At 32.1% G+C, this 144,179-nt stretch overlaps 12 protein-coding genes and 2 pseudogenes across 13 annotated transcripts in view; 4 read left to right on the forward strand and 10 right to left on the reverse strand.

Annotated features, from left to right (window-relative positions):
• LOC129304221 (pentatricopeptide repeat-containing protein At3g14330-like) overlaps positions 1-602 on the reverse strand; it is a 2,076-nt gene extending 1,474 nt beyond the window's left edge. Inside the window, exon 1 of the mRNA XM_054943912.1 lies at positions 1-602. This exon is cut by the window's left edge and continues 381 nt beyond it. Coding sequence (XP_054799887.1) covers positions 1-559 — 559 coding nt within the window. The 5' untranslated portion in view covers positions 560-602.
• A 3,897-nt stretch (positions 603-4,499) lies between these two features.
• LOC129302587 (2-methylpropanoate--CoA ligase CCL4-like) lies at positions 4,500-9,927 on the reverse strand (annotated as a pseudogene).
• A 3,795-nt stretch (positions 9,928-13,722) lies between these two features.
• Positions 13,723-15,733, reverse strand: LOC129302130 (2-methylpropanoate--CoA ligase CCL4-like). The gene has a single exon (XM_054940805.1). It carries the CDS (start codon positions 15,536-15,538, stop codon positions 13,892-13,894), a length of 1,647 nt encoding a protein of 548 aa, XP_054796780.1. The 5' UTR covers positions 15,539-15,733; the 3' UTR covers positions 13,723-13,891.
• A 5,628-nt stretch (positions 15,734-21,361) lies between these two features.
• LOC129304107 (2-methylpropanoate--CoA ligase CCL4-like) lies at positions 21,362-23,140 on the reverse strand. Its single transcript, XM_054943752.1, has one exon. The coding sequence runs from the start codon at positions 23,112-23,114 to the stop codon at positions 21,633-21,635; it is 1,482 nt and encodes a 493-aa protein (XP_054799727.1). The 5' UTR covers positions 23,115-23,140; the 3' UTR covers positions 21,362-21,632.
• A 31,531-nt stretch (positions 23,141-54,671) lies between these two features.
• Positions 54,672-60,431, forward strand: LOC129299730 (potassium transporter 5-like). Its single transcript, XM_054938193.1, has 11 exons — positions 54,672-54,842; positions 54,941-55,163; positions 55,246-55,494; positions 55,963-56,004; positions 56,109-56,369; positions 56,477-56,529; positions 57,248-57,362; positions 57,506-57,760; positions 58,397-58,878; positions 59,468-59,634; positions 59,670-60,431. The coding sequence occupies exons 1-11, from the start codon at positions 54,711-54,713 to the stop codon at positions 60,013-60,015; spliced, it is 2,325 nt and encodes a 774-aa protein (XP_054794168.1). The 5' UTR covers positions 54,672-54,710; the 3' UTR covers positions 60,016-60,431.
• Positions 60,432-64,851: 4,420 nt separating this feature from the next.
• On the reverse strand, positions 64,852-65,798 carry LOC129302589 (uncharacterized). The gene is made up of 2 exons (XM_054941511.1): positions 65,541-65,798; positions 64,852-65,436 (listed from the first exon to the last, which is right to left on the reverse strand). Exons 1-2 carry the CDS (start codon positions 65,796-65,798, stop codon positions 64,852-64,854), a joined length of 843 nt encoding a protein of 280 aa, XP_054797486.1.
• An 8,119-nt stretch (positions 65,799-73,917) lies between these two features.
• LOC129302291 (uncharacterized protein At2g29880-like) lies at positions 73,918-77,038 on the reverse strand. Its single transcript, XM_054941065.1, has 3 exons — positions 76,702-77,038; positions 75,409-75,751; positions 73,918-74,777 (listed from the first exon to the last, which is right to left on the reverse strand). The coding sequence occupies exons 2-3, from the start codon at positions 75,739-75,741 to the stop codon at positions 74,181-74,183; spliced, it is 930 nt and encodes a 309-aa protein (XP_054797040.1). The 5' UTR covers positions 75,742-75,751; positions 76,702-77,038; the 3' UTR covers positions 73,918-74,180.
• On the reverse strand, positions 75,933-77,067 carry LOC129302590 (protein ALP1-like). Its single transcript, XM_054941512.1, has 2 exons — positions 76,926-77,067; positions 75,933-76,603 (listed from the first exon to the last, which is right to left on the reverse strand). The coding sequence occupies exons 1-2, from the start codon at positions 77,065-77,067 to the stop codon at positions 75,933-75,935; spliced, it is 813 nt and encodes a 270-aa protein (XP_054797487.1).
• A 3,016-nt stretch (positions 77,068-80,083) lies between these two features.
• LOC129298604 (uncharacterized) lies at positions 80,084-80,884 on the forward strand. The gene is made up of 2 exons (XM_054937033.1): positions 80,084-80,393; positions 80,492-80,884. The coding sequence occupies exons 1-2, from the start codon at positions 80,195-80,197 to the stop codon at positions 80,701-80,703; spliced, it is 411 nt and encodes a 136-aa protein (XP_054793008.1). The 5' UTR covers positions 80,084-80,194; the 3' UTR covers positions 80,704-80,884.
• A 4,533-nt stretch (positions 80,885-85,417) lies between these two features.
• On the reverse strand, positions 85,418-89,972 carry LOC129303829 (protein ROOT PRIMORDIUM DEFECTIVE 1). Its single transcript, XM_054943369.1, is given in 10 exon segments — positions 85,418-85,450; positions 85,732-86,007; positions 86,009-86,047; positions 86,049-86,151; positions 86,154-86,312; positions 86,315-86,458; positions 86,461-86,592; positions 86,595-86,682; positions 86,684-87,190; positions 89,545-89,972. Coding segments are annotated over 8 exon segments (1,023 nt in total). The 5' UTR covers positions 86,906-87,190; positions 89,545-89,972; the 3' UTR covers positions 85,418-85,450; positions 85,732-85,871.
• Positions 89,973-92,179: 2,207 nt separating this feature from the next.
• On the forward strand, positions 92,180-100,983 carry LOC129302591 (nibrin homolog). The gene is made up of 10 exons (XM_054941513.1): positions 92,180-92,312; positions 92,836-92,889; positions 95,275-95,441; positions 96,062-96,108; positions 96,248-96,359; positions 96,617-96,703; positions 98,279-98,450; positions 99,649-100,112; positions 100,396-100,457; positions 100,577-100,983. Exons 1-10 carry the CDS (start codon positions 92,276-92,278, stop codon positions 100,728-100,730), a joined length of 1,356 nt encoding a protein of 451 aa, XP_054797488.1. The 5' UTR covers positions 92,180-92,275; the 3' UTR covers positions 100,731-100,983.
• An 11,302-nt stretch (positions 100,984-112,285) lies between these two features.
• On the reverse strand, positions 112,286-113,407 carry LOC129303863 (NDR1/HIN1-like protein 6). Its single transcript, XM_054943410.1, has one exon. It carries the CDS (start codon positions 113,243-113,245, stop codon positions 112,451-112,453), a length of 795 nt encoding a protein of 264 aa, XP_054799385.1. The 5' UTR covers positions 113,246-113,407; the 3' UTR covers positions 112,286-112,450.
• A 5,989-nt stretch (positions 113,408-119,396) lies between these two features.
• LOC129302592 (uncharacterized) lies at positions 119,397-124,766 on the reverse strand (annotated as a pseudogene).
• Positions 124,767-131,930: 7,164 nt separating this feature from the next.
• Positions 131,931-138,876, forward strand: LOC129303354 (WAT1-related protein At3g02690, chloroplastic). 2 transcript variants are annotated; one of them, XR_008591458.1, is made up of 7 exons: positions 131,931-132,751; positions 132,871-132,918; positions 133,386-133,508; positions 135,195-135,344; positions 135,742-135,913; positions 137,450-137,633; positions 138,291-138,876. XR_008591458.1 is itself a non-coding variant. In XM_054942629.1 (7 exons), exons 1-7 carry the CDS (start codon positions 132,119-132,121, stop codon positions 138,391-138,393), a joined length of 1,290 nt encoding a protein of 429 aa, XP_054798604.1. In that variant the 5' UTR covers positions 131,933-132,118; the 3' UTR covers positions 138,394-138,876. The 2 variants fall into 2 exon arrangements, 1 of the variants encoding a protein (XP_054798604.1); XM_054942629.1 differs by having other exon boundaries at positions 131,933-132,751; positions 137,450-137,510.
• The last annotated feature ends 5,303 nt before the right edge of the window (positions 138,877-144,179 follow it).

A 144,179-nucleotide genomic window follows, 5' to 3' on the forward strand; every position in this document is an offset into this window, starting at 1 on the left:
GAGCCATGGAAAGCGCGAAATTGTTAGGTCGGGCATACTGAGTTGATAACATTTCACAATATAACATCAAAGCTTCATTAGAAAACCCATTTCTGGAATACCCAATCGCCATAGCCACCCACACTGACTCTGGCATCTTTTCATCTTCAAGACCGTGGTTGAAAATCTGGCGAGCCTCATCAATCCGACCACAAACAGAGAAGAGAGTGATGAGCTTGCTTTTCAAAATGGGGTTACGCAAAAAGTCTGGCTTGAATCTGGCCGGTGATTGAAGGAAGTGAAAGTAGAGCTTTTGCCCATGTGAGAAGGACCTTCTGGAGATGCAGGCATGAAGAAGGGAGGAAAGTGCGTCGACATCGTCTGGTTCGTAAGCCGTGGACTTCGACGGCGAGGACTCGATCGGGCTAAGCGCCTCATCTAAATTGCCAGACTTGGAGAGAAATCTGAGAGTGGAATTGAAGTTGAGGGGCGTTGAAAGTTTGCGAGACGGGGGGTTTAAGATTACCGTTATGTTAGTTTTGACAGTTATGGTCGTTGAGAGAGAAATGGCCGGTAGCATCTTCTCCGTCAGTTATCAAGTTTCAGTTTCCATCACACTCCTGGGCTTTGAAGGCTTGAAGATGAGGGGGCTTCAAATTAAGCCCATTTTTCGGGTTATAAAAGCAGAATATTTATTTTATTTTCACAATGCATAATATTTATATTTAATAATTAATATTGTTCACTTTTATATTTTTTAAAGTAAGGTTGGAATATGATGTTCCATTCTCAAGGTCGAGTTTTCCATTATATTTTCCAGCAAAATTTATTTAAATAAATTTTAATGTTATATTATTAAGCATTTAACATGCCACTTGCAAGGGAAATCATTTCACATGGTCAACTTGGAATCGTAGATCTATCACTAACTTGCCACTTTAGGTCGTCCAGAATCAGAGATAAAACTTTGAGCACGTCCTAGCAGAAATTTGCTTTTGATTTACAATTGCCTTTCAGAATAACATCCAAGTATTTGATCTTTAAGTTTGGTTTGGATGGAGGGAAAAGTAAAAAAAAATGAGAAAGAGAAAAAATTAACCGGAAATTTTTTTAAAAATAGTAATTTTTTTTACTATTTTTAAAGGTCCCTCCCTAACTTTCTTTCCTTCTTATTTTTTTCTTAGTGTTCTTCCGATCAATTAGTTCTCATTCGTAGAATGGTAGGGACGATTCTCCATGCTTGTTAATTTGCAAAAAGCAGCCTTGTTCATATAATGAAAAGGTCTAACCCCCAATCCTACTTGTTCAGTACTACAGCAGATTTTCCCTAAGGAAGCTGATGCATCCTGTTATTTCCATGTCAAATATGCCTCAGAAAGAATGGGCTCAAACAGAATCAAGCCTTGACACCAATTTCCTTGGAAGCATAAAACAAGAGAGCTTATATAGATATATATATATATATATATATATTTGATGAAGCTATCACTGATTAAATTAAAGTTAATATTGCTGCTTGATAGATAACAAAGATGATTTCCATCCATATAGCCTTTTCTCAATCTTTTGCAGGATATATATCATCAAAAATCAATGTCTTATCCATGCAAGAATCAATCAAAATACTACCTAAGAGACTTGAGGGACTAGGTTTTATTTTCATTGATAATCATCTGATAGATAGTCTTATTCCTCTTTTAGTATTGAATTGTACCAATAGCTTGCCATTCATAAGAAGTTGATAGGAGACTGGTGAAACACATTGCGTGTTCATTGAAACCTAAATAGGTGGAAAATTCATATCATTACACAAGACTTATTGAAGAAAAGACACGACATTTTGTCAAAAACCTTGGAAAAATTGATCTTCAGAGCACCCCAACTTACTTTCATTTATTCCTCTTAATAGCATGCAACTGTAATGTCAGATCTCAGATGCTACTTGTATATTGTCATAAATGAGTGAGTGTACCTTAGATGAAAGCACTTTGAAAAAGATTTATCCGACGAAAATCCTTAAAAAGTCTTTGTAACTTCACAATTTTGGAACAAGATATATATCAACTTATTGAGACTTTTAAGCAAAAAGCCTCTTTCTCTGAAGGTGAAGACATATATTACAGATGTCATAACCAACAATGCCCCGAGAATGTTGAAAAACCTGACATGAAAACCATCAATATCTAACGCATTGTCATGTAGCATCTCAAAAGTAGGTTTTTCCCCCTCATCTATAGTGAACTCAGTCAACTAAAAAATTAACATGATCTTGTTTGAGCTTCGATAAATTCAGACCAAGTACAAAGTCTGAGATTTCCTCCAATGAAAGCAATTGGCTGAGAATCGAAAATGTCAGTTGTGAAATGACTGGAAGCTAATCAGAAGTCCAATTATTGTCCTCATCTTTGATCCTGCAAATTCTGAAGATCCTCTCTTCATCTGACAGCCCAAAAAAAAAAAAAAATTGTATTTCCATCTTCTTGCAGAAGAAAAAGTTGTCTTGGTCTTTGAAACCAGGCACATAGCTTCTACACAATCATAACAGAATCCCAACATGTGTTTTGTATCGTTCTACTTTACTAAATCCATCTCAGCCTGTTCTTTGTCTAACTATGATTCTCCACTTGTTGAATTCTCCACGAAAGATTACCAATTCTATTTATTTTGTTTCCAGCTTTGAACATTCTTCATTAATTGTATAGAAGAGAGCTTGGACTGTAACAGGAAGCCATGCGACCCCACTATATTTAAACTTCGCCAAAAAATTCAAATCTAGCATAGCTTCTTCCATTCCTTTTTTTATCAAAAGAATAATTATATAAAAAAAAGGTGGAGCATGATGAGAAGCAGCTATTGGAAAAACAACATGTGACTCCATTTCTTTTGCTAGTCCAGGTGAACCATTGTCCGAACCTCCGTCATTTTAAAATCATTAATCATATTAATGAACAAATTAGCTCCTCTGATTCCTGAATGTCTACCGGATTTTTGCCAACAAAAGAGCATATTGATTAAAATCATTTCATTCCTGTGGGACTTCCCCATAATATTATAGAATTTAAATACGTGCAGAAAAGTCTCATTCATTTATGGATATTTACTTAATATCCACTATTTATAACAAAATTTGAGTTTTTTTTTATTTGCAGTTTTTTTAGATATTTTGAAACATGAAAAAAATTAATAATAAAAATTTATCTTTTTAAGTGTCAATGCCTTTTATAATTCAATTAAATTGAATGGGTAACATTATGAATAATGATAAATTCATGCTTATACAGAGAAAAGATAATAAATTACATAATGTTTAAATATAAGTAATATTTTAGTTACTTTTAGAAATTCTCAGAAGAAAATCAAGAATAGCTCACTCCTTATAGCTAAGGGTGATCAAAACCGAACAAAATTGACCACATCAAACCAATTCAAACAAATCCAATAAAAATTGAATAAAACCAATCATTATTTAAGCTTGGATTGATTTTATAAATTTGAAAATCAAATGGTTTCATTTATGTTTTGGTTTTTCTCTTTGAAACCTTAACTAAACAACCATACCAAATGCATTAGTCTAATATTTTTTTATGATTGATATTAGACTATTAGTGTTTATTTTTTTAATTTTAATTTCAAATAGAGCCCACTCCCAATCTAAAATATTTTAGGAAAAATGACATCTAGGCCCCTCCTAAGAAAATTAATCACAGATAAAGACCAATGTAGAACGAATTGTTATTAAAATGAGAACCTGACTTTTTTTTTTTAATGAGACTTATTTTTTATCTTTATTTGTGATTAATTTTCTTGAAAGAGAGCTAAATGTGATTCTCCCAATATTTTAATAGAATTTATAAACCTTCATTTCTCAATTTTACTACTATAGAGTTGAATGCATACACTCATGTGTTACGTCAAAATGATTTTTTTGAATAATTTTAGATATAGAATTTCATTTTTTGATTTTTTAAACAATTACTTTTCATTATAGATATCAAAATAATTTGTAAATAAATTTAATTATTACTTACAAAAACATATATTCCAGTGTTTTTTTAATAATGAAATTTGAATATTTTTATTTTGGACATGATGTTCATTTTTATTTATGAATAATAAAACCAAGAATATGACTTGAAGTTGAAATATGAAAGAGAAAAAAAGTAAAAAAGAATATGCTTAGCCTTAATAAATGATTTTATATATTTAAAAGTATCAAAACTTAATCCATGTATAAATCAAATTGATCAAGAGTTTTTTTTTTTTAATGCAAACCAATTGGTTTGATTTGGTTTATACTTTGATCAAAATTGAGTCAAACCATACATTTGATCACCTTTACTTATAACCATACATGAGCTTATATTTTGAATAATTAATTGTTGGCCAAAAAATTGCATAATTAGTTATATGTTTTTAATAGTTGAACATATTTTAATAATTATATAATATTTATAATCAATAATTTCATGCACTTTGCAATTGCACTTGGCCCAAAACTATTATAAATTCTATAAATTAAATTATATGAACAATTTGAATAGATTATTATAACATGTAATAACATCTCCTGCATGGTATCCTAGTTTCTAAAAGAAAAACATAACGACAGTTCTCATCAATTATTGTATCCAATGTTTGATTTTCTACGCAAGATTCCTTACGTGTCGTTTATAAACGTTCTGAACACACACCTATACACATATATATAATATGGATTGAACTTCAGGTCAAACAACGTCCCTTCTTTCTCTCTCCAATCTCATCTTCTTCGTCACAGTCTGCTGTGTTTCAAGGATCCCATGTCTTGGGCTTCCTTTCTCAGCACATACTTCTGAATCTTTCCGGTCGACGTCTTGGGAAGATCCTCCTTGAACACCACCGTCTTCGGCACCATGAAGTGCGGCATCCTCTCTCTGCAATACTCTATTATTTCCTTCTCCGTCGGCTTCTTCTCCAATCCCTCCTTCAAGCTCACGAAGGCGCATGGCGTCTCTCCCCAGAACTCGTCCGGCCTTGCCACCACCGCCACCTCGTCCACCGCCGGGTTACTGTGCAGCACCGACTCTACCTCCATGCTGCTCAGATTCACACCCCCACTTATGATCACGTCCTTGGATCGATCTTTAATCTCTAAGTACCCATCTGGATGCATCACCCCCACGTCCCCTGTGTAGAACCACCCATTCTTGAAGCACTTGGAGTTCATTTCTGGATCTTTCAAGTAGCCTAATGTGAGGCAACCTCCCCGAAGAACCACTTCTCCGAGGGTTGACCCGTCTCGTTCCACGCTTTTACTCGAATCCGGATCCACCACGTCCATCTCCGCCATCCCGATGGTTCTCACGCCTTGCCTTGCCTTAAGCTGTGCCCTCTCCGTCGCCGGCAGCAAATTCCACCCAGTCTTCCACGCACAAGAAACCACCACCCCGCCTGTTTCGGTCATCCCATACACGTGACTAACCACAAATCCTAAGGCTTCTGTGCGGTGCAATACCGCCGCTGGTGGCGGTGCTCCTCCCGTGAAGACTCGAACGGGGCTTCTGAGAGGTTTCTTTCTTGCAGAGTTTGTTAGCATGTTGAGAACCACAGGTGCAGCGCACATGTGTGTGACACCGTGGCGTTCGATCAGAACACGGTGGCCGCGTCGAATTTTCGGAGGCAGATATTGGTTCCTCCGACGGCTGCCATCCCCCACGGGAAGCTCCACCCTGTTAATCATTACACTTGGAGCCAGAAACAAATAAACAATTTTATTAAAATGAAAGATGACTAAACAACCAAAAAACAATTACAATGACAAGGGACTTTATATATATATAGCCCCCGAATATCCGAGTAATACAAGTGAATGAATAAAGCAACTAATCTAATCAGCTAACAGAATACATTATTATATTATATTATTTAATACAAATATTCCTAACACCCCCTTCAAGTTTGGAGCCAAGCAAGTCAATGGTTCCTAACTTGCATATCATCTTTTCATGATCCTCTTTTCCAAGAGCTTTAGTCAGAACATCTGCTAATTGTTTTTTAGATCCAACATGTTGAAGATCAATCATTCCCTGCTGTAATTTTTCACGCACAAAGTGACAGTCTATTTCAATATGCTTAGTTCTCTCGTGAAAAACAGGATTACTAGCAATATGAATAGCTGCCTTGCTATCACAGAAAACCTTGACAGGCTCAACTTTAGTTAAACCAAAGTCTTTAAGCATTCTAATTAATCAAGTTACCTTTGCGACAGCTGAACCCAAAGCTCAGTATTCAGCTTCAGCTGATGATCTAGAAATCGTACTCTGTTTCTTAGATTTCCAACAAACCAAAGACCCACCAAACTTCACTAAATATCCAGAAACAGATCATCTAGAGTCATTGCAAGTACCCCAATCAGAGTCGACAAAAACACTTCAAAGCATTAATATTAGATCTTGATAGGAGAACTCCTAATCCTGGACTTCCTTTCAAATATCGAACCACAAGTACTGCAGTCTCCATATGAGACTTCCTTAGAGAACTCAAAAACTGGCTCAGTGTCTACATATCATAACACAAATCAGGCCTAGTAGTTGTAAGGTAAGACAGTCTACCTTACCAAATGTCTATATGTGGTTGGCTGTTGAAGCAAAGGATCCTCCTTTTTTCTTTTTCTTTTCTGTTTCTTCTTCCTATTATTGTCTGCAAGTACTTTTCCTTCTGCAGTTAACCTCACATTTTGCTCCATGGGAATGCCCAATGGCTTTGCACCACTAAGTCCCATGTCAGATATAAGATCAAGAGTGTATTTTCTTTGATTAAGAACAATACCTTTTTCTGATCGAGCCAACTCAATCCTCAAGAAATATCTCAAGTTACCCAAATCTTTGATTTTAAAAATTTGATGTAAATGATGCTTAACTTCATTAATAGCTTGCATATTGTTCCCTGTCACAACTAGATCATCAACATAGCACAGAATAATAGTTATATCAGATTCCTTTTGCTAAATAAAAAGAGAGTAGTCATACTTACTCTGTCTAAACCCCCCTTTGATTAAAGCTTCAGTAAGTTTAGCATTCCATTGCCGTGATGCTTGTTTTAATCCATACAAAGATTTGTTCGATTTGCAAACTTTGTCTTTGCCATATTGCTCAAATCCCTATGGAATTTTCATATACACTTCTTCGTGCAAATCACCTTGCAAAAAGGCATTATGCACGTCCATTTGAAATAAAGGCCACCAATGTTTCACAGCAAGGGTAAGAACTATTCTTACTGTAACCATCTTAACAACTGAAGAAAAGGTATCAAAATAATCAACCTTTCCTTTTGACTATAGCCCTTAGCCACTAATCTTGCTTTACATCTTTCTAAACTACCATCAGCTTTATACTTTTTCTTAAAAACCCAACGACAGCCTATAGGAACCTTCCCTTTAGGTAAAGTAACTATATCCCAAGTTCTATTCTGTTTTAATGCTTTCATTTCTTCCTTCATGACATCCACCCATTTCTGTTCCTTAACAGCCTCATCAAAACTGTAAGGCTCAAAAATGTTGTCTGCATTTAATAAAAAATTTGTATAATTTGGAGAAATGTTAGCATAAGTAATATACTCTTGTATAGGATATTGACATCTTATCTTTTTACCTGTCTGAACACTTGCAGCTTGACATATGTAATCATTTAGCCAAGAAGGTGGTTTTCTTTGTCTTCCAGGTGCTGGCTGTAAATGCTGCTCAGTGTCAATGACTGTCTCATCTCCATGTCCTTCATTTAAGTCTTCCTCAGGATTGGATTGCTGTAAGTTTGTTCTAGATTGAGTAGAAATATTTTGTGGAATCACTAATGGTGATTCCTATTCTTCAAAAAAGAAAGGATCTATAAAAGGAGGTCTGTGATCATTTTCTGAAGTTAAATCCACTTTATTTCGTTGATCCTTAAAAGGAAATTTATTTTCTAGGAAAGTGACATGTCTACTGATACAAATATTCCTATTAGTAATATTATAAAGTATAAAGCCTTTTTGATTTGGTAGGTAGCCAAGAAAAACGCAAGGGTCAAATCTGGAAAGAAATTTATCATTATTATTAGGGACAGTGGCAAAAGCTAAACACCCAAAGACTCTCAATGAAGATAAATCAGGTTGTTTCCCATATAACAACTCATAAGGAGTTCTATTTCCTAGTTGTTTAGAAGGTATTCTATTAATAAGAAAAGCAGCAGTCTTCACACTTTCACCCCAAAACTTCAAAGGAACAAGGGATTGAAAAATTAAACTTCTAACGATTTCTAATAAATGCCTATGCTTTCTTTCTACAACCCCATTCTGTTGGGGTGTATAAGGACATGTTGTTTCATGCAAAATTCCTTTACTAGCCAACAATCTTTTAACATTATTATTTACAAACTCTAATCCATTATCACTCCTTATTTTCTTTATATTGACAGAAAATTGGTTATTGACATAAGCAATAAAATTCTACAAACATTGAAAAACATCACTCTTATGCTTTATTAAAAAAAGCCAAGTGCATCTTGAAAAATCATCAACAATGGTGAGAAAATATCTATGACCTTGGTATGTGGGCTCCTTATAAGGACCCCAAATATCCGTATGAATCAATTCAAAACAACATGAAGTATTTGATTTGCTAAGAGAAAAAGGTAATTTTGTTTGTTTAGCACGACTATAAATTTCACACTTACTAAAACATGGAACAGAACCAGAAACTTCATTTTTAATAACATCTAAATGTCTAATAGTATCAAATAGAGCATGACCAAGCCTATGATGCCATAACAGATGTTTTTGTCCACTATCATTATCACTGTGCAGATTCATAAGGGCTTCCAGATTTACGCTTTTGTCAATTAGGTATAGCCCATAATTGATTTTACCAATCATTCTGGAACTCCCAATTGATATCTCATGCAATGTACAAAATTCATGATAAAAGGATATGACACATTTATTTTCCTTAGTTAACCTAGACACAGAAATCAAGTTATAGCGACATTGAGCTGTATAATAAACATCAGTCAACACAACATTATCAAATAATTTGACAACACCAGTATGTGTTACAGTGATTTCCGAGTAATACAAGTGAATGAACAAAGCAACTAATCTAATCAGCTAACAGAATACATTATTATATTATATTATTTGATACAAATATTCCTAACACACCCGACTGGTTGTTTGGGAACGGCGCAGTCGATCAGAGAATCTACGGTCATCACGAAAGTCGCTCGGTGGCAATGAACCACCCCCTTGGGAGATGCCGTTGTACCGGACGTGTAATTCAAGATCATCGGGTCCCACTCCCTTTTGGGTCGGATCCACTTGAAATTCGGATCACCCTTCGCCACCAACCCCTCGTACGTATCAAAGAATCACTCTGATGATGTGGGCTCAACTGAGTCATCAGTTATGAGGACAAGGATCGGCCGTTGAGTCTCCTGAGGCAGCAAGGAGATAGCCTCAAGGACCAGAGAGCGTGAGACGCAATCGACAAACACGAGCATGGATTCACCATGGCGGAGGATGACGGAGACGGTGCTAGCGTCAAGGCGGGTGTTGATGTTGTTGAGGATGGCGCCAGCGAAGGGAACTGCAAATTGGATCTCGTACATGGCAGGGATGTTGGGGGCGGCGACGGAGACTACATCGCCGCGACGGATTCCTATGGAGGAGAGAGAGGAAGCTAGTTGGAGACAGCGACGGTGGGTTTGGGACCAAGTGAAAGTGGTGTGATTATAGATGATAGAAGTGCAGTCACCGTAGACGGTGGCAGCTCTATCGAGGAAGCCTAAAGGAGTGAGAGGAGGAGAATTTGCAGTGCTTGGCTTGAGATCTTCCATGTCGATGATGAAGACGAAGAAGGTCTTGGTATGGCCCTTGCGGCAATGCTGGGTAAACGATCGAGAGAGAGAGAGAGAAGATGCTTGGACGTGGTTGCTGAGTGATGCAATATTTTATATTAAATCATAATAAAAACTAACCTAAAGCAAAGCTGACGTATTCAATAATAACAATAAAGATGATGATGATGATGGAAACTGAGAATTATACAAAAGGGCGGGCCAGTTTAAGGGTAAGATAAGAAAGAGTGTGAGACAGGGAGGATTAAGCAGGGAAATTATTATTATTATTATATAAATGGATGCATGCAAGTGCATTGTCTTTTTGTCTCTGTGATTAAAAATAGATACTGCATTAATGATTGTAAAAAATTAAATAAATAGTATTGCAATCATGATTATCAAACTCTCTAGTTGATTTTTTAAATTTATTATTTTTATATTTTTAATTTATAAAATCGTGTTAACTCATGTATAAACTTAGATTAGATATAAACTCAATTAAACTTGCAAGTTAATTTTTTGAGTTTATCATGTTTTATATTTCTAACTTACAAAATTGTGTCAACTTGTTCATAAATTTAGAGTAGATGCAAAGTCAATTAAATTCGCTAAACTCATCAATTTTTTACTGAATTAAGTGAGTTAAATATATACTATGTAAAACTCAATTTATAAAAACGGTAGGACTGAATTGAAAAATAAACTTAAAAGAAAAAAATTAATATTGATAAAAAAAAGAAATACAACAAATATGTTACCTAATTTTAAAATTTCTATGTTAGTATGATAATTTATCAATATAGATAAAATTAATTTTAACGATTTATATTTAAATATATTTAAATTAAATTATCATCATATTTTATATTTTAATTATTTAATTATATATTTTAATGGCTAGTTTACAATTCAAGTTGACATTCGTATCCTTGAACATGGGATGAGGAAAAAATGGTTAAAATATAGGTTTTCTTTTATCCTACAAAGCTAGTATAGTACCCAAGTTGATGCATTTGATTTTTGATATCGATCAATTGCCGAGTTGAGTAGTTTAATTTGACCATTGGGGATGCATAAAATAATGTTGAGATCTATAGATAATAGTGTTGAGAAAACTCTCTTCTATCTTAAATTTATAATGGTTAATAGTGTTGAGAAAAACTCTATCTTAAATTTAATACTTTTTAACTTTAAATTACTGGATATTACTGAGTATTAAATATTTTTTTATTCTAAAAGTTTGGAATGTTTTACGCTCGACATTTTGGTACCTTGATATGTGGAATCTATTTTCTCTCAAAACTTGCACGTTGTTTTTTATGAATTTGATTTTATCAACTTGCATCCTGGAGACGTTATATTTTTAGTTTAGAGTTGGTAAAAATTGTTGTTTTTATAATATCAATAGTAACTAATACTTTCTTCAATTATATATATGGGATAAATTGGCCCACTGGCCCCAAAAAATCTAAATTTTTAAAAATTTAAAATATGGCCAGTTACATTGGTATATGAGAGGTTTATGGTTGATATAAAAGGATTTATCATTAAAAATTTATAAGGCATTTAGTATTGATATATGTAATGCTATATCATTGACATGCTCCTTTAGTCCTATTTAAAAGGCAAGTTTTAAAAAATCTATTTGGTTTTTATATAATATTTAAAAAGTAACATGATATCACTTTTTATATTTGTTAAATAGGAACATATTTAAAATTTTATACATTTTTATTCTTTTACTTTTAAACAAGCTATAATACAAAATATAATAACTATTAGACTATTTATTTGATTTAGTCCTATAATATGAGTTTTATATATCTACAAAAGCCCCTTATACATGTTTGGTTTTTAAACATTGTGGAATCATATGAAAAGTAATAAAGGGAAATGCAAAAAGGATAATGTAGTAAAATTATATTACTCATTAATTTATGTATTGTTTTTTTTAATTGTATTAAAACCGTAAGAGACATTTAAAAAAAATAAGAGAGTACTTGTTGTATACACTGAGTCCTATTTATAAAGCAAAGAAAGAAAATTTTTTATTTATAAATTACATCATTAAATTTTTATTACAAATTTATTCATTTATCATTTATTAAATATTGGTGAGTGAGAAAGAATAGGAGCAAAGTTAAAAAATTTATTATTTTTTTAACAGATGAACTTTAATTTTTTTTAATTCTAATAAAATATGTTAAAAATAACTTATTAATAGAATCAAATAATTAACTTTCATGTGGAATTATAAAAGGATCATCATTTTACAGGGCAAAATTTTTGTTTCATTATATATATATATATATATATATTAAAAGTTGTTGAAATACGTGCTTATCGATATTTTTTTTAAATATATATACCCTTGCTTATTCCAATAATTTCAAGGAGCATCTATTAAGATCCAGGGGCAAATTTTGACACTGCAGTCATTATTTTATTATATTAATTATATTTCTTAATATGTGCAAAAACAAAAAAAAACATATATATTTCGGTAAACTAAAAAAACATATATTTTAAAATAGAGGAAATGTAATAAAGTAGCTTAGTTGACTCAAAAGGCCAATCATAGGGACCCTCACATGGGATGTTGCCATGTGTTCAATATCCCAGTAATTAAGTATGATTCTCCAAGTTGATCGTATACTGCTCTCGTATTTGCTAATACAATTACATAAATTAATTGGGAATCATAACGTATACATATAACACACACACACTCTCTCTCTCTAATCCATCCTAATTTTTTTTTATTTAAGTCAAACTTCATCAGAAAATAAACAAAGTGTCCAAATTTTGACCGATGTTAAATTCATGCTGTGAGAAGCAAAAGACCTAATTAATCACCTAAGTCAGTAAAACATAAACCAACATTAACTAAATAAGTACAACATGGGAAAATATAATTATATACTTAATATGTAAACTTTATTTATTTTTGATGAAGTTTGACTTTAATTAAAAATAAGCATATTAAGCATATAAAACTGAATTTATAAGTTTCTTCCATATTATATTTGTCATGATATGTATATCCTTTACATATTATTTATTTTACAACAAATTTTTATTATTAATATTATTAATATTTTAAAATACTTATATTTTGACTTGAGTGGACAAAACTATAACAAGAATATAAAGCTAAAAGTCTTCCCTGCTAAATATCTCAAAAACGTGCCTTATAAAAATAACAAAAATATTTCCTCCCACTTCTTTATAAAATTAAGATCAAAATATATATTTAGTCCTTTAATTTTATACAATATTTTATTTTAGTCCATGAATTTTATAAATTATCTTTTTAAGCCTATAACTCTATTATTGTTAGTTTTATTTCAATAAATTTTTATATTAAACTTTTAAATATTGATAAAACATTATCAAATATTAACATATTAAGTTTAATTTTTAAAAAAATAATAATGATTGATATAAAAAAATAAGTATTTTCAAGATAGAATTAAAGGATTAAGAAAATACTTTATAAAATTAAGGGATCAAATTAAAACCTTGTATAAAGTTAAATGACTAAGAACATACTTTAACCTAAAATTAAATATATCAGGGTGTAAAATTAATTTTTTTATAAGACAAAGAAATAAAAACAACAAAACAAAAAGGTAAAACATCAAATAAGCGATCAAATCCAAAGGAATGGAATTGACTAAAAACCGAGGGAGAAGAAATGAAGAGTGCCGAAAACACAACGCAAAAGAGGGACGCTGTTGAATAATTGAATAATGTCACATATTTTAATGATTGAATAATTTTATAATTAATAATTTGATACATTTATTGTTGCATTTAGCCTGCGAGATTACAAGATCTATAAATCTGAACAACACGAATAAAACTTTACTGACTGTAATATAAGAATATAAGATCGCCATACTAGTTTCTCGGTATATTTAAAACAATCAATCAATCTTATTCAATCCAAGATGTTAATTGATTTTTTACCCATATCTTCACGAGTAAGTCATTCAATACACGTCGTTTATATATATTTTTTACGTTTCTTCATTCCCGTTTTAATCTCACCGTCTTCTTCGTCACAGTCTGCTGCGTTTCAACGATCCCATGTCTTTGGCTTCCTTTCTCAGCACATACTTCTGAATCTTGCCGGTCGACGTCTTGGGAAGCTCCTCCTTGAACAAAACCGTCTTCGGAACCATGAAGTGCGGCATCCTTGCTCTGCAATACTCCATTATCTCCTTCTCCGTCGGCTTCTTCTCCAGTCCCTCCCTCAAGCTCACGAACGCACACGGCGTCTCTCCCCAGAACTCGTCCGGCCTCGCCACCACCGCCGCCTCGTTTACCGCCGGGTTACTGTACAGAACAGATTCAACCTCCACGCTGCTCAGATTCTCACCCCCACTGATGATGACGTCCTTGGATCGATCTTTAATCTCTAAGTACCCATCTGGATGCATCACTCCCACGTCCCCTGTGTAGAACCACCCATTCTTGAAGCACTTAAAGTTCGCTTCTGGGTCTCTCAAGTAGCCCAACATGACGCATCCGCCTCGAAGAACCACTTCCCCGAGCGTTGACCCGTCTCGTTTAGCACTTTTACCCGAATCCGGATCCAGCACGTCCATCTCATCCAGGCCGATTGTTCTCACCCCTTGCCTCGCCTTCATCCGTGCCCTCTCCGTCGCCGGCAACAAGTTCCACCCAGGCTTCCACGCACACGTAACCACCACACCTCCTGTTTCTGTCAACCCGTACCCGTGACTAACCACAAATCCTAACGCTTCCGTTCGTTTCAGCACCGCCGCTGGAGGCGGTGCTCCGGCTGTGAGGACATGAACGGGACGACTTAGAGGCCTTCTTGTTGAGGAGCTTGTTAACATGTTGAGCACCACCGGAGCACCACACATGTGTGTGACACCATGGCGTTCGATCAGAGTGAACACGGTGTCGGCGTCGAATTTGCGGATGCAGATATTGGTTCCTCCGATGGCTGCCATCCCCCACGGGAAGCTCCATCCGTTAACATGGAACATATTCAGCGTCCATAAGTAGACCGGTCGTTTAGGGACTGCCCAGTCAATCAAAGAATCCACGGCAATAACGAATGTCCCTCGGTGGCAATGAACCACCCCCTTGGGAGACGACGTCGTACCGGACGTATAATTCAAAATCATGGGCTCCCACTCGCTTTTGGGTCGGATCCACTGGAAATTCGGATCACCCTTCGCAACCAACCCCTCGTACGTATCGAAGAATCCCTCTGATGAAGTGGGTTCCACAGAATCGTCGGTTATGAGTATAAGGATAGGCCGTTGAGTCTCTGGTGGCAGCAAGGAGATGGCATTCAGGACCAGAGCCCTTGAGACGCAGTCGACGAACGCGAGCTTAGATTCACCATGGCGGAGGATGACGGAGATGGTACGAGCGTCAAGGCGGGTGTTGATGTTGTTGAGGACGGCGCCGGCAAAGGGAACTGCGAAGTGTAGCTCGTACATGGCGGGGATGTTGGGGGCGACAACGGACACGACATCGCCGCCACGGATTCCGATGGAGGAAAGAGAGGAAGCTAGTTGGAGACAGCGACGGTGGGTTTGGGACCAAGTGAAGGTGGTGCGGTTATAGATGATAGAAGTGCAATCACCGTAGACGGTGGCAGCTCTATCGAGGAAGCCTAACGGAGTGAGGGGAGCAGAGCTTGCAATGGTTGGCTTGAGATCTTCCATGTCGACGATGAAGAATCAGGACTGGCTCCGACCACACAAGACACCACCGGCAGTAGAAAAGATCAGAAGAAGGAGAGAGACAGGAAGATGTGACGGGGACGCGTGGTTGATGAGTGATAATGTGATGAATTAAAATAGAAAATCATAATACAGATCAATGTAAAGCTGACTTATTCCAGAATCAACAATGATAAAAATTGAACATGGCAGAGAATCTTGAAACCGAATGAGGAAGAGTCAGTTCAAAGGTAAAAAATTAAAGAGGGCTAGAACTGAAGAAATTAAAGCGGAGAAACTATTAATACTTTATATAAATCCAGATTTGTCAGCGATTGTACTTAATACAAATATTGAGTACATATATACCATTTGAATTATTCAAATCTAAATCAATAACTTAAATAAATTCACTCATTCATTAATTTTAAATGAAAGATAAATTTATAACCATTGATTATGATTTTAATGATTCAGATGGTACAGATATTTAATACTTATATTAAGTATAATCATCGAATTCAAATTCATAGATACGTACATGCATGCATGGATATATGTATATATGTATGTATGTATATGTATGCAAGTCCACTGAAAATGATAGAAGCTTTAAGTAAGTGATTTGGAATCAAAATAATCCTAACTCTTATGCATATTTTAAATTAATTGATCAGAGATCTACCATTTAATCCTAATATTTTGAAAGAAATCATTTCTCGTGTCAAGGAGATCACTTTCTGTACTTCGAAAAAAAGTACAAATATGTTTTCTCTCCATATATCATACCTTGTGAACGGAGAGGGAAGCCTCCGCTGTGCCTCCTCTAGTCGAGGTTCAGTATTTTAGTTTTTTTATATATTTATTAAAATAAAAAATTATATAAATTATAAAAAAATTCATAAATCTGTTGATCACTTTGGACCGTCCAAATTTAATATAACAAAAATTTATAAATTTTAATATTAAATTCAAATTGTCTAGAACATATTTGAATAATTAATTTATAAAAATTATAAATTTTTAATATTAAATTTGGACTATATATTAAATCTAGACTATCTAAACTTGTGAATACATTTATTAAAAATTTTTATAATTTTTTATTTTAATAAATAAAAAGTAAACACAAAAAAAAAAATTAAATCTAGATGGTTGAGATTTATCCTCCTGTAAAGGAAGACACAACGGAGATTTTCATGGGAGGAGGGACCAAGTCCCTTGTGAACACCGGCCAAGACGAGGGATTTGACATAAGTAAGGACTTGAATATTTTAATTTGACTCTTATACGTAAAATAATGTTGAGAATAACTAGCGTTGAGACTTGAGAAAGCTAACCTATCTTCTATCTTAAATTTAATTTTTATGGTTCTTTACAATAAATTTTAACAATATTGGATCCCTCTCCCTAATTTCCCTAGTTATTAACTAAAATTGAAAATCATTATACAGATTAATCTAACATTGACATATTCAATAGTCAACCATAATGATAGATATTGAACATGGCAGAGAATTTTGAATTAGGAAGAGTCAGTTCAAAGGTAAGAAAAAGGGCGAGAAATGAAGAAATTATTAATATTTTATATAAATGGATGCATGCAAGTCCATTATGCTGTCTTCAATTGTTGTCGTTGAAAGTAAAAATTGCAAGTCTATTGTCCTATCAATGGTAAATGGCAGAGATTTTCATTACTTAATTAAGGTGCTGTTTGGTTATTAGAAAGAAAATGAATGGAATGAATTAAAAAAATCAATACAAAAATGAATTAAATCATCCTTCCCCCCATGATAAGTATGATAAAATTTATTAATATATATTATACATATAAGAATCATCACACCCTTTAAAAATTTCAAGAATCATAATTTTCAACTCTAAACTAAACTATCCCTCTTCCTTATGAATGTGGTTTACTATCTCTTTTGATCATCTCATTTTTATCTTATTTTTTCAATCCATTCCATTCTAATAACCAAATTGGACCTTATAAGTGATTTGGAACCAAAAATCTAACTTTTGCATATTTTTAATCAATTGAGAGAGGTCTACTATTTGTTCTAGTATATTTCAAAAGAGAAATAATATCTATTATTGACAAAGCTTATTTTTTGTACACACCAAAAAAATTTGCAATGTCCTTGATGAGTATTCTTTTCGGTCATATTTATAAGGTAGAGAATAAAAAAATTTTAATCTTATTTATTAGTTACACATTTAATTTATCATAATTTTTCTATTTTAGCCTTCGTTACATATTGGTCAGAGAAATGGCTTATTAATTAAAGAATATCTAACAAATTTTTAAATGGAGTTAATGAATTTTAAGATTTTTCTTGGTATTGGTAAAAATATGCATTGAAAATAACTTATAAATAGAATAAGAAAAACACAAAAAGGGAAAAAATGTTAAAAATATGGTACTGTTTTGTCATCTGGATTAAAATATAAGTAAAAATTATAATTTTCTCTCCATCCTACCATCATGTGGACACCCAAGACGAGGGATTTGATACAAGTAAGGACTTGAATAGGTTAATTTGACTACATAAAATAATGTTGAGAATAGCTACTGTTGACAAAGCTGAGCTATCTTCCTTTCATTTGCATGCTCGTGTGGCGGAGTTTCTTCTATACGTGTTTGGTTTTTGAATTTTGTGGTGCTTATTCTTCTGCTCGTGTGGCGGTGCTGTTTTTGATCTATGATGAATCTATCTATTTATGTATGTTCATGACCGTCGTAGGCTTCATTCTTCCAAACTTAAAGCTTTGATTAATTTACCCAGGAAGTTACGCAGCTCTGTTACAATAGTGACTCAACATCTTGGTTCATATTATGTTCTTTATTTTCGCTCCTCTTTGGACGCTGCTTTCATTTTACATCAAGGAACTTGGCTCTTGCAAGTCTACACTCTCTATGGTCTGTGCTGCCTGAATTTGAGGGTCATCATTGCTCTAAAGAAACACTTAAATATCTTCAGCATAAGATTTCAGGCAATGCTAAGTCGGTGGTCATCAACTTTAATGGACTCAACTATTTCAAGCATCTCTCATGTCTAAGTGAAAATTTTCAGCTGACATTTCGGAAGTGTTTTCTCCGCATCGAGCTGTCAAGATGATTAAATTTACCAAGCTAAATCATGGCTCTGAAATTCTTTGGAAACTGCGGTTACAGGGATATTCTCTAGCAACCTTTGTTAGGGTTTTTCTTTTTGCTGAGGCCCTGTAATAGACAAAAACATTGGTCAATTTTTGGTTCGACCTAGAGCAGCAACTCTAACATCTGTCCTACCTTCTTAGGACTCAACATTTGTAGATTTTGGGCTCATTTTTATTCAGATACTTCTCGTGTTCCAATTCGCAAAAGGAAACACGCTCTGTTTTTGGAATCTGGAACGGAGTGCCTTTCTCCTCCTGGGTTTAACGAGGTTTCTGCCAAAAAAACCTCGTTTGTTAGCATGATAATACTGGGGACCTTCATGTTTTGCAGCCACATGGGGGTTTAACGAGGTTTCTTTGCGTCTTTTTCTTTTTTAGTTTGCTTGGCCTATGTCTTATGTTTTGTCTCAGACTCAGGTTGTGTTATTTTTGTTCTTGGATGTATGTTCGTTTCAAAACCGAAGCTTATTTCTATTAATCTTTAGATATTCAAATCCTACGAGATATTTTATGATGAATTGATTCTTGAAAATCAATTCAACCATCTGCTCGCTTAACTTTAATCCAACGATTTTGGCCTGGTCTTTGGACTGGCTTACTTCCTTAATGCGAGCTTTCAAACAAAATATCTGCGTTTTGAAGTATATTCTCATGTCTGTTGGTCCAGGTTTTTTTTTTTTAAAAAAAAAAATCGAGTGAAAGTCTGTTGGCTTTGGTTATGTATGTTCGAGCATGTCATCTTTTTTTTTTTTTGGGAGAATGTAATTAGTTTTCCCCACCTTTCGAGGCCTTTAGATATTCTATTTTAAAAGCTCTTTCGCTGTACTCTTAAATCTCACGCCATTTAACTTTCGATGAGTAAATATCAGTGAGTGTTGAGTAATTTCCTTTGGAATTAATAAAAAGGTTTGAATGTTTAGTCTATAGACATTTTGGTATTAATTATCAAAAACTTGGCCCCTAAACTCTATCAACTTTGCGAATAATGTAGGTGTTTCTCGAGTTCAAATGAAGAAAAACCTTATCCCTAATAATAACTCGCAATAGATGTCATGTGAAATACTAATAAAATATGTTGCAGAAACTCGCAATCATCCCACCCATTTTTCCTCTCCACTTATTTTCGGACAGATCCTCCCCACTAGATCTAGGTTTCACTTGGGACTTGACAGCCCGATATTGCGCACATATTTGAAATCAAAAAGTGAGACCGGCCCTAGCTACAATAGGGATTTGTGTACATCATGCCATTTGAAGCCTTAAGCTGGCCCTAAAATAGGGACTTCGTATTTGGGCGTCTATGAGATAATAGAAAGATTGTAGACTCCCACTTAAAAGGAAAATTGTTAAATTATCAAAGTGTGAGTAGACTTAAAACAATGTAAAAAGTCTCACATTAAATAAAGTTAGGCTTAATAATAAATATAAAATAAAGAGAAATGATGTATAAACTTGAGTTTTAAAATTTTAAGTTAAAATATGGTGTTCTTCCGCAATGTATACTTAGAGTAATCAACAATCAATATACTTTTAAATTATTTTTAATTATCTTACCAAAATTTAAAAATAGTTAAATTATTAATATTATCTAAAAAGAATAAAAAATTTTAAATTTATCTTTATCAGTAAATACATAATCTTTAAAAATATTTTTATATGCAACATTTTATTCTAATCCATATAAAATTAGGAAAAGATAAAATTAATAATATGCTATTTTATACAAAGTAAGTTAGGAAAAGAACCATTAATTTCTTTTAGACAGTGAGTTTTATTATACCTTTCGTTATCTCATGCAAGACATTTTTGTTTTAAAAATTTGACAGTATTATTTAATAAATTAAAAAATAGCTGGTAAGTAAATTTACATATTTATCCTTTTATCTTTTTTGTTTTAAGGCCCATCTTTCTTGGTTTAGCTCTTTTATGTACCGAACGTTTGTTGAATAAAGTTGTTTTGAAGGTTAGTCCACTTCCAATTACTAAGTGGGTGTGACATAAATAATGATTTGGGCCTCTTAAATATCACTTCAGAGGTCAATTCTTAAATGTGTCTATGAAAAATATGAAAAATATTGCTTGGGAGAGGAGTAAAGGCTCAAATTTCTCAAAAAACTATTCACATTATTGCCAGCTACGAGGATACTTTATGATATAAAAAAAAAAAAAGAGGTTAGTCCTACGACGAAGGAGATGGAGGAGACATGCCAGCGGAAGGAGATTCAGGTCGGCGCCGAGGAAGAAGATGGTTCACGAGCATAAGTACACTTTCAGGTTGATTAAAATTGGAAAGCTAAAAATATTTTGACAATAATAATGACTCCAATAACAATCAGGCTAGTTTTTTACAACATGACAAACCTAATGTTTGAATCTTTGTTAAAAAAGATAATTATATTTAGCATCCAATTATACCTCAAATGTGATTGTTTCTATTAAGAGGATACCTAAGAGTAATAAAAAGAATCAATTATAAACACAAAACTATAATTTTTTTAAAAAATATCCAAACACCTGTACATGTCAAAATTAATTAAGATTTCAAAACATATTAATATTCAGTTAATAATCCACAATTTGTCTAGAAAAAAGTTTTCAAATGTAAAATATAAATTCAAATGAGAAAATACAAATTAACGTGTTTGCAGCCTGCACAACAAAGTATAACCATATAGTATACTTTTTGAATAACAATTACTACTACACAATCCCAAAGATCTTGTGTAATTCTGTGCAAAATGCAATGCACAGAAAATTAAACACACACACATTCCACACAGTACATTACAAATATATGCCATCATTAATTATGTAAATTTTGCATTTTATCTTCCACGTTCTCCATTTAGTCTCGGTATATTTTGCGCTTACAGGTTCTTTTTCTTTTTTTAACTTTACCATCAGATCCTTAATCCAAATTAAACGTCACCCAACTTCAAAGGCGGATGCAGAGGATGGAGCTGCCACTGGTAAATTTAGGAAACATTTTGATATTGAGATGCGATCTTGTCGGCATCATTCCCTGCATACCAAGCGTATAGCTTCTGCGGGTCTTCATGAGGCCAAACACGTTCCTTCTTTCCGGCCCTGATCCGATCATCATCTTCGCTCTCGTCACGTCCTTCAATTGATCGCTTATCTGTAACAACCCACCTGGTTGCATCCGCCCATCTTCGCCTATGTGTAACCACCCATCCTTGAAGAACCGATCGGACTTGTCCATATCTTTCAAGTAGCCCAACATGAGTGAATTGCCCCGAAAAACCACTTTTCCCTGGGTCAACCCGTCGCGTTCCAAGCTTTTACCCGTATCCGGATCCACCACATCCATCTCCGCCAGCCCGATTGTTCTCGTCCCTAGCCGCGCCTCCTGCTCGGAGTTCCACGTGCATGAAATCACCAACCCTCCTGTTTCTATTGACCCGTAGCCGTAACTGACCACAAACCCTAATTCTTCCGCTCGGCGTAACACTGCTTCTTGTGGCAGTTTTTCTGCTGCTGCTCCTGCTGTGAGGACTTGGACGGGCATTTTTAGACGCTCTGTTTTCTGGGAGTTTGTTATGATCATGTTGAGTGTTTCCGGTTCAGCGCACATGTGTGTGACACCATGGCTCTTGATCAGAGAGTATACGTCGGAGGAATTGATGCGACGGACGCAGATATTGGTTCCTCCCACGGCCGCAATTCCCCATGGGAAGCTCCAACAAATATCGTCGTTCTTATACAGCGTCGACCACAGGAAGACTGGTTTTTTGGGAACGGCCCACTCGATCAGGAAATTGACGGTGGTCGTGAAAATCCCCCGGTGGCAATGAACCACCCCTTTGGAAGTCCCCGGTGCAACCATGGTGTAAGTCAAAGTCATCGGATCCCACTCACTATTGGGTCTGATCCACTGGAAATTCGGGTCACCGCTCGCTACCAACCCCTCGTACGTATGGGAGAATCCATCTGATGATTTGGGTTCGACTGAGTCATCAGTGATGTGGACGAGGATAGGCCGTGGAGTCTCTGGAGGCAGCTTGGAGATGGCCTTGAGGACCTGAGAGCTTGAGGCGCAATCGACAAACACGAGCTTAGGTTTAGCTTGGCGGAGGATGACGGTGAGAGCGTGAGCATCATGGAGGAAGTAGTTAATGTTGTTGAGGACGGCGCCGGTGAAGGGAACTGCGAACTGGAGCTCGTACACAGCAGGGATGTTTGGGGCGACGACGGAGACGATATCTCCACGACGGATTCCGAGAGAGGAGAGAGAGGAAGCTAGTTGGAGACAACGACGGTGGGTTTCGGACCAAGTGAAGGTGATGTGATTGCAGATGATAGAAGTGCAGTCACCGTAGAGGGTGGCAGCTCTATCGAGGAGGCCTAAAGGGGTGAGAGGAGGAGAGTTTGCAGAGTTTGGCTTGAGATGTTCCATGTCGACGATGAAGATAACAAGGACTTGCACTGATGGCTGCAGGCATATGATAGAACTGGCAGTATTTATACAAGATCAAAAGAGGTTCCGATGTATAAAATTTATAATTATAAAATAAAATATACAATCCTGATTATAATTAATCTGAAGCTGACGTGTTCATTCTAATAAAGGTGATGATTTCACCAAAAATGAAAAATAAACATGATGAGATTGAACGCGGGGATGTATAGATAGACGAAAGAGTCAGTTCAGGGGCAAATTAACTAGAATTGGAATATAAATACATGATTAATGTACTAACCAGAGTTGGAAGATATATGCTCGCTTCTTCAAGTTGTCTTGGTCAAAGACACGGAGAGAATGTCCTATGTGTGATATAATATTTTTCCTGAACTTTTTTCCAAAAGCACTGGACACTCAAAAATTGAAAAAAGTGGTATAATATCACCCTTCATGTATTAAAAAAATAGAGTTATATCGCCCCTCCGTTAAATATCCGTTAAGTTGACAATGTTAGTTGATTAAAAGATTACAGAGAATGACTTAAAAAATTATAGAAAATGATTAAAAAATTATAAAAAAGTATCTTATAAGAAAAACAATACTAGTTAAGTCCTTTTGATTACAACTAAATTCTAATAGATTAATGTTATTTTTATTTATATGAGAATATCATTTTAACCAACTATTTTGATCAACTATCAGGTGGTATGGAATCAGTTATTATACTTTTAATAAAAATCTTGTTGAATATTGTTATTTATAAATATTCATCAAAAATTTATAAATTATCTTTTAAATATTAATAGCTCAACTAATTTTTCTAAAATTTATAGGAGATTTGTAAATTAAAATAAGGTTAAAGTGTAAAAATACTCAGAAACTTTTTGTCCTAGAGCCTTTGGTACTTCCTTAGTGCCAAATTACAAGATAATTTGAAACAAGATTACACATATTAATAACACACAACAATGACACTTTACCAACTAATTACTTTTTCAAAACCAAACTATAAATTAAACTTTCAAAAATGAACCTACTAACTTTATAAAAATATTAAACATTATGCTTGAAAGGTAATATTGGATAAATGTCATTAATAAAACCTTAGTTTGATTAAATTGTCTTATATATTGGGACACAAAATTCCTCCAACATTGTCACATAATTTGGGATGGGGGAATATCATTAAATCAACAATGGTGCATGGGTAGGTATTTATTAACTTTATAAAAAAAAAAAGGCCAACCTTCCTCATTAATCCATTAAAATAGTATAACATTGACCTTTAAGCTCTAAGCAAAGAATTTAATGGATTGGGGTTAGCCTCTTTTATGAAGTTAATGGGTTACCAATTCATGCACTATTATTGAATTAAAGATACCATAAACTCCTAGAGAAATTTTTTTTTGGATACTTTTGTACCTTAATCCATTAAAATAATATGGTAAATTATAAGTCTTCCTCTAAAATTAATAAGTCCTCTTTCATAAATTTGTATATTAATAAGCCCCCCCTTTTTTTGCCAACTAATGAGCCCTCTTTAATAAGGCCTAGTTTAACTCTGTTTTCTCTTCCTAAGGATGATTTACTCAGGATTGTGAGCCAAGAGGGTCCGTGTATGGATGACATCCGGGTTACTTAGGTAGCTTTGCCTACCTCTTTCTTATTTAAAACAAAAAACAAAAAGAACAATGGTGATATGATAATCATCTGACAATCCGTCAAAATAGTTGTTAAAATGATATTTCTTACTTTATATGGCAATCAGTTAAAATAACATTAGTCTATAAGAACTAATTGTAATTTAAGTGACTTAATCAATATTAATTTTATTATAAGAGCCTTTTCTGTATTTTTTTATCCTTTTTTGTAATTTATTAAGCCCTTCTCATTAATTTTTAGATCAACTATCGATCAAATTAATAGAAATTTAATAGAAGGGTGATATTGCTCCATTTTTAAATATATGTAGAATAATATTGCACCGCCTTTGATTTTAAGATGCCCAGGGCTCTTAAAAAAAAGTTCAAGGATAAATTAATTTCACTTTAACCCTATTTATAATTATAATATATATATACACTCAAATAAAAATTAAACTAATGCTTTTTATGTAAAATCTTTAATTTTTAAACACATAATTAGCATATATTTAACTTTAAGGTAGAGCTATCATGATATTTATAACTAATTTAATAATAAAAGATGTTATGGAAGAAAAAGATCAATCTTGACTATATAAAAACTCAAAAGGGCTATGTAAGAAAACCTCATAGATATGAGATTTCATAAATCATTAAATCTCAAAATTGAGTTTAAAAGGTCATTTAGCCATTATAAATTAGAGTAAAAAGTTTTTGGGAAGCATGAAAAATAATTAAAATTGAAAACAAGTCAAAATGAGAACTATAAATAAGAGTCAATTCAAGCACAAGATATAAAGGGAAGAATGTAGGCCAATTATCATTGGGAAACTGATAATTAAGGACCTCTTAAGATTATTAATTTCAACTAAGGACTATAAAATATTAAAATCTCAATTAAGGATCATGGTTCTTACTTGGAATAAAAACATACATAACTTTACAAATTTCCCTCCACTAAAATGTAGATAACAGCTTATGGCTTTGGGCGTGAAAAATCTTTTCCACCAAAATGCTTACTACTCTCGTTGCCTTCAATCCTAGTCTTCAATGGAGTGATTCATCATCTTCTCCCTTCTTGGTAATCTATAAGTACATGCATCGCTTCTTTTTCTTGACTTTTACATTTTTTCCTCTCCTCTGTTTTTGTTATCAGACCATTGTAATTGCCTATAGTGTATGGAAAATAAATGCTCCATTTTACACTATTTCTCTTGTATAGCTAGGAAAAAAAAGTAATGTTGTTGATGATTATATAAATATATATATATATATATATATATATATATATCCAAGAAAATATGAGAGCATTGTGATTTGTCATGAAGACAGTGTTGAAAAAAATTGGGCGAAAGAAAGAACTATATTATTTCTTATTGTCATGTTGCAAAATTTTTCTTTTCTATGATTAAAAGTGCGCTAATGTTGAAAGATGTAATATAGATATTGAATTGTTGAAGTCATAATTAGGATTACTGAAAGGATAGTTGTGAAGTAATGAATTTGTATGTTGCTTTTGGTTGTTCTAGGTTTAATTCTCATGTGGTAAGTATTTTAGCAAAAGAAGTATTGTATTATTTTCACATAGGTGGGAGATCAATTTTAAAATTGATTAGAAAATGCATAAATCATCAAGAGTTGTTGAGGATGACTTTTGTATGGACACCCACGATATATATATATATATATTGTACTTGTAGTTGTGATTAGTTATATAAATAAGTTTGTGGTCTAAGTAGTTTTTTGGAAAGTAAATTACATAACTACCATTTCGATTGATGGTAGGAGGGGATATTTTTGCGTAAAAAAGAACACAAATAATGTGTATATGTATTGAAATCAGTGTAATGTAATGTTAATGTTTATTTTAGATTTAAATATATGCAACTGTAAATATTTTGATAACATAACACAGCTAAAATTACTATCATGGTATGATAATATTGTCAATGTCAATTGAAAAAATAAAGAACCACACTTGGGAAGGAATTGTTTCCCAGTATGAAAGAAACTCAATTTTGAAAAGTTTCAAGATCACTTATAAATATATAAAAGTAACTTAAGAATTTACTAACTTTACTTAAGAATATGAACCTAATAACTTTTTGAATTTCATGTTTGTTTATATAAAGCAAACCACTTGGAAAATAAAAACATAATACAACTGAATTCACTATCGTGACATAAGAATATTGATAATATCAATTGATAATATCAATTGGGAAACAAAGAACTACACTTCAAAATAAATTGTTTTTCAGTATGAAAGAATTGACTTTTGAAACATTCTAATGTCACTTATGAATATACAAAAGTGACATGTGAATTTACTAACTTCACTCAAGAACATGAACCCAATGACTTGTCAAATTTCATACTTATTAATATATAGTTAGATCACTTGAAAAATAAAAATATAACATTGCTAAAATCACTATCGTGGTATGGGAATTTTAACATGGAAATAAAGGTATCACACTGAGAATTTACCCAAGTAATTTGGAAAATCAAGATAAACCGCTGCTGAATAAAATAAGAATCACTTGGACATTTAACAAAAATACTTAGGATTAAGTGCTGTATCATGTACATTGAGCAGCATAAAACACTTAACTGCACAAAGTTTTGATTTACATCATATATATAATAAAATCATCACTTGTGAAAGTACATATACATTTGTCCAATCTATGCTTTCAATCTTTTTGCTCCTTTAGGCCTAGCATTTGAAATAGATGTCCTAACTTGTAAGGCTACTTTATTGTATGGATGAGTCACTAGTCAATACAATAGTTCAGATTTCAGTTTACCCAATTGTTCCTAAACAATTAGAGCAAGTCAATGAATAAATAGACAATAACAATAAAATTGTATTGTCTAGAAATTTTATTTGTCACTCTTTCAACTGACCTTTGTTAATGGAGGCATGGTATGACTGCCCCATTTCTTTTGTGCAATATTATTCCATTGTTTAAGGAAAATGATATTATACATGCCAAAATCACCTCTATGTAAAAAATTTTCAAGATAAAATTTGTAAACATAGGTAAAAAAAACAAATTACTATTAAATTGACCTTATATCAAACTTGAAATTTTCCTAAATCGTCATATAAATATAGTGAAATTAAATTATAAAATAGTAGCTATCTAACAAGTGCTTGTCAAGTTGAATATATAGAAGGGGAATAAGCTAAGAAAAGAAGAGAGGCATGTGAAAATGGCCTGATAACAAAGACAGAGAAGAGGGAAAAATGTAAAAGTTAGAAAAAGAAGCAATGCATGTACTTATAGATTATCAAATGGGAGAAGATGATGATCCAGATAATGATCAACTCTACTAAAGACTAAGATTGAAGGTGACAAGAGCAGCAAGCATAGTACAAGAGATGATTTTTTTCCATGTAAAGCCGTAAACTGTTATCTACATTTTAATGTTTAGTGAAAAAAATTTTGTAAAGTTATGCATGTTTCTTATTTCAAATAAGAACCATTGTCCTTAATTAGAATTTCAATATTTTATGATCCTTAATTAAAATTGATTACCTTAGGGGGTTCTTAATTGTCATTTTTTCATTATCATTTCTCTTGTACATTTTATGAAGCCATGTTAACTATTTTTATGATACTAGGGCGGTGAGTCAAAATTAGTTAGTTGACCGAAAAAAAATTGCATTTCCCAACATTACCCATGGATTGTAATGGTTTCAGCGAGGAAAACGAGGGAGATAGAAAAGCCATAGTTTAAGGCTCCATCTGGTATGGTAGAAATATTTTTTATGGAATAGAAATGGAGATGAAATAATAAATGAAAATGAGTTTTAAAAAATCATGTGATTACTAACCCCAGCAAACGGGCAAGCATCCGTTAAAAAAAAAAAAAAAAAACAAACAAACACAACAATCTAACAAAGAATCAAATTGCAGATCGAAAACCAAGCTTCTAATTTAATAGTGATCAACTCAAACACCTCAGAGCCTTCGACAAGAACAAGTAATGATTCGATCTGGCTCATCAGCATGAGCTTCTGTTTTAATTGGCGACTGGATCTTCAAGCTGAAACTCGAAATCTCCAGCTGAAGGTTCTGGATCTAGCTTGTCCGGCAGATTCGAAGGCTTCTCCAATGAATATCCTCCGACATAATTAAGTCTAGAAAACTTTAACGAGTCACCACCTTTGTGAGAGTCCGATGACACTACCAGTGACATTTTTGTCCAAAAATGGGAATCAATCCCATTATTATAGTCTACTGATAAAATGGGAATTACCTCAAATGAAATAATGAGCTATTCCATTGATATGACTACTTCATGCACCAAACGATATAATGAGTCATTTTCTCATAAAGCGATGTCTAAGTGAACAGTGAAAAATGTGAAGGCAGTATTCTTTTTGAAACGAGTCGCAAATGTTTTACAATTAAATTTTATGGGAAATATTGTATTAGAGACCAATTGGTTTTATAAATAGGATTTGAGTTAGTAATATTGCTACATAAAGGATTCATGCAAGTGTTTTGTCATTAATCATTAAAAGATTAAAGCTGCACTGCCCTTGACCACCAAAAACGAAAGGAACAAAAAAAAATTAAATGATTAAAATATAGGCTTTTCTCTGTTCCACTAAGTTAAAATTATAATTTTATCTCTGTCCTGCCATGTATAAACAGCCAAGACGAGGGATTTGATATTTGATTAAGCAGTTAGCGTACGGCTTGAGTAGTTTATGATATGACTCTTGTGGATTAATTAATTCACAATATATTGTTGAGATCTACCTATTGTAAAGCTATCTTCTATCTTAAATCGCAAGCTTGTTACTTTAAATTAAGTCAATATTGCTGGGTATCAAATTAGTCAACACATAAAAGTTTTTTGTCCTCTTTTAAATGTTGTTTCAAGATATTAGTAAATAGTTGATACTTTTTTCAATCATATATGCTTAACAGGGTAATTAGCTTTTTACCATTGTGGAATCTTTTATGTGTTTGTGTGTGTGTGAGAAATGGTAGAAGTGCGCCTTTCATCCTTTAATTTCACAAGGTTGATTTTACTTTGATCTTTTAATTTTATAAATTATTTTTTAGTCCTTTCATTCTTTATTGTTATGAAATATATCAAATGTCAAGAGAGTGAAATTTAAAAATAAAAATTTAAAAAATATATTAAATATAATTTTACAAAATATTAATAAATATGAATTTTGTTTATCGCATCTGGAAGATTTACAAGCTACATATGATATTATTTTAGTGCCTGATGTTATTTGGCTCAACATGGTGTATTATTTATTTTTATTGCAACAATTTGTATCGAATTAATAAGCAAAGTCAATATACCACTAAACGAAGAAAAATTAATATACACTCTTGTTAGTTGGGATGGAATATAATTTATATATACTATATTAGTATTAGTATTTAAACTAAAATGTGTATCACACTATAAATTTATTACTTGCCTACTTGGATTGACTTTTGTAAACTTTGTCTTGTTCTTCCTTTATTTTAATTATATTGTTTACATAATAGAAAGATAAGTATATCGAAAATCAACTAGTTTTATTTTAGAAAAAATAAAATTGAAGGACATAATCTTTTTTAAAGCAAAAAACAACTTCAATAAAACACAAGAAATATTTACATTAAACATAAGGAAAATACTCTCCCCATCCAAATTATAAGACATTTTTAGACAAAATCTCACATACCAATAAACCTCATTAAATACACTTAACAACCTTATCTTTTCAAAACAAAAATATAAACTTCTTAAAATACCCATCATTTAATACATTAAAAAGAGAAGGGATGAAAATTAATTATAGAGAGAGAAAGGGTAATATAAAATTGGTACATTTAATGAAACTTTAATCTATCTAAAATGTCTTATATTTTGGGATGAAGAAACTTTTTCAAAAGTACCCATAATTTGAGATGGGGGAAGTATCATTTAAGGATTGCTGAAAAAAATTTAATATCAAACAAAATTTAAAGATTTTAAAATATCACTACGAGATTAGGAGACTGATTTGAAAATAATTTTAGATAAAAAAAGACTATAAATACCTCCACATTTCTCTTTCAACTAATAAGTACAAAAAGCTATTTGCTAATTGACAAGTTCAAAAATTTAAAAAAATTTGATTGTAAAAAAGGATAAGTATAGATCATGTCTAAGACTTATATGTAATTTTTCCATGAGAAAACATAAACAAGTGTTAGAATTTTGATTTTAATTTTTGCCCATGAGGAGTCATAACTCTAGTCATAATGAGTTGATTGAAATCTGGTATTAATGTCAAATTAATAGCTAGAAAAGGAAATAATCTTCCCCATCAAAATAATGATTATTCCAACAAGCATATTTTCTCTAGAGATGAATTAATGTTGATTGGATATTCCTTTCATATGGAGGCCTCCTTTAATTATAAATAGCGATTAGAGGCTGAAAGTAAAATCATTCTAGAGTAAATAGTTCTTCAGTTCACTCTTCTTTTCGCTTTTTTTCTCTTTGATGCATCTATTATACAACATGGTTTAAACTCTAATAGTCTAAACTCATGTAGGTAATCAAGTAGGCTCTTTTATGCTCAGATTTGGTAAGACTTTACCTCGACTCTTTTATTCAACATATTATTTATTTTAATATTCCTTCACAAGGAGACACCATAAAGACCTTGAACCAAGTTTAATTGCCGCCTCAGAGTATAATATTAATTTTTTTAGTGCCCAGTGTTATTTGACTAAATATCGATACTATTGTGCATGTTTCTCCAAGGTGATTGTACGGTAGAATGTGAAAAGTACAGTTACGTAATATTAATGAAAAATAAATCATTTGATCTTAAAGTTTAAAGACATATTCTAATTCTAGTGAACCCAAAGACCTAACTGGCATAAACTTTGATCATAAAAAAAAACACACATATATATAAAATAATACTAAGTAGGATTTATTTAAACTCTAGTATTTAACATTTTTTTAATTATGAGAAAATTCTGAACGTTTAACCTTATGGTGAATCAAATATAAAAAAATTATTCATTTTCCCAAAAGCATATACTTTCTATATCTTATTTTCCGTTAACCAAGTGACCCTTAATATGATTTTCACAACACACACACACACACACACACACACACACACACACACATCAAATATCAAGGGAGTCAATTTTTTTCGAACAAACATATTAAATTTAATTTTACAAAATATAAGGAAATATTTATTTCATTTATCACATTGAATGATTTTACAAGCTACATATAATATTATTTTGGTTACTGGTGTTATTTTACTCAATTATGTTATATTATTATTTTTATTGCATCAATTTGTAGTGAATTAACAAATAAAGTCAATATACCACTAAACGAAAAAGGAGTGGGGGTTACTATACGCTATTATTTGTGGGGGAGGAATATAATTTATATGTACTATTACAATTTGAATTAAATTCATGCATCACGCTAAAAATTTATGACTTGGTGAATCAAGTAACCAAAATTTATTTACTTTTCTGGAAGCATTAACATTCTATGCCTTGTTTTCTTTTAACCAAGTGACCCGACCCTTAATACAGCGTCTGAGCCACATTATGTTGACGGGTAATGATAAGTCGAATATACAAATTTTGTAATTTTACACTCCATATTTTTGATATTTTATACCCTTTAGATTAAATAAAAATATTTGAAATAAAAAACTTATTAGATAAGTAATATTTTAATGATTAAAATAAAATATAAAGAGTGTATTTACATAAAAAAAACCATATCAACCTATTCAATATTTTTTTTATAAAATAAAAATGATGATCAATTTACTATGTTATTAAAAATTTTGTCTTAATGTAAATATTATTTTAAATATCATTAATTTCTAAATTAAATTATCTTCCACCCCACCTTTAGGGTTGGACACAAGTCAAGCTCGTATTAGAATCCTATAACTTGACGTGCTTTAAGGCTAATCTAGCTTATTTAATTTTACTAATTAGCTTGGTCAGGTTTATATTTTTAATTAGACTTATTTAATTAAATAAAATAGGCATATTTTTACATAACCTAACCTACAAGCCTCATAAGCTGACCTATATATGTATAAATATTACATATATATAATATTTAATTTAGTACTTATGAAATAATTGACTTCATCCCTTTCTTCTCGTTCCTCCTCCGAATCAAAACTCGAAAACACCAAGCAGGTTCTTCCTTGCCTATGTTTTTTCTTAGCTTTGTATGATAAATTGATGATATATTAATTTATCATTTGATTTTTAATCAATCTATCCTTTTTGTTTTAGTTTACTTGTTATGTTTTCAATCATATTGGACTTATATATTAATTTTAATATTGTTACTTTATTATTGTATTGCACTTCCTTCGAACTAGAATATAGAGCATTGATAACTAATTCATGATTCTCAAACAATGTTAATTAAAACCTTAATTTCTTAAAAAATTTATAATTTCTAATTTTACCCTCATTAGATACTCTATAAAATTGCTTTGATAATAATAATTAAAATTACAATACATTATTTTTTTCAAAAGAAGAAATAAATGGAATACGAATATATTTGAAAAAGCAATTATAAAAGTTACCCAATGCCTTATATTTTAAATCAAGTGAGGTTTTTAGAAAATGCTCTATACTATAGTCCAAAGGGAGTACTTGGTAACTCCTCTTAATTATTATATATATTGTATAGTTGGCAATCTAGTTATGTATGTAGGCTTTTTTTGGATAAAATGTGTACATGTAGGCTTTAATAGTCTTAAATTGTATCTGAGACCTTCAAAGCTAGTGTATAAACATATTTAAAAGGCTTAAGTAGGCTTTTAAATAAATTTTTAAATCAGTCCAAACTTTAGGTAAGCTTAAGCTTGAGTCATAAAAAAAGTTCATACAAGCTTCAGGCCAAGTTCTGACCTACCACACAAACTTAGATCTATTTGGTCAATATCTAACTCAACTTAACCTATTTACACTCCTATCTAGCTTCAAGTTTGCCTCTGCCATTGCTTTAATTTGATTCTATAATTTATATCAAATGTCAAGAAAGTCAAAAAATATTTTAAACAAACAAATATTAATAATTTTACAACATCTAAAGAAATTTTAATTTCATTTATCACATTGGAAGATTTACAAGCTACCTACAATATTAATTAATTTTCTTAGTTCCTAATGTTATTTTACTAAATTATGTTATATTATTTAATTTTCTTGCATCAATTTGTACTGAATTAACTAATAAGCCAAAAATACAACTAAACTTAAAAAGTTAATATACGCTCTATTAGTTGGAATGAAATATAATTTTTATGTACTATTACCATTTGAATTAAAATAGAGGGTTAATGGTTGTTTGTACGCCGTGTATGAGACCCTAAATATTTTTTTCATATAATATTTTCCTTTAATATTTAAAAATGATGTACCATTGTTCATGTCATCAACAAATATTAAATTTAATCATTAATGAATAAAAAAAATTATAAAACTGATTGCAAGAGTATGCGTACTAATAAAATGCAATAATGACACTTTATATTAAACTTTTTCAAAACAAAATTATAAATTTAAAATATGTCTTTACACACTTAATCATCATGTTATCATATCATTTCAATTTTCTCTTTACTTGAAAGATAATATTGAAAAAAATTTTATAATAAATTTTTTTTAAAATTGACTTATATTTTAAAAATTTTAAAATTATTTTATAATTTGGGATAGAAACAGTATTTTTATTTTTATATAGGAAAACATAATTTTTGGTCCTATTCTTTGCTCGTGTTTTGTTATAGATTCCTGCACTTTTTTTTTGTGTTTTGAGTTCCTATACTTTTATTTTTTTTTTGGTATTTATGTTCATCCAAAGTCCTTATACTTTGTTAATTTTGTTCATTTAGGGACCTAGAATATAAAAAAAATAAGAAATCTATAACAAAATACAAGCAAAATGTAGGGATCAAAGGATATGTTTTTTCTTTTATAAAAAAATAAAATACTGTTTCTATCCTAAATTATAAAACAATTTTAAATTTTTTAAAATATAAGTCAATTTAAAAAATAAAATTTTATTGATAATATTTTTTTCAATATTATCTTTCAAGTAAAGAGAAAATTGAAATGATATGGTAACATGATGATGATTAAGTGTGTAAAGACATATTTTAAATTTATATTTGAATCCCTACACTTTTTTTTTTTATTTTTATATTCATCTAAGGTCCTTATACTTTATTCATTTAAAGACTTGGAATACTAAAAAATAAAAATATAGAGATTCAAAATATCGAAAAAAATGCAACGACCAAAATATATAATTTTTCCTTTTATATATGCTCGCGAGCGGGGGTGTGCTTTTTTAATTATTATGTAAGTTTGATTAATGATCTAACTAGTTGAAATATAAGCGGTCAGTCAGGGTTTGGATTTTTTAAAACATTTGCGGTTATCAAGATTGGAAGATAAACATACAAAAAGTAAACACAATGAAGCCCGTGAACCACGTTTGCCCCCTCTATGTATAATATATTAATATTAATTTTTTAGTTTCCAATGTTCTTTTCTAAATACAAGGTAACTGAGAAATGAGTCATTAGCTCATGTCTGAATAAATATTGCTTTTACACTCTAAGAGTGGAACAACAAAATTAATAGTATTTAAATTATTTTTAGGTTCTGGACAAGCAAGTCAATTAACGCACTTATTTGCTTATCTAAAAATCATGCTTAAAAGTTACAATCTAATATCTCATTGCTAAGTTCCTTATCCTTTTAATAGTGCAAGAGAGAAGATGATTCTAATTGTAATCATATTTGATGAACGTGAAAGTTTCAATTGAATTAAAGTATGCATTAATTTTAATAAAATTTTCATTTCAAGAAAAGCTCAATCTTTCCAGCATACTCATAAGTTCTGCTGCGCACTGCTGTGGTATTAGTTTGCAACGTTATTTGACTTTATCGACTACTGCTAGTACCATGTATGCTTTTTGAGTGGGATTCATCAATTTCGGGCCTCTAATGTCAAGTGTCCATTTTTTTTTGGGCCTAATAATTATCCATTTTAATTATTGAAATTACAGACTTATCCCTCTCTTTTAAAGATTCCTTGGTAATAAACCAAATATCGTTGTTAATTCAAAAAGGTAACGATAGTAATTTTCAAAATCGAATTGTTCAACTTAAAAATGGAGATAACTATATGTGATAGACAGTGAATCAAAGAAAAAATGTAAAAATACAATCATCTATCTTTATAATTTTTTGAGTTGTGCTTTTAATTCATGCAATTTTTTTTTTAATGTTTCAATCCCTGTAATTTTAAAAAAAATGGGTGATGTTTGCTTTTCACGTCTTTATAGCTTTAGTTTTTTTAAATAAGAACTAAAAATATTAAAAAAATGATAAGGATTAAAAATAAAATTTAATGAAACTGTAAAAAATTAATGATTATATTAGCTCTCTTTTTTATTTTTCAAATGTAAGTAGAATTACCAGTGTAAGTGGGTTTGGGCCTTTGGGGTTCAAAACTGGGTTCGTGAATTAAGGCCCTTTAACAATTCCCCCCCACCAGGCCCCAACAAATCCGTCGACTTGGCGAGACATCTGTCAAGGGAGCAGAGTGGGGCCCACAAGTTATGCCAGGTGTTAAGCAATTTCCAGTGATTCATCCATCACGCATCGCGAATATTGCTTCTTCTAGTGGCCTCTTTGCTCCAAGTTGCATATCCTTCGAGCTCTTCGTCTCGTCCTTTCATCGAACCCCGAGAAGCATCGAGATCTTGTCGAAGAAACGAGTTCAAACTTTGGTTCTTGGAGACAAGATTGAAAGCTTTAGGGAGTTTGCTATTTATTTTGAGATTTAATAATCTACAAGGCTAGTAAAAAAGGCGTGTCTCTGATACTTGTATCATTTTTACAATAAATTAAATACAACCAAATTTTATAAAACTTAATTTACAAAGTCATAAGACTTTTATATACATAAGTTTTTTATGAGACTCATTTGCAATTTTCTTTGATACTTTGCTAGTGCGATATTTGACTCAATTATGTTATATTATTTGATTTTCTTTCATCAATTTGTACTTAATCAACAAATAAAGTCAATATACCAATAAAGAGAAAAAGCTAGTGTATACTCTCATTAGTTGGAGTATAGTATAATTGGGATAATGAAACTTTTAATTTTTTAAGTTTGTTCAAAATTTTGATGATTATGTAAATTACTGAAAAGAAATATAATTATTTAAGAAGAAGCAGGAAACAAACTCAAGAATTTTAAAAAATAAAAGAACAAAATGCAGCATAAGGAACTATATTAATAAAAATTAAACTAATTTTTGTGTCCATTTAGCTGCATATGCTAGCTTGTCAATTCATCAACATACTTTATGTATTAGATGAATTTGATAATTAATTTATGTTTCAAAACTTAACGTGATAATCTAAAAAAATGTAAGGCACTAATTGATAAAAAATAAATAAATTTGAGGAACCAAATTGATAAATGAGGTAAATTTAAGGAATTAAAAGTTTTATTATCCATTTTTTTTATACATGAAGGAGCAGCCTACATGCTGCTAATGCTCATAGGGTCTTGAACAAGAAAATGGCAAAAATCCTGGGAGTCACCGATGCAATGAAGCCCAGACCATGCATGAACAACATGATTTGCTAAGAGAAGTCTGCTACTTTGTTCGCTGTTCGTGGGCTATAGATAACATATACACTCCAATCTCACTGTAGGATAGATCGTGCTTTCTCAATAAGAACCTTATCATGGTGTAAATCAATTTCTCCACCATTCACTAGGGTTACCACTTTTAGTGAGTTAAAAGCAAGTATTATTTGTCGATAGTTCGAATCCCACGCCACTTTGAGCCCTATCAATATAGCCCCAATCTCGTTGTTCAAGCTCGTAGATCCTAAATAACTAAGCATGAAGCCTCTTAAAAATCTGCCAAGGTGGTCTCAAAGCACTCCACTACATCCTCCCCTGTCAATTATATGATAGTACAACCCATCCGTATCAAGGAGTATCCATCCTTCTGGAGGTGCTTGCAAAGTTCTTGAACTATTGTGGGGTTGTTGTCCATACTAATTGACCTTTTTTATTTGAGTGTACACTTTACTCATGCTCTGGATGATCACCATAGCTTGTGCCTGAATATTCTCATTGGTCATTAATATGCGACTATTCCTACATTTCTATAGGAGCCAACATATTATGAAAAAGAAAGCATTCCAGTCTTCACATTCATCATTTCTAGACATTATAAGATTCCATTTCAACTGGTGGCTCAAATCCATCGTAAAAAGTACATGTCACTTTTCAGGTTTGACCATGGATCTCGATAACTCTACTATGTTTGAACAATCACACAAGACATGTATGATATTTTCTGTATGTGCCTGACACCAGGTGCAAGTTCAATCAATATCTATAACATCCTAAAAATTTAACCCTAATTAACCAAGCATAATGAGTGGCCAGATAGGTAATTAAATGAATTAGAGTAGTGTGTGGCTAGAGAAGTCTAATAAGTGTGTTTAGTTGTGATTTCAGCATTAAATTCAAGCACGAAATGAAGTTAGGTCACCCAAGCATCAAAGAAAAAGAAAATTTAAAGGGAGAAAATATGTGCCACACATCACAACGTGTAGCACATCCACCATGGCTCACCTGTGGCCATCAATGAAGGAATAAACTATATATGCTATGCACAGCGACATGTGGTACATGCGCCGCAATGCATGGCTAATTTTTTTGATAAATTGTTCTGCATCTGTTTAAAAAACCAAAAGAAAGGAAAAGGAGAAAAACAAAGGACCTGAAGTTTCTCTACTAGGGTTTGCCAATTTAGAGGTTTGGGATCATTTTTAAGCAATCAACTATCAAAGAGAAACTCCTAAACTCTTATCCTCCCTTTGTCTTGCATTTTCATGAGGAGTCAAGTTAGGATTTAAGTTAGAAAAATGATTTTTAGTCTATATGAGTTGTAGGTCCAAACCCATTTACTTAAATAGAGTTAATGAAAGTTGTTTAAATTATTTAAACCTAGCATTAATGGTTTTACGAGTCTTTAGCTAGTGAGTTGCATAAATGGCTGAAATTTGGCTAAAATGAGGTGTTGGGGGGTGTAATGAAGCCATTAATAGTGGTTTAATGGCTCATTAGTAATAATATGAGTTAAATAAACCCAGTAGACCTAATAGGTATGATTGAAAGTAAGTTTGTGATTTTGATAAGATGTGAATATTGAGTTAGAGTGTTGGAAATTTCTCAAACAAAGATGTTAATGATTATTCTTATGGTTAAATTGTAGACTAACTAATTTGGCACCATTTAAGCTTGAGAGCTTTGGAAGTTTGTGTTTTGAGGGACAAACCTTTGACTTCTCAAAGGTTTGAGATAATCGAAAGAAATTTGACTCATGCTTTTATGTATTTATTAATTATATGTTAGAGAAAATGATTTGAATCTTATCAATATTTGTAAACTTACGTTTGATGCAAATTTTGGCAAGTCTCTATGATATGTGTGTATTTATGTTAGTGAAGTAATGAAAACGGATGTGTTTATGTGTTCATGAATAATAAAAGAAAAGGAGATTAAGAATGGAGTTGTGTATTGTATGGCTATGTTGTGATGTGTTAAGCATGTTGTAATGAGAATCAATTCACATGCTAGAAATGATATGAGTTTGCATACTACGTGTTGATTGGTTCATGGCATGGTCATTATGGAAGAAGTTCACTTAGGGAGAAGAGTAGTGTTAAATTCATGTGGTAATGACAACTTACCTTTAAAATCGAAAGTCAGCTAGTAGCTAACCTTTGAAATTGGTAGGTACCAATTGAACCATAGTTTATTAGGGACTATCTCATTTGTTCTTCAAGGGAATTAAACCTAAATAGTCTTGATTAATTCATGAGGAGGCTATATTAAGGATACGACACCCCATAGTTGTTAGTATTTAAGAAAACAACAAGTCAAAAGTGAATGAGTTATCATTAGCCAGGCAACTCCTTATAAATAGGGTCAAAATACTATTCTAAGTAGGGAGATGTGTAAATGATTGCATATGATGATTATTATATTAATTTATGAGAATTTGGCTCTCCCTTATGTTTTTATGATTCAAGGGGTTGAGTATTGAAAATGTGATTTATGTGAGATTGGTTGGTTGTGGTGTGTTACATGAGTCTATAATAGTTCATTGAGTATGGTTCAAGAGTTAGTATGAGCTTTTGGCACTTGTATTGTAAAAGGGATACCTTAGTTGTGCATTATAATGAAAAAGAAGTGAGTTTGAAAATGGGTATCCATCTTTTAATTAAAAAGTGATTTGATTATGAAATCGGTGTCATTAACTAGAATTAGAAAAAATCTCTCTGTAGACACCTAGATTACTTCAATCAAATGTCGGACAAAGAAATAGGGTGCTTCAAAATTTTTGCCCAAGAGATTTCATGTGACAGCTCTGTTGTTGTTAATTTTTGTGCAATGCACCATGGAACATGCCATGATGCATTTGCAGCATGCCGTGGCGTACCTATGCTATTTTGCTATAAACAATATTTTCCAACTTCTTTTACAAATGCTTTATTATAAAAAGATATTACATGCTTCTACATACATTTTAACTTTGATTTGTGAATGATAGAAGTATATTGAGGTGTTTTAAATTTTAAAAACTTGAAATTCTATTTGTAAAACTTGCAAACTTAGTAACCCTTTTGAGGTTAGTCCCTTGATTATATTGATATTAGAATTAAGTGAAGATTAGTAAGGGAAACCTTGCGATATCCATTTTCCGTTTGCAAGATTACTCATTTGTAAGTAACCTCTTGTGACAAGTAAGTTGAGCAAACATCTTGCACCTTTGTGGAACTTTTAGCTTCCATATACTATCCTAGGTAAATCTATCATTCTACTTAGATTTATTCAAAACATTGTATGCAGAACAAACAAAGAAGTGTCCGTTGCTCTCCTACTTCTACCGCACTTCTTGTGAGTTGTTCACCTAATCAATATCGTCTTCCACTACTTCATTCCAAACCTCTTTTATGCCCAATCAGACATTAAATCCTGGTCACTTTGATTGAATAGTTGGAAAGAGATTATCTCTGCATTTATATTTGACTCAAATGATGTGAACCCAAAGGTCCTTTTTTTTCTTTATCAAGTTCTAGCCCAACTTCATCATATAAGCTTGGTTTTGTGCTCTAGCATGTTGGATTTCTAGACCCCTGTGTTTCTTACTTTTACATATTTGATCCCATAAGATTAAGTGTGTCTTCCTATTGCCTTTAGTGTTGCCCCATTGAAATCATGATTATATTTATCCAAAGCATTGTAGGTACTACATGGTAAAAGTGATATTTGCATAGTGTATCCAAGTATTGCAATAGAGACCAAAAAAAGCTAATGTAACTCTTCTCGCCATAAATAACACAGAGGCCTTCTGATTAGAAAGTTGTTTACCTACTTTGTGAATCATGTCCTTAAACAAATCTTTACCAACTCTTCTACTATACTATGGCACTCTAAGATACTTGTTGAGATCATCTATTCTAGTGAATCCAAGAAAAGAACTTATTTCCTCATGCTAACTATTGTGAATATTCTCAGAGAAATAAATTTTGGTTTTACTAGCATTAACTCTCATGTCAGAGCTTTCACAAATTTTTTTTCAAGCAATCACCGATTACAGAGGCCTGAGATAATGAAGCTTTTGCGAACAACATGTCATCAATGAAAAAAAAACAAATGAGAGATGAGTAGTCCAATCTTGCCAAGTTTAATAGGCTTCCATTAAGCTTCCACCATCTTGTGTTGAATGAGATGAGCAAGTCTTTCAATACAAATTACAAAGAGATTGGGAGAGATTGGATCCCCTTGTCTAATTCCTCTCATAAGCTTAAGGGATTCAAATTTAGACCCATTCCATCATTGTTGCATCGATGTAGAAGAATGAGAATTGAAGGTCAACCAAACAAGACTTAAAAAAATTCCAATTCAAGCGATTGTAGTCTTTTTCAAGGTAATCTTGATAGCCATGAAACCTTCTTCTCCCTCATCATATTTCTCATAGAATAAATCACTTTCTATGCAACAATTATATTATCCAAACTAACAAAGTTATATTGATCAGGAGAGATAATATTAGGTAAAAAGGCCTTCATTCTCTAGTCACTAATTTAGTGAATATTTTAAAAGCCACATTACATAAATTCCTCAGGCAGAAGTCACGAGCAGTTTCCCGAGGGTCCTCCTTAGGAATAAGGACAAGAATAGCACTATTAATCTCCCCATTTTCCAAAGGATGGCTGAAGAGACGCCTAATCAACTCACAAACTGTAGGCCCCACCACTTTCCACTAACTTTGGTTAAAAAGTGCATCAACTCCACTTGGTCCGGGTGCCTTCATCGTCCCAATAGATTGAATGGCTTCATGAATTTCCATATCTTCAATGTACCTGCCAAAGCCATCCGCAGCACTTCTGATCCTCATCTATTCTGGCGTTATTACTCAAACAAATCAGTGTGGATCACGATTCTAGTCCTCCTCTGCGAATAAAGAAGAAAAATACTTGACTGCCATATTTTTCAAGCCCGTCTCTTCACACACCCACTTCATTACAAAGTTTCATTATCCTAATATAATTTATTTATATATGATATTACAATTTGAATTAAAATATACTCCCATGTTTCCAAAATATAAAACATTTTTTAAAATAAAATGTTCAAAAACATAAAACATTTTGAGTCTTTCAATATTTTAAAAATAATTAACTAATTTATTGGGAGTGTAATTTAATGAAAAGCATCTTATAATGTCTTATAATATTCAAAAATTATTACTTGGATTGACTTTAATGCAAATGATAACTTCAATGAAACATAAAAAATAATTTTATTTGATGCTATTTATAAATTACTTTTAAGATATTTCACTGAAATTAAGAAAAACATAAAAATTCATTAACCATGTTTTAAAATTTAATAAAATTTTCACTTCTATCCCTTGATGAAGACAAAACGAATTAATTTTAATAATTTTTTTAATATTTTATAAAAAAAGGTAAAAATAAACATAAGAATAATAAAATATTTTTATAAATAAGATCAAAATTATTTTTTTATTTATAAATGGGACTACAAGCGTACTGCGCCGACCGAGAGCACGCTTAAGCACACGCATCTTACACGCAGTGCGTTAATGAAGATCAAACCGACAGATAACATGTAGTAATGAGATCATCTTAATACTTTCAAGTTGAGATTCTGTAAAGTTTTTTTATATTTGCCTTATTTGATTACTGTTTATAAAATGTACAACTTTTTCTAACCTTCCTTAATTAAAAAGGTAGACTGTATCTATTTAATGTATCCATTTTTTATAATTTTTTTGGATTATCCAATGATCAAATTAACAAATATTTAATGGAGCCACGGCATTGCTTTGTTTTTAATACAAAAAAACATTGCATCATTTTTAATTTGAGAAAATTTGAGAGACAAATTAAAATTTCAATCGTATCTTTTACATTATAAAAATCGAAGGTCAAGCCCGCAAAACGAGGATAACATATAGTAATAGCCATGATAGGGAAAAAAAGAAAAAAGAAAACATAAACGAATTTGCCACTTTTATGGGTAATATTATACTTTAGAGCCCCTAAACACGGCATGCACTCATGCACACTCAATCACATCACGAAGATACAGCCACAAACGCAATGAATTTTTAAATTATTCAATCATAATTTTTTAGTGGTTGATGTTATTTGTTTCAATTGCGCTATATTATTTATTCATCAATTTACACTGAATTAACAAAAAAAGTCAACTTACTTATTTCAAAAAAAATTAAAGTCAACGTACCTCTAAACAAATTAAATAAGTTAATATACGCTCTTATTAGTTGGGTGGAATATAATTGTTATATACTATGCAATTCGAATTAAAATATATCTCATTAAATTTATTATCTAGATTGACTTTTTTAAACTTTGTCTTGTACTTCCTTTATAAGGGTTGAAGGGTAATTTTATAAAAATAATATCACATAACAGGAGTTCGGATGAATAAAAAAAATAATATAATTTCATTTTTAAATTATAAATTTATGAGTGTTTGAAATCCTAAATTTATTTTTATTGTAATATTTTTCTTTAACATTTGAAAATGATGTAATATTATTTTACTGTTAATAAAAATTAATTTTAACTGTTAATTGATAAAAAAATTATAAAAAAACCTTGAAGTTATAGAAAAATAATAAAAAACTACAAATAAATACCCTATAAAAAATTAACACTGTATGTCTTTAAATTACAATAAGTACCAAGAGATAAATATTTTTTCCCACGTAAAAGACCTATAATTTAAGAATAAAATTATCATTTAATCCTTAAAAAAAATTAAAGGACACATTTTTGTACTGCAGAAGTTAACTTCAATAAAACATGGGAAATATTTACATTAAACACATGATTATATAGCCGCATATGAGGAATCACTCGATCTTTGAGCAGATCTCTTTCATGATTAACTGGCCACTATATCATGTGTTAACAAACGGGGTCCCATTTTTCCCAAACACACTAGAATAAACAATAATATGAATAAGGCATTCATTATTACAAAAAAAAAATGAAAAATCAACTATACTTGATTATGCACCAAGATTCAATGCGATGAGCTCCAAAGAAAGGAATTTCCATCTCCATCTAGGGACATTACTACAAAAATTGCCTTACATGACAACCTGAATTTATCGGTTATATAGCAATGCAACACACACACACACACACAAGGCCGGTGAAAAAAAATCTATCCTATGAGTTTTTATGATATTTGTTTAAACTTTTAAAAATAATTACTGAAAAAAGAAAATTTTTAATTATTTTAAAAAATTATTTTGAGTAGCTTCTGAAAATAACATAATGAAATAGATGAGATAGTGTTTAAAGAGGCAAAATACGTGAGTATATCATAAAATTTAAAAATAATTAACTAATAATCACTTTTTTATTATTATAACAAAACATAAAATAATATCTACTTTTTATAAAATCTCTAAATTACTTAAAACTCACTTATTTTTTTAAACTTAAACAAACAGGTTCTTAGTATGACCGTCAGTCAAATATAGATGGAACAAGTATTTGATATTTAAACTAAAACACCATCAAATAAATGTATTTGTTTATTTTTAAAAAAATTATAGTTATTTGATAGTTATTTATGAATAACGATCACATAACAGAAACATCTATTTGACAATATTTGATATAACTGTCAAGTAAATAAGAGGTACGTGACAGTTATTTATTCCAAAGAAAATGTCAAGTAAGGCAGACAAGCTACTTGATGGTTATGAGCAAAAATCGTCAAGTGTACGTGCGTAATGAGGAGCCAAGCTATGTAACACTTGTTATTTTTTATTAAGATTAAATAAATGTTAAATAGAGGAATACTAATTGATGATTATTAGCTATAACCATCAAATCCGTCTGTACAGTGTACAAATGAACCAAAACTGGCTAACATTTGTTTGACGTTTTACATAAAATAACCATCAAATATGAGAGCTTTATTTGACAGTCAAGTAAATGAAAACCTCTCTCTCTCTCTCTCTCTCTCTATATATATATATAGATATATATTGGATGACATGGATACTTAGAATTTTAGGAACCCTAGAAGTAAGAATCAGAATTAGATTTTTAATAATTAACAATAATAAGCATCAAAAGGCAAAACCCTCTCATGCTCAGCTATATATGAACCAATTCTTTAAATTAAATATGGATACTGTTATAATTACTGCATTCCATGAACTATTTTTCCCTTGATCTGAGCATAATGGGGGAAAAATATTGATCCTTGACAGAACTGCTAGAATATACTTTTATACATGGGACAATGGTGAAACGAGTCCTTAATGTGAACTTATTTATGTTTGTTAGTCATGGGTGCGCACAAAAGAGGCAGGCACCATTATAAATTTCTAAAATCATCGCCATGACTCTCCAAGTCATGATAAGCATGATAAAATGTAATATCACATACCTCATGAATTATTATTCACAATCTCATGAATTGAATTACTTTTGTCCCTACGAATATGGTTGATTTATATCTTCTTCACATTGCAACTTTACCTTTAAACTCTAAGTTAAGGAATATTTGAGATCTTAAACTTATTGTTGGTGTAATGTTTCTTTTCAATTTTTAAAAATGATATAATGTCACACCTACCGTTAGCAAAAGCTAACTTTAAGTGTTAATTGATTAGAAAATTATAAAAATGACCTCAAAAATTATAAAAAATGTTAAAAAATTACACAAAATGATCAAAAAAAATTCTTGGTCATTTTCTATAATTTTAAGGCTTTTTTTTGTAATTTATTGGTTAATTAACAATTAAAGTTAATATTTGTAAACAAAAAGAATAATATAACATCTTTTTTAAAAGTTGAAGAAAAACATACATCACACCAAAAACAAGTTTTGAGTTACTTTCACTTTGAAACTTATAGCTTATGAGCAAATTTATCCTTTAACTCCCTTTTTTATCCGTTTTCAAACGTTCTTACGTTGCAATTTGGAAATTATGGCTATGGACAAATAATTAAAAGCCTTACGATGCAGCTTTGAATATGTTATCAGTTGAAAGAAAATTTTCACCTAAGCTACGGTTGAGCACATTCAAATAGCTAAAAAAGGTACTTATACTTGGAACTTGGAAGCACTACCATGAATTATGAGAATTATTACATTCTCCACAAATCTCATGAATAAAATTACATTTTTTTTCTATGAATATGGTTGATTTATTTCTTCTCTACATCTTAATCATTATATGTTTTTTTATTTTTTTTAAAAGAATTAGTGGCAATTCCATTCTCAAACTATAAGTCTAAGAAAGTTTGAGACCTTAAACTCATTGTTAGTATAATGTTTCTTTTTAATTTTTGAAAACAAATGTTGCCCTACAATTTTCCTTGGTACTTTTTTGTAATTTTAAGGTTCTTTTTGTTAACTAATTTTTTTGTTAATTAACTGTCAAAGATAATATTTGTTAACAATAAAAATAATATAACACCATTTTCAAAAATTAAAAAGAAACAGAACACCAAAAACAAGTTTAGAAGCCCTTTTTTCATATAATTTCATTCCATTCCATTCATTTTCATTAATTAAAGAGGCCCATAATATTTCCCTAGGCTTACTCAAGGTTTTAATAGATAGATTGGTGGGATATAGATACTGGGTGTTGAAAGGGACGTGAGTTGAAGCAACTTGTATAATGCACATCCTAAGAGACTGCTCCTTCCTACTACGACAGAGATATATATACGCGGAACCAACTTGTAAAGACAAACGTGGGGACTTACGTTGCAATTTGGAAATTATGGCTATGGACTTACGGTCCAGAGCTTTGACTATTTTGTGGATCAGTTCAAATAAAATTTGCACATATGCTACGCTTGAGCATGCTCAAATAGCTACACAAGGTACTCATAGTAGGGACTTGGAAGCAAGTTGTGGAGGAGTGGTTGAGCAATCATAATAGTGAAGAAAAGCATAGTATTTGGATTTCAACGCTAAATCATATACTTTGCTTATAATTAGTTTTATGATATTTATTTAAGGGAGTTAAAAAAAAGTTGTTGCTATTATACAATTTAACCATGCTAGGGTTAGAGTAAATTTTTATAAATTATACAATTAAGCTATTAAATTACTTTATACAATAAACAATTAATTTACCAAAAGGACTTTAAATCATATTAATTACTTTTTTATTATTTAAAACACATATACTTTCTTATTTTATAAACCATACTTTAATCTTCTCTTGTTTAAATTATCATTATATACAAAATATAAAAATTCTATTCACTTCCACTACTAATTATAAACTATATATATGAAACTCATCATATCAATTTAATGATTTCAAATTGTATTTCCTTGTGTGTAGCCCAGACCTTCTTTAATTTTCCCAAGAAATAGTGATGGGCGCCCTTCCTAATCTTACCAAAACTAGATTAAATCATACTAATTATTTGTTTTATTATTTTAAAACACGCACATTTTTTATTTTATAAATCATGTTTTAATCTTCTCATGTTTAAATTATCATTATATATATAATATAAAAAATTCTATTCACACTACTAAAAAATAAGGGATATATAATGCCTTATATTCAACGATAAAAAAAATGTTGAATAAAAAAAAGCAAGACTTTGAAAGCTACTATTTAGTAGTTAAAAATATAACCATTGAATATATATATATATATATATATAAATCATTAAATATAAAAATCATTAAGTAAATGCTTCAGAGAAGTGCCTAATGACATCATTGTATTATCCAACGGTTCCCTAAAAACAACCGTTGAATAAATCGTCAGAATATTCAATAGTTAAATGCAAAAACCGTTGAGTAAATGCTTCAAAAACCGCCTGATGATGTCATCGAATTATTCAACAATTCCTTAAATAAACCCTTTGTATAAACATTTAGAATATTTAACGGTTTCTGTTATGAAATCAATAAATAAACATATATTCAACAGTTCTTTAATAGAATCATTGAATAATAGCTTTTAAATGGCCTATTCGTCTTCATGAAGCTGTTACTCTTCGAACACTCAAAACTTCATTTTCTTTCTACAAAACTAAATACCCACTATTGAATCTCCTTCCCCAAGTACCAAATACACATTTCCAGCCAAACCCTTCCATATTTCGCCATTGGAACGCTATCACTTGCCTTCGTTGCCATTTTCATCTTCCGCTGTGTGGTGTGCGAACACATAAGTCCTTGATTCCTCTTCCTCTTCCCCTCTCTCTTCCTAACTCCATCTTCCTCTTCCCTTCTAGTAGCTAGATTCATGGTCCATGTCCCTTCAGCCATGGTTCCTTGCTTCGTGGGTTACATTGGCAAATGAAAAAAAAAGGTTAGTTTTTTTAAGAAATTGTATAAAATTTGAGTTGTTTATTTGAACATAGATTAAATAGGTTATGATTATTTAAAGTGGGAATGATTTCATATACAATGTGCTTGAATTTTGTTTGAATGAAAATGCTCTGTCTATTGCCAATTCTAAAATTTGAATTGTGAAATTGTTAAATGTGATTGATTGAGTAATTTTTAATATAAATTTGTTATTATTTTAATGTTTAATTTGTTAAAAGAGGGTCGTAAGCTTAGGAAATGCTTAGTTTATGTCATTATGTTGCTGAAATTTTTTTAAAATTTTAGTCTTGCAAATATGACTATTGTTAAAGTTGTTTGATGGTCCGAAGCGAGTTTAATTATACTTCTATTTTATTTCTTGAATTTTTTTAAAATTTTTTAGATTAAAATAGTGTAAAGAAAGGGTATAACGCCTACGGAATACTCATTTGAAATCATTATGTTGCTAATTTTTTAATTTTAATTTTGCCTTTGAAAAGAACAAATATAAGCATAGTTGAAGTAATTAAACTCATGACTTACTGAATGTTTTTTTATCTTTACCATCTTTCTTAAATAGGGCATTATGGATAAGGAGTGGATGTCTGCCAATTGCCTATCTAAAGAATATTGGGATGGGGTGACAGAATTTGTTAAGTTTGCAGTAAATAATGTAAAACCGTGAGCGAATTGTTTGTCCTTGTTTAAGTTGTGGCAATGTGAAGTTAATTTCTCCTGAGACATGTAAATTTCACTTGTTTAAGTATGGAATTGATCAGAGTTATAAGTATTGGATAAAGCATTAGGAGACACCTGAAGATGTGAATAATAGTAGCTAAGGGTATATAAAAAGTTGTCCATCATCACCGTCTTTTGACACAAATGCATATGAGGCTAACTATCTTGAAGAATTGGTTGATGTGATGGAAGAGCAACTTGAGAATTTTTTAGAGAAGTTAGAAAGGTTGAAAATTGATGCGGAGACACCTTTGTACGAGGGTTGTAATGAGATAACTCTATTGTCCACTGTGTTAGAATTATACAATTTGAAAGCAACAAGTGGTGGAGTGATACAAGTTTTTCAAGCATGCTCTCTCTAATCAAACTAATGCTACCGAAGAATAACAAGCTTTCGGGTCGGCTATATAATGTAAAGGTGTTACGCATAGTTGGCTTGAGCTATAAAAAGACACATGCTTGCCTTAACGATTGCATTTTGTTTAGAAATGAACATGAAGAGCTAGCCCACTGTCCTAAGTGTGAAACATCACGTTATAAGCAAAATAGGAAAAGTCCAGAGAAGGCAATATGGTATTTTTCTATTATTCCAAAATTTAGGCATTTGTATAGCATACGTCAAGAGGCAAAGAATTTAACATGGCATGCAAATGGAAGGATTAAAGATGACAAGATTCAGCATCCATCTTATTCTCCTAGATGGATAAGGTTTCATCGAAAGTACTCTTAGTTTGGAAAAGAAGATAGAACTCATGTCTCGCATTATCTACTGATGGGATGAACCCGCATGGGATACAAAGTAGTACTTATAGTACATGCCCTATGATGATGGTCATTTATAACCTTCTTTCGTGGCTTTGCATGAAGCAAAAATATATGATGTTATCCTTGCTAATATCAGGGCCCAAGCAACCCGAGAATGATATAAATGTTTACTTAGAACCATTGATTAAAGACTTGAGATTGTGGTGGGAGACAAGTGTGGAGGTATATGATGCCTACAGAAAAGAAATATTCAATTTAAGAGCTATGCTTTTTGGTACAATCAACAACTTTCTGACGTATAATAATCTATCAGGCTATAGCATTAAAGGACAACTTGGATGTCCTATTTATGAAGAAAGAACATGTTCAATGAGATTGCAGCATGGTATGAAAAATGTGTACCTTAGGTATCATAGATGGTTGGTGACAAATATCGATATCATCAATGAAAAAAGTCTTTTGATGGAAAAATAAAAGAACAGAGACCACCAAAGCAATTGACTAATGAAGAATTGTTTCAAAAGATAAAAGACCTTGATATTGAATTTGGCAAACCATTTGTGAAGCATGTTGAAACAAGCGGGTGGAAGAAAAGATCAGTTTTGTGATCAATCTAACTTTAGAGAAGGTGTGGTACCTTGATCCTCTTCCTAGTGGTCATCCCTCTAACAGATCGCATATTGTGGAAATAATTAACCAATAAATTGATTAATTTTTTGTGTATATGTATGTAATTTGTTCTTTTTATATGAATATTTCTCATGTCAAGTTTTCTATTTCACGTTAGGGCCATTGTCATATACTGCATTAATGTTTATCAACAATTTCGACAACTAGTAAAGGGCAACGGTCACTTTGATACAGTAGCATCATGGACAGTTGTCAAGGTATATGTATTTATCATTAATTATGTTAGCAATGTCACTGTATAGGTCATGTCATATTATTAATTAACTATTTGATTTTTTTATCTATTGTATGATAGTAGTGGCCACAGCAAGCAGACAAAGTCAGGGATTGTCGGTACGCTGTCATGAAATTCATGAAGGACATAATCCAACATGCTCTAACTGAAATTCTTCCTAATAATGTAATATATATTGTCTTCTTATTCATTAATATTATATTTGTTTTTATCAATAAACATGATTTTAATTTGTTAATTTTGCATATAGTACTATGAGGACGCATACTGTGACACATATACTCATGCTCAAATGAAAGAAGTCCTTGAAGAGTTAGCACATAGTATTTTTAAAGCATGGTTTAGTTTTAATAGCCAGCAGCAAAGGTAGTTAGGAAACTTAGGAAAACTTTGGGATTTTGGGCTTTATGTTTTAGCCACTAATTGGTTTAATTTAAGCACTTCAAGTTGTATATAAGTTTTTTATAAAAATTCATTGTACATTTATGTATATATGTGACTATTATTGGCTAGAATTTGTGTCTGAGTGTTGGAATATCATTTTGAAATTTACAATGCAGAGGGATTGCTAGAAATATAGTTTGCCCATTGCAAAAAATTAGGTCATAACATTCAACGGTTATGAGAAAAACCATTAAATATGATGACTAATAATATAATAAAAACTATTCAACGGTTGTGTCACAAAATCGCTAAATAATTATATATATTCAACGGTTATAAGTGAATAACTGTTGGATAATAACAAACTATTCAACAATTTTTAGTCCAAAATCATTGAATATTATCTTTCATAATTTCTCATTTCCAAAATGCAAAAATTTAACGATTAAAAATAAAGGATTTTAGAATATTCAGCGTCAGATTACTTAATAGTTCATAACCATTAAATAGGAAAAAAAATAACCATTTTATATCCCTTTTTTATACTCACACTACTCATAAATTACACACACACACACATATTAATAAACAGTATGACTGATAATCTAACGTTTTCACATTGTATTTCCTTGTGCGGTATCCTTTAACCTTTTTCAAGGAACAGTAATCTGCTTTTCCTAATCTTACTAAAAATAGTTTAAATTATATAAATTATTTGATTTATTATTAAAAACATATATATTTTCTTTTTTGCAATTCAAATTTTAATCTTCTCATGTTTAAATTATCATTATATATATAGACATAATAAATAAAGAGTGTGACTAACAGTCTAACGTTTTCAAATTGTATTTCCTTGTGTGGTCATCCTTTAACTTTTTTCAAGGAATAGTAATTTGATTTTCCTAATCTTTCCAAAGATAGTTTAAATTATATAGATTATTTGATTTATTATTAAAAACATATTTATTTTTATTTTTTATATAAATCATATTTTAATCTTCTCATGTTTAAATGATCATTATATATAAAATATAAAACATTCTCTTCACTCACACGACTCATAAAATATATATGTATGCATGTATACAAATGAAGAGTATGACTGATAATCTAACGTTTTCAAATTGTATTTCCTTCTGTGGCCATCCTTTAACTTTTTTCAAGGAATAGTAATGTGCTTGTCCTATTCTTACCAAAAATAGTTTAAATTATATAAATTATTTGATTTATTATTAAAAACATATATATATATATATATATATTTCTTTTTTATAAATCATATTTTAATCTTCTCATGTTCAAATTGTCATTATATATAAAATATGAAAAATTCAGTTAACTCACACTACTCATAAATTATATATACACACACACATATAAAGACTATGACTCATAATCCAACTTTTTCAAATTTCATTTCCTTGTGTGGCCTTCTTTTAATTTTTTTCAAGGAATACTAATTTGTTTTTCCTAATCTTGTTACCAAAAATAGTTTAAATTATACAAATCATTTTTACTATTGAAAACAAAATATTTTTTATTTTAAATATTCTCACGTTTAAATTATCATAATTTATAAATATAAAATTCTATTCACTCCCACCCACTCATAAATCCTATTCAAATGGAGGCATCGCTTATACAAACAACTCATGTCAATCAAATAATTATAAATTGGAATTAAAATAAACGAAGAGATTTTCAAACCAATAGGTTCCAAATTCATCTGCATTTAATAGTGCTTTTATTTAAAAAGAGTATAACTGATGAGACGTTTAAATAAAATAATATGTGATAAATGTCATCGTAGTGATGAGGTGTGACGAGTTGCATTAGAAATTCCATCTTCAGCGGTGGTTGCGGGCAGAAATAAACAAAAGGCCTGCAATAATCGAGCTTCTTAATTTGTTATTAATTCTTTTTGGCCAAATTCTAAATTTGTTATTCGATGCGTTAAAAATTGACCATAGGACACGGCGTTTAAGGTATAATAAAATAATACAATTATTGTGTGCAAGGTCTGACTTTGTTATTGGTTTTAGCCTATAATATGAACAAGAGAAGCAAAGTTGTATAATGAAACCATATATTAAAGGGAAAATTACAATTACAGACCCTGTAAAAATATTAATGATAATTATAGATCATAAATAACTGGAATCTCATTAAGGACCAAGGTCCTTTCTTGCAATTAAAAATAAAACATATAGTCTAAAATATCATTTAAAAATAAATTAAATTAGATGTGTAAATTAATGCTTCTATCGTGTGCTCCGTTCGAACGTCGTTGCTCCTTTTAATATTTATTCTTGTTTTTATTACTTTACTTGCACTGCTGTTTCCGTTTGGTTAAGTATTGAAGGTGAATGGAGTAACTTTGAAGTAATCAGGAGAAGAATTTTTGCGCATAAAAACTAAGACTTGGATCACTATTTGCTCATGAGTCATAACAGAGACAGATCCAGGGGTGAGGAGAGGCTTCGTGCCCCCAATAAATTTAAATATTCCTTTGGCAAAAATTAGAAGTTTTGCTTGTAAAGATTTATAAAATAGACTTTGGTCCACTCATTCCATGTTTCATTTTCAATTTGGCCCCTCATCAATTAGTTTCTAGACCTGTGTTTGGCTCATAAAGATAATTTATTAAAGGAAGAATATCAATGAAAGACCTTAAAGGAAAATCACAAGGACTACTCAAGAAAATTGTTCACATATAAAAACTAACAATAAGTCACATTTGAGAAAAACAAATCATGTTTCAAATATGGAAGATTTGAATTCTAAAATAGTTAATGAGGACTTGAACAAATAAAATACTTGTCAAAACAAAAAACTTCACTAATTAATTTGTAGTGTTTACTTGTTTGAAGCTTTTTTATGAAATTAAATTATTTACAGTGTCTTTTACTGATATTCTCCCTTTGTTTTTAATTGTAAGCAAGAACCATGACGCTTAATAGGATTTCAATTATGGAAGATCCGAAATAGTTAATGGTTATTAATATCTTTTCGTACGTCTCCAATTGTCATTTCCCCTATATTAAAAAGTATATATATAAGCATGTGTAGTGAGTGAGCCGAGAAGCAGATCCGAGGCGCAGAGAGAGAGAGATGGAAACATCATTGAAGGAAGAAAATAACAATCTCAAAGAGCGAAAGGCATCGTGGGCAAAGCTCCGTCGTGTAGACTCTCTCAATTTGGAAGCCGGAAGAGTTTCCGACTCCCAAAGCCACCTCTCTAAGGTACTGAAATTCATCGATCAACTCTTCGTCTTAATTTCAATTTCAGTCATCTCTAAGCTTTGATCGAATCTTAATTAATTTCACCTTTCTGTTTACAGTTGACTTGGAGAGTCACTCTGAGTTTAGCATTTCAAAGCTTAGGGATTGTCTATGGCGATATCGGTACGTCTCCACTTTACGTGTACGCCAGTACTTTCACCGACGGTATCAAAAACATCGACGACATTCTCGGCGTCTTGTCTCTCATCATCTACACTCTCGTCCTCATACCAATGCTCAAGTATGTTTTTATCGTCTTATGGGCCAACGACAATGGAAACGGTAAGATTTCTCGACCGGGTCTCTAATATGTCTCTCTCTGATATTCCATATTCCGATTTTCTTTTTGAATTTTCTTTTATAGGCGGAGCGTTTGCGCTCTATTCGTTGATATGTCGGCATGTGAAGGTGAGTCTTATTCCGAATCAACAACCAGAGGACAGGGAGATATCAAATTACCGGCTGGAAGAACCGTCGAGCCGGTTTAAACGAGCCGAGAAGATCAAAAACAAGATAGAGAATAGTAAATCTGTGAGGATTTTGCTTGTGCTTGTAACCATTATGGGAACTTCCATGGTGATCGGAGACGGCGTTCTTACACCATCCATCTCAGGTTCTTCAATTTCATCAGTTTCTTTTTGATGGCCAAGGAGATATTTAATTTGACCAGTTTAAATGCGTTATAATAATATTATAAATTACTTTTTGCTTTTTTGGTTTCATATATACCTGTCTCCATGATGTGAGAGTTTCTCGTGACATCCACAGTTATTTAGTTTTTTAAATATATATATATATATATATATATTTAATTACGTCACCCATTTTAAGGAGCTTGGTTTCCTGCTATTGTTTCATCAAAATCTCAGACTGAATATAAAGTCTTCCATTTTGAACAAAATTTTTCTTTTTTTTTAAATGAAAATAAAGGTATAGTCTATTATATGTGTCTTTCTACCAAAATAGCTGTAACCTATTATTATAAATTCTAATAATGCCTAATATTTTTGAGTACCCGAAATTATTAAAATTTGCTCAATTGCTGATTGCTTGTTGACTACTTTGACATAAACGCACGCAGTTCTTTCGGCGGTAAGCGGGATCAGTAAATCCTTGGGTCAAGGTACTCACAAATTTATGAATGTTTGGACATAATTATGAATAAATTCGAAATTAGATAATCGTAATTAATTGGATTTTTTTTTTTTGGTTAAACTCTATTTTCAGGCGCTGTTGTGGGAATTTCGATAGCGATCTTAGTGGTGCTTTTCTCAGTACAACGATTTGGGACAGATAAAGTGGGATTTTCATTCGCCCCAATTATCATCGTGTGGTTTTCATTTATAGGAGGAATCGGTCTTTACAATTTATTCAAACATGACGTTGGGGTATTACGTGCTTTCAATCCAAAATATATTGTTGATTATTTCAAGAGGAATGGTAAGCATGGATGGATTTCACTTGGAGGAGTCTTCTTATGCATCACAGGTGCTTTATTATATATTATTCTCACTTAGCTTGTATTGTGTCATTCTTTAATTCTCTAATTAATGGATGATTAGTTAATTAGTTTTACGTCCCCACCACAATATCAGGATCTGAAGCCATGTTCGCTGACTTGGGTCACTTTAGCGTACGATCAATTCAAGTAAGTTCATCATGTTTCTAATTTACAATACTTGCTTATTCCACTTCACAAACTTATCTTATTAAATATAATATTAATATGGTCAATATATCATTATCTTAGCATTAATTAGTTTGTCATGAACGTACATCCTGACTGTTTGCCTCTTGAGGCTCTGTTTGGGTTCTGTGTTGGCTCAAGGATTCTCTACTGCTATGAATGTCGTCTGCCAATCCTTTGCCAAGCAACAAATAAATTGTCGAGCATGATAACTTATTAAACTTTTGAAAATTATATTTATATATATATGTCTGTATGTATGTATGTATGTATGTATGTATTAAGTTTATCATTCTATTAAAATAGCTTAAGCCAATTTTATAGGACTTGTCTTAATGTTATACAGCTTCAATTCATTATTTAATTAATTAATGTGGGATTTTTTAATATCTTTTAATACTTTTCTATTTTTTTTTTCCTTCATCTTTCCTTCATTTATTTTTTTTTTCCTTCCCTTTGCCTGGGCTTTGTACCTTTTTTTTTTAAATCTCAAAGGTCTTAGGTCCACATTTTCCCCTTTTTGTTTTTTATCCTCTTCCCTTATTATATTACGGTTGTCTTCTTATCAGAAATTGCTTAAGCCAATTTGATAAGACTTGCCTTATAGTCTTATATAACTTTCAATTTATTTTTAATTAATCAACATGAAACCTTTGAATTAATATAACTTATCTTGCAGATTAGCTTCACTTGCGTTACATTTCCTGCATTGCTAGCTGCATATAGCGGGCAAGCAGCATATCTACGAAAATTCCCAGAGAACGTAGCCGATACATTCTATGATAGCATACCAGGTAAGTTGATCATTATGCGCACACACAGAGACACACACACACACACACAACGCATATTTATAGAGAGGGAGAGGGAGAGAGAGAGGGAGAGAATTTTGGATGATCCGTATAACATTTGGTCTCTCAATTGTGAATACATGCAGATCCATTATATTGGCCAACCTTTGTGATAGCTATAGCTGCTGCCATCATAGCAAGCCAAGCAATGATATCTGGAGCATTTTCCATTTTGTCACAGGCCCTAAATCTAGGTTGTTTCCCTAGGGTTAAGGTTGTTCATACTTCTGTCAAGCACAGGGGTCAGGTGTATATTCCTGAGATCAACTACATGTTCATGCTTGCATGCATTGTGATCTGTGCTGCCTTTAGGACCACAGAAAATATCAGTCATGCATACGGTAATTATGGCACTTCTTTTTCACTTTTGTTGATCTGGTATTATAAATGAGTCTCATATCACACAAGATAACTCACTTGCATCTAAAGGCTACTATTTTGGAAATAGCCTCTCTCTTTAAATTTATACTCATAACTTTAGTGTTTTCATTGAGATTACGAGCCTCACGTCATAGGATTTAAAAGTTTAAAAGACTCTTTCACCCAAAAGCTAGTCTTTTAAAATGAACTTTCTCTTTAGACTTGTAATCATAGCATTAGTGCTTTTATTGAGATTATGAGTCCTATATTGTGGGGTTTATAAGTTCAAAATATGCTCTTACCCCAAAGGCTAGTGTTTTGGAACTAGCTTTTTCTTTAAATTTGTACTCATAATATTATTGTTTTCATTGAGAGCTGACCTCATGAAGAGGACCTCCTAGCTATGGAGGGTTTTGACTGGCAAGTAGGCTAGAGATGTCCACTCTTAAACAGAGTAACATTGTTATGAGTTTTATATTGTGATGAACTTTATAAGTTTGATGATCTCTCACCTAAAAGCTAATCTTTTAAGACATGCTCTCTATTTGAATTCATAACAATTAGCTAGTCTGATTTGATTGAATTCTTTTAACTCAGCAGTAAGCATGTGCATGCAGGGATTGCTGTGGTTTGTGACATGATGATCACAACAAGCCTGGTTACACTTATAATGCTAATTATATGGAAGGCAAGCCTGTGGTGGGTTGTTCTCTTCTTTTTGGTATTTGGTTGCTCAGAGGCACTGTATCTTTCAGCACAATTAACCAAGTTCCCACAAGGAGGCTTTCTTCCACTTGTATCTGCTATCTTCTTGACCATGATGATGGGCACATGGCATTATGTGCACAAAGAAAGATACAATTTTGAGCTCGAACACAAGATTTCCACAGAGCATCTGAATGACTTGATCAGCAATTCCAATATAAATCGTGTGCCTGGAATTGGACTTCTGTATTCTGAACTGGTTCAGGGCATTCCTCCAATATTCCCTCACTTTGTTGCCAACGTACCATCAATCCACTCCGTGGTAGTGTTTGTTTCTATCAAGTCCATTCCTATTAGCAGAGTTGTACTGGAGGAGAGATTCCTGTTTCGCCAGGTAATGTTAGAGTTTTATATTAATCATAGATATGGGATTATCATATATTTAATATTTTTCTCATTATTTTTTTGTTTTCTTTTCTTTTTATTCAATATCAATGTCAATCTTTTTTTTTTTTCCTGTCTTTTTTTGAAGTCCCAAATCATCCGTGCTCTAATATATCATATTAGAGTTTTATCTTAGTCACAAATTAAGATTGTCACTTAAAATAACTTAAGTTACTTTGGAAGGGTTCACTGCACATTTATATAATTGTGATTAATTCTTTAACCAAAATAGCTTAAACTTCTTTAGAAGGACTCATTAATTACCCCACATTTATATAGTTCTCGATCTTGAGCTATCATGTGTCTAATATTTCCTTTACTAATTTTTTTATTTTCTTTTATCTTCAATATCAAAGTCAATTTGTTCTCCCTTTTTTAAGTTCCATATAGGCCCGCCTCTAATAACATATTAGAATTTTACATTAATCATAAGCTAAGACTCGTTACTTACACCAAAATAGCTTAAATTACTTTGAAAGTGCTTATCACACATTTGTATATTCACTTAGCTCGATGTGGGACAATCATTCATCTAATAGGTGGGACCAAGAGAGCACCGAATGTTCCGGTGTGTTGTGAGGTATGGTTACAACGATCGGCTTGAAGAGCCAGAGGAGTTTGAGGCGCAACTAGTACAACACTTGGAGGCATTTATTCGTGAAGAAGATCTTATGGCGATCCACGAAGAGACTCAAGGAGGCACAGAGCAAGTCAGCGCTTTGGGGAACGAGACCTGATCAGTGATAATGGTGAGGTGACGAGAGGGAAGAGCTCTAGGTCCCACAGAATAGCACCGGAGCAAAATAATGGAATATCACGTGCCTCATCAGATTCTGGTCGTGCCATCACCCACGAGCAGGTTGATGTTGATGATGAGATCAAGTTTGTAGAGAAAGCAAGAGAAAAAGGGGTGGTTTACTTGTTGGGAGAAGCTGAGGTTGTGGCTAAGCCTAATTCATCCTTCATCAATAAGATCGTTGTCAATTATATCTACAACTTCTTGAGATACAACTTCAGACAAGGGGTCAAACACATGGCTGTTCCACGTGGAAGGCTTCTCAAGGTCGGAATGACATATGAAATATGACACACCTCAGTTCACAAATCAATCCACCTGTGTTTTCCTGATATGTCAATTATGTACCATGTGTTTTCCTCATCACTTTTGGATTTTCACCATCTATAATATATATATATATATATGTATGTATGTATGTAAGTGTGTGATATTTTTATTCATAAGTTAGTGCACGTTTGGTATCAGAAAAAATGTGTTCTCTAAGGGAAAAAGAGAAATGTAAGTAGAAAGAAAATGAGATGGGTACAGTTTTCATTTTTTTTTTTTTTATAAAGAATCATTTTTCACGTACCAAACAATACATTATAGGATTGATCTACCTTAATTATCTATGTATGTAATGGAAGAAATAATACTTTCGTCATCTATATATGTAACTAAATGTGATGCCCTATGTTAATTAGACATGCTTGTGGGCTGCTTAATTAGTATGGCTACTTTCCCATTATTCTGTGATTGCTTAGAGTCATATCTCAAAAAGTTTAATCAAATTATTAACTGATTGATAGATGGTGTTATTAATTGATAATTAAGCATAACCTATTTAGAATATTGTAAGATTAATAGGATAATATATATATAGTAATGATTGTCTTCTATAAAGCAAAGATAAGTGGCACATTATTCCTTGTTTCATATAACGCAATATCAGGCCTCCACCTATGTGGATGAACTGGATTTGCAGGCTAATTATTCATTGTTTATTTGAGTTTGAGTGAATTAAAAGGCAATATACTTTTTGAATATTATATAAGTACGATGCCAATCTGGTTTTTTTTTTTTTTTTTCTTTTTGCTTTTGTACTCGGTATCCTGAAACATTTGAATATGCTGGTCCAATCTAATCCAAACTAATCTGGATTTCCATTTAGATGAGGCCTTCTTTGAACAAAAACATTGCTTTTAGGTAACAAGAGCTTCTTTTTTTTTTTTTAGCTGAATTGGCCCAAGCCTTTTTACCCCTAACAAAGGGTTTTTTTTTGGTTTTGTTGATTGAACTTTGCGAATGGGTTGGTTTCTTGTAGCAGAATTGGTTTGGAAAGTTCTTACCCTAAAACACCCAATATATTTTTGCTAGTCTCTACTTCTAATCAGTGCCTATTTATACAATTTCATTGATTTGAAAGTTTGACTCCATATTGATGGGATTTTTTAAAATCAATACTACCGTTATCCTATATTTTATTTAACCTTTCTTACAAATTAGAATCCTGATGATAAAATATAAACCATACTTAAAAAATGAAACAAAAATATTTAATGAAATTGATATGATGAGCTCATTAATCAAGAAAATTAAAATAAAAATAATTAAAACATTATGGTACTAACTTGATCAGTGTGACTGGAAGCGAAATATTGGGAAAATGGGAAAATGAATATTGATTGTATAATATCTGTACAGCCAGCAATATATATACATGTATATGAGAATAACTAATGATACATAACTAATTCAGGTATTATACAACTAATTTCAATTATAACAGAATTAAGTTGGAGCTGACACCCCCCCCGCAAGCTAGAGCATGTATATTAATCATGCCCAGCTTGGAAATGAGCTCAAAAAAGGGCTTAGGATGAAGAGCCTTAGTATAAACATCTGCTGCAAGCTGATCTGAAGAACACACCAGAAAAAAGACGGATGATTTTTTCTTGAAGCTTCTCACGAACTAAGTGGCAATCAAGATCAATGTGTTTAGTACATTCGTGAAAAGTGGGATTGGCAGCAATCTGAAGAGCTGATTGGCTATCATAGTAAAGATAAGCAGGATCACAATGTGTGTGTTCAAGATCATGGAGAAGATACAATAACCATTGAAGCTCACACGTTGTAGTTGCAAGAGCACGATACTCAGCTTCACTAGAAGAACGGGACACTGTGGGCTATTTTTTAGATTTCCAAGAGATTAAAGAGGGACTCAGAAAGACACAAAAACCAGTAACTAAACGCCTGGTGTCTACACAGCCTGCCCAATCAGAATCGCTAAAAGCTTTCAACTTAAGATCAGATTTAGCAGGAAAAATAAACCAGCACCAAGACAAGACTTGATGTACTGAAGGACCCGATAGGCAGCTTGCATATGTATATCCCGAGGATCAGACAAGAATTGACTTAAATGGTGAGTTGCAAAGCTGAGATCGGGTCTGGTGGTGGTAATACTGAAAACGCCCAATCAATCTTCTATAGGATAAGGGGTTGGACAAAGGAGTGCCCATGTATTTAGACAACTTGAGATGAGGATCCATTGGTGTACTAGCAGGTTTGCAAGCAAGATAACCAGTATCTTCAAGTAATTCAAGAGCAAACTTGCGTTGAGAAAGAGAGATACCTTCCTTTGAACGAGCTAATTCCAACCCAAGAAAATATTTGAGTTCTCCAAGATCTTTAATAGTAAAAGCTTCATCTAAATGTGCCTTGATGAGATTAATTTCTGTCATGTCATTTCCAGCAAGCACCACATCATCCACATAAACAAGTATAGCAGTGAAAGAAGAACCAGTGGATTTAGTGAATAAAGAATGGTCAGAAGGAGACTGATTATACCTATAACAAAATAAGGCAGCAGAAAGCTTAAAATACCATTGTCTACTAGCCTGTTTAAGGCCATAAAGTGATTTTTCAAGCTTGCACACCATATTCGACTGAGGAGTAGAAAATCCAGGTGGGGGAATCATGTACACCTCTTCATGAAGATCACCATGAAGAAATGCATTGTTAACATCTAATTGGTGAAGAAACCAATTTTGAGCAGCAGCAAGAGAGAGAAGCAAACGCAGTGTAGTCATCTTAGCCACAGGGGAAAAAGTGTCAAAAAAATCAACTCCCTCAGTTTGAGTGTAACCCTTGGCTACTAGGCGAGCTTTGTGTTTATCAATAGTACCATCAGCTAAAAATTTGGTCTTAAAGACCCATTTGCATCCAATAGCTTTCTTACCAGGTGGCAAAGTAGTAAGGACCTAAGTATGGTTCTGTTCAAGTGCAGAAATTTCTGCAGCCATGGCATCCCTCCAAATGGAGTGTTTAATAGCTTGTTGGTAGGTTTTTGGATCAGTAACAGTAGAAAGGGACAGAATAAATGTTTGTAAGAAGAGGAAAGACGAGAGTAAGACAAAACAGAGGATAAAGGATAACGAGGAGTACCTTTGCTAGATGATTGGTCAGAGGATGATAAAAGGGCACAATGGTAATCATGCAGATAAGAAGGAAGGGTATGAGGTCTAGTGGAGCGGCGTAAAGGAGGAGCAACTGAAGAAGAGGGTGGAGTCAAAATAGTAAGAGGAGGAGGAGGAGGAGGGAGGAGGAGGGGGAAGAGAAAGAGGGGAGGAGTCATCATCAATAGATAAAGGAGGAAAAGACTGTATGCTGGGAATATTAGGAGAAGAAGGAGATAGAGGAGAAGAAACAGAGGAAGGGTGAAAAGGAAAAACAAGTTCATGGAATTGGACATCACGGGAAAGAAAGACATGACGAGTATGTAAATCAAGTAAAATAAAGGCTTTAGAACCAGAAGGATATCCTAGGAAAACACATTTACGGGCACGAGGAGCAAACTTAGATCGATGAGCAGTAATAGTAGTGGCAAAACAAAGAGAACCAAAGACCCTAAGATGAGAATAAGAAGATGGTTTTTGATAGAGTTTGTCAAAAGGAGTGCAATTATTAAGAATAGGAGATGGAAGAAGGTTTATAAGATAAGTGGCATGCATAATAGCAAAAGACCAGTAAACAATTGGAATATTGGATTGGAACATCAAAGCTCTAGAAACATTCAAAATATGTTGGTGTTTTCTTTCAACTAAACCATTTTGTTGAGGAGTTTCAATACAAGTAGTCTGATGAATTATTCCTTTTGAATCATAATATTGAGAAAAAGAGAATTCTAAGCCATTATCAGTTCTAATGATCTTAACAGAGCAAGAAAATTGTTTTTCAACCATGGTAAAAAAATTTTTAAAAGCTGGCGGGTGTCTGATTTAGAATGCATCAGAAAAACCCATGTGTAGCGAGAAAAATCATCAACTATGGTCAAAAAATAGCGATAACCTTGAATAGAAGGAACAGAAAAAAGACCCCAGATATCAACATGAATGAGTTCAAAATTTTATTACTTGAGCTTGTGCTAATAGGAAAAGAAAGACGTTTTTGCTTAGCAATATGACAAGTATCACAAAGTAAGGGGTGAGAAGTACAAGAAATTGATGGTATTTGCTTATGTAAAAGTAAGAGTAGAATGAGAAAGATGACCCAAACTTAAATGCCAAAGAGTATGATCTGAAGTTGGAAAGGAAGCAACAGCAGAAATCAAAGCAGTAGATGGAAGCTGAAAGTTGAATTGTGGCTTATCCGCAGTCAAAATATAAAGCCTTTCAAAAAGCTTAGCTGTACCAATCATCAGCAAAGGATGGAGTGAGAGAATCTGACAAGATTGAGAGAAAAAAGTGAGACAACAATGAAGTGAAATGGTCATTCGAGAAACAGAAATAATATTGAAAGAAAAATCAGGAAGATAAAGGACATTAATAAGGGTGATGGTGGAAGAGATTTTGACAGTACCGGAAATAGTGGCAATAGCATGAGATCCAGTAGGTAAACTAACTTTTTATGGAGAAATAGAATGATAAGAGGTAAACCAAGCTAAAGAACTACAAACATGGTCCGTCGCACCTGAATCAATGATCCAAGTGGTGTTAGGAGAACGAAGATTACCTGCAGGAGGTTGAGAAGCAGCCAACTAATTAACAGAGGAAGAAGACTAGGAATCTGGTTGGAGCAAAGAAAGAAGTCGTTGATATTGGTCAGCAGAAAGTTGAGGAAGAACAGTAACTGAGGAGGAAGATGAAGTCAATGGTGCAGTAGAAGTTTCTTGAGCAGACCAGAATCTTGAGTAGTCAAATTGTTCACCGCGGCAGAGGAGTTGTGAAATTTAAAGCCAGGAGGAAAACCATGTTTCCTATAACAATTTTCCTCGGTGTGACGAGGTTTGCCACAATAGGTACATATTTTTTGTTGAGTATAATTTCCTGAAGGCTTGAAACCAGAACGAGGAGGTCTTTTAGCCAATAAAATCTTGGAATTTGAAGCAAGAGAGAGTTCCCGTTCTTGTTGAAGAACAAGAGAAAAAACTCGATTAATAGAAGGTAAGGGATCAAGAAGCATAATTTGAGATTTGACTGAAGTAAACTGATCATTGAGTCCCTTGAGAAAACGAAGAACATAATCTTCATCCCTATAAGTGCGAGCACTATCAACAGAACCACAAGTACAACTCTTAATGGGTCGTAAATTGGTCAATTCATCCCAGAGAATTTTCAGTTGAGTAAAATATTCACTAATGCTTAGGTCACCTTGCTTCAAAGAGAAAATTTCTTCTTGAAGATCAGCAATTCGAAAAATATCAGACTGAGAGAAACGCGATTGAAGTTCGATCTAAATATCACGAGCATTGTCGAGCCACAAGATACTCTTAGCGATCGTCAGTGAGAGACTTTTGGTGAGCCAACCTTGAACAAGATTGTTACAGGTTCCTAAACAGGAAAAAGAGGATCAGTAGAAGCTAGTGGAGAAATAGATCCATCGATGAACTTGAGCTTGTTCTTTGAAAGCAAAGCCATGCGCATAGCGCGAGCCCAACAATGATAATTTGAACCATCTAACAGAGGAGACACCAGGACAAGGGATGGGTTCTCGTTAGGGTGAATGTAATATGGACTGGTCTGATTAGAAGGAGGAGCAAGTTGCTGTGGAGAGATTTCAGCCTTAGGTCGTCGAAGAAAGTTGAAGTCGGCCATGGGGTTTGATGAGATCAGAAGAAAAGACGAAAGAGAAAAAGAAGAAAGAGAAAAAGAAGAAAGTTGAAAAGCTAGGTAAGAGAAGATGGAAAAAGTAAGAAAGAGAATTAGTGTGCTCTAGATACCATGTGACTAGAAGCGAAATATTGGGAAAATGGGAAAATGAATATTATTGATTGTATAATATCTGTACAGCCAGCAATATATATACATGTACATGAGAATAACTAATGATACATAACTAATTCAGGTATTATACAACTAATTTTAATTATAACAGAATTAAGTTGGAGCTGACAATCAGGCCATGTTTATATTGGCTGTGAGGATTGAACCATTGATTGAGTGGTTATGGTGTCATTTTGTTTCCTAAACCAGTTCAAGTGGGTGACTACTAACTAATTAGATTAATGAGCTGTCGCTTTTGTTTCAGTCCCATTTTTTTAAATAGCATATATAGTGAAATTCAATAAACTCTCCTATGTGCTAAAATTACATTGAATTTTTTTTATTTTTAAAAAAGTTAAAATGTTAATTTGCCTCCTATTTTAATTTGCCTCTCAAGTCAAAGGCAGCGTAAAAAATGGAAACACCTTAATTCGACATTACTTGACAAAAAAATTATAAAAAATAATTTTTTAAAAAACTTAATCCTGATTAAGTCTCTTAAATTTAAATAAATTTTAATAAACTAATATTATTTGTTATCTATATAAAAGATTAAAATATTATTTTAGCTAACTACTTTGACCGCTATTAGATGGTTATCAGATCACCATTACTGGAAACAACACGGATGAGTAATTAAAAATATTAATTTTTTAAATAACATCTTATTAAAATATTAAAATTTAATAATTTAATAATTTACATATTTTTATTTTTTTATAGAGATTCACATATAATTTAGGGGCTTTAGCAAATTTAACCAATATTATATGGCTAAATAAAATTAATAACCTACCTTTTCCTAAATTAAGATAATGGTTATTTTCTAATTTACTTTTGATACACAAGACAAAACTACCTTTAAACATCATAATACCATGATTATCCTTTTTCACACTGGTTTTGCTTTTACCCATTTGAAGACGTGGAGACGACACTGTACTCTCAGTCATGACGGCAAAGAAACTGATAGTAAACAACGAAATAGCTCACACCGATGGATAAATAGAGTTAAAGATTCAGTTAGGAGACCACAAGAATGCGAGGCAAGGTAGACTGGAAGCTACAGATTTAGGTTGAAAAATCACAAATGCAAGGTGAGAAAATTCAAAAATGTAGCTTCTACATAAAGCCACACTAAAGTTGCAAATTCAGGGTAAGAAAGTCTAATTAGACTCTGTTACAAAAGTCAGAGTTCAAGTAAGGGTTTCTTGAGATTTTGTTTGATCTATTTTAAAAATGATTATGTGTTACAAAAGGTTAGAGAATTAAATATACACTTTAACTAATATTTTAACATACTTATTTCTTATTTTTAATTTTTAAAATTTAAAATCATTAATTTTCCCTTATAATCACATTCAGTGAACTATTGGTGGGTTGTTAAGAACAAATTAAGTCAAAAGTTCACGGAAAAGTTATACAGGCAAATATTGTTGCAAGTGAAAACAAAAAAATATAAGTAGTGATAATATATGGTATTATGTTTGTGTGTGTATATTTTATACTCTTTTCTATTTTTATTATAGAACACTTTCAATCATTTTATATATTTTAAGAAAAGTTACTCCCTCCGTCTTTATATATAAAGATATTTTTAATCGAATTACACAAATCAATAAAAGTTAGTTATATAATTAAAAGCACAATAACATTTCAATTTTGCCCCTAACTATTGTGAATAAAAAATAAATTTCTTTTTTTAAGGTAAATTAATGAGTGTACTTATATATTTTTTTCAATTTAATAAGGATATAATGATCTATTCATTAAAAAATATGCTAATAATATTTTATATTTAAGGACCAAAAAAGGTTTTAAAAGACTTCTTATATAGAGCTAGAAAAACGAGCGGGCTCGACCCTTAAAAGTCTGAGCTCTAAAGCCCGATTCCCTATTTTTAGTCTCATTTCTCAAGTCTGGCCCTTATATGAAGGGCTTAGGGTCAGGTACGCAAGCCCTATTTTAAAAAATAAAAAAATTAAAATAAATTAAGCATTATAAATTAATTAAAATATTTTAAAATTAAAAAAATTAAAATACTCATAATTTTTTAGAAATTAAATAACACACATTTAGAAGTCTAGTAATAAATTTAAATCCTGGTTAAAAAATTCATTTTTTATATATACAGAAATATAATAATTATAGAAAAATAAAAAATATTAAAAATTTATACTATACACTGATATTTATTAAATTATATTAAATTAATTTTAAAATAAATTAAAATTAATAATAATATAATATGTGTAGGATCAGGTAAACAGGTCATTAGTTTCAGACATGTGTTCCATAAAAAATAATAATAATATAACAGGGCTTAAAAGGCAGTCTGAGCTCGAGTCTTTTTTTTACAGGGTTTATCAAGATCAAGTTTTCAAATCTGATTACTTTTAAAAAAATTATTTTTAAAGTCCGAACCCTTATTTAAACAGGACCTCTAGGCCCGACCCTTATTCCTGGCTCTATTTTTATATATAAGGATAGAGAAAGTAGTTTTTTTCTTGATATCATAAAAAATTGAGATGTACTTTTATTTTTACCCTCAATTTTAAATTATAATATAATTACATTAAATACCTTCATTCTAATAAAAAGAGATAAAATTTAAAAAATAGTTTAAGTAATATAAAATATTTTATATTTTAAATTAAATATTATTTTTAAAAGTGTTTTGGTACTTTTTATCGGTGCTAATGCGAAGTTAAATTGTTTATTTAATCTTGTCTTCCATGACAAATTCTTTTATAATACTATAATAGAGTGTGTTGTATGATTTTAATAATGACATCTTCAGCTTTAATAATCATTGTAGTTTTCCAGGTGCGAGTGTGATGTACTGTAATCTTTTTCAATCAAAATTGCCATTTTTGTAAAATTGATTTCAAACTTTTATATAAAGGTAATTACTCCCTCCGGTCCTATTTATAAGTCATTTCTACCAACCTCATCAATACCAATACAATAAAAGTACAAGGATAAAAGTAAGTAAAATTTCAAACATGCCCCTATATAACAAATCTAAAAGTAATGTCCTGTTATTTTTTCTCTCTCATGAAGGGTAATTTTGGAAATACCTCTCAAATATTACCTAAAAAGACGCACCGTGACTTATAAATGGGACCAAATACACCTTCTAGAATTGGACTTATAAATGAGACCGGAGGGAGTATATTTTAGTAGCCTTTTTTTTTTTTTGGTCACGCTATCCTATGAAGTCATGGTTTGAAAGAATGGGTGTTAACAAGCGATGGTGGAATATTTGGGTTCTTGGTGGCCAATAGAGTTTGAAGGCTAGTGACAAGCATTCCTTTAATTTTCCCAAGGGACAGTGTCAACTATTTTCATTGATTAAAAAATATAGGACATTTCATATTTTCATGCAAGTTTACCAGATGCTATAGTAAAAAAATAAAAAAAATATCTAAATAATATATTTTTTTAAATATTTACCCAAATATTACAAATCTACACATTGGCATTTACCAAATTGAGTTTAAAAAAAAAATTCTGACACACAATTCGGTTGGTATCAAGCCAGGTTGTGCGTGAGACATTTTTTTTTTTGAAACATAATGTTATATAAAGTTAAAAAATTTAATGTATATTTCAGTCAATTAAAAAATAATTTATTTTTGTGCACTCAAATATCATATTTCGTTAATTTATATAAATTAAGATTTAAATAATTATTATTACTTTATCTTTAATATGTATGGGCAAAACAATTTCGTTGATTTTTATAAATTAAAATTTAAATAATAAAAAATAATAAATATTTTTATCTTTAATATATATGAGCAAAACAAATTTTTAATATAAAATAAATTGTTGATTAAAGATATTTTGCCCATGCAAATTAAAACAAAATTGTACTTTAATCTTTTTAATTTATAAAATATTAATTATAAATGAATGAAAAGATATTTTATAAAATTAAAAAATTAAAATAAAATTTGATATAAAATTAGAGATTAAAAATATACTTTAATCTTTTTAATTTATATATCTTATTTTTATCTTTTAAATATTAAAATATTTCATGCATTTAAATCTAGTTAATTATGTATTAATTATATCCATATCTCATTATATATATATATATATATATATTACTTATAATGTTTGTATATATAATGATGGAAGAGGATTGGGTGGGAGGAAAAATGAAAAAAAAAAAGAAAGAAAAGAAAATTGTACAAGGCTTGGGTGAAGGAAAGGTAGACTAATAGGCCATGTTTGGTATGTAGGTTTCAATTTGGAGGGATTGAGATTGGGATTGGGATTGGGATTGAGATTGGGATTGGGATTGGGAATAAAGTTTTAAAATTATGTTTGGTATGTAGGAATATTTTGAAGGAATACCTTATTTCATTTTATTTTTTACTTAAATATAAATTATAAAAAGACAAAGATACCCTTAAAAATAATAAAAACAGAAAATAAAAACCAAACGTGATCATATTCATCCCTTTGTCTCGTCATTTCTTCTTCTCACCGATGAACTTCTGCGACGGTGAACTCGAGAGATCTCCGGCTTCCATTTTCGATCGTCGAGCTCCATATTGTGAAGGGTTTCGTTCGCGCCATTCTGATTTCTCTCAGCTCCATCAACTCATATAAGCGCCTTTAAGCCGAAAATGAAGAGCCAAGGAGAGCGTGTCAGGTATGCTTTGAAGCCTTCGGACTCTGCCTTTGATTTACTTCGGACTCTGCCGTTGAGCGGGGAGATGAGCGAGGGGCCCACCTTGGAATCTGAGGTGTCGGTGAAGCTCAGGTACCAGGGCTTGAGGGAGTCGAAGTGATGGGAGACGGTGAAGGAGAAGCGAGAGGAGGAGCAGGAGCCAATCTTGGCCGTCGACTTGAGGGGTCGAATCGGAGGGAGGAGCAGGCTCTCGGGTAAGCCGCCATGTCGTTGAAGTCCAGCGATTCCTCAAAGTCTAAGGACGATACTACCATTGTCGCAGTCGATAACTCCACAAATGCCCGCACTCCCTGCAGCCAATCTTCATGCTCACTTGGTTGGTTGATGTATTTGCAGGTGAAACCTGGTCTTCCTTATTTGGATATCATAAGGTTGCTGAGGGATAATTCTCCTTTGCCAATTGCAGCTTATCAGGTTCTTCTCTGGCTCATTCTATATCTGAATAAGAAATTTTTGATGAAAAGATTGATCGGATATTTAATTAACTTGGACTAATGCTGTAGTAAGCTGCCTAAAGGTGACTAAAATCTTCTTTTGGTCTCACTATGGTGTGCTACTGATAGTCTTTCTTTTTTGTTTTCTTGAATGGGTTGGGATAAAATGCCTGCTTGATACCTGAAAAGTGAAAACATATTTACGTTCTACTATTTATCTTGTGTGCATAGGTTTATTTATGTGAATTCATAATTTGCACTGCCTATGTTTCTAAGATTGTACTAAGTCGCTGAGTACAATAAGTAGGTCAGAATCAATGTGATTTGATGGATATTGTTGAGGTGGAATATGAGAGCACAGTTTTAAACGCAGAGTCTCAACGCTGCCATTTATCTTTCGCTGCCAATTAATTTCTGTAGTCTCGTGAAACTAAGTAAAAGGATTGAGGGGGAGCATTGTTTATTTATTTAAGAATGTAAAACTTGAAGCTGACTTTAGGATCGATTGAGAAGCACACAAGTGGTGATTGTACTATCTTCCAAGCCGTTAGACTTCCTTTTCTGATTTAGCATATTGCGTGAGGTGCAACTTTATATAGGCTTTTAGACATTTGTAATTATATATAGCTCAAAGTTGAGTATTGAAAGGGAAAAAAAACTCACTTATATTAAATATCTTTAGAAATTCAGCACTATTTATCAGGTAGTGCTGAATCTCTGGCCCTTTAATTGTGCTATGTGCTTATGGTTCCTTTTATAGTTCTTATATGGCGAGAAGGCTTAGTAGAGTAAGGAACAGAACATATATTGCCACTTTGGCTCCTCATTTTACTGTTCTCAAACTTTGATTTGGTTGGTTTGAATTCACAAGTTGTCCATCAATGCCAATGCTTGAAATTGAAGTGCCTCAAAGATGTTTGGTGAAATGTCTGACCCAAGAGATGTGATATATCATTACAGTCTTTTACTGCATATATACGAGGTACTTCGTAGTTAATGCCCCATAACCCTGTCATGCTTTCCCCTCTCTCTTCGCTGTTTCGTTTCTAATTATAATAATATATCAGCACCAATTAATTCCTTTTGCCTCTGTCTCTCCCTCTCCCTCTAGTCCATTTACAAGTATATAATCCTCTGTGGGTCTTTCTCTTCTTCTCTGCCCTTCATTTCTTCCATGTTTTTGAGCTTAAACTTGCTTCAATGAGATTGATATTTTTGGTGTGTCTTTTGGTCTTGCCTAGATCTTAGGTCCAACAACACAGTATCTGCAAGGAAGAAGACATTCCTTGTCTCTGATTTGATTGAGGGCAAAAAGAAGAGCTCAAGTGAGCATGAAGATGAAAATGTCAACAGGTGTGCAACTCCAAGAGGTGCCGTTTTAGCCATTCATCTTGTAGCGTAATGACTAGAGACTCATCCCTACTGGTTCAAATCCATTACACAACAGGTAGAATAATAGACAAAGACCCATCTTCCTTGTAGCGTAATGACTAGGATCCTGTGTTAGTGCTCTAAAGATTATGTGTCCAGTATCAGTTGACTTCTTCAGAGATTTTTTGCTTCACTTCATTACTCATGCTTCAAACATGAAATATATTTTATCCTCATTTAAGATTGCATGATATAATTCAAGCATGTTTAGGGTGACAGAATTAGAACAAACTGGTACAAAAAATCTACAAAGAAGTCAATTGGGTCTGAGTCATATTCACTATATACTCAGAGACCAAAAGGGAATTTTAGTCGACCAAAGTGGACAGTACAGTATGATCTTCATATTTGTTTCAGGAAGTTGTATTACTTTGCTGTTATATATCAATGTAAATTCTGGAAGAAACTAGCGTGTATTACATTCTTCTTCTAGAGTTGAAAAGACCCCGTAAAAGAAAAATGTGATGGAATATATTTCATAAATATTCACAACAGTTTAAAATCACGATACTCCATATGGTTTAAAATCACAGGATTTTTCATAACAGGATTTCTGCAAATAAACATACAAGATGGAAGCTCGCATTCACTTATATGGTTTAAAATCACAGGAGACACTGAAGAAGAGAAAATATTAAGCAGACTTTTATGGAAAAGAGAAGCGAACTGTGGTTGGAAATGCAGGAAATAAGGAGTGAACCTTCAATTGCTCGGCGAGGCATTCTGTTATAGGAAATGAAGCCTTCAGCAGGTTCATCAACTATCCGTGTCATAGTCATCACAGCCGAAGATGAAGCATTCTCAGTGCATTTCCCTTTCTATTTCAAGAGGGGCACTTGGGGGCGAACAGAAACATCCAAAAAAATCCATCAAGAAGCAAGCTTGTGTTCTGTGGCTAAATTAAATGAGGTGTATGTATATATATAATATAGCATTTAGATTTATTTATGAAGTCTGTAGCTATATGGCTCCAATCTAGTGGTTATATCTCTGATTTGTGGAATTTGCAAGTGTTATATCACAAGTTTTTGTAAATTTTGCAAGTGGTTATAACAGCCATGGATCTTTAAATGTAAGTCTGAACTTGAAGCTATAGTTTCTTTATTTTCCAAGTTTTATGCTGCATCAGTCTCTTCGTCCACCTCATAATTAACATTCAAAAATGAAAATTTCAGTATTGTTATAAAATAAAATCAAATTTTGCAATATTTTGATCAAAACTTCCCCCCTAATTGATAGAATTCCTGATCAAATTCTTTCATTTGATGGCATTTTCATATGGGCAAGGAACCAAGTTGCAACTTTATGATCAAATTAAGCTAGTGTATATATACTTGTATATATACTACTATTATATAAACTTCCAATAGATGCTCTATAAAACATGAAACAAAGGATGTCATTTATCATATCATAATTAATAAGGTCAAGGAAGCAAGATACTCTATATCTTACTTTGAAACAAAATATAGTCAATGGTGCTACTCATATATCCAAGCACCCAAGTAAGATATGCCATATCTTACACAAAAAATTAGACATCTAAACATGACATTACATATAAAGGATCCTCTTGCAACTTTACTAAGGATCACCAAAAAATCGAGATACACCAAAATATCAAGTGACACTAATACTAGCTTATGCTATTATTTCGCGAATCACATCAGCTTTATCCTCTTCAGGCATGGAATAAAAGCCAATTAGCATATTCTCATCACCAATAATCTTCACATATGCCTTGAGACGTTCTTGGTGGGAAAGTCCTTCAACCTTCTTCAACTCAACAAGGAGAGACGACCTCATGCCATCAATACGTTTCTCACGTTCAACTCTATCAAGGTGCATGCCAAAACGCTCAGATGACTCCTTCAACCCATCAGCTAGTGTTTGAACAATCATTTTCATGCCTTCAAGCATGGAAGGTTGAGCTTCAGTGCTGTTTCGCTTCCTCTTTTTCGCTCCGGAAGTTGCATCAGAAGGGGACAGCTCAGTTGGAGAGTTCTCTTGTGGTGAAGTATTGGCATGTGATCCATCCATTTGAGAATCAGTTGGAATGTGCTCAGTAGGAGTATCTTCTACGGGTGAAGTAAACCCATGTTGATCATGAAACTCTTCAACGATATCTTCATACGTTTGAGCATCCTTTCCATTTGCCCTATCCTTCCCAAAGATATTAGATAGCTCATCATAATGGGGGAAAGTCTTGTTTCTCCATTTAGCAGCTTTCTTGTTTACCTGCGACAGAAAAAAACAAATAAACTGCAGAAAGAAACAGCAGAAACTAACAGCCAAAAAACCAGAAAAAATAAATAAATAGCAGAAGTTGAAACAGCAAAAACTGACAGCAAAAAAAACTAGAAAGAACAAATAAGCAGCAGAAACTAACAGCCAAAAAACCAGAAAAAACAAATAAACAGCAGAAATTGAAACAGCAGAAACTGACAGCAAAAAAAACCAGAAAGAACAAATAAGCAGCAGAAAGAAACAGCAGAAACTAACAGCCAAAAAACCAGAAAAAACAAATAAACAGCAGAAATTGAAACAGCAGAAACTGACAGCAAAAAAAACCAGAAAGAACAAATAAGCAGCAGAAAGAAATAGCAGAAACTAACAGCCAAAAAACCAGAAAAAACAAATAAACAGCAGAAATTGAAACAGCAGAAACTGACAGCAAAAAAAACCAGAAAGAACAAATAAGCAGCAGAAAGAAACAGCAGAAACTAACAGCCAAAAAACCAGAAAAAATAAATAAACAGCAAAAATTGAAACAGCAGAAACTGACAGCAAAAAAAACCAGAAAGAACAAATAAGCAGCAGAAAGAAACAGCAGAAACTAACAGCCAAAAAACAGAAAAAACAAATTTACCTTCACATATTCATCCCAAACAGTCTTGGGAGCTGTCACACATTTCTTTTCAGGGTCCCAACCAAAACCAGATAAATTAAGAAGGTCAGAAACCACACCATAGTTAATTTTTAACTTCTTAACTCTTGACTGAATATGGGGATGGGCTTTAATACCACTTCCAGGTATCAAACCATCAAGCATGTCCTTCAAAGTGTTTAAGACACGTGGCCTTAAACCATTGTCAGATACAAGTTCTCCCTTATCATGTAGCACCATCATGGATTGAATTAATAATTCATCCTCTTCGGGTGTCCACATGTGCTTGTCTGATTTTCCAGACCTACTTGACATGTTTGTTCAGCTAGAAGAAGAAAATGTTAGAACTTGAGAAGAGGTTAAATAACAATAAGACAATATGACAATATATTATTATTAAGGACATAACAATAATACATGTTCTATCATACCATACACCACACTCAAAGAAACAAAGAAAATTAACATATTCAAACAAACAATAATGTTTAAATGAAATAACTAATTCATCTAGATATCCTATTAGAAGAAAAAGTGGTGAACATTTCATTAGCAAGAGTATCCCTAAAGGTAGCCCATTCATCAGAAGCATCCATGTTTTGAATTGGGGTGTTTTCCATCCCGTCCATATCAACACCCATTTCTGGAACTTCATTTTCAAGTGGATCTACACCTTCTTGACGAATTAAGTTGTGTAGGAGGCAACAAGCAATTATAACTCGGTTATGTGTTCGAATGGGATAAAAAGATGCGCTTCTTAGTATAGCCCACCTTAATTTCAAAATACCAAAACACCGCTCAATTACATTTCGTGCAGAAGAGTGTCTCATATTAAAGCACTCTTGTGCACTTCTAGGATGTCGCCCTTCTCTCCATTCACTTAAGTGGTATCTTTGCCCTCTATACGGTGCAAGAAATCCCTTACAGTTGGTGTACCCAGCATCAACCAAGTAATAGTGACCTTGTGGAACCCTCAAGCCATTCCTTCTACTTATGGCATCACGAAGAACCCGTCCATCTGCTGCGGACCCTTCCCACCCAGGCAAAACATATATAAAGAAACCATCTTGTGAGCAAACACCCAACACATTTGTAGTTATCTCTCCTTTCCTATTCCGGTATCTTGCCTTGTCAAGAGAAGGAACTCTTAACTTGATGTGAGTTCCATCCAAGGCGCCTAAACAATTTTATAAAATAGAAAAGTAAAAAAAAGTTAATACAAATTGTTCACACAACTTTCAAAAATAATGATAAATACATAACATATATATTTACCTTAAACCACTTCCACCTTTCGTCGCTAGAGTCATCAGCCACTGGCTCTGGTTTCTTCAACAACATATCTCCAAGTCTCATCATACTAGTAAGTACTGAGTTGAAATGCCTACTAATAGTTTCTCCCGATCTACCAAAGTTATGTTGTATTACTCTATTCTTCACATGATGTGCTAGTATGTGTAAAAACATGGCAACTTGTTCATCTACAAGCATGTTCTTACTAGGTTTAAGACCACCCACATCCGTTAGCATAGAACACAACTTATCAAATGTTGATCTATGCATTCTAAGTAAGTTGTAACAGGCTACATCACTGCTAGACATCATTCTCTTTAGGTAAGATCTCTTAGCAATAAAATCCATTTTGTAAGGTATATGTCTGATTCTTCGTCTCCTTAGTATGATAGTCATCAGGTATGGTTAATTATTATTATAAACATAAATTGATTTTTCAACTTTAAAACTGTCTTCACATTAACATAATTATAATTATAGATTTTTTTTAAGTAGAAGAGGTGATGTGTGTGTCCAATAGGTCAAATAGATAATAAGTTATTAACAAATTGGTTAAAATATTGGAAAATTAAGCAGACAGATATTGTTTGATTGATTCAGAGCTGCTTCTTTTTTGTTGCTTCAAAATGCCGTTAAACAATATTTAATACAAAGCTAAACAATATTTGATGCTGCTGAAAATGATAAGTAATGAAGCTGTTGAAAATGATAACACTTTTATATTGCACAGCAATTCATCTATTACAATTACAAAGCTAAACAAGATTTGATGCTCTGAAAATTTAATCTCAGCTTCAAAAACTACAAAATAGAAAATAGTATCCTAAACTAGTAATACGAAGAGGAAAGGAAAAGACACTGAACCCACAGTTGAATTTATGCCTAAGTAAATGAAGAGAATGCCTATTGATTTCTTGACGTATAGACTAAAGAAAATGAGATTGAGGTTTCCTGAACCCACAGTAGGTATGTACGCAATATCTGCCTCTCATATACATTTTGTATTATTTCTTATGCAATCGGTTCTGTTTTCTTGACAGATGTAATAGGATTCTTGAAAGGGTTTGGCTCTTACAATTTCAAAAAATTTTAAAGATTATGCAGATAAAAACCTACAAACAATCATTTGTGAAGGAGAGGACGGAGCAACAGTACCTGAAGGAAAAGGAAAAGCCAAATACAAAGAAGATGGAAGAAGAATATCGACGAAGGGGGAGGACGGAGCAACAGTACCTGAAGGAAAAGGAAAAGCCAAATACAAAGAAGATGGAAGAAGAATATCGACGAAGGGGGAGGACGGAGCAACAGTACCTGAAGGAAAAGGAAAAGCCAAATACAAAGAAGATGGAAGAAGAATATCGACGAAGGGGGAGGACGGAGCAACAGTACCTGAAGGAAAAGGAAAAGCCAAATACAAAGAAGATGGAAGAAGAATATCGACGAAGGGGGAGGACGGAGCAACAGTACCTGAAGGAGCGATGAAGGAGATGGCAACAGGGCAGATCGATGGACGATGGACGAGTCTCTTGCGGCGCCGATGGAGATGCGTTCGACTTGAGGTTACCTGCAATGCTGATGACTTTTATCAGGGCAAAACTCAACAGGGGCACTATTGTCAAAAAATATTATAACCATGGATAATATTGTCATAAAATATTATAAACCCAGGTTTAATTTTTCAGTACCAGGTAGGAGATGGGTTTGTGTAATCCCACCTAAGTGGGTTTCAGCAAACCCAAATAAGAGCCAATGCTTTATACCAAACACATTAAATTGGGCCTTATTCAATGCCAATGCCAAACCCAACCCTTCAATGCTGCATACCAAACATGGCCATAGGGTGTCTTAATAATGCCTACCATCTATGCTTAATTTTTTTTAAAAATAAATCTGACACATAGCTCGGCTTGATACAAACCGAGTTATGTGTCAGAATTTTTTTTTGAAAACTCGGTTTTATGGATACCAATTTGTAAATTTGTAATATTTGGATAAATATTTTAAAAAGTATAGTATTGGGTTTTTTTTATAGCATCTGGATAAAAATTAAAAATATTTTATATTTTTAAACATTTAACTTTTAAAAAATACTTTATATTTTTGAATCGAAGAAGTATTTATTGTAAAATATTTAATCGAAATAAATATAAAAAATATGATTAATTTAAAAATAGATAATTATTTTATTAGAAAGTAAAATTTAATTAAAAATTTTTTATATCAAAAAGAGGAGTAACTAATTAGTACTTAGGCCACATGCACCCAATCTCATGAAGAAAATTATGAAATTAAATTAATTACTCTTTCTATTTAAAAATATAAAATATTTTTACTGAATTATACTTTATATAAATTAGTTAATTATTTTTAAGTTAATACAATATTTTAAATTTATCTTTATTAATAAGTTATCTCACTTCAAAATAAAATGTCAAGTAATTTATTTATTAAAAATTATTTTTAAAAAATCATTAACTATATATTAACAAAAATCAAAAATATTTTATCATAAAAAATATTTTATATATTTTTGTTAAGAATTATTTTAAATTCTCTTTATAAATTATTTCTACCAACTTTATTCAATATTAATATAAAAAATAAAAAAATAAAATTATATAAAATATTAAATATATTTTTATATAATAAATTTTAAAAGTAATGTATTATTAATTTTTTATAAAAATAATTTTTAAAATATTTTTTAATATTACTCAAAAAAGTTGTATCGTCATTTAAAAATAAAAAAATGATAATATAATATTTTTAAAATTTATAAATGATAATTTAATTTCTTGAAATGTTATAATTTTTTTAAAAATTTTTCTATCATTAATAAATTTTATAAATTTTGTAATTTGTTGTTGCATTTGTACAAATATAAAAAAAAAATTATAAATATTTAAACAAAACTTATGAATCATTTATTTTAATAAAAATAATTTAATAATTTATATAAATTTATTAATAACAAAAAAATTTAAAAAAATTTTAAAAAAAATTATAACATTTTAAAAATTAAATTATTATTTATATATTTTAAAAAAATTTGATGATTATTTTTTTAAAAGAAATAAAATTAAATAAATATTTTAAAATGTATGTTGTGAAATTGGAGAGAAAATAATTTTATGGAAAACATTTCAAGCAATTAAAATCTTCCCGTTATTTCTGAATTCTGACAAAACACGCGGTCCAAGAGCAGAGCAGGGAAATACGGGTCCTTGGTAAGGCCACCATGATACACAATGCCCTGCTTTTTGGCCGCTTTACATCATATCAACCATCAAATCAACGAACCCAATAAACACACAAATAGCCAAATAGGCACTACCTTCATTAAAATAACCTCAAAAGTATCACTAATCCAGGCCAGAGACAATTCTCCTCCTTCCAAAAATCCCAAGCTGTCTGTCCCCATCATTGTTAATGCCCATGCTTTCCACCTTTTTCCCTCCTTCCTTCCGTCATCCCTATGTTCTTCTCTCCAGTCACTGTCAGAGACAAAGCCATGGAGCAGCAGGCCAGAGAAGAGCTTGGAATGCTTGAATCCCTCTACCCAGATCGCTTCCAGTATTTGAAGCTCGAGCTCCAGTCCTTCATTTCTCAACCTCATCATCATCATCACCATCACCATCACCTCTCCTTCCACTCTTCCATGGCTGACACTCAAGGTTTTTCTCTCCGCTCCTCTGCTTTGCTTTTATTCTTTTGTTCCCCCTATGTCCTGTCCGTCTTAGCACTGTCGAGTGTGGTGGTTTCTGTGAAGCAGAATCGAGCAGCTTGAATCAGAGGAAGAGGAAGAAGATGAGTCCTAGTGCTGATGAAGATTCTGACCATTGTTACAGAACTGAGAATTGCTCTGGCAGGTTTGTGAAGAAGAAGAAGAAGAATAAAGATAAGGTGGATTTATTGCTGGAGAGAGCAGAGGCCTGTCTGAGGAAAATACGACAGTTTAAGGCATCCTTACTATGTAACTCGTGAAAGTAGCTTAAATGTTTGTGTGGCGTATGTAATGATGGAAATGTAAACGTAAATGCAAGCCCAGGTTTAGCAAGCTGCGAATCTGCTCTAATAGGTTGGTTCAGCCTCAGTGATTCTTGTTTTGGTTGGGGTTGTTCATCTTCGTTTTGGAAATTGTAATGGCACAAGGGGCTTCTCCAGAGATACTGTTAATGGCTCCAAAAAGGTTACTGTATGACAACACAAACTAGTTAAGTTTTCTGGGATCAAATTCCTGTGCGATGCAGACTTTACTGATAGATTATTCATGGTGTTGTTTGGTATAAGGTATTACATTTTAAAAGATTGAAAATGGGATTGGGAGTGCGAATAATTTTTAAAAATCTTGTTTGAGATTGGGATTAAAAAAAATGAGATTGAGAGTAAACCAAAAAAATTGCAAAAGAGACCTAAATGCCGTCATCTCTTTCCTTCCACCTTTCCACCTTCATCTCATGCTTCACTTTTATTTCAAGGAAACCCAAAAAGCCCAAAAAATTCAACTTCGAAATCATCGCTTCTAACTCGGTCAGAAGCACTAAAGTCAAAAATCAATAAATTTGTTTTCAAGAATCAATCGCCCGTGCTCAAGAAGCTAGCAATGAAGGAATCAGAGAACAAGCGATCTGCATCTAAAGGGATGGAGATGGTGATGCGGCAAGAATGATGGAGATTGCAACAAATCCAAGCCCACGACGACGATGAAGAACCCAGAGGTCGCAAGTGACCGACGAGGTCGCTAGCGGCAACAGTAACGATTTTGGTGCAGAAGTTCGACCTTGACGACGAAACTCAAGTTCAACCACGACGACGATGGGACCTCTCTTGGGTATTATAGGGTTGTCGATTCTAAACAAGAACATTTTGGTCTTGAAAAAAAAAAAAAAAATCAATCCCAACAGTTGTTTTTGCATTGCTGAGGGGGATGGGTGAGTGATTTTGTGTTATCTCACATAACATGAGATTGGGATTGTCATTGACTTTATCAATGATGCACACTAAACATAATAAGTTAGGTTTATTCAATCTCAATCTCATTCTCATCTTTTTAATGCTTCTTACCAAATAAGGTCTATAGGTATTTTATAAACACTCTTTTTAAGTTTGGAGGAATGTTCTAATACTTAAAAGAATTTTTTGGCATAAAAAAAACAAAAGGTTTTAATATGTATCTTGACGGTTATTTTCTTTGAATCTTTATATCTCATTATTCATCAACTTTTCTATATTTATTCATACCTCTTTTGGCCAATCTGCTAAGTGCTAATAGGTTATTGACTTATTGTAATGATTCGTAACGGTTTTTGATTTTGTATGGGCATTATAGTAACAACAAAAAGGACTCTTATATTGTTAGAGTTGGTATATACATGTATTTGAAGTTTTAATGGTGAAGTTTTTTAAAAATTAGACCTCCGATAGTATGATTGAAGATTTTTTTTTTTGAAGGAATTGGAATTGCAATTGAAGATGAAATATAATTGTATTAGAAAAGATATGTTTGATATACACATGAAAATCAGATATATTTTTTATTTGATAGTAATATTTATAACATCAAATTACTATAAATCATTTATCGAATACCAAAAAAAAACATCACTAGAACTTAGAATCATTGACCAACATTGTGTTTCTCCATTGCTGGCAATGACTATATCACTATCACTGTCCGGACCTCAACCAAACTCACAAATCAAATCCCAAAAAATCAAAACAATGACCATATCACTATCATTGTCCGGACCTCAACCGAACTCACAAATCAAATCCTAAAAAATCAAAAGAACCTGACCAATAATTAGATACCAAAAACAGAAATCCCCTCCTTGTCTGGTTCCATTTTTGCCTCTTGTAGTTCATCACATCTCATTACCTTATCCATGCTTCATGATGTCCAACAACATGCAATTTAAAAGGATTCGAGAAGAGGAATAGCAGTGAAAAGAGATGGCAACAACAACCCACCTATTGTCGACAACAAGCACCAAGATCCCAAAATTGCGAATTGATGAAGCAAGGGACCTCATTAGGATGACAAAGCGTAGATAGAGACTGAGATGAAGAAGAAAAGGAAGAAGAGGAGACGGTAGCATGATCAAGGTTGAAGAGAGAAATCATTGTCATCATACTAGATGTTGAAGCACCACCATCATCAAGGCCGTTTCGTGGGAAGGCAATGCTACAATAAAGATGAAGTGGAAAAGGAGAAGGCATTGAGTTCCGCAACGATGAATTCTAAGGAATCCAATTGATTCTAGCCTTTTTGTTAGAGTTGGATTCCTTGAAAATTACAATTCTTGTCTCCCAAAAAACTTAGATCTATATTTTCTTTCTTATACCAAACAAGATCTTAAAGAGTCTTTGGAGTTTTTTTTTTAATAAAATGAATTAATATATTAAAAAAACGTTAAAGTACAATAATTCATGAGTGAAAAGGTTTGAAAAGTAAAAGTTAGTTAAACATTCGTGATTGAAAACTAACAAGAAGAAACATACCTTAATAAGCTATGGGGGTCAAAAATTAACGTTGATAAGCCATATCCAAGCTTTTGAACTATTATTTCTTGTAGCAAACAAATTGAAGTTTGACTCTGCTATTAGATGACAAAAATGTCCCAAAGTAACCCAAAGAAGAGTACAACGTAGAGGCTCTAGGGAGACATTGGTGTCGGAGTTCAAGCAGATCTCCATTTCAACGCATGATTTCATTCTGATCCAGATAGATGATGCAAGATGCATGTAAAGAGTAATCCCAAATTAGATTTTGTTTTTTCAAAATATTTTCCAATTTAGAAAATTTTGTGCAAGAATAGTTTGGATTTGTCCAAACTAGCATATCATTCTGATTTCTTGGAGATTTATCTAAGGTCAACACTTTCACAGTTTGCTTGATCATTCCAATAATGAATCTCAGTCAAGAAGAAAAATTCGTGATGAAATTCTGAGATTATACTGTAAAGGAGTTAGAGAGAGACCCTTGTGATGAACCAAGTTTCTTTTCATTCAAATCAGATTTAACAAGGTCACAATTCCTTTGATCAGATCAATGTTTCCTTCTGAATATAACTTCGAAAGAACCAATGATATCCATCTAGTTCGACCAAAATCAGCTATGGAAGAAGAATGAATGTAAAGAGCTCCAAACCAAACTACTTTAGTGAAAGGACAATTACAAAAGAGATGCCTCAGAGACTTCGCTTTTTGACAACCAAAAGGGCAAAGAACTTTTACATGATGATTATTGAGTCTTTAGAATTAAATACATCTATTTTTTTTCCACCAAAAAGTTTATTAAAAAAGTAACCAGGGGAAAACCCTTTTCTAAATTAAATTCGTACAAGGTAACAATTATTTTAAAAATTAAATTCTTAAAGAATTGAGACGATTATATATTTATATATATATATAATCTTATGAATTTGAGATATTCTTATAATCATTGGTTGCAATTTATGCTCTTTGCTTCTTTTAAGAAACAACCAGTGTACACTAATCCACTATCATCTTCCACAAACAATTCTCCACTCTCCACTGGGTTCAGCTCAGATTCTACCTAGCCTCATGACATTCACTCCATATCGTCAAATTCAAAGAAGGAAATTTCCTGTTACAACAAGAAAACAACAATCTCCACAGTAATCATATGGAATGATCCCCAGTAAATTATATTGGTATGAGGTCAAACCTGATGCATGATTGCCTGGTGGACAAAATACTCAATAATCTACTACTTCAAAATTGTCGTCTCCTCAAATGGGAAATGGAAGAGCCATAATTAAGATGCATGCATTCTTAGTAACTGCTTCAATCAAATATTTACAAATATCAAACACTCCCACCATAATTAAGATGCATGCATTCTTAGTAACTGCTTCAATCAAATATTTACAAAATATAAAACACTCCAAAAATTGGTGTTGAATACACTATACTAGTAATGGAATTTGGAAACAAAAGAATCAATACTACAATTGCAACAATAAAAAACTTTATCCCACTAGGTGAGATTTGCTATATGAATTGTACAATATCATTATACTCCATCATTAACAAATTGTTAAAAATATATTAAAATAAAAGGTCTTGATTAACAACTTCTATAAATTCTCTTTAACCTTCTTTAATGGGGTTCAAAAATTATCTGAGGTCTCAAAGAGGGTCATGTTATAGAAATCAAAGCTAAACCTTAAATACCAAACCCTATATTAAAACACACACAAAAAATAAAATTTAAACACTAATGAAAACATCTTTTTAATTTATAAAACAATTAAGAAAGCTCTTTTTGAAGCTAGATTGATATAAATTTTCAAAGCAAACTTTGTTTTATATTTAAAAAAGAATTAAATCTATTGACAACTATTTTTCATGATAGTTTTTGGCACAAAAATAAAACAAGGACATATATAAATAATCTCCACTATTGCCCCCTTGGCGCACTAGTTAGTATCTGCCTTGACATGGTCCTAAGTAAAAAGGACGCTAGAGGTGGAGTAAAAACAATTTTTTTTTAATCTTATATTGCTAACTTGATAAGCATAAAGGACATGTGCAGATCGCAGTATCCTCTGAATTGGAGATTCTTGCCACTGCCATGAATGAGTACATGATGGTTCACCAATGTACAATAAATGTTATGTCCGAGCTCTCTTCCTCTGGAACATTTCTTGAACTAATATGATAGCCCCACTCCAGAGAAGTCTTCCCTTTGATCGCCATCCAAGAGCTGCCACAATATTGAAAATCAGAGGGACAAAAAGAATCGGAACTATCGCATCATATTTCATCTCTGCTGAAAAGGTTCCATGCGAGTAGATGGTGTATAGAATTCTGCATCCTTTTAAAGTCCTAAACAGATAATTAAAATAACATATCATCAGGTATCCAACATCTCCCTAAGGTGCATTTGTTTATAACTTGTCCAGAAAATTTGAGACCGAAGTTGTCATCTTTGCGTATGCGGATACCAACCTGTTAATAGGTAGAGTTGTTCATATAATAATTTACCTTGTAGCAGCAGCAGGACGAACATAAACATGAAAGGAAGTCAAGTGACATGGCAAATAGAACATGGTTCTTGTTTCAAGTGTCATTAAAGCTCCGGTCAAGGTGATTATGAGTCTTGTCTTTCTTCTTCATTTTCGTTGCTACTGCTTTGATCCTGGTACTGGAATAACAGCAGGTAGACCCCTACGCCCTAAAACAACAAGATCAAGAAGCCTTCTCCTTGCCTCATATATGGGATTTGGTTCAACCAAACACCCTCTCTCATAAGCTTCCTCAGAATACAGTGTGCCGTTTTCCCTTAGTTGACAATAGAATATCCCGGGTGATCCAGGAACAAAATCCCTTAGTTCAAGTCAATCCAAACCATTTTCTTGAACTGGCTCATCTTCTCTACTTCAATCATCTTCTCCACTGTCAAATAAGAAATTCATGAACGATTGAGGACAGCTCGTTTTCTGAAGCCATCATTCCAGACAAACTGAACTGCATTTCCATTCGATTCGATCAAGCTTGCATCTTCTTTGCAGCATCAACAACCCTCCAATTCTCAACAGCTGCTGTAAATTGTTGTCAGGAAGCACATCAACCAGTTTCAGTAAATGAGTATTTGGTTCATCAGCATCGCACAGTTGGAAAAGATAAGGATTTTGAGAAATTACTGAGTCCTCAAAATCATCAGGAAGCCCAAGTTCCCGCCAAACCTTGAAAATAGCACGAAGAGGTACCATTTTGATGCAGACATGAACAGTATCCGGACCAACCTATCAACAACATTGGGTATTGAAGCATTGATGGCCATTGCTTCCTGACAGGAAATTTCAAGAGCAGCATCGGTTAATTTGCAAAATGGTTGGGACTTACTTGTTCATAAAAAATGTGGAAAATATGAGGGGTACTTGCGGAGAGAAATGCCATGGCACCCCGATTTAGATGGAGCTTTTGGGAGAGTCTGGGAGAGAAATTCAACTGAGACAGACTGCTTCCTTGGGTTTGCAAGGATAAGATCCTGAATTGCAATGACTTTGAGAAGGTTCTTGTACTTGTCCATCAGCTTCTCAAACGTGGGGTCTCTGGCTCTAGAAGCTACATACTGGGAAGATGTCACTTTTGATCGAACACACATAAAATGACAGGCCGGGTGTTTCCTTAGAAATTTCACCAGGTAGGTCACCATTTCACTACACAATCAAAGAACCCTTTCCTCTCTCTCCCTTCCTCCTGAATTAAAATTAAATGACAGTATTCAAGATTTCCTCTCCCCACATCATCTTTTTTCCCACACATTAACATACCCCTCAAAACAATCATCTACAACATATCCAGAACCTTCTGGAATTGCCCACTTGCCATAGAATTGCCGCTTAAATAAATCATAGGGGCACTTGTCACACACCCAACAATTCAATTCAAATTATCCTCTGTCCGTCTATCTATCATTATCAGCCATCAACGAAAGCCCCTACAACAAAAACCCTATAAGCCACAAAATCAAATATAAGCTACTAAACAAAATACTAATAAAACTACTGACTTTACCCTGCTCAAAAAACAAATCCGCTGTAAATTTAAATTTAACCAGAATATTCAAATTTTCCTCCTGCTAAGTGATTGTTATTATTTTTCCCCACATGTGCTTCAGATCAATAATCCCATACACATCCAAAATCCCACTTGCAATAAAATTTAAATGATAAACCAGCACTATATATATGTCAGACACCACTTAGCACATGTGCACAGATAAACTTTTTTCCACTCTCTATTCATCAGATACCCACAACCTCCGGCTAAACTTTTTTAAAGTTTGTGTTGCAGATCTTAGGCTTAGCATAACAAATAATGAAGCACACAAAATGTGATCTAATAAAAATTATTTATTCTGGAAAGGAAACATGCAAGCTGTGAGTGAAGGTTCTATATAAATGGAATATGACAAAAACAATGCCTCCTCATGAACCATATGGCATCAGAATGGTATTACTTGATGAAGAGGTACTCTCCATACCTATTGCTTTCGCTATGAACTCTTCACCCACATCCACTACTCCATGCTAAGCTTTACATATACAAACCCATCTGTCATATATAAATCTACTTATATTTCACAAAGTAACAAAATCCAGTCAAACATTTCCTCAAAAATTTTTCCCCACATGTGCTTCAGATCAATAATCCGCATACACATCCAAAATCCCACTTGCAAAAAATTTAAATGATAAACCAGCACTATATTATGTCAGACACCACTTAGCACATGTGCACAGATAAACTTTTTTCCACTCTCTATTCATCAGATACCCACAACCTCCGGCTAAACTTTTTTAAGTTTGTGTTGCAGATCTTAGGCTTAGCATAACAAATAATGAAGCACACAAAATGTGATCTAATAAAAATTATTTATTCTGGAAAGGAAACATGCAAGCTGTGAGTGAAGGTTCTATATAAATGGAATATGACAAAAACAATGCCTCCTCATGAACCATATGGCATCAGAATGGTATTACTTGATGAAGAGGTACTCTCCATACCTATTGCTTTCGCTATGAACTCTTCACCCCATCCACTACTCCATGCTAAGCTTTACATATACAAACCCATCTGTCATATATAAATCTACTTATATTTCACAAAGTAACAAAATCCAGTCAAACATTTCCTCAAAAGGATTTGATGGAGAAATTTGAGCAGTCTTTGACTGAAGAAAGCTACTATATAAAATCCAAATTTTTAGTGTCTCCCAGCTCTGCATCAAGTTCAATTAGCTGTCATTTAACCCTACGTTACTTATGCTCTTTGACTTCATTGTTCCCTTTCATTTCATCCTAGCAAACAATTGTCATATCTGCAACCTTGGAGAAATTCAAGACCAGATACAGGTGGGTATATAACAGCTGTAAACAGTGTTCATCAAAGCAACAATGATGGAAATGCCTTGCAGAAATGCAACAAAAATGTGGAGAAGACCCAACCAAAGTAAGCCAGCAAAATAAACTCTTGCTCTCTCTATTGGATTCAAACTTATCATGTTTCATTTATACAAACAAATCTAGCATGCAGGATAAAGATTCATTATGATGTCCAGGACCACATTGGATCCACATATGTTGTCTTTTTTGATGCACTAGCCAGAGAATTCCTTAAAGCCACTGCTGCAGAACTCATTCAGGAATTCAATGAGGTCTATTTGGCTTAGCATACACAATAGCACCCAGATATTCTCTAACAATGCCATACATAATTATGTTTATCTTTGTATCATTTATAATTGACTTTCAATTATAACTACAACAATTTATTTGATAGTAACTTCTATCTACAAGAAGAAATATCCTACTGTTTCCCACATAAACTTGATGAGTTAGCTGGCAAGAAACTAATCATGAAGCTGAAATACAATTATTACAATAAATCCGTGAAAAAAACTACCAATGAACCAGCATGCAGCAACACCAATGGCAAACGCATGGTGGAACTCTCTTCCAACAAACAACAACAACAATGATCACAAAGAAGCAAAGAGCAACTTAACTCTATAACGTAATCAAACACATCACATCAGTATCCCCAGCACATAGGTTATTGTGTAAAAATAACTTTTCTTCAGGGAAAGAGAGAACGAGTAAAATCACAACAATACCTATCAATACATAAAATACATGAATATCACATCAAAATTAGTTCTGATACAAATCAAACCGTATAACTAATCACTTTCAGCATTTGAGATGAGTGACTGAGAATGAGCCAGAACGAGAACGAGAAGAGGATGAACGAAAGAAACAACAAAAAAAAAAATAGAGTTATGTGACCTACCGCCTGCTGAGTTGAGGGAGACGGACAAAGAGCAAAGAGAAGACACCGAGGAAGAAATGCTGTTAATGAACAAAGAGAGGGAGACCAGCGAGACGAATGGAGAGTGAACGCTAAGGTCTTGAGAAGTGAGGAGACCGGATCGAGAACGACGGACTCAGAATGAAAGTCAAACTACGATGGGCGGAGAGGGAAAGTAGAAGTGGAGAGTCGGTAATTGAACAGGAGATGAGACAGCTAGAGAGCTGCGAGGAAGAAGCCGAGTGGGCGTGAGGCGGGGAGAGGCAGCGGCGCCGGCGATGGAGTGAGGGTAAGGGAGGGAGAAAGGGAGTCACCGAGGCCGCGAGCTACTGGGGAACGAGTGCCACGAGAGCCGCTCTGCTGAAGAAGAGGACGAGAACACGATTGGCAGTCTCCTGAAGTGAATATTGAATCCGATCCGTAAAGAAAAGGCTTCTAGATTCCGGTGACATGAGGTAAAATAAAATAAAACAAATATAAGAGTTATTTAAAATTATTTTTATTTTATTATTTTAAAAATTAGTATTTTATAAAATATATTTTAAAAATAAAAATAATAAATAATCACAGAATAAATAAAAGTTATTTTTTTTTTTTTATTTTTCAGAACAATATTTTATTTTTTTTTTTAAAACACTTTTAAAACATGTTATTAAATTTTTTTTTATTCTTTTATTTTAAAAAATAAAAAACTGTTTTTAAAACAGATTTTTAATAAACCCTAACTAACTTGCTTTTCTGTTTTTTTTTTTACCAATTTTCTTTTACCATTTAACATTTAAAAAAAAAGTGAGGGTTTTTGTTTGCCACATGTATTTCGGAACAATCCGTTGGAATCACCATTAGGCCTTAAATTAAGGGTAAATGAGCGTATTTATCTTTAAAATATTAAATGAAGCATCTAACACTTTAATTATTGATCAAGATAATTTTATTTTTAAATTAATTAAAATAAAGCATTTTTATTCTTACTGTCAAATTTCTAACGTAAACTGTTAAAAAATGCTAATTGAAACCCCAACGTTAATTATTAAAAATTTAATGGTAAGGTTAAAAATGCTTTGTTTCAATTACTTTAAAAACAAAATTACTTTGATCAATAATTTATAGTATTGAGTGCTCCTTGAAAAATATTTTAAGAACAAAAATATTCATTCACCCTTAAGTTAATAAGGGTTATTCATGCTAGTATAATTTTGAAGGGGTTGGATCTAATTTTTTTTAAAGGTCAAATATGTACAATAAAATGATATAAAAAAATAGATAATAGCAATATTTAAAGAAAAAGAAGAGTAGTGAAAATATCGAATGAACCCATGAAGCTATACCATGAAATATACTTCTCGGCTCGTTGAAATAGAGAAGGAGATGCGCAATGTCATGTGTCTAAAAAACTCAAGCATAAAACTCCCAATTTCATCCCTTAGCTTTTCCATGCCAAAGAAAGTGAATCCACCCAAGGTTGTTCTTCAAATTCCAATTCTTACTTTGCAATACTGATAAATCCAATAAAGCAAACTATGAATACGTGCAATGGAGAATCCTTGTGATGTCAAAAATTGAGATTTCTCAAATATTATGCCCTGCATAAACTTTCATCCAATTTAATTCTAGGTAATATGATCAATGCTTTATTCTTCTTGAACTTTTGACATTCTATTTTCCATGAAAATGTTAAAGTGCCAAATCTAATCACAACCCCCATAGCGTTTTGATCTACTATTCTCAATTTCAAAAAAGCTCCTAATGCTTTTAGAAACTATGGTATTTGAAACTTGAAAGCATAGAGTTCAAATTGTAAGTCATTTTTATGACAACAATATGATCCTTAATTTATGAATAACTTGCTTATGATTAATTTTGATTCCCTCACAAAAAGCTAGATTTATTTATATCAAATTAGATGAATTAAGGTAAAAGTACTTTCACAAAGTAAAGTTCCTCGTCCTTGATCAAAACACCTATAATACTTTTGAGCTATGGAATAAACTCTTGTTCAATTAAGGAAGAAGAAGAAATAAAGAAAAATATCAAACTAAATAGCCCTTGTAAAACGGCATTAACAAAAAATGTGTTGAAGATAGTCTAAAGCCTCACAGTCAAAATAAAAAAACAAAATAATAGGGTTAAAGGCATTTGTCATTGGGTGTCTTTGGTTTAAAAAAAAGAAAGAGCTTTTTCTTTTTAGGTAAAAGTTGGGGTTAAGCATAAACAAATTCATCGTTTTATACACAAGATGAGAGATTAAAACTCCTATGTAATTTTGATACAGCCAAGAAACAATCACATTGAGAGAAGTTTTCATCACAATGAAACTCTTTGCTTGATTTACACTCTTCTTAACAAGCTAATTTGTATGAAGATTACCTTCTCTCACACATACTTCACTACAACTTTAGTCTTATTATTAATGAATTCCATATAAAGATTTTATTTTTTATTTTATGCTTATCAGAATAATTTTTTTAAAAAGTTATAAATTAAATTTTTTTATTTTTTATGAATAATAAAAGCTTTAAATGTGAGATTAAATTTAAATGTTCCAAATTTTTTTATGCCTTTCTTTCTCTATTTCTTTTTCTTTTTTTAATAAACGGAAGCGTGATACGTCTCACACCCTCCCAAAAAGCCAGTCTCGGCGGGAGCGACTGAGCGAGTACGAATTATTCAAGAATTTATAAAGGGGAAACTCGGAGAAAAACTTGGAAGAAAAATGGTGTGGGGTCTCTTCCCCGTCGACCCTCTTTCAGGTACACTTGTTTTCCTGTTTCTAATTTCTTGGTGAAACGTTGGGTTTGAATGGATAGCTACTGATGATTAAGGTTGCTACGAACTCCAACCATTTGCAAGCTCTAATTCAGAGTTGATCTTATTAGAATAAGAATATGGCAAAGTTCACGTCTTGATACTCTCCGATCAAGTTGTAGAGGAAAGGGAAACCAAACCCTTGAGGGGGATCAAGTCCTCTTTTCTTTGCGGGTGACCAATCTTTGGCTACACAGAAGTTTTCAAAAGTCCTTGAGTTAAACACATACTGAGCTTTGTATCTTGGATTTTAAATGTGTGATTTCAGTATACAGATTTTATTCTTTTTCAGGTTATTTTCATGTTATTATATGGCTGTGTCTATGCATTAGTCTTCCACCTAGGGTTATTTTAATTAAGCACTTTTTTTTTTGGCATACAGATACTTAGGTGAGTAGCACTACTTATGAATAGCTCGGCTTGCTATCGCTCTTATATGATATCCTGACCTGATTGATATATTGACAGGTGAAGATAAGTACTACATTTTTAGATGTGGAATCTACAAAGTTGGTCGAAAAGGTACAGCACTCCTACTAATACTTTTGCAATATAGGTATTTATTGATCTGAATTATGTTGCCTTCTTGCAGTGAAAGGTCTACCTTGCTTACTGATAATGCATAAATGCTGGATATGAAACATAGATACCACAAAAAATAATGAAAAAAGATCCTCAACTTGAAGAGGAAAGACCAAACAAAAATATCAAGGTACAAACTGGACTAGTAGGGTCCAGTGTATTTCCAAATTGACCTAAAATGGCATTTTCTTTGAATATTTTATTTCATCATTTTGTGAAAAAGGATTAACAATTCTATTGTAACATTTAGCAGTAGACATTTGTTTTCAAGTCATCAGCATGATCAAACTCAAGGTTGTTGATAGAGTGCAATGACATCATGCAATTCATGTAGCCGACCTCACTTAGTGGGATGAGGCTTGTTGTTGTTGTTGTTGTATTAAACTAGATTCACTATAATATGCTTTATAATATGGAATTTGAGCTATTCGGATATAGCATAATAAGTACTACAAAGATGAGATTGCTAGGCTAGAAAAAGATAGATATAGAAGTGAGCTTAATTGAAAAGCAGAGCAATGTATATGAAGTATTCTATTGGCAAGCACTGGGGTGTGATTGCAAATACCTTGTTGTGTAAGAAACAGAGGATCACTATAGAGCAATGCATGAAGGAGATGAGGAACACAAAATTTGATACCAATGGAAGTAGTATGCAAGGAGAAGGCTCTAAAACATTAAAGGAGAACATACCCTTTGACCTTGGTGTTGCATTGAATAAAGTACAATTATATGGAATGTCATACACGTACCTCAAATACTTTTGGCAATGGATTCATGGAATCAACTATGTATTTTGGATCAAGGACTCTGGTTTGTGTTTTGCAACCTGAAATGTTTTTGTATTGTCGTATGCTTCTGAAGTTATTTTCAATGGGGGAAAATGTTTGGTAGGATTGTTTATTTTACATTATTGATGGGATATTATTTTTACAGTGTTATATTCAGGTCTTTCAACGAGTTTAACTTGTAGTTCATCCTCTACATCGGTGTCATTCAGGCCCTGATTCCTTGGCATGTAGTCTACAATCTATAACTCTTCATGTTTTATTTTAAACTTTGTCTTATCCTTTATTTTTTGGTTGCATTGTATGTATTTATTTTCTTCTTCTTGTCTTTTTGTTTCCTTTCTTGTCATGATTTCATTGGAAGAGATAAAGTGATGGTCCCTTTCTATATATTGATTAATTTCTGAGCAATAACATGGGATTCCCAAGAATGTTTTCTCTTTATTTTTGCAGCCCTAAATTAGAAATATCAGCCATGGCTATAGTTGTCAGGAGTTAGAAAAGATTATCAATCTAAGATCCATTCTAGAATGAGGGAACCTCATATTCTGTCATTTTATCAATCCCCTTCCAAAACAAAAATTAGCTTCAAAGATGAAAATGTTCTGCTCTATGCAACTTTAATGGGTACAAGTATCTGATGTGTTCTTCTATAGTACTAATGGCACTACATAACGCAGTAAAACTTTGATTGCATTTCTCTCCAATGAACAAATTCAAAATGTTGGTAGGTTTTTTAGAATGTTTGGTTTTGTTTATACCATTTTTTGGGTTCGTCATAAAATTTACAGTTGAATTCTGCTTATCTGTTCTTTAACACATTTTACATAAATCTTAGCAGGTTTTCCCATGTCCCACTAGTTTTCTTTATCCGTTCATGGATAAAGTGGATCACTCTCTTGAGAGAGAGTGTAATCATCATTTGGTCAGTGAGGAACCCTTTTTGAGGCTGTTTGGCTTTCTTATAATTCTGTTTGTATGTCTGCTTTGAAAACTGATTTAGCACTTGAAGTTCATATTCCCTGGTAGAGTGCATATTGAATTGATTTTTGTTGCTACTGCCCATACTTAGTTTTTGTTAGTCTCCGCATATGCTTGTACTTAATGATCATGAGAAGAAACTTATGACTGTGTTTGCTGAGAAATAGAGTTTGCATGTCTTTGATAACGTTAAAATTTTTCTATTGCATAGTCAATGTGAAACTTTTTGTTCCCAGTTCTTGTAGAAGACTCCAAAAAGCTGCTTCTCTTCCACTAGATAAAAAGTTATAAATCTATATGTTGTGGTGGTGGGCAAACCACAATTAGAGTTATCAATGGAGATTAAAAAAAAAAAAAAAGCACTGCCAAGTAGACGCTTATGTCTTATTGATTTAGCAGAATGGTCTTTAAAAGCTCTTAATTTTTTTTTTTGTCATAAGTTTTTAAATTTGTTAAACAGAGGTACCATGGGAACATATCTTTGATGCAGTGTCAGCCTCTATTCTTTAGGATATCTTAATCTTTTTTATATCCTGTGGCCTTTCATTAAAATGAACACTGCCCAACTTTTATAGTTTTATGTTCATAATAGGTGGTGGCATTACAAATGCAATAGGACAAGAGTGCACCCATGTGCTGGTGGATCAGAACACGCCTTTGAAAAACGATCTTGTTGATGCTGTTGTAGCCAGGAAACCTTTTATTCTCAAAACTTGGGTTGAGGTATTAAAGCATTTAAATATCCTGTATTATTTGATATTCGTTTTGGGTATTCACTTTGCTACTCACGTTTTACTTTCAAATGATCCATTGTCTTCGTGAAGATGCTTTTCAAATGTATTAGGCTGAGTTGATGTAAGTATTCTGAGTCAAAAATTGTGACCTTTGAAGAAGTATCAATTTTCTGCTTGGGACATGTTAATTAGGACAGAGAGTAAATGCATCTAAATGAATAGTTGATAATGAATGCTTACTACAGCTGTGTTTTGAAGGGGGGCAGGGGTGTTCCACCCCACAAAACAGCATTTTAGTAATTAAACGCAGAAATATCCCTGAGGAAGCTTCTGCATTTTAATTTATGCCAAAAAAACCCCCCGCTCCAAAAAACACACACACCCCCACCCACTACAGTGTCTTTCACTGCTTCTGTTGCAGGGTATTTACCAAAGGGTTAGGCCTTGCGGTATGTGCCAAAAAGAGGTTAAATGATATTAATGCATAACTATTTTATCCAATATGCAGTCTATAAATGAGAGGTTTGATTCAATGATTTATGTCGAGGATACATAGCAAATTCATATTTCATATGTTTTTTGTGACATGACTGTCTGTTCCTTATGTAGTTTGTTGCAGAAAAGAGCATCAGCACTGAAATTCCTAGCTATAATTCGTAAGTGTTAATTTTTTGTGGCTTTTGGCTATATTAGCTATATATTCCTTGACACTACCGCCAATTAAGCTTACAATGATATTTTTATTTTTTTTTTTTCTAATTTTTCCCCTTTCCCCTTTTCTGTCCCCCACTCAAGCAGCTATATTCCAACACTGTCGGTGGAAGGAGCATCTGTTAGAGTTGTTGACCCTAAAGCTCGCGAACACTGCTTAAAAGGATATACTTTTTTGTTGGATTCAGTTCGCTTGGTATTATGTTTTTTTTTTTTTAAATCTTCTGTAATCTCTGAAAATTAGGTATTACTTTTGTGGTTCAATATCTTGTTTTGGTGCCTTGTAAGTTGTGACTTTAAAATGATGGTAGTCTTGGAAAAATTTGTAATGTTCACAACTAATTTGTGGGCACAGAGATGAAGGAACTCCTAAAAATATGAGCAACTTCTGAATCTGAGAAAGCTTAGAAATGCTGTACTGATATATTTTATCCTTTTCTTCCCTTCTTACAGAATAAATTTGGCGGCAAGTTAAAATCTTTATTGGAAGTGGCTGGTGCAAAAATTGCTTCTTTTGAAGAATTCTGTTCAGATAGCCAAGTAAGAATGTCATTGCGCTCCATTAATTAGTGAACTCTGTTTATATTAAGGTAAATGTTTGACATAGAAAAGTGACAAAAAATGGTTGAGTGGCTGACCATAACAACAACAACAACAAACAACAAGCCTTTATCCCACTAGGTGGGGTCGGCTACATGGATTGCAAGACGCCATTGTGCTCTATCATTTATTAAGCTTTTAGAAATATTATTAATTAAGAGATCACGTTCAACAACTTCCAAGAGTGTTCTCTTAGGCCTTCCTCTACCTCTCTTAATCGGACTCAAAGTTATATGTTCCACTCTTCTCACTGGTGCCTCCCTTGGTCTTCTTTGTACATGCCCAAACCATCTCAATCGATTTTCTACCATTTTTTCCTCAATAGGTGCCACCCTCACTTTTTCACGTATGTGCTCATTTCGAATTTTATCTTTACGTGTATGTCCGCACATCCATCGTAACATTCTCATCTCTGCTACTCCAACTTTATGCTCTTGCTGTCCCGTTAGAGCCCAGCATTCACTACTATATAACATTGCCGGTCTGATAGCAGTACGATAAAACTTTCCTTTAAGTTTATTAGGCACCTTACGGTCACAAATAACTCCTTTAGCTTTTCTCCAATTAAACCACCCAGCTTGAATTCTATGTGAAATATCTCCACTGATTTCGCCATCATTTTGAATAATGGCTCCCAAATATCTAAACTTTTCCACTTGAGGTATAATTTGATCTCCCAATTTCACTTCCAAATTATTTTCGAATAGTCCTTTACCAAATTTACAATATAAATATTCCGTCTTACTTCTACTCAGACGAAAACCTTTCGACTCCAATGTCCTCCTCCATAACTCAAGTTTGCAATAACCTCTTCTCTTGTCTCTGCTATAAGAACTATATCATCCGCGAAGAGCATACATTTCGGGATTTCCTCTTGAATATGTTCCGTCAAAACATTTAAAATCAAGTTGAACAAATAAGGACTCAGAGATGATCCCTGATGTAGTCCAATCTTTATAGGAAATCCTTTGTTTTACCACTAGGCGTTCTTATACTAGTTTTTACCCCTTCATACATATCTTGTATGGCTTTAATATAAGCAATCCGTACTCCCTTTTTTTCCAACGCTTTCCAAAGCACTTCTCTTGGTATACGGTCATAAGCTTTTTCCAAATCAATAAAAACCATGTGTAGATCTTTATCTTTACAACGATACTTTTCCATTAATCCCCTTAGTAGATAAATTGCCTCTGTAGTTGATCTACCTGGCATAAAACCAAATTGATTCTCAGAAATACTTGTCTCCAATCTCAACCTGTGCTCAATTACTTTCTCCCACAATTTCATTGTGTGGCTCATGAGTTTAATCCCTCTATAGTTAGTACAATTCTGAATATCTCCTTTATTTTTATTATTATTTTGGCCAACGCTATTTTATGTTGGTATAACTTGTTTATATCCATACTATTCTTTGTCGAAAAACATGTTTTTGCAATATCTGGTTCTTTTTATTTTTCATGAATTTTTTCATTACTTCCCTATATATTATTACTAATCCTCATTTAATTTCCGAAGGGATTAGATTATGGGGAAGATAATCGTGTAGTTTGTATCATCCCAGGAGGACCAGCAAGCAACTCTGATCGCTTCAATAAACAAAGTTCCTTACCTAGAGTAAATGAGATAGACATTATATCTGCTGCTTTAAGTGGACAGCTAGATCTGTCTATATTGATCTCACCCTGTGGTAAAATTGTTACTGTTCCCAGTAATATTTGTGTTATTTTATTTTCTCTCTTCTCTGTGATGATTGAACTAAATCCTAAGATTATTTCTTGGTGACTCAGTTGACTGCTTAGAATACTTGCTTCTAAATAATGAATAAACCTCATCAACCTGAATTCCTGTGCATTTAATACTTTGTAATTTGTGAATAAAACCTATAGACGTGATTTTTCTCTTTCTTCTCTTACTAGATTTAGTAAGGCTTTTTGGAATTTTTAAAGTGAGAGGAAAGGGAAAAGAGAAGGCTCTCCCTCCATTGTTTGAAAGTTACAATCTCATCAATGGAATGGAGTGTATTTGAAGGATAATTTTGAATATTGCCCTTAAAGAACAAAACAAAAGTGAGGAAGTTTGGATGATAAAAGGTAAATTTTCTGTTTTTGGCAGCAGATGTCTGGGAAAATTTCTGATCTATTGAAATGAGGAATTGCAAGATACCTCCACACGTGAGATTGCTACCAATAAATGTTAATTGAAAACAAATCTCTAAGAATTATTACAATCAGTGCTAATTATGTTCATATGCCAACACTATTCAATTACATAAATGGTCTGAATTTATTTCTCACTTCACTCTGTCCTCCCCCAAAGGGTTTGATTGTAGTGTTAATGAAGGCAACCCTTTGGAGTCATGAATTAGAAAGACATTTTAATTACTCCAACAACAATAGCTATAACTCTTTGCCAACTCTTAGAGAAATTGTCTGAATCACTGACCTTGGAAAGCTCGCCTTCCCATATGAGCAACCTAAATTCCCATCCCACACAGTATATAGCAACTGATTAATTTTATTTTGGTAAAAAGCATCTGATTAATTTTAGTATTGTCAAAACTTTCAAGTTGAATCTGATCGGCCAAAGTATTCCCATCTTGGCTTTAGCCAATAGTAACACATATATTGGCTTAATGAAATGGCCAACTGTGGCATATCCTCCATTTGCAATGAATAGGAAAGAGTGCTTACAATATGGCGATTGCAAATATTGACATGGTTTAGGGGATACATTGCTTTAATCAATAGCATGGTTTCTGAGCAGACAGTTGAATAGCAAATTTGCAATTTCTTTTATAATATTTCCTCTTCTCATCAATGAAGTTTTTCCTTGGAAAGTAAAAAAATGTAATGAGTTACTGAACAAGCTATATTTGTATTGTGCAGTACTTGTTTCATCTTCATGCTCTACGGATGAGACAATAGTTGCAGATTCTGACACTGAAGTTGAAACGGCCACATCAGCTCGTGCAAGTGAGACATTGTGTAGAGGAGATGATATAAAATGTGAAAAAGGTGAGATACCATTGGATGATGCTCCTGCCAGGTCTAGTAACATGAAATTTGTGAGAACGGAGACATCCTTGGATGGAGTTTCTGCCAGATTGTCGGAAAAAGGTGACATCAAAACTGAACATAGAGAATCAGCTTTGCATGACGCTTCGCAACCTACCAGCTTTAGGGAAGGTGGTTGTGGTATGATAGTGAAGAAAGATGAGGTTGATGATTCCGGAAGTAGACATTCAGACATAATTTACAGCCAAGATTTAATTGTCCGAGATATAGATTTATCTTCTGGAACAAATGCTGCATCAATCAGCAGTCTTCCAAATTTCAAACGCTTTAGAAAGGTTTGGTTTTGAAATCCTTATTCTATGCTGACAAGGAGCTTATATTGTTTTGTTAATGATAATTGCACATTCAAAGTCAAAACCGACAATTTTCTGCAAAAATGATGCAGAAGAATGTTTAGATGAGTTCTTTTTGGGATTGTGACCTATCAATTCCAATAAAAAAAAAAAATCCTCAGTGCATCATGTTAACAAATAATAATGCTGACTTCACAGTTTACTGCTCTAATCTATACCCTCAAACGACATAACTTGTCTGGTTTTATTTGTCATGGTATTGCAGATGCACACACAGTCAGGGAATAGCTTCAGCAATCTTGTTCCCTTCGCTAAATATCCATACAAGTAAGGACAAAAATGGAATCTTAAATTGTGTGTTAGATTCAGCACGATTTGATCTGGCCATCACATTTCATTCTCTTATATATGTGTGTTTGCTTGTTTGTTCTTTCTTCTACCTTTAGGGACTCTGACTGTGAAAATGAGGAGATTAATAAATCTGTAAAGGAAGAGAAAAAAAGAAAGCAAATGGAGGCTATTGCAGAAGACTTGTTTAATAATCAGAAGGCGAGAAAGCGAGGCACAGCTGGCTCACTTCGAGGCATTCTTATTTCATGAAGGCAACCACAAGCCTCTCTTCATACTGTTTAATTTACTGTTGGCATTTTTCAAGATACGGACTAGACTAAATTCGTGTGAATCATGGTATGCTTTTGAGTTTATCAAATAATGTATTAATTAGTGGCTAGACTGGTTTCTGATAGGTAAGTGCCAGAAAGTATATAGAGTAGTTTCATCCTGCAGTGACAGACTCTGATGTCGTGTTATATTTGAGTAATTAATGGTGGTAAGAAAATGAGTAGTTAATTAATTCAGAGAATTGAGGATTGTTTCTAATTGAAGCTTATGTGTCATGGGGTCCTGCAGTTGAAGTTGAACTACACAGACATTGTAAGGACTCCTGATTCGACAGCCTTCAACTTTCCCTGTGCGGCGCTTAGTAATTAGTACGGGTGTGTAAAAGTCTTCTAGTTTTGTCTGACCCAATCTAATTAGAGGTGGTCCTAGTCTTGTTCGCTCTGTATAAACACTGGTATTTTAAGACCAAAAAGATTGAACTATTTCTTTGGATTGGACTGGACAAGAGATTAGGCACCTGGATCACTTAGTTTTGTCCAATTCTATTAATTTATTTATTATAATTATAATTTATTTTTGACAAATGCTTCAAGTGTAATTAATGTTAAGGAGATGATTGTATGAAGATTTGTTGAATTTATTTCTAAATTATTGTTATAATGTAGTGTTGTTGAAGTTTATTGAGTACTGTTTTTATTAAAGTTATAAATTTAAATCATTTGAATTATAATAGAAATATTTTTTTTCTTGTTGGAAATTATTATTATTATTATAAGTATTTTTACTATCTTAATTGAGTTTATTTGATTGAAATGGATTATTACCTCTCATGGAGGAAAAAAGGAAAAAAAAAAAGCTAAGTAAGTATTGGATTAATATGACTAGTTTATCAATCTTATGAATCAAGTTTGGTCTTATTAATTTTTGGGTTATCACTAGACAAGACCGGACTGTGGGTTGTCTAACTCAGTTCTTTTCATGAAAGAGACTGGACTTTGGATAAGATTGAAGTTTAGTGCCATCCTGTCCTATGTGCAACCCTAGTAATTAGTACTTCATTCATTCCTATTTATTAATAACCTTTTAGAGCAATTTGATGGTAAATTTAGGAAGTAATTTCATTTTTTAGATCATCTCAGGAGTTGTTTGGTTGTTAGAAATAATAAGAATGGAATAGGTTAAAGAAATGAGAACAAAAATGAGCTAACTTAAAAATGAACTAACTTACCTTCCCTTTTATAATAAACATGATAAAACCCAATGTCACATAATACAAAGGAAAAATGACAATAAAATCCTTTTAAAGTATATAAATGATAATTTAGTCCCTTGAAATGTTATAATTTTTCTAAAATTTTTAGAGATTTTTTTGTCATTAATGAATTTATATAAATTATCAAATTGTTCTTGTTGAAAATAAATGGTCTACAACTTTTTTTTTTCTCATGTTTGTAACTTTTCTTCTTAAATTTATAACAATGCAATAACAAATTACAACTTTACATGTTAAATTTTTTATTTGTTGTTATATTGTTGCGAATATAAGAAAGAAAGTTGTGAATCATTTATTTTTAACAAGGATAATTTGATAATTTATATAAATTTATTAATGACAGAAAAATTCCTAGAGATTTTAAAAAAATTATGGCATTTTAAAAGATTAAATTGTCATTTATATTTTTTAGAGAGATTTTATTATCATTTTTCCTAATACAAATGTGAAAATCATTTTATTCTCTATAAACCTTAGGATTATAATTCTCAATCTTCTAAATTAAATTATCCTTTTCTTCTAATGAATAAGGTTGACTTGTCTCCACTCTACATTTTGATTATTTAATTTTTATCTTTATTTATTTGATTGATTCCATTCATTACCTTTCGAGCAGCCTAACAATCTTTTAATGATTTAACTATTTTCTTTAATTTCAGTGAAGTAGTAAGAATTACCCTATATTTATTATCAAATCAACATCATGAATTGTGGGATCAAGTTTGTAAGAATATCTATTTCCCCAAGATGGGGGAATTACCCTATAAATTCTTCTCTTTAGTTTTAGTGAAGTAGCTTTGATTGCTATGATGTGTTGGCAAATCTGAAAAAGTAGATGATCTTGTTTATATAAGCAAATTGCTACTGATCCAGTGTTTGTTGCAAACCATGCTGAATCAATGTTGACTTAAAGTCAGATGGCTCGAAACTAGTCTGTTTTGTTTTTTCCCAACCTTCTGTTAATGAAGGAGGTCTTGATTCTAGTGTTCATCCAAGGAAAGTTGGAATTGGTGTTATTTTTCAAAATTTCCAAGGACAACCAATTGGGTGGATTAGCAGCTCACGCAAAGAAGACTCAGCCTTAATGTCTAAAGCAATAGCCATCTCAATTTTTAATTCCTTGATCTATTAAGCTTAATTGGGATAATTAAGTAAGTTGATGTGGTGTGTGGTCGGGGGAAAATAAGAAGTGTTTTTAGTTGGAATTTCAAGTATAATTTAAGTCCAAAGTGAAATTAGGTCACTTGAGGACCAAAAAGTAGAGAAAAACAAGTTAAAAAGCCTCTGTGCTACATGTTGCGACATGTGTATCGTGCGTAGTGATGCACAGGGCCATCAAGCGAGAGTTGTCTTTTCTATACCATATGCCAGTGCATAATGCAAATTCTGCAGATATGAGTCACGAAATGAGACAAAAACAGAAAGGAAAGGAGAGGGAAATGGAAGAGACGCACCAAGCTTTGTTAAGGCACAATCTAGGGGAGGATTGGAGAAGGTTTGAAGCTTTAAATCACCTAAGGTAAGATTCCTAAACCTTTTTTCTTCTTTCCTCTTCCATTTTCTCAAGGATTTGAGTTAGGGTTTGAATGAGGAAGATATTTCAGTCCATATAAGTTATGAGTCCAAACCAATTGACTCAAATGAAATTAATGGGAGTTGTTTAAAGTATTTAAACCTAGTATAAATGATTTTGGTGATTGTTGAAGGGAGAGCTCCATTAATGTTCAAAAATGGACATTAAATTTGTCATTATCATGGTTGATTGAGGTATTAATGGCAATGTGGGTATTCAATGAAGCTATATGATGTTATAGATAGATAATAAACTCAATGGGTAGGTCCAAATGTAAGCAATGCAGGCATTGGGTGAGCTAAAGATAGAGAGTGAGCTAAGAATTGTGTGTGTTTGACTTTGTTGATGAATTCAACTTAGTTGATTATAGTTTGAGCTCTTGAACACTTATTTGGCTTGGAAATTCAAGCTTGAAAGTTAGTAGATTGAGGGGTAAACCTTTAACCTCTCAAAGGTTTGAGGTAATTGGGGGAACCCTATTTTAGGTAGTTATATGTTAGTTATGTGTTTAAAATGTAATTTTTGACTTGTGAATGGGTGCATCATGCAATGAAAACTTCATATTTATCAAATCACTTTGATGCATGTCAAGCATGCTAAAGAGATTTTAAATGAGTTTTAAATTTGCAAAAGTGATAATTGATGAGTTGTATGTTTATGATGTGCTTTAAATGAGCGATTGATAATGGTTTGATAAAGATGAGTAATTGTAATTGAAAAGGCTGTGTTTTATATGATATAATTGGAAATAAGAATATATGCTCACTTGGGTAGCACACGGTCATGAGCCCAATGTGTTGATTGAGTTTGACTAAATGAAAATGTAAAAATAAGTGAGTATGTTTATGGCATGATTAGTTGACGGGAATTCGCTTAAAGATTGGGAGTAGAGAAAAATTCATATGGTATTTAGGCTGCCATCCGGTGCACGAGGGTATAGCTTTGTCCCATAGTTTGTTGAGGGACTATCCCATAGTTTATCAAGGGATTATCCTATAGTCTGTTGAGGGACTAGAACTAGCTTTCTCCACCAGTTCAATGAGGAGAATAGTCTAGAGTATGAGACACCCTAAAGATTTAAGAATAGGGGAAGCTGTGGTTTGAGAGTGAGTCATGTGACCTTTGGCCGAGTCACATCTCACGATTGGTGAGCTTGGATAGTCTAGTCACACGGATAGAGCCTTATTCAATGTTATAGCCCACAGTTTTAATTTAAAAAAATAAAGAGGTTGTAAGGTTGGTTGATTACTACTTATACAAATATATGACGTGTCACACGTGTTGAGTTGTGGCAAGTCGTGTGAATAAGGGGTCATGTCACATATTTGAGAATATAATGACAATGCACCTAGTATATGTGAGATAAAGAAGTTATTAAATGAGAAATGATGAGTTATGATATGTGTGAGTATGTTTTAAATACTTGATTTCATATGCATGTGCTTGTTTTATAATTGATATATAACTGTATAAGGTAGATTTTATCTTGGTTACTGAGTGGCTAAACTCACCCCTTTCATTTAACACTTTTTAGGCTCTAGCTCTGGTGTAGAGAGGGAGAAGGCTCAAGAGGTTAGGAATTAGCATATTCTTATTGTATACCTTTAGTTTAGATTTATCTTGTGTAATAGTATATGATTACCAATTCTAGATTACATGCCATTACACTTATACTATTTTGTTATTGCAAATGTCTGATTTATATTTTGGGCCTTGTGTATTTGTGTATGTTGTGATATATATATGTTAATAGGGCTAAAATATTAGTGTAAGTGTAAAAATGAAGGTTTGAACATGTTTTGATTGATTTAGGTACAATGCAATGGAAAATTGCCTCCCCCTCTGTTTTTGGTAAAAAGGAGTTGAGAAGTGAAATTTTATTCTACAGTTGTTTAAGTGCGTATGACATGTTGTACTAATAGTTCTAGGTTCAATGGATATGGTTCAAGTATTAGGAAAGGCTTTTGACACTTATTGAGGGTTTTGGACACCCTTTTTGTATGAAAGTTGTAAAAAGTAGTTAAAATGTGTTTTGGTGTCCAACTTCTTGGTGTGACTTGTTTTAAAAGTGAAACCTATGCCATTAGCTAGTTCATGTAAAAATATTTCTATAAACACCTAGATCACGTCATTCGGACATCGGACGGAAAATCGGGATGCGTTGGAAGTTTTTTGATTTTTATGTGCAACACGCTGCGGCGCGCATGGTGCCTGAGCCACGGCTCGTGGCACAGAGAGTAACACGCCAAGGTGCAGCATGCATGAGTCGCGGCGCATTGCCCTGTCACACAACGAAAGAATTATTTTTCACTTGTTTTCAATTTTTTTCACTCCTCTAAGGTATCCTATACTTTTATAAATTGTTTTTACTCTTATATAAAAGGCTATGATAATCTTGAACTCTTTTTGATTTAGAAAACTTGAGATCCTTTGAATTTGAACTAAAACTTGATAATCATCTTTTTGTGTTAATCCTTTGATTATCATGAGTTTTATTTGGTTAATTGTTGTTAATGAAGTGAGATATTATAATAACGCTTATGAAGGGAGTTCAAATGGCCTTAGGACCTTTAGTTGCAAAGAGTTGAATTTGAATTTGACTGCAAAGTTTTGGCAGATGCAATCAATGCTAGTGATGAGGGGCCCTGATTGGCATAGTAGTGGTAGTATAATTTCTGATATTGTGACACTCAAATCTAATTTTACCTTCGTTTTTGTTGGATTCCAAGATTGGTTAACCTAGCAGCCCATTTGCTAGCTAGTAGGTCTCATGAGGGAGTGTGCTGTTGGATGGGTCTAATATCTGATAAGGACACTAGATAAATCAATTATTTGTTAAAAAAATAACTTCACTTATTAATTTGTTAATATTTACTTATTGGAATCCTTTTAAAAAAATTAATTTCTTCTACGGCTATTTCTTGATATCCACTCTTAATATAATACTTTGTATCATGGGTTATCCTTGAATGATGTTTACAGTTTATCATTATATTTCCTTTGGCCTATATTATAAGGTACTTTTAACCACCTCATCAGAATCAATGAGTGGTGGTTAAGTTATTAATTTTATTTAAAAATATAATAAATTTTTAATTTTACCTCTATTTAAATGAAATATTTTCAAATTTACATTACATTTTTTAAAGTTAATAAGTTTAAGTAGGAGTAATATTAAAAAATATAATTAATATCTTACCAATTATTTTATATTAAGGATTAAAGGATTTTTCTAAAAGGCATGTCATGAGAGGGAGCATATCTTTACTCAGTGGCAGAGCCACATGAATTTGAAGGGGGGGCATATGAAAAAAAGTACTTTCGTAAGAATGAGATATTGGTATTTATATTTTGCATCCTTTTTTTTCATAGTTTTCTTTTTAAACCATTTCATATTATTTTTTAACTCAGATCCAAAATTAATTTTTTTAACTAAAAAGCCTAATAAATTTTAGCCCACAATTTTAATATACCCAAATAGTAATGTTATTTTATAAAAAATTAATATTTATTAAACCTTTAAGAAAATAAGAAAAAAAATAATCTTGCTCGCGTCATTTGAAATCTCAAAACAAATTTGTGAAAAAATTAGTTGAAATTGGAAGACACATTGTTTATCCATTAGTTTACATTTTTTTAAAATTAGCAATGGTGTTACCTATTGTCACATCAATAGTTGAAAGAGACTTTTCTGTTATAAAGCTTGTAAAAATTTGGTTGTGCAATTGAATGGAGAATCCATAGATGAATGATTATCTTATGACTTATATTAAAAAAGATATATTTGAAAACATTGACAATGAGTAGATTGTTTAACAATTCAAAAACATGAAATCATGTAGAGAAAATTTATAAGGTATGTAATTATTAAATAATTTTTTTTATTTTTTTAAATTATGAATATGTAAATGATTTCGCCCCCTCTGACCTAAGATCCTGGCTTCACCACTGTCTTTATTTATGGTTAAAAAAAAAATAACATGGTAGAATGTTCATGAAGAGGACTACATGATGGGGGTATCATCAATCAATACAATATATATACTATAGGAGCCATCTTTGGTTGAAAAGATTATTTCCCACAACTCTTATGTTTATTGAAGCAAAATATTATCATGCGTGTCTTCATGTGTGTGTTGTGACGGATTTTCCCTATCAAAGTATCTTCGTCATGTTCAAAAAGAACAATCAAACTATTGAATTATTAGTTATAACTTAATTTATATTAGCTAAATTACAATATAAAGATTATAATATATTTGTGTTTTCATATATAAATTAAAGTATCAAATATGATTATAATATAAGTTAAATTATTCGTAACGACAGAAAGAATTTGAGAAGCAAAATTCCGTCTCTAAGGAGAAATTAGCGATGAAATTAGTATTAAATAATTTATAAAAAATTTGTTGGTAAACAATCTATAAATTTTTTTGCATCAAATAATTACTCCCTCTGGTCCTATTTAAAGGATAGAGGAGAAAAATTTTTTTGATATTACTTATAAGTTACGTCATTAAATTTTTATCGTAAAATTCCTCTTTTATTCTTCATTGAATGTTGGATAGAGAAAATATTTATTGAAGTATGCATATTTTAATAGGGATAGAGTTGAGAACTCATTAAATTTTAAGACAAAGTTAATGAATTTTAAAGTTTTTCTTAATATTGATGAAGCACGTTGAAAATAACTTATAAATAGGATTAGAAGAGTATATCAATAATTTTGGTGATGGAATTGTGATGCAATTGTGACAATTTTATTTTATTTTTTGGATGGAAACTGAAATACAGAACTAAACAAAGGAGACAAAATACTGTATCAAGGAAGGAGCCCAAAAAAACAAAACTAATTTCACGTTCGTTTTTTTTAGTATATTATATAAAAGAGAAAATCTACACAATCCTAAAACGTGCCATATCATTAATGAAATGGAGAGAGAAAAGCCGCATCTGAATGCCCTTTTTCCCCCTTTTAGACAAAACACCACAAACGCAAAAATTCAAAGAAAACAAAATTTTCAACAATCATTAAAATTTTGCTTTCTGTCCATTTTCTCATGAGTTGGTTGATATTAAAGTCTATTTGTTATTATAGCTGCGTAGACTTCTGCATTTTGGGACAAGAAAATGAGAATTAAGGACCTCTTTTAAAAAATGTTTATATCAGGACTGTTTTAAGATTTCTAACAAGGCATTCACAAGATGGATGGGACCAAGACATCCCTATCTCGTGTACTGTCCAAAAAAAAAAAGATTGAAACTAAACTTTAGTTTTATGTCTTATCCCGTTCCGAAAGTCATCCTATCATGTTAGGAATTGAGATGGGACCGGGACGAGATCGGGACGTCCTGCCATCTTGATAAATCAAACAATGTAGAAGAAGTATCTAGATAATAATATTTATTAAAATTTTAAATTATATAATTTATTAAATTTAAAATTAAAATAACACAAACATATAAATCACAATAATTTACAGTTAATTATTGAATTACATTAACTACAACTACACATTATAATAGCAATTACAAGTGATCTTTAAGCTATAGGAGCAATAATAATAGGCAAGCCAAGCACAACATCAAATCATTGTTCTTCTATTTTAGTTGAGATTTACCAAACTAATTACTCTTTCAAAAATAGAAGAAATATGATATAAATAAAAATTATTAAATAGATAGATATAAGAATAAATTATATTAATATAATTAATATGCTATAAAGAAAGATATCACCTTGTTTACTCTGTGCTATTACAATTATTAATATAAAAAACTTTAGTTTTACATAATAATTGCAAGTATTGAAATTATAATTGATATAATTAATATAAATATAAATTATATTAATATAATTAATATATTTCATGTATATTTTTAAAATAAAAAATAATATATATAATATTTAGGATGGGATGGGACGTCGCAATGGTAATCTTGTATCCCATTTCATCTCGAACTCCTTTCCTATCTTGTCTCTTAAAATCCCGTTTTGATTGTTTTTGGGCCAGAATGAGACTCGTCAATTGAAATAGGTATAAGTAGGGGTGAGCAAAACTGAATTGAAACTGAAAATCGAACTGAATCGAATCGAATTTTATCTATTTGACTCAGTCTATTTGATTTTTCGGTTCGATTTGGTTAGTAAAATTTAAAATTGAATAGACCGAACTGATCGAACTACATATAATTTATTAATTTATAAATTATATTTAATTTATAAATTATTTTATTTTATTTTTATTTTTATTTTTAATAAAGAATAAAAAATAATAACATAACTTGAAACCCTATTTCAGTCAGTCACTCTCATCAGTAGGTGTTGTGACTGGATTATGAAGCCATTATTTGATCATCGGTGTTTATTTGTGGTTGTTTATTTGATTCTCTATGCCTTTATAATATTTGGATTTTATGTCATATGAGTGTAACTAGAATGGGCTCATATTGAAAAAATAAATAGAAAAAAAGGCCCAAATTTGTAGTGTTGTTTGTTTTAATATTTAAAAAATGAGCTCAATTTTAATAGCCCAATATGAAACTGAAAAAACGAATTAACCGACCGAACCGAATTATCAAATTTCAGTTCGGTCCTTGTTCGGTTCGATTGGTTTGTTTGGTTCGATTTGGTTTTTATTTTTAGTATTATTCGATCGATTAGTTCTGTATATTTTAGGACCGAACCGAACAATGTTCACCTTTAGGTACAAGTTGAACACCTGTAATTTTTAGTATAGAAAACGCAGGGTTGTACCAAAAAACACTTGCAACCCGGCCCGCAGGCCCAACTAGCTCAGAGTTAACCATCGAACAAGACCGGGTTTGACACCTGATACTGGAGACCATTTGGAATTGTTCAGTGTAGGTGGTTATCTTTTTTAATATTGAATAATTATATTTTTTTACACAAAAATTATTCAGGGCATATTTGATTTCTATTCCCATTTTTATTTTTAAAAATTATTTTATAATATAGTTTTTAAAATTGTCTCATTCTCTGGCTCCTTCCCACTCTCTGTTTTGGCATTGTTGTTTCTCCTCTTGAGATAGTATCAATCCCTTATTCCTTCATTTTCCTTCTTAGATGACTCTCATTGCCATTGTTCTTTGCTCTATTTGGTTAGCTACCATTGAGAACTTGAGTTACGATTAGATCCTAATTTGATATTAATTTTTAAAAAATTCTAGATAAACTAGAGCCGTCCTTCCTATTATCATTATTAGTTTTAAAATAAAATAAGTCAAAACAAATTAAATGTGTCCACATTCATCTTTGTAGATAAATTATCACTATCTTGCCAGTTGCATATTTTAAAAATTATCTCAGGCTTTTTCATTTTCACAAATTATTAGTGGAACACTAAAACGCTCTGATTGTGAATAAAAACTATTGGTTTTATCATCTTATACTATGATTTTTTTTTTGGCCACTGTCTTATTTTTTAATTGGTCAGTTTGATCTGTAATGTTGCACAGTGTTCTTTTGGAAATGAAATCATTTTTACTCAAACAATTAGAGGTTTTATCCTTTTAAATTTTTTTGTAGAGTTTAAAAAACGAATACAAATAATTTCTAATAATTTTATAATAATAGTTTATATACTATTATTGTCTTATTGGCCCCATTATATATATATATATATATAAAAACTGCATTGACAGTGAATTTGTTTTAAAAAATAATACTTCTTCATGTCCTAAGAGAGCTAGTCAATTAATTCACGCAAATTAAAAAAACATCATGTTAATTACTTGCAAAAAAATGTGTTGGTTTTTCTACAATATGAAAATCCATCCATTTAATTATTTATGTTCAAGTATCATCAACATAGCTTATACTCCCTCCGTTAAAAAATGTAAGACATTTTTAATTAAATCTCACCTACAATAAAATAGTTACCTACTTTCAAATTAATCTTATCTTTTCATATTTACCTTTATTAAATACCTTATAATAAATATAAAATCATTATTAATTGGGACACTTTTAAAAAAAAAGATAATGATTACATTTTAAACGACTAAAAATGTCTTATATTTTTTAACGGAGGGATTACATCTTGTGAGAACCTAACTTTATATGGGGTTTTGAAAAAAGAAAAAAAATATATAATCGATAAAGGATCGAGATTGTGGCCTTCCATTTTTGGGAACTGAACAAACCCTCCAACGAGTTTCTATATTTAAAACTAGGAAGAGTATAATTCATTTGCATGTACATTATTTATTTAGTGAAATATCAAAACACAAGTTCAAATTAATATATGTATCTATATATATACACACCTCATCAACTTGATTCTTTACTTCATGTTGAACTCAACTAGATTTTAGTTTTATGAATTGCGCACTAATTTTGGCAAAGAAAAAAAAATTGCACAAAGTCTGTTCATAATAATTAATTTATAAAAAATGTAACTTGATGTAGATTTTATTATATATATATTGATGTCTCTTTTTCTATAAATAGTTAAAATTTTATTTACTCTCCAAAATAATTCTTTTGCACTTATATTAAATAAATTCATAAATTTCGAAAATAGTCCAACTTGATGATCAGAAGAGGATATAAGACTGTAATGAACAATCAGAGTAACAATACGTCACACCAATAACATTCACATTGACAAAGAACAAAACTACATAATGACAAAAAAAAAAATCATTAATGGAGAGGGTGAAAAAGAAACCACATCTAAATCTGCATTTTATTTATTAATAAAAAACTCAATCATCACTACACTAAAATTCAAAAAGAAAAAATCAAATATATAATCTGCGACAGCAATATAATTAATCAATATATAATCAATGACTATATATGATCAATGGAATCAATGATACTCATATTCACAACCTAATCCCACGAAACTTGCAGCTACTACTCTGAATCTTAATACCATCTTGAGAAGTAAGACTATCCACTATTAACGTACACCTAACTCTGAACTTAACCTTAAACAGCTTCAACTTCCCAAGCTTCACTCTCACAGGTTGCTTCACCTTCAACCTCAGAGGAATATTCCCTGTCTCTTGTTGCTGCTGCTGCAACCTGGTGAACAGCCCAGAAGCATCCTGTGTCTGCCCCGTCATGAGGACACTAAGCGACGTCGTATTCCTGTGTCCCTGGTAGAACTTCGGAAACGATCCTATGGCTAGCTTGGTTTCCTCGTACCATGACTCGATGCGGCTGCCTCCTTCGTAGTATATGCCGATTTTCTTGTTAGGGTTCGTGGCGGTGATCCGAGCGTCGAACGTGGCGGAGAGGTTGTTGCTGTCGGTGCCGGTGAGGTTGAACTCCACAACCTGTAACTGGTCGATGGAGAATTTCGGGAACTTTGGTCGGAAGACGAGGTAGATGATTCCGACTGTTATGCCGACGGCGACTATGAGGATTAAGAGGAGAGAAAAGATCCAGCATAGGAACTTGCACAAGCAGCTTCTTTTTCTCTTTGGTGGCTTCGAGTGGCTCACCGGGAAGGTTCTTTGGGGAAGCTGTTGCGGAGATGGAGAGCGGTGGTGGTCGTCGGACGACTTGGAGGTGTTTTTGGGGAATAAAGGTTGGGTGGGTGAGGGTGATCGTGGTGGTGCCTCGACGTCAGTGAGTGGGTGGATTCGTTTCTGCTGGTTGTGATGATCGGCCATGGGGGAAGGTTGATGAAAGACGGATGAAGATGCAGAGAGATGAAGTTAAGATCTTCTTCTTCGTGTTCTTGAGATAATGTCAACTTATAGTGATTAGGACAATAAAGAAATGGTGGGTAGGTTTATTGGGAAGAAGGTCTGATCAGAAAAAGTCTGAAGGCATTGAGCAGGTCAAGCTTGTGTGTAGTTGCGTTGTATCGTGTGTATCCAATATGGTTGAAATTGTATATATTTGAAGTTATGAACTATGAAGTATGCCTATGAAGCTTCCTTTGTTGACTTTGAAAATGAGTTTATTTATTTATTTTTTTAAAATACCGCGTCTGAAATTCTGACTACATAATATACCATGTGGTTTCCTCCAGGAATAATTAAAATTTTAGTTTTTTTTAATTATGTGTACTTTTTCTACAGCTATTTTTCTTTTTGCCACAATTTAGAAGCTCTTTTCAATGCGGGGGGAAAAAAAACCAATAATGTGATTTCGTAATTCCATATAAAAGAATTAGGACTTCAATTCAATAGCTGTTTTTTTTTGGGTAGAATCAGTAGTTAATATATATATATATATATATTATACTATATTGGCTAATTTAAATTTGAGTATTACTAAACTTAAATAAAGTATATATCTCTTAATACGGAATTTATGGTATATAAAATTTGAGCTGTTGACCTTATTTAAACACTTACTATTTATTTAAATGAAAAGAAAATTAGAAATGAAGGAATAATAGGAGTAAAAACTCCTAAGTATTAAGATTTTTTACTAGTTTTAAAAGTTTTATTTTCTCCAAATATATTTTTTATTTTTCTCTCCATCCAAATTTTGCCTTATTATATTAGTGTGACTCCCGTGAAATTTCTTAAAAAGACATTCTTTAACAGAAATTACAAAATGTTAAATGTGGACGAAATTAGGGTTTGTACTTATAGTGTCATTATCAGGTGTGAATTTAATATCGAAGACTTCTCAATCACATGTACAACAAATTCAAACATGAACTGCGTCCTCACGCAGCAAGCTCCTAGTATGCTGACATCAATTTCGTTTTGTTCAAATTACAAAAACCTTTCTTTTATTTTTAAAATTTACACTTTAATTCAATTATTAACACCATTAAGAATATTCCGTTAAAAATTTTAAAATACTTATTTTTTATTCATAATTATGTTAAAAAATTAAAATTCATATTCACCTTTGTAATCTAATTGTCTACTCTCTCTCTTCTAATTTTACGAGCTTTAAATAGTTATGTTGATATTTAAATAAATAATTTAAAATTGTGTTAAAATTAATAAAATATAAATATAAATTATATATTTTTTATTCTATCTCTCAGTATCTTGGAAAATCTAGAACTATTATCTGCTCCCGCTTAAACCAATCCAATCCCCATTATATGACAGCATTATTAGCAATGATGGCCTTACAGATATCTCAGCAATGCCTTTGATATATTTATTTATATAATAAATTACTGAATATAAATTATATCAAATAATTTATTATATTAAATCCTTATTTCAGTAATTTTTTAATTTTTCATTTGAAATATTATATTGGCCAATTTATATATGTAAATTTTAGAACAAAGTTATTGAATAAATATATTTAAATGACTAAAAAGTTTAAAATATAAATAAAAGGGTAAAAAAATATATATGCATTAATTTTTTTAGAAACTTAAATGATGTTTAGACAATATTTTATATTTAAAGAAAAGATATTTTAATTCAATATATGTGACAACGTTCAATTAATGGTTGAATGGATAGATATAAAATCTTAAAATTAGAGAGGATATTGTGTTTTATATCTATTTATACTGGGAGAGGTTTATAAATGTTTTAAAAAAAAATAGAAGAGAAGTAAATGTAAAAATGAAAGTCAGGATATTTTAATCTACCATATTTAATTTCATGATATTCGAGATATAATTAGATATTAAATATGAGTATTTCTTTTGATAATAATAAAATATCTTCCTCCAAGTATTGAAGGCAAATGTAGAGATTTTCCAATTAAGTCTTCAAATGGTACACAATCAATTTATTAAAAAAAAAAACATATTTGGGTTATTATTTGCTGAACTTTCTTCCTTTGACGCAATAGTTTCGTGTACTGCTTCTGCTTCTGCTGCATGTGACGAAAGCTCCTAGTTGTTTTGCGTTGCTTTCTAGATCATATATATATATATCACCAATTTTTTTTTTAAGAATTGGACTTAGAAAAGGATCTAAAAAATTATTATAACAAAATAAATCATAATGCAAACTTCTTAAAAATACAAGAAATTTGTACCGTTAATCCGTTATTACAACAATATAATTTTCGTTTTCTCACAAGCTAGTATTGCAAGAAAATTATAACTTTCATTAAAAATTTTATAAGATCTAGGGCCCTAGTTGGGCTGTAATTTTTTATTTTGATAATAATATTATTTAAGTTGAAAAGTTTGGAAGGTTCTTGCATGACCTTTTCGGTAGTTAGATGATCTGATCTTGTTTATTTACTTTACGCGTAGCCGTTTTAGAAAGACTATTATATACAATACATTCAACATTCTTGTTTATCTCAGCATTTATAATTGATGTAGACTTTACCAAAAACAACTTTTAATTTTTAATTTACAAAGAGCATGAGTAAGGAGAGAGAGAGATCATACTCATGTTGAATTAAGATTTGGGTCTAATCACATTCACTCAATAAGTATATCTCACGTGTCATGATAATAATTTTTCAATTTAATCAAATGGCTATAACAAATTGAATTTAAATTCGGTGAGTGGATTATAATACGTGTCTCTATTATAGTAACTAGATTTTCTTTTAGAAATTTAAAACAATCATCATAATTAAAGTACTCTTTACATATGTTGTTCCTCCAAAAAAAAAATTGACAATCAATATTTTTTTATTATTATATGATAAAATCTCTTATAATCAGTTGATTAAACTCAATGATTGTGTTATCGTGAGATTGAGTGTCGGATCCAAATCCTTTCTACAACACAAAGACCACTCAACTTTCAACACATAGAGTGGATGATTTCATATTACTATGTTTTCAAAGAGGTGATATATATTGCACGCAATGGTTGACACGCTATGTACATGAAATGAATTAGGAATCCCTAGTCATAAGCAGAAAAATAATAAGGCATAATTTATCTACATTGGAAAATGACAATTAGGAATCTTATAAGTATATTAATGATAGTTACAGACCTTAAATTATTAAAATTTTAATAAAAGATCATGGTCTTTACTTATAATTAAAAAAATATGGATACTTATTTGAGAAATATACTAATTGTAATGTCAATTGAAAACTTATCAAAACTAGTTGAGAATCTTAATTTTTTATTATCAATATATAAATAAATCACTTGAAAAATCAAACATTAGCTCTAATGCAAGGAGTTATGGCAACTTAAACACAAGATTTTGAATTTGAATCCATGTGGATGTAGGAGATGTTTTTGAAAGAGTTACTCCATTCAACTCGATTATTATGTTCAAATCTAACTTGGTCAAATAGTTATATAAACAAAAAAAAAAAAAATCAAACATGCAACCTTTCCGCAAAAATTAGCAGTTTATTACTTGCCAATTGCCCCAAACTGGCACTGCTGGGTTTAGATGTTACAAGTATATTATTGGGAAAATTACTAAAAGGTCTTTTTTAAAAAAATAAAATAAAAAGCCTCTCTTCTCCTCATGGTGATTTTGATAAGGTCACTTTAGTAAATTTATATAAAAACTTATTTACAACTAAGGTTTGTGGGACTTAATTAAGAGTTATTTTTGCATTTCATGGGGTTTTTTTTGGAAATTAAATTTCTTTCGTGGACCACTTACTGATTTTCCCTAAATTATTCAATCTAAATATGCACACATTGTCAGCACACATACACACACATATCCCACCCAGTAGCTTGATTTTCTGCATATGATAGAGGGCTTAGCTAAAGCTATAAACATTAAAGGGAAATATTATTTTTTTCTTATTCACTACAAAACTTCCATTCATCCATATGGAGGATTAACTAACCTCATTAGAAGTCTTATCTAACTCAAATAGCTTTATTATAATAAAGGGTACGTAATTTATTCATTAGACTGATTTTCATCTCCAGCCCTTCTTTCCCCCAACCCCACCCCCCAAAAAAAAAATACTACCAAACATCACTCAGTAAATTATTTTGTTTTCATTACTACGCATGCCAAACATGTTTTTTTCCCCAACATTTATCTCCATTTAATTCCTGTTTTCATAATTCCTATCCCTATTCCATAATGTATGTACTTTCTCTGTTCCAATTTATAAAATACTTTTAAAAGTAATTTAGTGTCTCAAAATATATAAAACATGTTTATAAAAATAAAATTTTATTAATTATACTTGTTCCAAATATTACCTTTCCCTTCTTATTATATTTTATTTTTATTTAATGTTTCACAAATAAAGTTATATTAAATATTTATATTTATGAAAATTTAAATTTGTGTTTTAAAAAAATATGATTATAATTATATTTAATTAATTTTATTGACATACATAATTTTATCAAAAGTGCCTTATAAAAGAGGACGAAAACCATGACCAAACAAGGATTAACTTCATTTTTGAAGTATTTAAAAAAACCCGAATTGTATAATGGGATGATGAGATAATCAACAAAGGCTCATTTAGAGAATTAGTAATGCACATATTTAAAGCAAAAAGCAGTTCTACATATTGGCTAACGCCTTGTTTATAATTTTTATATACTCTTTCTAGATCATAATATAAATCATTATTAATTAATTTATGTTTTTCAAAAAAAGTTGATTAAAATTTTAGTTTTTTAAAAATTCTTACATCTTTATATTCGTTCCTTTAAATAAAATAAATATAACATTTGATAACATTTGACTTATTTAAAACACCCTCATTAATTATTGAGTGAGGCATGAGAAAAAATATATAAAACTTACCCAATTTCTTATATATTGAATGAAACAAGATCTCTAAAACTATTCTATATTAGGATTGAGAGGGAGTATTATTTAGTGGTACCTTTTAGGTTTTACTTTGGTGGAAGAGAATTATTTTTTTATATTTTTAAGTTTATTTCATTCAAAGCTAAATTTAAACTGGCGGCGGGCCTTGATTCGAACCAATTTAAAAGAATCCAAATTCTTTTATACATTAAATCTAGGAAAAAATTGCATTCATTGAGCTATAAAAAATATTATTTATAAATAAACACCAATACAATTTTGTTAAAATGGGAATATTGACTTATTTCTTACAAATGATGACTTGTTATTTGTGCTTATTTATGAATAACATTTTTTAAAGGTCCCTGAATGCAATTTTCGCTTAAATCTATTAGCCATTTGGAAAAGAGCAGGTTAATTTATTTTAATAAAAAAATTATTTAATAAATCTACACGAAAGGAAAACGAGTTGATTGATTTGAATGGAATATCTTTTTTAATTTGTGATAAGAACGACGGATATTAATTTGTCCATTTTTTATGAATAATTTTTTTTATCTAAGATTTAAAATTAAAAAAAAACAACTAAAAATAAAATTGACCAGTTATAAACTATTAAACACGATTAGAATTTGTTGAATTTAGCTTCCCTAAAGAGTATTGCACTTAATTTTGTTTCATCAATCACAACTACAATTAATCACATCCCAAAGAAGAAATAATTATTTCTTCAAGCTATTTAATTACAAGTCAATTTTCTATATTTATACATCAATATTTACAAAAGGACGAGACTTGAGTAATTAATTTCCTTATCAGAAACCCATATGTAATTCTCCTTTTTTATATGTAATCAAGCTCCTGTTTTGGTATTGGTAAAACAGAGGTAGCTTGGGTTATTGTTTCTTACTGTTATTATTGTTCATCCATAGGCATGTTGAAGGATGAATTTGTTAACGGTTAAAAATATAAGGATGAACAGTATATATGTTATACAAAATAAGGTTGTGTTTAAAATTTTTAAACTACAAAAACAATTAAAAAGTATAAGAACAATCGGATAAAATTTTTCTATATATTAATTTAGCAATTTTGTATATTGTATTATCATCATTCATGCCATATAAGATATTTCAATCTCCTCATAGAATGAAATCTCAATCAAGCTTGAATGCTAAAGTAAACTGTATAGGTTTCATCTCTAAAGGAGTATAACGGCTCCAAAACAAAATTCCTCCTTACCCCTTTAGCTACAAAACTGATGGGGTCATATTGACTTAGTCCTTTTGTTACTATAAAGCTTGCAGCTTGATTGAAATTAGCATCAGAGCCAAACCTACATCTCAGCTTCACACTTGCACCAGAACCAGTACTGCACAAAAGGCAACCTTTTTTGCTTTTGGATTCTAAGGATATGGTTCCATTTTGCCCATCCAATCCTACTACCACATTGAAGATACTAGAGACCGCACCATTAAAAGAATCTGTAATCACAAGATCATTCTCTATTCCTTGGGGTATTAAGAATTTTCCAGGAAGATCATATGGTTCCAACATTACTGATTTACCAACAACATCTCTTACTGTTGGAAACTGTGAGGTGGATTCACTTGAAATAAGTCTAAAGGTTGCATGAGGGGCTAGTTCTGTGCCATGTCCGGGTAATTTTTGCATTGTGAGAGATTGGTTTGAGTTTGTCACAACAAAAGTTGAGCCTAAAATAACTTGGGAAAGTGTTGCCAGTTGACTATTGTAGTAGCAAGGATTGGAGCAATCCAGTTAGCACTAGATGCATTTGACCCAACTTTAATGTCCCAATCGCCAGAGGTATGGCCAACAAGAAGATAAGGACCATAAAGAATTGCTTGAACAGAAGCATATTTTGATCTATCATCTGATCAATTGAATTCAATTCAAAACATAATATCAACAATGAGAATTTTTTTTCTTCTTGCAAGCAAAGGAAGTTAAATGCACAAATGGATTTCTGCCTTTTATAGCCTCAGTTTTAATAGTAAGAGGAAATTGAAGGATTAGCTTGTCATTGGCACTCCATTCCCTTGTGATTGACAAAAAGTTTCCTGCATGTCCACAATAATGAGTTGAATTCGTTTTGTTATATACTCAAAAAAATAATTACATGATGGCCCCGCTAATTTAAATCAAAGAATCTTGTCTTTTTTATAAGAGGGATTAAACACTGACATTGTAAAAAATAAGCGTTAGACCAAATTGTTACATAAAATAAGGTAAAATATCATCATTAAAGAAAAATGAAAAAAAATAATTTTAGATCCCTATACTTTGCTCGCATTTTGTTATAGATCTCTACACTTTCTTTAGGTGTTCTAGGTTCTTATACTTTTATTTTTCGGTGTTCTAAATCCTTTTAAGGTCTCTATACTTTGTTCATAGAAGAACTTAAAACACTGAAAAATAAAAGTGTAGGAACTTAAAATACTAAAAAAAAAACATAAGGACCTATAGCAAAACGTAAGCGAAGTATAAAGATTCAAAATTATGTTTTCTCAAAAAAAAAAGAGAAAGTTAAAGTACCAAGAGATGGTAGTGATAAAGTCTGATCATTTAGTATAGCCTTGGCACTATCTAAACTTGTCCATGTTGGTATTCTGAAGTTTAACGTATATGAAGAGCTAGTTCCCTGCAAAAAGTAAATATTTCAAGTAGTGAGTAAAACTATATGGCACCTTCCTTTCTGAGAATTGCACCACTTAGTGAACAGTGGATGGGGACAAAAGCAATCAAATTTGGACCAAATTAAGCATCATGATAATGCTAAGGCTCAAGTTATGAAAGATGAATTTTAGCCAAAACCATAAGCACCGTAGTAGGAGAAACTGTGAAGGTCACTCTTAGGAAGGGGTCCCATGAAGTAGTACGGGACACTGTTTGATTAAGCATGAGATCCACAGACTTCCAATCAAAAGAGCTTGATATGTATTGGATAATGTAGAGCGTGGGGTTCCCTTCTTGCTCAAAATAAATAGAATCCCCTAACTTTGAGAATGATTCAATGCCTAAAGAAAACAAAGGTAGTGAAAACATAAGAGTATGCGTGTCTGATTGGTGAAGGATATATTGTAGTTTGATAAAATTTGAATTATTTCATGAAAAAAAAAAACATATGAATACCAGTTCCGTAGCAACACCAAAAAGAGTCAAACTTGGTTCCCCAACCGTGATTAGATTTAGCCTTTGAAACCCCATGACCTAGCGGGAGCACGTAAATCATCACTCCGGGATCCATGCCTCTTTGAATACTCAATACACCATTTGTTAAGGCACGCTCATAATAATCTGCATATGTTGCTTCCTTGGTCCATCTAAATAGGTGCCTTGAAACCTAAGATATTATCAATTGAGGTTAATTTTTCATTATTGATATAATGGAAAAACTGTACAATAACTTAAAACATGTTTATCAAGCTAATGGTTTTCTCTGAAAATATTTTCTCCTAAGAAGCATTCCATCAAGAGATATTAAAAACATGCACATGATAGGTTGTACCTTCAACATGTTATAAGTTGTACATGATTCTTCAGTTTCTACTGTGTTCAAGATATTATCTGCAATTCTCGTTGGGTCATGCCTATTAAAAATGGCACCAGTGAGTAATTGTTATAACTAAAAACGATGATAATTGAAGTTTTTATGGAAAAATTGACACTATAATTAATAAATAAGGTCACATTACCACCACTCTGAAACTGATGTCCCCCCAGTTGCATAACTGTGAGAAGAATTAATAAGGTCCATAAAGAATGTTCTGATTTCCTATCATAGCAAAAACATATTGAGAGGTCGTTAAAAACTAATTAATGGGTTTTCAATGTTTGTTATGGTCAATTGTAATAAATAATTGAGAAGAAAATGTCAAAATTAAACTCTATAAATAATGTTAAATGAAAAACTAGGCAAATAAAGACTAAATAAGTATGGCTCATTTTAAATACAGTAATAAAATATACATTTAGAAGTTTACCTTGTAAAGTGGATCATCAGTGACCTCATACCGCATTTGAGATCCAACAACAATTGGTATATGTGAATTAGCATGCAAGTTCGCGATGTCATTAGCCTAAATGGGATGAAATGAGAATTTTAAAACTCTTGGGTTTGTAAGAAAATTAAATAACAGGACATTGGATGTATAAGTCTTGAGATGGATGTGCAACTGTATAAATTACACTAATGTAAGGTCATACATTTAGTTAAAATTTGCTTAAAAATTATAAAGTAAATGAATATAATCATTTCCTGGACAGCAAGCAATCCTGGAAAGCTAGGCTTGTCAAAAAGGTGAGCCAACAATAAATGCTTTGGATCTCCCTGCATAGGTTAACAAGAAAGGCATAGTTTCAGATTTTGATTGGTTATTAATTTCTGATGAGTTATAATTATCAATTTTTTTTTATTTTATGGCAATTATATTTATATCTAAGGGGCTTTCTCAAGATTAACATAGGTATACCTGGCCAGTGAACACCTTGGATTAGAAAAATCAACCCATGGCATGGCTTGACTTGGGTTAGCTTGATATGCTATACTTGCTTTGTGCTTTAATGTATTCCTTACGATCATTTTTGTAAGTGACTTTTAATTACTTTATCAAAATCAAAAAAATATAGTTAGATTGTTGACATGGTCTTAAAAGGAAAGAAATTTCTCAACTTAACCTTAATAAATGCATCATCTTTAAAAATATTCTCTTTCATGTAACTTTTTATTTTCTACTTGTCCAAATGTGTGAAAGGGTAAAATTAGATAAAATTCATTAATGATCCACTTTTAATGCAAAGCTATATGATTGAAGATCCTAATTGTTAGTTTTCTTTTTTTCTCTAAAGATAAGTTCCTTACAAATTTCTAGGTGTAATTAATGCATATTTCCAAAAATACCCTTTTTAAAATATCTACATAACCTATCAAACCTGCTCTTGAAATTTAAAAACGTACTATTTCTCTTCACATTTAATTGAGAGTAAGAATGGAAAGAAAAAAAAAAACTATTTTTTACATGTCACATAGATTTTAATATTTCGTTCGTTTGTGTGTTCTCAAAATTAGGACTTATATTAAGGGATGAAGGAAAGTACCAACCAAGTATATAAGTGAAAATCATCATACATGCAAATTAATAAAGATACCAGACGAATCAACGTACCGTTTTGCCATATAAATTGTGAAGCACGTCGTTCATTCCCCCAATTTCCTCATTCAATGATTGGTAGTGTCTATTTATAGTGTATTTTAACATCACATTCTGCACACGGTTGTAAAAGTACTCAACCATCTATGTCAGCACTTTTAGAGCACTAGGATCTCTAGCTATAATGTTGATCTAATAGGCCAGCCATAATCTGTCAAAGTTGACCAACTTTGTTCAAACTCACAATATTCACCCAAATAGTGTGTAGTTGCCATTGTCAAAAACAAGCTCCCGATTAGTGTACCTTGTGAATGGTGTAATAGGAAGCCCTTGCAAATTGAAGTGCTTCAAAACGATCAAAGAATTCAGATGGAAATGCAGAAAGATATCCTGTGCCCAGTTTTTTTTTTTTTTTGACAACAAAAAGGCCAGCAACAAGTGCAGACTTTTTTTTCTTCAAAGTATCATTATGTGTGCTAGCCCACATCCGAGCTGATGCACTCAAAGAATGCCCTTCAAAATGCAAAAGATGAAACTATTATATATTAGTTATGTAAAGTAAATTGCTTTGTGATAGATCTTCTCAGTCGTTGTACTCCGTTGGATTTTGGTAAGAAATATATATGTAGATTCAATACCATATTTTACTACGAAACCTCAAGAGTTTTCATGATTTTTTCTATTTACTTGTATATCTCCAATTAACTCACACTTACACCCCCAACAAAGTACATATGAGGAGACATTATATGATTAAGACACGAAATAGATGTAGTGAAACAAGAGTTAAGATGATAAATGAAAGAAACTCTCCAACAAAATGGCCTCCAAACTCCAAATTTGGGCTTTCCCATCCTCCATAAGGCTTGCCAGGAGTGGGCAAACTAGCTGTTTTCCTGAAGTTCCAAAGCATGCTGTCACCATCTAACATTAACAAATACTCCAAATTTGTAACTTGTGCTCGAGCATGGATTGAGTCTTGATGCAATCTCACATCATGCAGTGACACTTCTTTGAGAAGACCTTGAGGTGCGTTCAACGACCCCTTATTCTTAATTTGTCCATGCATCACTGCCCAATCATGTTGATCCCTTTCTTCTTTCAATAACTTTCTAGGAAGCAAACTTTCCCACACAGAGTCGTCTGTTGGAGTGAGATGATAATGCGACATAACCTCTTGCTTCCATGTCTGGTTTGTGGATGTTAATAATTGGGCACGCAAGGAATGAGATTGGGTAATGGTGTTGGTACATTCTTTAGAACCAGTGACAACGATAGGACTCAGCACTATCACAACAATAGCATAAAATGTGATGGGAACAATGAATAGGCCTGACAAGAACACACATGTGGTGAGCATTTTCTCAAATAAATAAATTTGAAGAGAGTAAGGAATATGAAATCAAGAACAATAATTACCTGAAGAAGGTGCATGCTTGTTAATGAACTTAATAGTTGGATACATCTGCTGCAGCGTTCAAATTCACCTAGCAATATACCAAATACTTTATTTGTTTGGCAAGAAAGGAGAAAGAAAGTTCGCCAAAAAAGATATGCAAGTTGAAATGGGAGAGATTAAGGAATAAAGAGGAGAGGAGTGAAGAAAGATGTGAGAGAGGATGGGGTATGCACATAGTGAAAAAGGGACAAAAAAAATGGAGGAAGGAGAATGAACCTAAATTGAAAAAGGATGAAAATATCTTTAAAAACTGCTCATATATCATCCCTATGAACAGTAACTCTTTCGTCTTTTTCTCACATGTATCCGAATACTAGCTTGAGAGTATTTTGATCAATATATCTCTTGAAACATTCCCCCTAACTATGGTACTCTTTTGTCTTCTTCCTGATTCTCTCTCCAAAAAGTTCCTTTTTTTTCCTTATATATTATTTTTATTTGATCTATTTTTTTTCATTCTCAAACATTAATTACTTAATGAATTCGTTCTTTAATTTTATCTAAAACTTTTAATTATAAAAAATTAATATAAGACAGGAAGAGAAAAAGAATTAAAGAAAATGAAAAATAATTTTTATAAAATAATAAAAATAATTTTAATTATGTAAATCACTATTTTTAAGAGTTTATTTCAAAAATATAATCTTATACATTTTAAGATTGGGAAAATATTATTTCATAATTTTTTTCTTCAAAAAATCCTTCACTTTTCTTATTTTTTCTTTTCTTATTTCTTATCATTTTTTTAATCTACTTTTTTGGGTGATTCTCACATTACTTAATGAGCGATCATCAAATAGAATTGGTTCTTTAATTTTATCTAAAACTTTCAATTGTATAAAAAATAAAATAAAATATATAAAATAGAAAGAGAAAAAGAATTAAAGAAAATGGAATATATTTTTATAAAATAATAAAAATAATTTTAATTATGTAAATCACTATTTTTAAGTATTTCAAAAATATAATCTCATAAATTTTTAAGATTGGAAAAAATCTCATTTTTTAATTTCTCTCTCTAAGAAGTCCTTCACTTTTCTAATTTCTTATCATTTTTATTTGATATACTTTTTTGGCTAATTCTCAAACATTACTTAATAAGAAATCATCAAATAGAATTGGTCCTTAATTTTATCTAAAAATTTAAATTATACAAAGACGTATATAGAACAAAAAAGAGAAAAAGAATTAAAGAAAATGAAAAATATTTTATTTAATTATCTAAATCACTATTTTTAAGAGTTTATTTAAAAATATATAATCTTATAAATTTTTAAGATTGGGAAAATCTTATTTCTTAATTTTTTTTCTCCTTTTCAATACACTAACATAACTAAATGTATGATTATCTTTAATGGATATTCTCTTAACATAGTAGGATAAGATATAAGGTAAAAAATTAGGGAAATTGCCTATAAAGACCTCACTATATTTCATTTTGCTGAGAAGGATTTGAGTCAGATTTCATTTTCAGGTCCTTCAGTAGCATTAACTTAAAACTAAAAAATGACCATTTTGCTCTTATGAGAAATTCTATATAAAAAAAGACCGCAACCAATGGCTATTTCATTCGCACAATTGCATATCATTGAATCCCGTTGCATCTTGTTGGACGATGGTGGAGGCGATAGCATTAGAAGTGATCGTTGACGGCGAAAGGGAGGACTATTCAGGCCACTGTGGTGGTGCATTTAACAACGGCGTTGGAGTGACCATCTAAGGGCACAGTGTTGGAAATGTGTTCTTGCCTTTGGTTTGTGTATTTATCGCATGCATTTGTTTATCAAAGTACTTAATGGTGGAGAGGAAAGAACCATAGAAACGAAAGTCTAAGGTGACTGCTTTGCATAAGTTTAAGTAAGATTTTTGGGCAAACAAGAAAGGTAAAGAGACTCTATCATCAAATTTTTCATTTGTGTAGATTTTTCATTTAATTCAACTAGTTTCATCTAATTTTGATGGTGTGCACTTCCATTCTAATCCTTTGCTTCTCAACTCATCCATAGATGTGTCTCCATTTACTATCCTTCCATTTGCTCTGCTACTAACATATTGCACCCTCCTTTCATCAACAATCTTTCTCCCTATATGAAAGGAAAATAATATTTTTTCGGTTCCTTACTCATCAAGATATTATTTACACCTGTGATTTTCAACATGGAATGAAAAGACTACCGTCAATGAAAAATTACAAGTGCTACTCAATGATTTTATTGAAGCCTACATTAGGTGTCACTAACCTCTACAATCTGTGCCAATTTACTTATAGGAGGAGCAAGTGAAAGAGCAACAGCTTGGTTCAACCTCTTTTAAGTTCTTTTCTCAACAACATGAAACTCAAACAATCAAATTTATAGTAATACAAATAAAAAAAAAACACAAAACAACTCACCATTATCATTGAATGCTTAGCAAGCTGTCCTAAGACAGTCACAAACTTGGTTTGAGCATAACTATGGTAGCTGTGTCGGACTGATTCAAACGTTAGGTTAGGTTGGACAATTGCATGTGTGAAGAAAGCTCTGTTTCGTGCAATTTTTCTTTTTCTTTCATTAAGGGCAGTCCGATCATTTTTCAACTTTGAAATAATGCCAGTGAAGGACCTCATTTGATAATATGACACAAGTCCTTCTCAACAAATTGAAATCTGATGAGGTCTTATTTAGCAATTTTTTCCTAAAAATTCTATCATAAAAAATTTTTTAAAAAATGTGATACACATCCTATGCATTACCCAAGAAGACCCTAGCCATTTTTTCACTTTGTTGGCAACATTCAAATGATTGAAGAAAGGAAATATTGAGCATTATATCCCAAAGACAAGGTTGAAAAGTCAATGGTAGAATGAAGAAGATTTAGCAAAGGAATTATAAATCATGCCAAAACAATAAGACTAGAACAAATGCTAAAAATGATAGTATTTCCTTCGAAGATGATAAAGATTTACACATGATTTTTATTGATTTGAAAAAACCTTATAACCGTATACTAAAAGAAGTGCTTTAGAAAGTCTTGAAAAAGAAGGGAGTACGGATTGCTTATATTAAAATTATATAAAATATGTATAAGGGGGTAAAAACTAATATAAGAATATCTAGTTGTCAAACAAAGGACTTTCCTATAAAGATTGGACTATATCAGGGATCATTGTTGAGTCCTTATCTGTTTAACTTGGTCCTAAATATTTTGACAGAATATATTCAAAAGAAAATTCTCAAATATATGCTCTTCATAAATGATATAGTTCTTATAACAAATATAAGAGAAGAGATTAATTGTAAACTTGAATTATGGATGAGGACGATGGAGTCGAAAGGTTTTCGTTTGAGTAACAGTAAGACGAAATATTTATATTATAAATTTGGTAAGAGACTAATCGACAGTAATTTGAAAGTGAAATTAAGAGATCAAATTATACCTTAAATGAAAAAGTTTAAATATTTAGAAGCCATCATTTAAAATGATGGCGAAATCAATGAGAATATTTCACATAGAATTCTAGTTGGATGGTTTAATTGAGAAAAAAGTTAAAGGAGTTATTTACGACCATAAAATGCCTAATAAACTTAAAAGAAAGTTTTATCATACTGCTATCAGACCGGCTATGTTATATGATAGTGAATGTTGGGCTCTAATAGGACAGCAAGAACATAAAATTGGAGTAGCAAAGATGAGAATGTTAAGATAAATGTACGGACATACATGTAAAGATAAAATTCAAAATGAGCACGAACACGAAAAAATTGAGGGTAGCACCTATTGAGAAAAAAAATGAAAAAAAATCATTTAAAATAGTTTGGGCATATACAAATAAGATCGTGAGAGGCACCAGTAAAAAAAGTAGAATATATAACTTTGAGCCCTATTAAGAGGGATAAAGGAAGGCTTAAGATAACACTTCTAAAAGTTGTTGAACGTAGTTTTTTAATTAATAATATTTCTAAAAGCTTGATAAATAATAGAGTATAATGACGTCTTATAATCTATATAACTAACCCCACTTAATGAGATAAAGGCTTGTTGTTGTTATTGTTGTTGTTGTACCTTCGAAGAAGAAGCTTTGCCATAGGATTTTTTCCTTTAAAGATGCAATGATGCAAGAGAGTCTTTCCACAGGCATCTTGCAGATTTACATCAACACCAAATTGAAGCAACAACTCAACCATTAGTTCACTATCAAAATGACATGCCAGATGTAACAGTGAACAACCCTGGAGACAGCTCATAGGATTATCAGGATCTCGTTGGTTTTCAGTTGTGCAACATTTGAAATCCAAGTTTTCTACCACAGCATGCTGAACCACAACTAGATTTCCAAGTTAGACATGCAATTGCACAAAGTATAGGTAGCAACATGCAAAATTAATGCACTACTACAAAGCATTGCCATGTGAGATTATTTTTTCCTAACCAAGAAAAGGGATGGAGAAGTGAAGGATTACACATATTATCAATATGATGTAATTACTCACAGAAAAATTTCATGTCCAAGATATTTTTCCATAAAAATAAACACCAACTATTCCATTTCAAATTCTTAGAAATTAAAAATGATCATCATATTTCAAGGACCACCATCCCAACAATCATTTGTAGGGCCGTAGATAGATTAACCATAAATAAATTGAAGATAAAAAGAACAAACTTTCTTGCATCTCTCTAATTTTCGTCACCAAATGTCTAATCAATAGTCTGAGAAATGAGAATATGATTGAAATTTATAACAGGGGCTAACCATTTTGGCATAAATGTGATTAAATTGCAAGTGTGGGGTCGAAACTAAGAGGTAAAGATTCCACCTTTTTCAATAAATGCAGATATTGTCCCAATGCGGTGTGCTTGACGATGGTATGACCGACGATAAGAAACCCTTGATGCCATCGATATGCCCTCTTTGCTCTTCGCACAAATTCGAAGAGGAGGAGGAAGGAGGTGAGGATGGAGAAGAATAATTAAGTAAGAAGGAGGTGATGAAGGACGAAGGAGTAAGAAGAGGAAGAGGAGGTCATTGCCAAAATAGCGATCGCAGAGAGAAGAGGATTTGATGGGGGCATTTTAATCATTTGAAGCTTTGAATTAATGTCAGTGAAAGAATTTTTTTTTTTAGCGATTTTTCCTTTCTTTTCTTTTTTTTATGAAGGTTAGCCCTTCCTTTTTTCTTCTTGTTTTTTTTGGGTAGAGGACATTGGAGTCAAAAGGTTTCCATCTGAGTAGGAGTAAGACGGAATATTTATATTGTAAATTTAGTAAGAGACTATTCGACAATAATTTGGAAGTGAAATTAAAAGATCAAATTATACCTCAAGTGAAAAAGTTTAGATATTTGAGAGCCATTATTCAAAATGATGGCGAAATCAATGGAGATATTTCACATAGGATTCAAGTTGGGTGGTTTAATTGGAGAAAAGCTAAAGGAGTTATTTGCGACCGTAAGGTGCTTAATAAACTTAAAGAAAAGTTTTATCGCACTGCTATCAAATCGGCAATGTTATATAGTAGTGAATGATGGGCTTTAACGGGATAGTAAGAGTATAAAGTTGGAGTAGCAGAGATGAGGATGTTATAATGGATGTGCGGACATACACGTAAAGATAAAATTCAAAATGAGCACGTACGCGAAAAAATAAGGGTAGCACCTATTGAGGAAAAAATGGTAGAAAATCGGTTGAGATGGTTTGGGCATGTACAAAGAAGACCAAGGGAGGCACCAGTAAGAAGAGTGAAATATATAACTTTGAGTCTGATTAAGAGGGATAGAGGAAGGCTAAGAGAACACTCTTGGAAGTTGTTGAACGCGATCTCTTAATTAATAATATTCCTAAAAGCTTGATAAATGATAGAGCACAATGACGTCTTGCAATCCATGTAGCCAACCACATCTAGTAGGATAAAGGCTTGTTGTTGTTGTTGTTGTTGTTGGGTATGCTAAAGGTTATCTCTTCTATCACACAACCAATAAAGAAGAATATGCTACTCATCAAAATTATGTGCCCTCTGTTTCAAAATATAATATTTTTTAAAAAATAGAGTTTTATTAATAATAATTACTTCAAATTTAATTCCTCTAAATTTAATATTCCTGAATTTGCATAAAGGTTTTCTTTTCGGGTATTTTGTCCTATTTTATCATTTTTTTACTCTCCCATACCACAATAATAATATAAAGTGTTTTTTTAAAAAGCTTACTTGATTTAAAATATAGGTATTAGGTAGGTTTTATACATTTTTTTTCAATTATATACTTTATTATACTCTTCTTAATTAATTAATGAAAGTATTTTAAATAAATCAAATATTATATTTATTTTATTTAAAGTACAATTATAAAGGCTGGACAATTTTTTAAAAAAATTAATATTTTAAGCAACTTTTTTCAAAAACGTAAACTAATTTATAATGACTTATATTGTGATTTGCAGAAAGTATAAAATATAAAATAGGTCTTTTCTTTTTTGGTAGAAAAGAATAAAATCAATTTCTTAAACAAAACTATAAGCATCTCTTAAGTAATTTTTATATTTTAATTAAATTATTCAAATATTCTCAAGAACATCTTAAGCTTGTAAAGTATGTGAAAGGTTCAAAATAACTGAAAAAAATGCTTGCTTATGTAATAAATCACTTGTAAAAGTAAAATTATAAGAGGGAAATTTTAAAAATAACAATAAGGGATTTTAAAAATTTGCTTATATTAGCTTTAGATGATTTAAACACAATTATTTCAATATTTATTTTATTATTTTACTCTCTTTTATTGTATAGGTATTTTTTTTATTAAAAGTAATCTTGTACAAGACAAGATCAGGTATTAAATGTAGGCACTTTAAAAAAAATTTAAATCTTAATTCATCATATAGTAAATAAATAACTTTTTTCATTATATCCAATTCCTATTAGTTTATTATTTTACTTCTTAAATAATTTTTTTTTCTTTTATGGATAAAAAGAATTTTGAAAATTTATGGATATAAAAAAAATTATTTTACAAATTAGCACGTAGGCAGGGAGTAGCTCATATCCGCTGTGTCCGGTATCATGGATTGTATTTGTGTTTTCAAATGAATTTTGTTTCCGAAGACGACGAAACGCATTAGTCGACCTTCAGATTCGCTTATTGAGCTCTGCGATTTCCGTTTAAGCATCGTAATTTTGGAAGAGTACATGAAGTCACTCACGGCCACTCCTTCTTTCCTAGCTCCTGTAAATATCGCATCGAAAGAAAGCCAAAAAATATCAACGCATCGAGTTAAACCATGGCTTCGTGGTGCTCGTCGTCTTCTTCAGCCACTTCCATCAGCTGCCGCTACTCCTTACAGTGTCACGCTTTCCAATTGCACAATCGCCCTTTGCTTCATGTGAATGTTTTCCCACCTTCTTTGTCTTCTCGAGCTGCCCCCATTGCATCCTTGATTAGAATTAAGCTTCCATTTCTCAGAAACAACTCATTTAAGCACCGGAATTCAAGTGGGTTTGGAAGAGTAATTGTTGGTTGCACTACCAGTGGTACAGAAATGGACTTGAAGGATTCACTACGTCCGCCATCAGAAATTGATTGTGTAGGAACAGGGCAAGATGTTGAGTGCCTACTTGAGCCGGATCAAGAAAACGGGAAATCGGTGGAAGTCGAATCGTTGGGAATTTCTATCGAGGGGCTGTTGGAGTGGGCGGTGTTGGTGTCGCCTTTCTTCTTTTGGGGAACGGCTATGGTGGCCATGAAGGAGGTGCTTCCTAAATCTGGACCTTTCTTTGTATCTGCTTTTCGTTTAATTCCCGCTGGGTTTCTGCTTGTTGCATTCGCTGCTTCCCGAGGTCGACCTTTCCCATCTGGATTGAACGCTTGGCTGTCCATCACTCTCTTTGCTATTGTCGATGCTACTTGTTTTCAGGTGTGTGCCGTCTCTATGTTCATTCATATTTGCAGTGATGTTATATCAGTTGCTGCTTGCTTTTCACGTTTCAGTAAATTTTCTAATGGGTATTAAAGGCAGTAATGGTTTTGTTGCAGGGCTTTCTTGCGGAAGGATTACAAAGGACATCAGCTGGTTTGGGCAGTGTATGTTGGCAGTTAATTTCTAAATCAAATTAACCGTTGATGTGATCTTGTCATAACATTGAGAAATTTTTTATTTCAGTCGTGGCATAATGACATGTGCTGTCCATTTTCAAGAATAGAATATTAAGTGTGCAGTAGGTTAGTCATTACATATGATTCTAATAACTTGTTAGCAGTGAGTTGCTACATGAATTACTGATTATTATAATGAAATGTTTAATAATAAACCTTTGTTTTCCATGATTTTTTTTAAATAATTCATGAGAAGGACTAAATTGACTCATGTGCACCAAGCAAATGGGAGATCTAATTGTTGTTAACTGAAACCCATCTCTGATATGACTTTGGGTTCATTTGTTATTGGCTTTGTATGCTCAGGTTTGCCTTAAAATATTTTTAACAATAATCCTCTTGCAGTCTGGCTTATTGTAACTTTATGTTTCTATGGCTCATTAAATATATTGCAGGTCATAATTGATTCACAACCTTTGACTGTGGCTGTTCTTGCAGCCTTGTTATTTGGTGAGTCCATTGGAATTGTTGGAGCTGCAGGGCTTCTTTTGGGTGTCATAGGACTAGTGCTTCTTGAGGTAAAAATTTCTATATGTAATTCTAGCCCTATTTTACATAAGCTCCGAAAGTAGAGTAGCATTCTCATCATAATCGAATTGTTGCATTCTCATCATAATTGAGTTGTGGACTAATTTATATTGTTGAGATTCAACAATTGGCTGCTTAGAAAACACATTTCATACAGCTAATCCAAATAAAAAAAAAAAAAGTAGCGCCACAATTTGACTGCTGGAAGTGCCAATTTGATGGATTCAGCTTTACCTGATATAAACTGTCGAATTTTCATATTGTAGTTTTAGGAACAATACTTGCCAGTTCTCAACAACTTGCATATTATCTGTTATATGTGAAAATGTCACTGGATTGTTGGGACATACTCTGCTTCCTAACACCAATGTAAGGCCCTGTCTCAAAGCTCAAAAACATATAATGTTTGCATTAGCATTTCATGCTCATCTTGCTTCCACCTTCTCCTCCACCTTCACTTCAAAGCTTATAGAAAAAGGAGAGCTAAATTTTGGTTGCACATGTAACTGGACATCTCTTCAATTTTCCATATAGGACTTAATTGTGTGGAATCTTGTATAATTTAATAAGTACTAAGAACAAGCAGAGACGTTAATATGTCTACTATTCTTCGACATAATGAATAAAAGACTTTATTATAACCCTTATAATAAATAGACATCTAAATGGTAAATTAAGAAACTATTCTAATACAAAGTATTATATATTGTAATTATCTTATGCAATTTTATACCTTTCATCCAATAATCACTGTGTCATTCTTGTAGAGATTGAGCTATGTATAAATCTGGGCATTCTGTTGTTGCTTTCTGATTTTCTTCTCTATTCATTCCTTTTTCTTCTCTTTTTCATTTTATTTTTGTAATTTTCAACAATAAAAGAAATCTCTTATTGTGACAAAAGGGTTATGGTTCTGTCCCAATTCAATACAAATCAGATTTTTTGTTTCTTTTATCTGCAGCATCGAGATTTGCCTTGTTTATTGTTATGCTGCCCCTCATGCTTTCTCATTCTCAAAAAATAAAAAAGGAGTGAATCTTAACCGTGAATTAAATTTGGGGAGAATATTAGTAAAGGACCTTGGAAGCAATTTAATTTCACAAAAGGACTGCTAACAAGTAAACATTAACAATTAACAAATGAATTTCTTGTTTTAACAAATATCCAATCTGTCCTGATCTTTATCAGATGTTAAATTCTTTCAAAGTTCCTTCATTCTCCCTTAAATTTTGCACGACTCGCCATGATTTAAAGAAAATTGTGTTATGAGAAATATATTAACAAAAAATTGAGTTGTGTCTTAAAGTAATTATATTTCATTATGATTTTTACAAACATAACTAAACTTGGATGCTATTGCTGGTTAGCTAATAGGGCTCAATCTAAAATGTTTAGCTGAGCTTTTGCTGTGGCTCCTCTCCCATTCCATTTCCTAGGCTAGCCGGGGGTAAAGAAGACCCGAAGGCAGTATTCTAGTTTATCGTACCACTCAAGCACAAACTGGGAAAATCAGTCAAATATATATAGCTGAAGTAAAGGACATGTCTTGCATCGGATACCATAATTAAGATGCGTTTTATTTATTTATTTATTTATTTATTAGAACAAAGCATATATGGTTCCTTGTGGCCTGTTTAATTCCCTCCAGATGTTATTCAGTTTTTCTTTTGTTGCAGTTACCTGCACTGTCATTTGATGAGAGCAATTTCTCACTGTGGGGGAGTGGGGAGTGGTGGATGCTTCTAGCAGCTCAAAGCATGGCAGTTGGCACAGTCATGGTTCGTTGGGTCACTAAGTACTCTGATCCTGTTATGGCAACTGGATGGGTAGGATTCAGTCTTTCGTAGTGTTTGATAGTCTTATATTTGATAATTGTTGTTAGTTACCAATGCAATTTTGGTGGATAATTAGTATTCTTTTCAATCAATCAATACAAGTTTCAATCCATATCTCTGCTTTCTTATTCATATCTTTAAATTATTTAATATTTATTACCAGTAATAAAAAGGACAGGATGACAACTTTAAATATTATAATACAGATATACTGGACTCGTTTCATATAAGCTATTGCCAGTGATGAGTATTTTTTTTAAATGCTAAGAAGTAAGAAGGTTACATAACAGGAGATCAGAATCCTCATTACATGGATGAATGCACAATTTATCTTGGTTTTGCAATGATCTAAGAAAGCGAGTTAATGCCTATGCTATTGTGGTTGCAGCACATGGTAATTGGTGGTCTCCCTCTCGCGGCAATCTCCATTCTTAACAATGATCCTGCCATTAGTGGAAATCTTAAAGAGTTCAGTTCAACTGATACATGGGCACTCCTTTACACGTCCATTTTCGGAAGTGCCGTCAGCTATGGGGTATTCTTCTACAGTGCAACTAAGGGTCTGTATATTTCTCTTCTACTATGATTTATATTTAAATTTCATCCCACAACTATAAAGGAGATATTTAGAATTGTACTAACTATAGAGGGATTAAACTCATGAGCCACACAATGAAATTGTGGGAGAAAGTAATTGAGCACAGGTTGAGATTGGAGACAAGTATTTCTGAGAATCAATTTGGTTTTATGCCAGGTAGATCAACTACAGAGGCGATTTATCTACTAAGGGGATTAATGGAAAAGTATCGTTGTAAAGATAAAGCTCTACATATGGTTTTTATTGATTTGGAAAAAGCTTATGACCGTATATCAAGAGAAGTGCTTTGGAAAGCGTTGGAAAAAAAAGGAGTACAGATTGCTTATATTAAAGCCATACAAGATATGTATGAGGGGGTAAAAACTAGTATAAGAACGCCTAGTGGTCAAATAAAGGATTTTCCTATAAAGATTGGACTACATCAGGGATCATCTCTGAGTCCTTATTTGTTCAACTTGATTTTAAATGTTTAGACGGAACATATTCAAGAGGAAATCCCGAAATGTATGCTCTTCGCGGATGATATAGTTCTTATAGCAGAGACAAGAGAAGAGGTTAATTGCAAACTTGAGTTATGGAGGAGGACATTGGAGTCGAAAGGTTTTCGTCTGAGTAGAAGTAAGACGGAATATTTATATTGTAAATTTGGTAAAGGACTATTCGAAAATAATTTGGAAGTGAAATTGGGAGATCAAATTATACCTCAAGTGGAAAAGTTTAGATATTTGGGAGCCATTATTCAAAATGATGGCGAAATCAGTGGAGATATTTCACATAGAATTCAAGCTGGGTGGTTTAATTGGAGAAAAGCTAAAGGAGTTATTTGTGACCGTAAGGTGCCTAATAAACTTAAAGGAAAGTTTTATCGCACTGCTATTAGACCGGCAATGTTATATAGTAGTGAATGTTGGGCTCTAACGGGACAGCAAGAGCATAAAGTTGGAGTAGCAGAGATGAGAATGTTGTAATGGATGTGCGGACATACACGTAAAGATAAAATTCGAAATGAGCACATACGCGAAAAAGTGAGGGTGGCACCTATTGAGGAAAAAATGGTAGAAAATCGGTTGAGATGGTTTGGGCATATACAAAGAAGACCAAGGGAGGCACCAGTGAGAAGAGTGAAACATATAACTTTGAGTCTGATTAAGAGAGGTAGAGGAAGGCCTAAGAGAACACTCTTGGAAGTTGTTGAACGTGATCTCTTAATTAATAATATTTCTAAAAGCTTGATAAATGATAGAGCACAATGGCGTCTTGCAATCCATGTAGCCGACCTCACCTAGTGGGATAAAGGCTTGTTGTTGTTGTTGTTGTTTTCATCCCACAACTCCAGCTTTCTCTTGAAATTCAGAGTTGCAATGATTCTTTTCCTATTCCATTTTGTAATTCACTTTTTTATTGATTCATCTTTAGTAACATAAAACATGATTCAACTTTTAGGTTACAAGTGAATCTTAAAACTCCATATTGATATTGTTTATGTGATGCGTTGCAGGTAGCTTGACCAAGCTCAGCTCCCTCACGTTTTTGACCCCTATGTTCGCTTCCATTTTTGGGTAACTGGCTATTTTCCTTGTCCAACTTTACACCATTTTCACTTTTATGGTTGTACCAAATGCCTATTAACTCATGCATATGGAGCAAGAAACTCAGTATCGAGGGATAGAAGATATCTTAAGGTGAATGTGAAAGTAACCAATGTCTAATTGTAGAAGTCTTTATTAATATACTTTCGCACTAAATTAAGTGAAAATGACATTCGAGGACTCAACTAATAAACCTGACAACTGAAGACTTGAAAAATCAAATTCTATTCCGAAGACCATAAGTTACTTTTTATGCCTTCTCAAGTTGCAACCTAGTTTTACAGATATTATATTATAATGGTGTTTTCGTTTTGTTATTGTTATTGAGTTGAAAATACCTTGTAACATTGGAAGATCAAGTTGTAACTTTATTGAGCATGAATGGAAACTTCGACACCAATTTCAACTCATGGTTCTACAGAGAGATTTTTATTTCTGAGATCCTTGGCTGTCAATTTTATATAGCTTTGGGTCCTTTAGTTTTATTTATCCAAAAGTTAAGTTAAAGTGGAGACCAATCAAAATAAAAACCTGACAGTGGAGCGAATTTTTCCTCGAAGGACATTATAGTGATGAAAATAATCTCACTTTTCAGAAGATAATCAATTTTTTACAAGAGGATAGCATAATTCATAATTCACTAGATCTTTCTTTTAAGTTTTATCTCTTAACTTCCTTTAATGTCATAATTTCTTCATTCTCCATCAAATTTCCTATTGCCATTGTTATTTATTTATTTTTAAATTTCAGGTTTCTGTATTTGGGGGAAACCTTCTCACCTCTACAACTAGTTGGGGCCGTTGTTACTTTGGGTGCAATATACATGGTTAACTTCAGAAGCACTTCAAAATGAAGAATATACAGACATACTCCATATTTTACCAGTTCCTTTACACCCGAACAAGATGTGAAACAATTGCTTGGCGAACTGGATGTTTATCAAGAACTCATAGTGGAGATATGCCAGCAGCAAGGTTAGGTTTGTAAGCTGGACCAGAAAATTTGAAGCATCATCTACAGTTTCTGTGCTTGTCCTTAAGTTCTGTAAATGTGTTTCAATTGTTGCTGAATGGTGAACCTGATAGAGTCATAGATTAAGCTATTTAAGCCTGTCTAGGCACTATATATGTTGCATGCTTTTTAAAAAGCTTGAAATTTACTGCAAGGCTAGAATCCAATTCCAAGCCTTATTTAGGATATAGTTGCTTTTGTAAAATTTTCATTGTTGTCTAGGAGGAGTTAAATGCTCTCATCTGACAGAAGTAATAACAGTGTATAGAACATTATTGGTAGAATCCCAATCTACCATATCAATGCATATGGATTTTCCCAGTTATCTGTATTACCACAACTGTATTTTAATTTTACAGCTTTTACTTTGTGGATGGTAGGTTCAGAATGCGTGGCCTGTTAGCCAATCATGAGATGGTGAGCCTCGTTCCTAAGTTTTTTTTCCGATTGGCCAACTCTCCTGAGTTCTGTTTAAGATCTTCATATACTCTTCTGGTTGTGTTTAGAAGGCGAAAAGAGTAGAATATTTTGGTTCATATCTTATTTCTAAGTCACAGTTATTTTGTAACGATACAGTTGTAAATTTAATATATATGTACACTTCACGCACGTTTCTCTTGGCAGAGAACGGGATCGAAAGTTGGAATGAAACCAAATGATTTAAGGTTTCGTTTCCAAGAACGGAATTGATGCAAACTTGAAACATGAATTAAAATTGTTGGCAATTTTTGATAAATCAAAATTATTATTATTATTATTATTATTATTATTATTATTATTTGGATGAAAAGCCACAACTTCAAATTAAGTAATAAAAACTATTATAATATTCCATGAAGAGACTTGTGTCTTTTTGCAAAGAGTGCGAAAGCCATGTGTCTTACCAAGTCCAATTATAAACTTAATATAAGATAATTTATACAAACGAAATCCTATGGTGGCATTAAAACTAATTTTAGATTCAAATTTTCTTAAAGAAGAAAGAAAGTCTTTTTGAAGACACTTCATTTGAAGTTGAAGTTTCTTGATTCTTATAAATGAGAAATATCTCCAAAGGAGAATAGCTGATCCATTTTGAGAAACTGCATAAATCTTAACTTCCTGAACTAGTTGAACTCCAAAAGTCAACTTTGTTGATATCTCTCCAAAAAGAAAAGTTTATTCATTGTTTGAACATGAAGTTGTAACACCAAACTTGTGAGTATGATCTACTTGATGCAAGATTACTGATCTTAAAAATTTAGCTGTTCTTAATGTTGCCTGGTTTATGACATCTTGAGGAATAAAAGATTTACCTGCAAAATATTTCTAATTTCTAAAACATCAAATAGTGTCTAATATGCAAAAAGGTAAAATATCATGTACGGATGGGTTATTTTTATGAGTATGAAAATTATATAACTAGGCTTTCAATCATTTGAGTAAATCTTAAGAGGGTTGAGAATCAAATCTTTTTTTTTTTTGAATCAAAATACTGGAATTCATTCAAAGTAATGAAAAAGAACAATATAAGGGCCTAATTATAATATCCTTCTTACTCAAACACCATTTAAAACCATACCCCATAGTAATCAAGGGATTAACTTATAAATAGATTACCAAGTTGCAATTGAAGAAAAAAGGATCCCAAGTTTTCATAAGTTGAAATAGGTCAAATCTATTTATTAACTCTTTAAATCAGAGTAAGATTAAGATATAAAAGCATGTAATACGTTAAAGGAGTTAAAAAAGTTGAAAACAATTGAAAAACTTCAAGTTTGTTGAAAACATGGCAATGCGCCACGGCTCATGCACTCTACGCCGTGGCTTGTTACTCTCTGTGTCGCGTACTACAGCTTAGGCGTCTTGCACCACGGCGTGTTGCATGCTTGTGACAGTAGTCTGCTATCATTTGACAAAAGAAACCAGACATCTCTCAATGTGTCCCATTTTTTCATTCATCATCTGAATGACATGATCTAGGTGTCTACAGAAAGTTAATTTCATAAACTAGCTTATGGAACATGTTTTACTTTCAAAACAAGTCATAACAAAAAGTTGAACATCCAAACATAATTTTACTACTTTTTGCAACTTTTCATAACAAAAGGGTGTTCAAAACCCAAAACAAGAACCAAAAGCCATTCCTAATACCCAAACCATATCCATTAAACCTATGATTATTAGTATAATACACCACAAGCACACATATACTATTATAACTCAATTTCACCTCTCAACCCCTTAATACCATAAACAAAAAGGGGAGATAATTTCATTACATTGCATTCAAAAGCAACCACATAATGCTTAAAACAACTTTATTACATTTGCAATAGTATTTCGGCCCTATCAACATTCACAACTTATCATGACTAGTGACTTAGGGCCCAAAATGTTGTAGTAATTGAGTGTATGTCAAAAGAAGTCTCATATTACCTAAATGAAAAGTGCTCTTAGTATATAAATACTAAAAAATAAAATGGGCTATGTTAACGCGCATGAAACAAACAAATTCAAGGCAATCATAGTTGAAAACAACCAATTCGCCCTCTGCGTGTGAGTTCAAGAGGTACTAGGTTCCTTTTACCGGATTATTTTTATGAAAAAAAAATAATTATTTATTTATATGAGCTTATCAAAAAACCTCACTTTTTAGCTATTTGGAGTTTGAATTCAAACAATAAACATTTTTTTGGCTTTAATCGAATTCTTAAAATAGATGAATCAATTTCTAAACACATTTGTCCCCCCAACGTCTCCAGACAAATGTTTAAATGTATTTTTTATTTATGTAACTAAGGTTTGATGGTGATTTAATCCAATAATTGCTGCCCCAACGTTTGTCCAAGACCTTGGCCTATAGATAGGAATGATACGGACTGAACTGGTCACCAGGCTCTTGAGCTTTCGAGCCATTTCTTTCCTCTTTTGCCTTGTCTGTGTGTTTCATATGAGTTTCTTTCCTATTAGTGCTACTATTTTGGTGCCTTGCTTGTACCGAAATTTCTTGTTTAATCTTGAAGAACTGTAGGTCTGTCGTCTCGGTGTGCCAGAATAGTTCTTAAGGATAGTGTCCTTCAACACGACTCAAGTAGTTCTCGGTTTACCTCTATACAGCTGACATAAAATACCATCTAGATATTTCAACAACTTTATAGTGCAAGTGTAAATAAAAATGCATTCTAGAATTGACAACATTAATCTATTACACAAAAGAAACAATTCAACATAGAGGCATACAATAAAAATTTACTTATTCTTAAGTCTCCTAAGCTTTTTCCTTTTTGCACTGGAGCTAGAGCCTGTAAAATATTAAAGAAAAGGGGTGAGTCTAGCCACTCAATAACTAAAGTAAAACTTACCATATACAGTTGTATATCAATTGAAATAAACACATGGATTTAAATTAGATTTTCTTAAAACATTCTTGAACACATAACACATAACTTATCATTACTTATTTAGTTCATTTTCATCTAAACTAAAAGTACATTGTCATAAGACATTCAAACATGTGACCATGACCAAATATATTAACATGACTTGTCACAACTTAATCATGTGACACATCATATAATCATATAAGCAATGATCAAACCATCTTTATACTCTCTTTATTTTCTTTGACTAAAACCGTGGGATATAACACCAAATAGGGCTCTATCAATGTGATTGGACTACCCAAACTCACCAATTGTGAGGTATGACCAAGCTAAAAATCACAGTACTCACTCTCAGACTATGACTTCTCTTACTCTTGAATCTCTAGAGTGTCATATACCCTAAGCTAATCTCCTTGATAAATTAGTAGAGATAGCTAGATTCTAGTTCCTTAACAAATTATAAAACAATCTCTCGACAAACTATAGAATAAGGTTTTACCCTGTGCACTAGAGGGCGGCTGAAATACCATATGGATTTTAACTACTCCTTTCACTAGGCAAACTCTCGCCTACTAATCATACCATGTATGATGTTCATTCCCTATTTTTAAATTTCATTTTCAAATTCAACACATTAAACTCATGACCATACATTACCCAAGTGAGCATCCAAACTCATTTTTACTTTTATCACATATATTCACTAGTTTCAAACTTAACACATGCATATTCATCAAAGTCATCATCAACAACTCAATTTCATAACACATTGCAAATTGCAACTTATTTCAAAGTCACTTTTGCAACTTTAAAAATTTATTTCACAATAATGCAAGTACATAATTTCGCAGCATGTTACACATACTCAAAATTCACATTTGTACAAGCCAAACACACACATTTCATATTACAATAAAATTAATGGACAAGTACTCAAGATAGGGTCCCCCTGATTACCTCAAACCTTGTCAAAGGTTTACCCTACAATATTTTAAGCTTCCAAGCTTGATTTCCAAGTCAAAATAGTGTTCAAAAACTCAATCTACAATTAACCAATTTAAACTTCATCAATAATGTCAACACACATTTTTAACTATTATCTTTCACTTTTAGATTACCCAATGCCCATATCTTTCATGTTTAGGCTTATTCATTAGGTTTATTAACTTTCTTTAATTCTTAATAACATTAATGAGTCATTTAACCTTCATCAATGGCATCCTAACTCTTCCAACAACCCTCATAAATACAAAATTTTGAATATTTATGATGTCCACCAACCTAAGATAACAAAACCCATTTTTCTAGGTTTAAATACTTCAATCTAACCCCATTAACTTCATTTGAGTCAATAAATTTAGACTCATAACCTATATGGACTAAAAATTATCTCTCATTATCAAACTTTAAGCAAAAACTTCATAAATGTAGAAGAGAATGGGAAATTAGGGTGTAGGGTACTTACCTTTAGTGTTTCTAGCTTCCAAAATGTCTCAAATACTCCTCAAATATGAACCCTAGCAAAGCTTTTTTGTCCTCTTCATTTTCTCCTTCTTTCTCTCTAGTTTTCTATCTCAGTTAGCAGCTAATATTTTTTAAAAAAGGGCTATGCGTCACGGTGCACACTACGCGTGTCATGGTGCATAGCACAAAGAGATCCTCTCTCGCTTTAATTGCTGTCTATGTGTCGTAGCGGACATATTTTGTGCTGCAACATGTGGCACAAAAATACTCTATCCTTATTTTCTTCTCCTTTCAATGCTTGGGTGGCCTGTCTTCACCTCAGACCTATAATTAGTGTTGAACCACAACCAAATACAATCATTAGACCTCTCTAGCCACATACCACGTCAACTTACTCAATTATCATCATTAAACTTAATTAATCCCTTAATAATTCAAGAATTAAAAATTTGTGATGTTGCACTAATACAAACTTAGAAGGATCAAAATTCAATCATCAATCACCTCTTAATGTAACACCAAGTAGTGCATGATCAAAGATGCAAAAAGAGCTATCCAAAAACTGAGCTTCCTTGACAAGAGAATGAGCATGACTAATAACACTCCTAAAAAGAAAATTAATAGAAATACTCCAATCTCTATAAAAAAGATTATAAGCTTTTTGAATGATATCATGGTAAGGTTGTTCTTCAAGGTAACCTTTGGTGATGAGGTTAACAGCTTCAACGCTGTCAGAGTAAACTTCCACATTCTTAAAGCCTTTAGACCAACAAAGTTTGAGGCCTTCATAAATTCCCAA

This window comes from Prosopis cineraria, unplaced genomic scaffold (assembly GCF_029017545.1).
Source record: "Prosopis cineraria cultivar Desert tree isolate PC_DT_omini unplaced genomic scaffold, ASM2901754v1 PC2, whole genome shotgun sequence".
Lineage (NCBI taxonomy): Eukaryota > Viridiplantae > Streptophyta > Magnoliopsida > Fabales > Fabaceae > Prosopis > Prosopis cineraria.

Bases quoted from the DNA above. Each gene is read 5' to 3' on its own strand.
- LOC129302130 (XM_054940805.1), bottom strand. From the start codon at position 15,538: ATGGAAGATCTCAAGCCAACCATTGCAAGCTCTGCTCCCCTCACTCCG.
- LOC129304107 (XM_054943752.1), bottom strand. From the start codon at position 23,114: ATGGAACATCTCAAGCCAAACTCTGCAAACTCTCCTCCTCTCACCCCT.
- LOC129299730 (XM_054938193.1), top strand. From the start codon at position 54,711: ATGGAAACATCATTGAAGGAAGAAAATAACAATCTCAAAGAGCGAAAG. The intron at 54,843-54,940 runs GTACTGAAATTC...TTCTGTTTACAG, and splicing joins CCCAAAGCCACCTCTCTAAG to TTGACTTGGAGAGTCACTCT. The intron at 56,530-57,247 runs GTAAGTTCATCA...CTTATCTTGCAG, and splicing joins TTAGCGTACGATCAATTCAA to ATTAGCTTCACTTGCGTTAC.
- LOC129302589 (XM_054941511.1), bottom strand. From the start codon at position 65,798: ATGGCCGACTTCAACTTTCTTCGACGACCTAAGGCTGAAATCTCTCCA. The intron at 65,437-65,540 runs GTTTAGGAACCT...CGTGATATTTAG, and splicing joins CTACTGATCCTCTTTTTCCT to ATCGAACTTCAATCGCGTTT.
- LOC129302291 (XM_054941065.1), bottom strand. From the start codon at position 75,741: ATGTCAAGTAGGTCTGGAAAATCAGACAAGCACATGTGGACACCCGAA. The intron at 74,778-75,408 runs GTAAATTTGTTT...TTTCTGTCGCAG, and splicing joins TTTGGGATGAATATGTGAAG to GTAAACAAGAAAGCTGCTAA.
- LOC129302590 (XM_054941512.1), bottom strand. From the start codon at position 77,067: ATGGATTTTATTGCTAAGAGATCTTACCTAAAGAGAATGATGTCTAGC. The intron at 76,604-76,925 runs GTAAGAACATGC...AAAATTGTTTAG, and splicing joins TGTGGGTGGTCTTAAACCTA to GCGCCTTGGATGGAACTCAC.
- LOC129298604 (XM_054937033.1), top strand. From the start codon at position 80,195: ATGTTCTTCTCTCCAGTCACTGTCAGAGACAAAGCCATGGAGCAGCAG. The intron at 80,394-80,491 runs GTTTTTCTCTCC...TCTGTGAAGCAG, and splicing joins TTCCATGGCTGACACTCAAG to AATCGAGCAGCTTGAATCAG.
- LOC129302591 (XM_054941513.1), top strand. From the start codon at position 92,276: ATGGTGTGGGGTCTCTTCCCCGTCGACCCTCTTTCAG. The intron at 98,451-99,648 runs GTAAAATTGTTA...TGTATTGTGCAG, and splicing joins TATATTGATCTCACCCTGTG to TACTTGTTTCATCTTCATGC. The intron at 100,113-100,395 runs GTTTGGTTTTGA...ATGGTATTGCAG, and splicing joins ATTTCAAACGCTTTAGAAAG to ATGCACACACAGTCAGGGAA.
- LOC129303863 (XM_054943410.1), bottom strand. From the start codon at position 113,245: ATGGCCGATCATCACAACCAGCAGAAACGAATCCACCCACTCACTGAC.
- LOC129303354 (XM_054942629.1), top strand. From the start codon at position 132,119: ATGGCTTCGTGGTGCTCGTCGTCTTCTTCAGCCACTTCCATCAGCTGC. The intron at 135,345-135,741 runs GTAGGATTCAGT...TTGTGGTTGCAG, and splicing joins CTGTTATGGCAACTGGATGG to CACATGGTAATTGGTGGTCT. The intron at 135,914-137,449 runs GTCTGTATATTT...GATGCGTTGCAG, and splicing joins CTTCTACAGTGCAACTAAGG to GTAGCTTGACCAAGCTCAGC.